At 38.2% G+C, this 117,634-nt stretch overlaps 4 protein-coding genes across 4 annotated transcripts; 2 read left to right on the top strand and 2 right to left on the bottom strand.

Moving 5' to 3' along the window:
• Nucleotides 1-601: 601 nt before the first annotated feature.
• Nucleotides 602-39,602, bottom strand: necab3 (N-terminal EF-hand calcium binding protein 3). Its single transcript, XM_084929429.1, has 13 exons — nt 39,304-39,602; nt 34,843-34,867; nt 25,525-25,633; nt 23,865-23,890; nt 22,349-22,446; nt 19,578-19,714; nt 16,213-16,334; nt 12,960-13,039; nt 9,150-9,203; nt 6,965-7,077; nt 6,514-6,591; nt 5,877-5,968; nt 602-1,692 (listed from the first exon to the last, which is right to left on the bottom strand). Exons 1-13 carry the CDS (start codon nt 39,424-39,426, stop codon nt 1,664-1,666), a joined length of 1,086 nt encoding a protein of 361 aa, XP_084785555.1. The 5' UTR covers nt 39,427-39,602; the 3' UTR covers nt 602-1,663.
• A 486-nt stretch (nt 39,603-40,088) lies between these two features.
• rbck1 (RanBP-type and C3HC4-type zinc finger containing 1) lies at nt 40,089-47,923 on the top strand. The gene is made up of 12 exons (XM_084929427.1): nt 40,089-40,513; nt 40,886-41,030; nt 41,337-41,433; nt 43,010-43,208; nt 43,355-43,497; nt 43,612-43,785; nt 44,247-44,407; nt 45,176-45,272; nt 45,464-45,643; nt 45,735-45,833; nt 46,575-46,718; nt 46,846-47,923. Exons 1-12 carry the CDS (start codon nt 40,474-40,476, stop codon nt 46,924-46,926), a joined length of 1,560 nt encoding a protein of 519 aa, XP_084785553.1. The 5' UTR covers nt 40,089-40,473; the 3' UTR covers nt 46,927-47,923.
• Nucleotides 47,924-48,160: 237 nt separating this feature from the next.
• On the bottom strand, nt 48,161-54,975 carry tbc1d20 (TBC1 domain family, member 20). The gene is made up of 8 exons (XM_084929428.1): nt 54,524-54,975; nt 54,216-54,401; nt 54,013-54,093; nt 52,165-52,351; nt 51,899-52,000; nt 51,128-51,269; nt 50,441-50,619; nt 48,161-50,292 (listed from the first exon to the last, which is right to left on the bottom strand). The coding sequence occupies exons 1-8, from the start codon at nt 54,573-54,575 to the stop codon at nt 50,028-50,030; spliced, it is 1,194 nt and encodes a 397-aa protein (XP_084785554.1). The 5' UTR covers nt 54,576-54,975; the 3' UTR covers nt 48,161-50,027.
• A 538-nt stretch (nt 54,976-55,513) lies between these two features.
• Nucleotides 55,514-70,060, top strand: znfx1 (zinc finger, NFX1-type containing 1). The gene is made up of 19 exons (XM_084929426.1): nt 55,514-55,763; nt 56,521-56,607; nt 56,712-57,541; nt 57,965-58,199; nt 58,371-58,723; nt 58,897-59,076; nt 59,215-59,321; nt 60,161-60,399; nt 60,520-60,651; nt 60,908-61,056; nt 61,314-61,457; nt 61,551-61,668; nt 62,028-62,260; nt 63,245-63,384; nt 63,927-64,059; nt 64,622-64,789; nt 66,418-66,528; nt 66,689-66,784; nt 66,992-70,060. The coding sequence occupies exons 2-19, from the start codon at nt 56,562-56,564 to the stop codon at nt 69,443-69,445; spliced, it is 5,868 nt and encodes a 1,955-aa protein (XP_084785552.1). The 5' UTR covers nt 55,514-55,763; nt 56,521-56,561; the 3' UTR covers nt 69,446-70,060.
• The last annotated feature ends 47,574 nt before the right edge of the window (nt 70,061-117,634 follow it).

Raw genomic sequence — 117,634 nt, 5'->3', positions numbered from 1 at the left:
TTTCTCTGTATCTATGAAGCGCCTTGAGGCGACTTTTGTTGTGATTTGGCGCTATATAAATAAAATTGAATTGAATTGAATTGAACCTCAGTTATGTTCAGACATATCCGTATCTGTTGTCTGCAATCAATTCAGACACAGTGGGGTGTCCGGCTAAAGCATCATCGATCGATGTTTTTGGATCTACCACTGAATCAAATTATGACAAAGCAATCGCAGAGAATTTCTTAGCCAATTAAGCCACTGACCTTTTCTTTAAAGTAAGCAAAGTTTTGTGTGTTCAATAAGTTTGCTAACATGTCAGCGTGTGTTGTGTTCTTGTCATCTTGCTGGCTGCTATAAGCTGGTGAACCTAAAATACCACATCATCAGAAATCAATGTCATCAAAGTTCATGTAGTCATTTTTCACTCATTTTTTCCACTCTTTCAGCCAACATCAACTCCTGATGGATATATATACATACTGCTCTTTAGCTTGTTCAATATATTCCCTATCTAGGCTTCTTTCCACTGTTAAGCCAGTTTAAAGACCTTTCATATTGTTTTTGTTTATTTATGGATCTATGATCCAGCCATTTGAGAATTAATGAAAAAAAGGAGTTGTTATCTTTCATTTTTATTAAAGTTGCTTTTCAGTCATTTAGCTGTGTACATTGCCAAACCAAAGCACAACATAAATATGAATATATGTCATTTCTATATGTACAGATGGCATAAACTCCACCATCATCAAAATAAATACATGATGCATTAAATACATTTTTTTCTTTTTATAACTTAGTGATACAATGAAATCTTCTCACAAAGTATTATTTATTTTAAATATGCATGTTTTAAGATATTTTTACATTTGAGACCGATAATGTGTCTCAGACTGAAGAGATGCACTGCAACTAATAGCAGACCACTAGTACACTGTATCTAGCAATAGAGAAATGTCAGGGCAGGTGTGGTAGTTTTAATAGCATTTTTGGCATTCTGTGCACATAATAGTAGGATAGCAAAATGAAAAAAAATAATACTACACTGCTACACTATAATACAGCATGTACAGCCAGGATGCGGCCACATCAACATGCATGTTTAGGCTACAGTAACCTTTCATCTCCTCATCCTCTCTGCTTTTTCATCCTTATCAATTGTACTCAACAGTAAACAACTCATCAAAATACACAAAACCCTACTGGTATTGTAATCTCATTCCAATTTGGGTGTGCTCTAGTAGCCTACATTAGCGTCTTTTTGGTTTCCATCCATTGGCATAATATCAGACAAACACTGCAAAAAAAGGGAGGCCATACCACAATTGAGACAAGGGGGAGAAAATTCATAGAATGGGTTTTGCGTTGCAGAGAATCAGTTACTTTCAAGTCAATAGTAGCTAGTGTGTGCAACTATCCCTTTTCATAAAGCGGCACAATAATGAGCAGTCCAAGACAGGAACATGAAAAGATGCTGCTGGAGAATGCTGGATGACGCCATTGTCTCTGTCTCCTGTTGATTTCAAACACGTGGATGTCTTTTGAAATGTTCTGTATGTGTGTGTGTGTTTGTGTGTTTGTATGCGTGCAAGAGTACATGTGGGTGGGTGGGTTGATGCGCCAGCGTGCCTTTGTCCGTGTGACAGTGTAGGCAGTAGATGTGACATTCTGGATTTAGTTGCTAGTTGTTAGTCATAATCCACCAGGAAGCTGGAGAAACACACATAAATCGAGAAAGTTTAGCCAACTCACACCAAAATGATATACAATAAAAGGTCAACAGTGTTCAACAATCAAACAGTCTAGGCTGTGTTGCTGTTTCAAACTGTCCACTGATTTTATGTTTCACCTGGTGAGCTTTTAAGTCTATAACTACTTAAGATGTAAATAGATATGTAGTTGTAAATCAATAAAGTCTGGCAGTATAACTATGACTTTCAGACAACTGACCAAAGAAAAAGAAGAAGAAGGAAAAGTGCAGAGAAAAAAAAACAGCTTTTAGGGTCAGCAGATTGTTTTGTTTTATATATTTTTAACTTTATTGATTCCTAGGTCGATCCCTTCCTCCTCTTCTTACATTTTATAAACTATCCTCTCTCTTCCTCTTATCATTGCCATCTGCCCTCACAAGAATCCCCCAGCAACCAACACCTTAGAAGCAGCAAACAGCTACTTGAATAAAAATACTTTTCTTAACCCAAACACACCTCTTCGCATAGAGTTACATATGAAACATTTTTTTTTCTCAAAAGTAATGAAACAACAGTAAAGAAAAGTTAAGTAAAAGAGTTTAATAAAGTGCAGTTATACACGTATTAAATACAATCTTATTGCTAACGTGTGAAGACACATTTTCCAATGGCCTCTTACTTCTAGTCATCTGAACCAATTTCAGTGTAAAGGATTTTACCTGTTTCCAAACCTCTGCTCTAGCCTCAAGGCATAACACAGTATTTGTACTGTCACCTCAAAGCAGGAAGGCCCTGGGTTCAAATTCACCAGCTACGGGGAGCTTAATCCCCCTGTGATGCTTACCCACCAGGTTGCCCTAGCAACCTGTAGATGTGTACTCTACCTCCTTCCCCATGACAACTGACTCAGTGGCCACAACAGTTTCTTTACTGTTGTGAACCTTAAATTCAAACCCATGCTTCCGAGCAGTGTCATTTTAAAACTGGTCTTGAGCTACAGTTCTTCAGGCTCTCTGAAGGTCGTTGAAGGTTTTTCTTTGGACATTGGCTGCTTTTTTCACTCATTTTCAGTCCAGTTCTTTTACCATTTACAGAGGAGTGGGTTTTTTTTTCTTAACACTAACCTAAAAATCATCACACAGTTTGAGAGGCATAAAATAATACTTTTGCACCAATAAGAGATTCCCAACGAGCTTTAGCCAAAAAGCTGGCATATCTCAACATGGTGTGCAGAAGAAAAAGTGGCAGGCCTAAAAAAAAGAGAAAATATCTACAGCAGATGAACAGTTACTAAACATCATGTCCTTAAGAAACTTTTTAACATGACAATGATCATAAACTTACTGACAATCCAATTAAATAATACCTGAAAAACACACAATGGAACGCTAGGACCCATTGACAGACCTCCCCAGAGCCTGGACCTCAACATTATTGAAGCAGCGTGAAATCATCTTGACAGAGAACAGAACAAAAGGCAGCCAACATGCAAAAAAGAGCTTTGAATGTCCTTCTTCTCAGTCTGGCGAACTGTTCCTGAAGACTACTTTAAGACATTGCCAGAAAGCTTACCTAAGAGAGTTCACACACTTTATACCAAATACTGACTTTTAAGCTTGTTAGAATCCCTCTGTTTTTCCCTCATGTTTGGTATTTCCATGTATATTTGCACATTTCAATAAACCGCTGAACCTACTTTTCTTTTTCCTAGAAAAATTCAAAGAAATGAGGGGTGGCTCAAGATATTTGATCAGTACCGTAAGCCTATAATAGTCAACAAGCTTACGTGACATACCAGTCAGAGATGTGGATGTAAACAACTGTGTATGGTAACCTAGTAACAAGCACAACCCATACATCCCACACAGTTAAATCAGCACTGCAATGGAGCTAAGAGGCAGAAATAAATATTAACAGCATTGGTTTCTGAAGAATTTTTATTTGTTTCCTGTAGCTAGTTATTCAAATGTGAAGACGAGAGAAATGAGATGAGACCCACTGCAGCCTCTGCTGGACTTTTCCATGCGTTGAGGAGTCAGCGATGTGATGACGAACAAAGTAAATATGTGCGTCACACAGAAAATTGCTTTTCTAAATGTGTTCATAATTGACTTTTTTTTTTATATTTATGCATGTGTCTGAAAGAAAACAGGCGTATGATAATAATGGATTGCATTTATATAGCGCTTTACAATTCCACTATTCATTCACTCTCACACAGTGGTGGAGGTAAGCTACAGTTGTAGCCACAGCTGCCCTGGGGCAGACTGACAGAAGTGAGGCTGACATATCGCGCCAGCGGCACTTCACCGGTAGCTGAAGTGTCTTGCCCAAGGACATAACAACCAAAATAGAGCTGGGGATCGATCCAGCAATCTTCCGGTTACAAGATGAGCTTCCCAACCCCCTGAACCATGGTCACTCCAATATATCTCGCACTTACCTTATCCTGATTTCTGTGACTTGCAAACATGTTATCTAGTGTTTGCATCTCCTTTAGGCTAGTTATAGAAATCCATTATTTTCCATTATTCAATCCATTATTTTGCACTGTAAATGAATTATTGTCTGGAATTATGAATGTGCTCACATATGCATAGGGTGACACTTTAGTGCACCTTGACACATCTAAACCTAATGTGTTAACTTAGTAAACACCTTTAGAGTGATTAACACAGTAACTAAACTTACTTTCAGCTAATGTTAAATGACCACAGTACTAGTGACAGGGATACCAGATACAGGGGTGAATAGTTATCTAGTATGTGCACCTCGAAAAAATATTTTTATTAGTTAGTATCGTCTGTTCGCGCACAACAGTAGCGCTAGTACAGTGAAAATCATAAATAAAATGTAGGTTCACTTCTGATAAACGCAACACCAGTAGCAACTATTTGAGTTTTGAGGGAAAATGCGCCATTACTCCAAACACTATTAAGCTCCAATCACACTGGCCTTTGAAATGGTTAATAAAAAATCACATATATGTTGCTGTCTGCTGCTTATTTGTTGCCTTCTACATACACAGAAATTCACATTAAACATAAATTAATATTAACTATTTAGATTCAGAGTCTAGCTATAACCTCCTTCGCAAACATTGACATAGCTGCTGCAGGACAACAATTTAACTGCAAATTGACATAGAAGCTCAGCAACCTCGCTTTTATATATGAATATAACAAGAATACAACCAGTTGAGATGAGTCCCCAAGTGCAAAGAGACTCATCCTAGATGTGTTGTTGGTGCAGACTAACACAGATTGCACTCTGGAGGCAATTGTAAATTATTTCTAAGCCAATCTCTCTGAAAGTGATAGCAGTCTGTCCAAGCTGGCCTGCAGCTGTTTAAAGACTCCCATCAGGTCCTGCCTCCCTGAAAATGGTGTCCTAGAGATCAATGGTGTTGCACAATCAATGTCCAAGCAACCAGTTAGTACTTGTAATTGGTCGCTATATGCAAAAAAATTCAGCGATTAGTTGCAAGGTGATTGCCAAACAATTTTATTCTAGAGTGATAGATCCTTTGAGTGCATTCATTTCTTGTATACTAACTGCAGAGCCAGGTGAACAGTGTGAATGTTTCACTTGTTACAGACAAAATGACTGCTGACATGATGAACACCAAGTCTTTAAAGCCATGCAATGTAACCTGGATACTAGGAGCACAATATATGATTTACACTTCTCATATCCAGGCAGGTTATTTTTCTAGAGAAATCACTAAAAAAAAGGGGAAATAGGGAAACTGTTTGAGTAACCTGGCCAAACAACTGCCATGAAATCATCAGAAGAATGACAGATCATAGAACCAGGGAGCAAATGGATATAAAGAAAAGCAAGAGCAGCTAGCACTCTCTTAGTTGGAAAAAGTCTAAAATGCATCTGCTTAGATGCCAAAAATGGACTTATGAGTCATATATGGGCATCATGATCAAGCAGCTCAAACATATCTTGATGTATGTAGACTATAAATAGCTTCAGGGTATTTTTCTAGGGACAAGCACACATATAAATCAGATTTAAACTGACAGCATAAATATATGTGGCTTTCATACAAATATTTTCACAATTTTGGAGGTTTGGCCACATTTTTCATGCACTGATTGCACATTAAGCAGAGATTGCAGGTTTTCTAGAATAGTATCATTTTAGTTTCACATACACTACAAATCCTGCTCTCCCAGTCACACATATACAAACCTGGGAGCAACATAGTGGATACTACTTCAGCATCCTCCAACATATCAATAATGCAGCGTTGGAAGTCTTTACTGCTGTTAGACTGAAGATAGCTGTGGACACAGACAACAACAGAACAAAACAGACCTGTGTGTCAATCAGCTGTTGATTTCTGTTGAAATAAATCGTGGCAGACTTGATATTAATTAAAATATCAATTTTTAAAAAATCTTTCATGTACATATTAGCAGCAAATAAAACAACAGTTTATTGATTTTCTCTGCAACATCATGTTTTAAAGGTGTCAAAAGCTGAATAAATATGAGCACGTACAAAGTTATATGTGCTCAGAAAAAAATCCCTTATTACCAAAAGTCTTTTGGATTTTTTTCTTGCAATGTTCCAACTGATAAATTAATATATTCATTGATATGTGTGCAGCACAGATACCCTTTAAAGCATTTAAGCTGCTTTCTTGTGTGTGTATGTTTTAGTGCGTCTGTGTGTCTGTGTTTGAGTATGCGAACTGAGAGCTGGGCCATCTGCTCATCTTCAGTGGTAGGGAACATTTCCATCAAAAAGTTAAGAGTGCCAAACCGTCTGCCAATATCTAACACACAAACGCACACGCATGCACACACAAACACACCATACTGACCTCATCCAGGAGAGGCGGTCTTGCCAGAACTCATGCATTATGTAACACGACTTTCCTGGGAGCTTCTGAACGGATACACTGACAGCAAGATCGAGAAGAAAAGTAGAGTGGGGCAAGAAGAGGATACAAAGTGAAACAGAGTTTGCACTCAGCAGGGATAAAGTACATGAAAACTTTGAATCTTTTGAGGGATGTCATTAAAATTAGGCAAGACAAAAGCACAACATCAAAACCAAGTTCCAAAGTCTTGTTTTAGTTATGTAAGCGATATAGTCACTTTTTGAACCAGTAAATCGTTATTACTTTAGATGTAATTTGTATTATGCTGCTCACAGTTATGGACCACGTATACTGGCAATTGCGCAGTACTCCAGGAGTTTTCACAGCAGCAGAGTCCCATGCTTTGATTCAAACATGCATTGCTTTTCCTGGAAACTAGCAAGACACTCACTGCAGGTTGTCAGAGTGAGCTGAGGTGGCGTCAATGTAGCTCTTTACAACTTTCTGGAAATTGTCCAGATTGACATCAGTCACTGACATCTGCCTCTGAACCAGCAGGATATTCTGTTGGCAATAAGACATCAGACAGAGAAAGGGATAAAAAAAGAGATTAAATGACCAAAGATCTCACTCTGTGTGTTTGTGCCCTTGTATGTCTGTCTTTGTGAGGACCTTTTTGAGATTTGCACGTTTAGGATGATGACATTTGTTTAAAGTGGTCAGCTCTTTGCTTAGGACTTAGCGTTGGGGTTCACAATAGATTGTTAGAGGAGACGTTTACATTAGGTTAAGGGTAGGTTAGCATTTGGATATGGGGTTTAGGTTATACAGTATGTGATACATTTGGTTACAAAAATTAAAAGTCAACGCAGGCATGAGGATAGATAGCATCAAGATGGATACTTTCAGAGCAAATATGTACTGATATCACCATCCATCACACCAGATGACAAATAAATTCAAATAGATAAGTGTTATTTCACTTAGCATTACTCTCACTTCAGTAGATTTGGTTGTGATTGTGAATGTTACCGAAATCCTGGTTTTAATGAAATTCATAGATATTTCACAATTTAAAATACCAGAAAGTGATTACAGAATACTGATACTAGAGCTGGGCTACAATACCTATGTTGCCATGACTCCTCAGTTTTGATTTTCTCAGTGCTTTGCCACTTTCTTTATATACTGACAACAATAGCTGAAGGCTTTTTATTCTGAAAACATATCTCAAGTTTCTTAAATGCTTTCCATGGCAGTCTATCGACTTTCAATAAGAAAGGAGAAAAAAGACAAAAAATCATTTTTGTTCCTTAGAGATTGATGTACCTGGGAACAATCCTGCAAATGGCAGCAAATCATTCTGGGCTTGAACTCAGGCCATGTTTACCATTTGGTCTGCCAGTGCACTGAATCAACATCCGCTCCACTTTTCTCTCCCAGCAATTTGAAGTTACAGTGAGTCCATCCTACAGCTCAATAAAATCTATGAATGTACACTGAGACATACCTTGATTTGAAATGTAATATGCATCCAGTCAATGGAGTTTTTTTTGTCACTACCCGAGTCAGATGGAAGTGGATGGTATTGCCTATTATATAAGTTACAGTGCTCGTAATATTTAAAAGCGGATGACGCATACAGAATCCTTGTAAAGTAATTTCACTGTATTATTTTCTACCAAATGCAATTACTGCATTTTTTCATCGTTCCAGAGAGCAAAAAATGCTCTACATTGTCAGGTGAAAAATTATATTCAGGTCTAAGAGTTAAAACACTACAAAAAATCTGTTTTACAAAACATAGGTGAGAAACTTTTGTGATTTAGGACTAATGACTAAGACTCTTTGAACTTGTTACAAGCAGAAGATCTAAAGTCCAACACTAAAAGAAGTCAAAAAGGACACAATTTGCCAATTATACATCTTACAACAGACATTTACCTTTCTATTATTGTTATAAAAATTCTTATATAACTATCACCAGCTAACCTGTAACTAAAGGTTAAAACCTCATCATCTGTGCGTGTTTCTCTTATCTATTAATTGGATGTGGAGTCAGCCTTCTTTTGTCCAGATGTTACCTTTTCAAATCAGACAATTTAGAAATGACTCTCTCTTATTCTTGATTCAATGAGAAAGCGTTGAGAAAACAAAGCATCACAACTTGCCTTTTAAAAATTTTCCTGTAGAACATTTTATCAAATACACAAAACAAAATACACGATTGATTTGAATGACTGGTAGCAATTATTGTAGTGTTATAAACTTGATGAGATGAGATAAACAACCAAGAACATGATCCAATTCTGTATATCCATGTATTGTGTTTATGTTGAGTAATGCACATACGAGAAAAAATATTTGCTATTTAACTAGAGCTGTTTTAATGAGCAGAGGTCAATCAAGATACTGTTAGTATAGACAGAGTCGTCCTGTAAAGCTGCAGTGGCTTCAGCCACAAAAATATCATATTTCAGAATTTGCGGCCAAAAACAGTATGCAAACTGTTTTTTTTTTAATTGTTTGTGTGTTTTTTTAGTGACAAAAACGTGAAACTTCACCTTGAAGTCCTGTACCAGCCTATAAGAAGGTCACAAGAAAAATACAAAAATTCTGCTTCAGTGCTGACTTACAGACTTGTATGTACTGGCCAGTGTGTCCTCCTTAAGTGGCTCCAACTTGGGACTCTGAAAGAAGAAGGTAACAGATAAGAGAAGAAGTTAATGTCTCTCAGTATCAAAGATCAGTTTAACTTAAAAAAAAAAAATCAGAGTGATACTTGAAACAAAGCTAAACTCCCATATTGCATTTACAATAAATTCCTAAAGGTTACTTTGGCATTTTTAATTATATTGTTATAGTTTTTAATTATATAACAATGCAGAAGTTATAAAATGAACAAAAATACACAGAATAACCTCATTTACACATTTATTTGCACAGGTGTCTAAGAACTGATAAATAGGATACATTTATTTTTTTTTCCACAGTGCACGATCTGATTTTTCTTTGGTTTTATGTAATTTGTCACAATCTTTCACAATAGCTACTTGTCCAAAACAGGGTAATAAAGGTAACAAGTAGAGAATAGAAAATCTTTCACTTTCAATTTTTGGAACCATATCCTAGTGATGAATGTAGTCTATGAGAGTATTATGTTATTGATAATAAAATACAATAAATGAAAAAGAACAACAAGCTCTCTGTGATAAAGGTTACGGTTCTTGTGTGTGCACATATGCGAACACATAAAACATGACCTTTGAAGCACAAACTCATTCTGCTGCATTTGAGAGAGCAGTGAATATGAAGGAGATGGACAGAAGAAGTGTGTGATGATGGCAGCACTGAGGTGTGGGGATGGATATTGCACTTAGTACATCCTGCAGGTTATGAATTGCTTTGATATTGCTCTCTGAGTCTCTCTGAGTTGACAAAACTGAGGACTGGAGAGAGAAAAATGGTCCAAGTGAAAGGATGAACATTAGAAACTGTGAAAAGCAGGAGTTAATAAACAAAAGAACAGACAGAAGAAAGGAGATGGAGCATAAGATGAGGCAGTAGAGCGTGAAAAAGGGTTTGGGATGATGTAGTGAGAATCATGATGAGAGCGATGTGACTTTGTGTTTGACAGACAAAGACTGTAGAATTCCATTTAGAAAAGCAGTATTTTATCTTGCGAGTCTAACCATTTTCTTTTTGATCACACACACAATGAATATATAAAAATGTACAATAAACATCATAATCAACAATTCAGCAATGAAACATTTCTGATTGAAAATATACTCCATGTTTGGACTGTTTTTCCACATCTTTCTTGAAAGTAGGCACCTGGTTGCATACTGATAAAAAAAAAACAATATTAAATGGTCTAGTTGTTGTGGATTTCTTTGATGACATGTATAATCTGAAATCATTTATACTTGTATATACCTATATACCTATACCGTGTACAGCTGCCTTGAACCTGGCACTAGAAGTGTTGTTTTTGGAATTCACTTTGGCCATAAAACTGTCAAAAGGACTAATTGAAATGATGGATGATAAAGGTCTGGGAAGAAAACCCAGAAAGTTTTGTAAGACAAGTCCCGACGATCAAAAAGAGAACAAATATATGTAAGATCGACATATATGGATTGTTGAAAAACACTGACAAACATATTAAATTGATATTTGTAAAATTGGGAAAATACAAATAGTTTAAACTTAAAACCAAATAAGTGAAAAGACAAAGTTACCCAGCAACAGGAGGAGGGGTTATGGTCACCTATAAAAGAAGGGTCAGATATGCCTCCCTCCACCTTATTCTGTCTGTGTCTTTGTGTGTCTCTGCCATGTGTGCTTAAAGGCGCTATACTCCGTGGTTTTCTTTACTTGCTTTGCTATGTGTTCTGTTCTGTATACTGTGATGTACTGTTTTGCTGTTCATATGATTCTGTTCAATGAATTCTGCTTCAAGAATTCTACTCTTTTCTAGAGGATCTATTTGAGTGGTTTTATTTTAATTGGATCTAAAAAGCTGGATCTCCACGTCATTGGCTGGATAATGTTTTTCATGTTGGCTTTAAAGTCCTGTGAGTATTTTATAGATGACGCTACAGAGACAACCACAAATCTAAAGAGCCGTTTTATTTCTCATTATATGGGCTAATATTCTGTGGCTCGAAGCAAAATTATGTTTGAAAAAGGAATGCATTAGGGATTTCTATTTTGTACATTCTCTGCATAATTCATCACCGGTTGTTTAGTATAAAACATGTTCAGAAAAAAAGGAGTGGGAAGGGCTTTATTGTCCGATATATTGTTTTATTTCTTGGTTAATTCCATTACCGGTTCAACAAAGTTAATGGATTCAGTGATGATGATTGCTCCATATTTGTATTCACAGGAAGGTTATGCATTCATTTCTTCTGTGAACACCAAGACCAGCATAACACAGTATGAAGATGTTTTAGTCTTATTTGTTTAACCTTCAGAGAATCAATATATTGTCATAACTAACAAAGTGTTATTGTTTTGTACAGTAATTTTTAAAACAATTATAAACTGCTGTCCAAGTTAAAAGACTTTGTAATGAATATAAATAACTATAGAGATGATTTGGACAGTAAAAGACTGATTATGGTGGTATTATCTACATGCATGCTGCCTCTTCTACACTTCACTGTTTAGACTCTGTGTATCACAGTTCTTTGTTTTCCTCCTCAATTTTGTTGTCCACTACAGATCACTGTGTACCTTACAGTCTGGTTCCTTGGTCTTTATTAAACCTAGGGAAACAATAGCACTGGTATATTTTTATGTATGAAATTTATAATAGACACAACACAACCACTGGCCTCAAGGGAAAAATGTGTAATTCCTGACCAGTTGGTGAATAGTTTCTGGAGGTTGGTGGCTGTTGCTAGGTGCACTTGGTTATATATAAGGTGCTGCACCAAAAACTTCCTTGTGACTATAGTTTGCCAGGGTCATCTGTAGTTTACATGTTAACTAATTGGCAAAACTAGCAAATTGTGATGCAGACCGGAAACAGAGAAGGTTCACCTTCAAAATAAAAGCTGTGGCACACAGCTGTAGGTATGTGTAGGTCCTCAGTCATCCAGGTCATGGTAATCTAAAGAGCTTGGAAAGGAAAGCGATTGAATTTGGAAGTTTCACGAAGATGTTTCACCTTCATCTGAGAAGCTTTTTCAGTTCTATATCTGGGATCCCCCTAGATCACAGAGTTGTAGCCAACCACATTTCAAAAGGTGCAACTGTTCTTTAAGGGCAAACTGTCTTCATTTCTGGTTTGAGTCACACTTTAACAGTTCCACTCCCACTCGGAGAGAAGTTGGTGAGTGCTTGCAGCCAAATTGGCATCTTTCATGGTAATTACAAGTAACTGCAGCAATGAAGCAATTACTAAGAGGCTTTTGCTAACTGGTCAAGGAATACATGTTCTTCTTGTGTGACTGGCGGTTGCCAGGGTCTCTCTGACTTCCTGAAATGGACCTCTGTACTGTGTTGTTGGTGCTGCTTTAATCAAACCTGATAAAACTATTGTTAGCTGTGCAGACATTTTTATGAACAGAATTCCTAAAATGTTTTCTTGCAAACCAAGTTACCTTACAGTCTTATTGACCATGTGATCACATCCAGCTCATTAAAATGGAAAATGCAAATTTGAGGATTTAAAATAACAGTTATTAAACAAGTAAATGACATGACTGTGGCTATACTGACTTATAGTTTAAGCTAGCATCATGAGGGCAGAAAATCATTAAAATGCTCAAAAGATCCATTGCACGGAATTGTAGAAACTCAAGTTTGTGTTACTGAGATTTTAGCAAAGAACTAGAGCTAGTCACTGTGGGAGCAAATAACATACTTCAAAGTTTGAAAAGTGTTTTGCTGTCCACTCTAAAATATAGCCTACATAAGGAAAGTTCTCCTACCTGACACTCCAGTTTATCCAAAAGTTGCTGCAGCCTATTGATCTGAGAACACCAGTTCTCTCCATCTTCCATGTTGACACCTGGAAAAAACACAGCGCTAAATCATCAGATTGGTTTTTGAGTAAGTGCATAGCTACATACAGTAACATATTTATCAAAACAGATTTGGATGGTCTGTTTGTACTATAAAATTGGGTTAGAATAGAGAATTCAACATTCTTTCTGTGTTCAAGCCTTTCATTCCTATAGGACAAAGACATCTTGTCAAAGCAAAAATAAAGCACCTTGAGGCAAGGTTGTTGTAAATTTGGCACCTCATAAATAAAATTGAATTGAATAAAATTGAATTGAAATTCAAAAGGATGAAGGATGAAGGATGCAAGAACATTTGAAAGAAGGAATAATACACCCCTGACATTGAAAATACTGCATCTGGAAACAGGGTAAAGGCTTGCTGTTTATTTTAAATCTCATTCTGTCCTTTCAGAATTACAAGTTTAGTCTATCAATAATAGTGAATAAGAAACAAATGAGGGCAAACCTAAAGCGTTTACCTCTAGAATTTGTTAATATTATCTTGGTCGGTGAAAACTTGAGGGAATACTCACTGTCTGCACTTATTATGCATAACACAAACGGCAGTAATGAGGATAATACTTGTCTACAACACAGAGCACAATGTTCCTCAGGTACAAACGATACGAAGTGCACCTCTTTATTGTTAAACTTTTGTAAAAACTATAACATTTATACTGTTGCTAAATTACTGTACTCTGACAGAGTTAGCAGATTTCAAGATAACCTTGATGTATTTACAGCATGTAGCAGATATTAAAGAAAAAAACAACAATATTTTCTAAGATGTTGTTTTTTCCAAATCCTGTGAATATGCATAAATTCAGCCTGATGACAAATGTGTTACAGTTAAACCCCGTTTGCAGCGTTTGCCAATATATTCCATCCTCCGCCCCAAAAAAAGTATTAAAACACATCACTGTGTGTTTTGGTATTGTGATGAAAAATCTTTATATTGAATCAGTCATAATACAGAACTTCCAACTACTGTGCAAGTTTATTAGAAAATAATCTGTAGCAAATTATCTCCTTTTTGGGGCTGCTCCCATTAGTGGTCGTCACAGCGGATCATTTGTTTTCATCTCCCTCGCATCCACTTCTGTAACACCAACCCTCTGCATCTCCTCCTTGACTATATCCATGAGTCTTCTCTCTAGTTTTCCTATTTTCCTTCTGCCGGGCAGCTCCATATCCAAAGTGTCTACTGTTCCTCTGTGTACAAGTTCAAACTATCTTTGCCATGTTTCCAAACCACTCAACCTGTCTGACCCTCTGATATATTCATTTTGAAAATCTTAGCATCTTCAGCTCTGCCATCTGCGGTTCTGACACCTGTGCTTTTGTTAGTGTCACCTTTTCCAAACCATACAGGTCTAACTACCTAACTTTGCCTTTCACTCTTGCTGCTATCGTTCTGTCACATCTCCATCCATCCAGCCTGCCCTCTCGTGTATTCTGACCACAGGTATTTAAACTCATCCACCTTCAATACTTCTACTCCTTGTATTGTCACATTTCCACCTATTGTCTCCTTCTCATTCACACTCTCATCTGACTTTCCAGTTCATACCTCCATCTCTCCAGGTCCTTTTCTACCTTCTCCCTAATCTCAATAAAGATCACAATGTCATCTACAAACATTATAGCACATGGAAACTCCTGCCAGTAGTCATCTGTCATCCTGTCCATCACCACTGCAAACAAGAAGGGTTCAGAGCTGATCCCTGATCTAATCTCACACTCTTCTTGAACTAAACTGTCACTCTTACCGCACACCTTACCACTGTCCTGCTGTTCTCATACATTCCTGGCACCACCCTCACAAATGTCTCTGTCACTCCTGACTTCCTTATGCAGTAGCCTACCACAGTTCCTCTCTGTGGCACCCTATTGTAAGCTTTCTCTAGATCCCAAGAGACAGAAAAGAAACTATTTCATGTTGTTTGAGGAACTACATAGTTTATAGGTTTGTGTTCTTTTGATTTTTTAAGCAATTCCACAAATACATGACAAGTTTCAGTTTGAAGTAAAAACAAATTGGTCTTGTGTTGATAGACATAACCAGAGTAAATGAGAGCAATATTGTTATAACCCCAGCAGGACCTGCTGTAATATTGCCCCAGTGGATGGGCCTTGCTCTCCAGCCTTAGGTGCCATCCTTGAGTGCAGCTGATTCTACTTGGCAATTAGGCCAGAGTGCTTAAGGCTGGCACTAGAGAGGAGAGCCCTAGTCACAGTCTGCCTTTTTGTTTTGCAGCTTGTGAGCTGTGTATTACTGCTGCTTGCTTCTGTTCTGTGAAGAGGAGAGTTATTGGTCATTTAACCTTTTTTTACTTCTTTAATTAGTTACCAACATCTGGGTTTTGTAATTTTTTCTTTCCTTTGATGGTGCAAGAAGCTTGTCTGTCTCTTTTAGTTTAATTATTAATAAAATAATTTATTTTGTTGCCAATTTTGCCTCTTTGTCTCCTTTTTTCAATATGGTTACATTGTGTTACATCCCCACATCTCTTGGTTATTTATGGAAACATAAATGTCCAAGAGATTATTTTTCGGATCTTTCAGCTGACACTGAAAGATCACCTAATACTTTGTTGATTTTGTTCTATAAGAAATTGCTATCATTATTATTAAGTTACAAATACTGCACCTAAGCGCTGGTGGCAAATGACTGAGAAAAAAAGGAAGCCGATAAGTTGACATCTGGTGTTCCCTTCTTTTGCTACAGACAACAAACAATTTAAAAAGACCATATTTCACTTTTAGCAATTTAAGTCTACAGGGTGGGCCATTTATATGGATACACCGTAATAAAATGGGAATGGTTGGTGATATTAAAGTCCTGTTGGTGGCACATTAGTATATGTGAGGGGGCAAACTCCTCAAGATGGGTGGTGACCATGGTAGCCATTTAGAAGTCGGCCATCTTGGATACAACCTTTGTTTTTCCAATAGGAAGAGGGCCATGTGACACATCAAACTTATTGGTAATGTCACAAGAAAAACAATGGTGTGCTTGGTTTCAATGTAACACCGTGGTCACCACCCATCTTGAGGAGTTTGCCCCCTCACATATACTAATGTGCCACAAACAGGACTTTAATATCACCAACCATTCCAATGTTATTACGGTGTATCCATATAAATGGCCCACCCTGTACTTTGTTGTTCCTCTTACCCATGGTCAGGATGCCAGTGCAGGGATCTGATGGAGAGAGGCACAGGTTATTATGGACCCTGCGACCACAGCGCCTGCCATTTCTCTGTATTGCTGTCAGCTCTGGCGCCTTTACTTCTCTCCTGCCATGACAGCAGTGGAAATCCAGTGAGACAAACATCAGAGAGAAAGACAGCAACTGTCAGAGCAATGTGGGAAAAAACTCTTAAAATATAGCAAACAGAGGAAGTCACATGGGAAAATATGAAGCATATATAGAACGAAACATTGGAAGGAATAGAGAAGATTGAGGGGCCAGAGAATGCAAAGAGAGGAAGAAAAATATGTGGAGAATGATACATTAATAATTGATTCCAATCAGAAACTGAGATAGGTTAATGTATGATGCAAGAGACACAGCATAATCAATGGCACAAAGACACACAAAGAGACATCCAGAATAGAGGTGAAAACAGCTTATTATCCCACAGGGTAAAGATTTAAGGGGGACAGACACTTACACTTACTCCTTTCCTCAATCACACATATGCACACACACACACACACACACACACACACACACACACACACACACACACACACACACACACACACACACATACTATCTATATCTCTGTTATAGATGGAAAAGTGTTTGCTGTGCTAAATGCAGAGTGTCAAGGGCAGGATGTTAAGCACTCTGTAGTCATGAGGGTGTGACAATCGAGATAGTGTTTCTGTGTGTGTGTGGTGTGTGTGTGTGTGAAGACTTTGATTTAGTTATGTATGTGTGTGGCTCTCTGTGTGCCTAAATGCTTCTGCGCATTTGTTTGTACTTGGTAGTGTGAGCCAGTGTCTCCCTCCTTTTGTTGTGTTGTTATGTGTGCACGTTAATACGTGTGTCTGTGTATGTGTCTATGTGTGTGTGTGTGCAGGATCATGCTGACAGCGCAGAGGGAGTGCATTGCTAGGAGGTTATCATGCTGAGAACAGCCTGGAGCCCAAAGGCCACTGCAACCACCATAAATCTACTGCAGTGAAGCAAATGAGAGAGAAATAAGCTGTTTGTTGTTTAACTCAATATGTCTCTAATTCTGTCACTCACACACACACACACACACACACACACACTCACACACTCACTGTGTCTGTCCAAATCTATATCTCCTTGAGCAATATTAAAAGTGTCTGACCAAAAAGCTCCGCGTTATGTTCATTTGTACAGGCCTCCTTTCGTTTTTCCAATTCATCTTAGGTTCTCTGCATCATTCTGCTATCCATTTACTTCTTTTTTCTGCTTTTCTTTCTCTCTCTTAGTGAATTACTGTCTATATATGTCACTGCTACCAATATCATCCTTTCGCCTTGTTCCCTTGCTCTGCCTCCCCCAGTCAACTCTCAATAATTCACCCTGGCTATAATCACTCTATTATCTTCAATAATGCCAGCGTGGCACCCAGAGGTAAGAAAAGAGACAACCCAGGCTGCGATTAGCGCTACCAAATTATGTAGCCATGAAAAATGTAGAAAAGTATCCTTATTATTTTAAATGAGAACAGTTAGTGTTGCCAAAGCATTAGTCATAATCTTGACCTGTGCTGACACAGACTTCTACTCATTAAATGCCTAGATGGATCGTGTTTCTGAACATCTTATATGGTAAATTTCCTGCATCAAAGATATCCAGCAACCTTGTTGAGATCTTTTAAGAACTTTAGATATTTAAATAGTAAATTTTAGAAAAATGCGTACGGTAACTCCAGTAACTGGTGGTTTGCCAAATTCTTAATTGGTGACAGCAGTTTAGTTGTGTTTTTATTCCATGACCTTCATTTACATTTAATGAAAGCATTAAGGTCTTTGACAGAAATTCTGAATTTCAAACAGTCTGCCTATTAGTGAGGCATCTGTTTGAAAGCCTGTGAGAATATAGTAAATTCAAAGCTTTCTGCTCAAAGGCATGTTTGAAAGAAAGCTTCATGATACAGTGAATTTCTTGCTTAAACGTATTGCTTAGACCAATGCTAACTGTTTTGTTTTTCATACCTGGTTGTGCTAATAATGAATTATGGAAGTTTTCTGTTGACACAATTTAAAAATAGTATACATGTGTGTATTTCTTGAAGCAGTTTGCATTAGCAGTAGTAGTCTTGAAATGCTGTGGTTGAATATTTTTTAAAGAGAGATTATAAAGTGAGATATTAGTAAAACATTGTTGAATGATTAAAGAGGGAAAAACATTCTGAGTTATTATGGTGCACTGTATATAAAAATACAGGATTATTATATTAAATTACACAGAGCATCATGGTACGACAGAATGCAAAGTCTAGCAGAGAAATCATCCCTCCAGCATGAGTCATTTTTCTCCTTCAGCTAACAAACACGCTGGCTTATACCACACCTCACTAAGCAGTATGAACATATATGCAGCATTTCCTCTGTTAGATCCATCATTACCACACTGTATAGACTGGAATGAGTTCTTAGATGTGTTTTATTCATTTTAGTTTGGACTGTCTGCTGCACATCTCAGTTGGGCTGAACTTATTTAACCACTGCATTAAGAAAAACACAAACAAAAAAACCTTTAAATGTTCTCCTTTCCTTTAGTGTAAAAATCATTCTTAAAAAACAGCCGAGGAACGTCATAAGAATGATGCAAGCGCAACAAATTCTAAACTCTGAAAAATCAAAGAGAAGCATCAGCACGTCCCCTCGGCTCAAGCAGCTTCTATGTGTTGTGGTAAGTGAGAGGAAAAAAGTAATGCGCTTTTATAACTAATGATGCTTCAGGCTTCTGGCTCACATGTAATTAACAGTTCAGACAACAATTCTCATAGTGTGATCCACTCTGCAATAAAATACTTGGTACAAAATACAGTGTCACTCTCAAAAGTATGCACTGTGTTTCTATATACTTTGCAAATCCATCCAGTGGGCAACAAAAGACCCGAGTTTAGGACTAATTCTGACAACTCTGTCATACCTAAATCACCGACCATGTTCCAATCTACATATAAAAGTAGAGGCAGAAGCCTTAATTAACTGAAATTAAAGATTTACAACAGTAAAATTACATTTAAAATATATGCAGCATAGAAAAGCATGACTGTACTCCCTTTCTGTGCAGTGTTGCAGCAGAATTTTAAAGTTGTAAGAGTTAAAATTCTAAATTTTCATTAGAACAGCATCTATGAAAACAAAAAACACAAGGTAATCCTTATACCTGAGTTTAGCATTACAGCACCAGTCATCAGAAATGCTGTTGCTCATAAGTTCTCTACTTAAATTATGACTAAGACTTTAATAGTATGGAAACAGTGTTGAATAAAATGTAACAAATAACAGATAACACAAAATACTGTATCACATAGTGTACTAACGGGGCAGGGCTGCTCTGCTCTTCCACAGCCTCCATGGCACACTGCAGGGACCTCTGTAAAGAAAGCAGCTGACTGGATGTCTCCCTTAGCATGAATCTGGTGACAAACTGACCCAACACGCTGGCACCTTGGTACTCCTGAGAAAGAGAGCAACAAACAGAACAAAGGGTTAAAGGACAAACTGCTCAAACCAAAGCGCAAAGAAAGGAAAAGCAGCTCTGAGACAAGACACACCACACAGAGGAGAGAGAGCGATCATGTGATAACTTCTCTAAAACAACTGCAGGCACTTGTGAAATGTGTGACAGCTGCAATTAAATGGGCTAATTAATTCTCAGAACACATACATTATTCAGAAGTGCGTATTCAAATTCCAAGGTGGAAGAACTTTAATAGGAGACATAATTGCTGCTCATGTCCCCAAACACAAATGTGATTACGCATTCTCAAAGGAGACATAGTCACGCAATGTGCGAGTGAAGTAACATTGCATAGCTCATTGTCAAAACTTGCGATGACGAGCCTCTACTGAAAAAGCATCATGGGATTAGCAGTCCAAAGCACTGACAGACCACAGCTGCTAACCAGTGACTGCACAATCGTCTAGGGGTTTACCCACTTCAACAGCTTTAAAGAAGAGGCCAAATAGAGGAGTTAGGTGATCTAATTAAGGCAGGTTCCATAATTATTCAGAACACATTTCCTCCACTCTTCTCATTTAACAACGCCTATTAAACTTTAAATCCCTGACTCATAGCTGTTACCTCAAAAAATCCTCAAGCAGTTTTAAAACATTTTATCAGCTCTAGTTGAGCAACATAATAAACAGGTACAGAAATGCTAGGCTGTGCAAAACCGGTACATATTATGACATGAGGTTTTTGGGACACACACCGTAGGACATCAGGAGTATCAAGAGAATATTTGTAGCAGTTAGGACTGAAAATTGTAGAGTGAACAAGACTTAAGGTCATGGGATTGCACTGCACTGATAGTCCATTGGTGCTACTCAGGACTTTGCAAAGCTTCGTTTTGCATAATTTTGCAGTGTCACTTGGTGACACTACAAGAAACTGGTGCTGTGCATGATTCCTGATTATGGCATGTGTGGTTGTTTTACCTAATAAACACAGAACATCTCTGCAGTCAGGCCAAGTATTAAAAACAACGCAATCTCTCAAGTAAAGTCATGGCTTGTGCTTCTTCCTCTTCATGGAGAACTGCCTTCCTGCTCTATCTCTGTCTCTATCTCTTATTAATCTAATAGAACCAAAAAACTAAAAACCATCGCACACAACCAGACTACCTTCTTCCTGTTGCTCTAGTCTAAGCACTAATGTACATCAAAACATCTTCTTCCTGCAGCAGTTTCTCATTAACCACTCACACAATTTATCAGTCTCCTCATTTAATGCTCAGGAAGAGAATGTGCATCCCACTTAAGGAAGCTACTTTCTTAAAATCAAGCATACTATAATTGTTAAAAATAAGACTGATTATGTGGATTGATTCTTCTGCTTGGACTGAACACAATCAAGGCCCATGGAACCCGCAGAACATAGGTGGGCAGACTGCTGGCTTAAATACTAATCAGTATTTTTTTCCATCTGCAGCTTTAGCAGTGGGAGCAGTAATTGCTGGAGCAAAAAGGACCAAAAGTGCTGTGCTGCTGGACAGGAACAGAAATGTTAAGAAGTTCCCTGGAGTAAAAAAAGGGCAAGCAGTAACAAGGGGAAGTCAAGTCAACGATTTTAGTTACATGTTAATGCTGGTGCAGTACACGCTGTAGCTTTGACATGCAAAGTTAATAAACAGAAACAGCATCACAGTTGTGTCCAAAGTATCGGGTAGATTATTGTGTTATATAGGATATCTGTGACTCATTTATAATTAGGATATTGAGACAACACTGCTGTTTTGTGCAGAGCGTATTAAGCTATTCTTGGGTCAAACTCCCCATCTGATTTATTTCCCCAGCCCATCCCTGCCTGAAATATTTTTTTTTATCCCTCTTTTGTTAATTCATCACTTCTGGGAGACTTGGTGCAGCAGTGGCTCCATCTGTGTACACGGGGGCTTCCTCTAATAGACAAGAATCAGCACAAAACTAAACACAGGAGATTTATAGCACAAAAAAAACTAACTTGGTAAGCGTGTCTGTGTCTACTTGTATTACTTACATTGTGGGGATTGGTTTGGATACTCACGTTATGTAGGCCCACCTCCTTTAAGGTAAAGAAATGTCCCCATAATGCAAATCAGTATATTATAAGGTGAAGACTCAGTTTGAGGTTTTAATAGGAGATAGGATAAACCCCGTCAAAGTGTCCTAACCTTGTTACATAAAATTTGGTAAGCGTTAACAGGTAAATATCCATTCACCGACTCATTCAACATTTTTGTGTTTCGGGGTTTGGCGGTATTTTCCAAAGTGGGACCAAGGATAACGAGACCACAGGTAATGTAAGTCAGTGTGAATCATCTGAATTGATAAAAACTAATTGCTTTCAGCCCTGAGTTTTTCTTGCTATTACCTGCATGGTGCATGTATTACATTTGAGACTACATCCAACCTGCCAGCTCTCAAGTACAAAGTCTGTGTGAAGCCCAACTTCCAATGTGAGAATAGTGCAGTCATTTCAATAATCTGTTGAATTCAGAGCTAGCGAGTGGTGGCCATGTGGTCTGCCAAAATTAAGACAGATTCACATAAAACTAAATGGTTCATAGTATAGCTTTCAGAGTCTTCACGTGCTTTGGTGAATTCTTACCTCTTTAGTTTTATCCATTGCCTTTAAGATGGCAATATTCAGGCTCTCCAGAGCTGAAAGGACATTAAGATACTCTCCAAGGTGCTGAGAAAAATAGTCTAACAGGGAATAGCAAAAAAACTGTCAGTGTCATTACAATCACGGAATATGAACATGAATAGTCATCAAACATTAATTTTAACGTTTAAAAGTTGGAGACAAGCTCTAATATGTTGCCATGACAGACTCCAATTAAGAGACGACGACGACTACAGGAGTGAGAATATAATGAATGCACAATACGTCAGCAACACTTAGCGCTCCCCATTTCATGAAATTGAGTTTTTTTTCTTTACTAATTTTAATAAGGCAGTGTTATAAGATATCTCATTCACTCCTGTAGTGTTAATGATAGCAAGCGTGAAGATTCATTTTACACCAGACAGCACCGACTGCTATAAAGAAACTCCTACACATTTTAATGTTTATGTCACAAATGAGCTCACATAACTGCAAAAGCAGTGTACCGAGGCTTATTTAAAGTGTCACGGTAAAAAGGCTGTGCGAGGAAGGTTCACCAAATTATATATGATAGCGCAAGAGTAAAGCAAAGAAAAAGCTCAATAGTAATTAGCTCTTGATTCTTAATTAAAAACTTGATTTTACACTAGCTAAGTGTACGAGTGATATGACACACAGTTAACAATGTGATCCAAGGTGAATGGATTGGTGACAGCCTTTACTCTCCCCTCAGTTACATTCATTTATGTTGCATTACTGAATTTTAAACCATTAATCAGAAACAATTTGGTCTAAAGAACATAGAGCGGTGGCTGACAGATGTTCACTGAACTACATATGAGATACAAGAAGCATTCTGTTATGGAAAAACAGTCAACTTCTGTTGATGTCAGATGCAAAAGATGCCATTCCCATTCAATAAATTATGCAGAAGTTTTATTCTGGGTACAAGTCGTATTTACCGGTCTCTGTCCTAGTTCTTAACTTTATTCAGGTCATCTGACACACATGTATTTTTTAAAATGATTAAAAAAATAGGCCAATAGACCACTACTGTATATATCACTACTACTATGTATACTATATAACAATATCGATATGACTCTTACTGTATGTAAATTTTAGGATACCAGCACCTGGTTGACTTTCCACACAAGAAGGTCTACCAATAGGGAAACATGACTTTTTACCAGATTTTGCTCAGCAGTACCTAAACATGTCAGACGACACATTCAAATCAAACTAAATCACAAATGCTTTTGATATATAATTTAGTTGTGTTGCTTGTTTGGCGTGCGCAGAAAACACAGCAAAACCTGCTGCCTCTAACTTTATACAATGCTTTCATTGGAAAATGCAAATTTCCCAGAGTTTTTAAACTGTTGCTATGAAGTTACTCATGAACACTAATAATAATTAAAAAAAGAATCTAAGGATAGGGTAACACAAGCACTTATGACAGTAATTTTTATGATAGGAATTATACAGAAATCAGAGTAAGCACACTCCAACCAACCTGATAGCTTGTCAGTGTCCAGATTGCTGCGGAGCAGAACATAAGAGAGAAGCAGGGAAGATACTGAGAGTTAATTAGGAAAATTCAAAGTTATGTAGCTCTTCATTTCTGCTTGAGGGGTTTGGTGTGACTATGTGTGAATATAGTTAATATGATAACAGTGTTGTCATATAAAGACACACACAAGACTTGTTAAAGTGTTAAAACCATATAAATCACACTTGTGTGCAGCATGTTAACCTGAAATGTTTATTCTCCTTAGAAATGATGTCTTCTGCATTTTATCATTATTTAAAAGCTTAGACCATTGTCTGTTTTACTTCTCCCACAGTGGTAAAAACATTGAAATAAATACGTCTTTGTTTACTTTTCGTAGCAGAAGGGTTTACATTTGATGAGAAATTATTCTCTTTGATAAAGACCATTACTACTATCATTACTATGTGAAAAATTCCCCTGTTGTTTTAATGACATTTTAAAGACTGAATCAAACTGGAAGTGAAGCTGGTAAATAGCTGCATTATTATAATGCTCACACAGCTCCTGCAGATAACAAAAACAAATGTCTTTTTGGCAGTTGCTGTTACAAATCTGCATTTGGATGGTGACAATAAGCTCCCACATATCTCTCTTTTAGGCTATTAAGATATAGCTAATGTGATCATTCTTTTCCCTTTGCTTTCAGTTCCACCATTTTCTGTATAACTTTAAGCATTATCAAGCCTATACAGGTAAAACATGTTCTTCCTATCACCACTCCATTAACTGTATTGTTATATTGAGAATAAGAAAAACCTTTAATTAGACATCAGAGCACAGTTTATGCCAACTGCCTCAAAGCTTGGAGGGTGGTTAGAGAGGTCTCGAGGCTATTGTTTCTCATCACAGCGGCAATACTAGCCTAGCAGCATGTTCAAAAGCAATTTATCACACAGTGATGGAAGAACTGGCACCACAACAAAAATAAATACAGAGTGGTTACTGTAGCCAAACACTGTCTCTCTAACTAGTTAGATGCAAAAAAGGAAAAAAAAACAAAAAAACACATATGCATCTATTCCAGTCTGCTTTTGTGTGTGAGACTGGGCCTACTGATGCATTTCAGTGATTTACCAATCATGGTTAATTTGTTATATCAACTGAGATTTTGAAACCTTGTTAAGCCTCAGTGTTGGCACAGAAGAAAAGTTGCAAAATGCCTCATGAATACAAATACCTGATCTGCCAAAGGCAATAAAACACACTGGCTTTAGGTAAGGATCAGACTTAGATACATTAAATACAACATGGCAGGGGAGAAATGGTCTTTTCCTCTGTGGCTAAAAGAGTTAAGCGTTCACTGCAGTGCGGTGATTTCAGCAGCTACCCTGAGGCTGATTTCCTTGATTGTAATTTCAGGAAAGTAGTCTAGGTTTTGAAGTAGCTGGTTTAGTCCACAGTATTTTATGTCCAAAGGAGGGGGTAAACATCAATTCTGCTTGAGTTGAGTTTACCGAGGACCTCCCTCCAGCTGTGAGACATTTAATCTGTGGCTGGTGACTTGAAAAGAACACATTAACACAGCCTTTAAGCATGGTTTTATTTTGCCCTCTTTAAAAGGTAAAAGCACAAAGTTTACGAGAGAGAATCTATTAAATATAACACTAGGTCAAAAACTCACTTATTCTGTTGGCCATCTATGGAATAGAAAAGCTCCTGTAGCTCCTCAGTAGTCAGGATCCCATCAGCAAAGTAAGTATTAAACTCTTCAAATGACAACTTGCCATCATCTGAAACAGAAAGAAAGTTTACTGCACAAAGTCGACAGGCAGCCTTGTATCAACAGTTATAAGATGATAGACTCAACAGTGGTTACGTGTATAACATGTATATTACATTTTTTTTCTCCTTGCTTGAATGATTTCTTGTTTCTGTCCTCTTGCTTCTACCAAATCTTAAGTTTCAGTAATACTAAACTCAGGAGAAACATCTTGCCTAACATTAAAGAGAAAATTGAGCCACCTGATTGCATCGTACTTCCCATGGATGTGTTTACATGCTGCACTACCACCTATCTTAGCTTGGACTTTTTACATAACACATTACACATGTGGTACGTAGTTCTGGAAACTATTCAATTTAATTCCCTTTTAATCTCAGTGTAAAGGCTCAAGAGCTTCTGTAGCCCTTTTCTGCTTGTTCCATTGTTTTACCATCTTTCCTGCTGTAATGCTGGAAAGTCAGTATTGTTTTGTAACTACCACAGCTGCAACCTTTCATATTAATGATAATATGCATAAAGAAAACAAAAAAATGAACTGAATGACTAAAAAGTAATAAAACATCTTATTTTCTTGGAATTAACTGACAAAATATTTCAATATCTATCTATCTATCTATCTATCTATCTATCTATCTATCTATCTATCTATCTATCTATCTATCTATCTATCTACCTATCTATCTATCTATCTATCTATCTATCTATCTATATATATATATATATATATATTATGGTTTGAATTGTTGATAAAGTAATAAGTCATATTTGAAAACAATTGTCACTTATTTAAACATGTAAATATGACGCGTCTGTAAAAAGCAAAAAAAAAAAAAGCAAAAAAAAAAAGCAACTATGAATGTTCTAACAGATAAAAACTAGATTCTAATACTATGCATAAGTATTCCACAAAATAGAAATGTAAAAGCACTACAGATGGTGAGCACATTGAATTTTTTCTCATTCTGCTCAGACTAGTTAACAGTGAGCACAGATTTTTGTGACAATGCACAGGAAAATCAATAGCAGATGATAAATAGCTTGGTTGTCATCTGTGAAGAAGTGTTCCTTCGTGAGCCCATTATAAATCAGTCTGCAAGCACAGATTACACAGATCAGTCAGCAGTTAGCCTGCCAGAAAGAAGCTGCTAGATGTTTTTAAGTGCAGCTGAATAAATAGACTGGGCATATTTACCTAAAAAGGGAAGCAAAAGTACACTTGAAGGAGTTGGAGACGTAATTAATCAATGCAACTGAGTAACATTACAATAAAGAATGATGAAATACAGCTAAGACAGTTATATGCACAAATAAGTATGGATATGAGGTTGGTAAATCCACCAAATAGACTGTTTTTTGCACAGAGAGTCATATCAGGGCAAAATCAGGGCAGCTAAGAAACTCACACTTTCACACTTTTAAAATTTGGCTTCTAACCCCCTGAGTAATCAAACCCTGTCTACGCAAAGACAAGGCAAAAGGAGAGTGGTTTAATATGCCATGGAGTTCCACTTGGTTGGCTCAGCAAAGCTGGCAATTCAAGGGCAAGCTGGAAGACCATCTGTTCAAGTGGACCCATACTGACACTGTTCAACATTACCTCTGACCAGAATGTGTAATGTGTTGGTCCAGACAACAAGCTGCCCTCGCCGCTTTGGCCCACATTTTTTTTCAAATCAAAATCAAATCTGCTTTGTCACACAAAAAGTGTCTTTTGTTTTTTCCAGTCTCTTTCACTGCCTTTGTTTTCTCTGTCAAAATACAAAGAACTCTTACGTACTATAAATCATTTGGATCACCACACATGTACTAGTATCTTGGACAATTTTTAATTCATATTAAAAATCCCATTTTAGTTGATGTGCATGTTGAAACAGTGATTGATGTTTTCTTGGTTAGAAAAAAAGCATGACATATTAAAAGCCGGCCTTCTTTTAATAGATTTTAATAGACATATATGCTGTTCCACTTATATATACTTTATGCAATTTACTTATAATTTGATGCCGTCTGTGCTTAGTATGTTGACCCAGAGACTGTAGATCCTGCCACATGTCACAGTGCTGTACTCGGAAAGATTCCTCTTCATGGAGTGCCAAACAAGACACACAGCAACAAGGATCAGCAGCAACACTTCTCCATTTGATTGCCAATTGACAGCAAGAAGCAGTCTCCTCTGTTCATTTTGACATTTCTGGGTTAAATGTCTCTATCATAAAAGAAAAAACCCAGACAAATACACAAGCCTGAACATCATCATTTTTCAAAGGCTTTGAGTTGATGTCAATGACATCCTGACCCAGGGCACAGCACTACCTTGACTTTTTGACCTGTCTTAGGAGACATGAGAGTATAAGTTGTAAAAACATGCAGATTTGCATGTTTAGATTACAGCTATATTTGCAGCATTAAATTAATTAAAAAAATCAGTAATAATCCTGACAGAAGACATCAAAAGATTAAAAAATATGTCTAAGCGTCAGGAAACATCTGGTTCCATCCTCATATCTGACACATCCATCTCCTCTGATGGATGTAAAGATGAGAACAGTGGATGCTGGAGCACTTAATTGTAAAATGGGAAATTCTTGTACAGTCAAGTGTTACTCTAAAATGATGTTGATCCTTTATGATACATTATACAGTTGCATTGTTTGCCTTGAGATCACTTAAAGAGCAGGAAGTATTGAAGGAAATGTCTTCTCTTCCCCTCCTCATGGGAGAATAAACTATGTGAACTGCATTTTACATGAGTACATACAGTATAACCTAGTTTAAATTAGCATATTTTTCACATTCCACTAAAATGAATGAAGTCTTAATCAGCCATTAATCAGTGTTGAGTTTTATATAACAGAAAGGGGTGCACTAAAATGCCACTGACCATTTGCTCTTTTCATCCTCTACAGTCCTATTAGATCAAATCAAATCAAATTCAAATTTTATTTGTCACATACACAGTCATACACAGTACGATATGCAGTGAAATGCTTACACAACTGCTCGTGACCTAAAGAAAAAAAAAAAGGCTATGAATAAGATAGGAAATAAATATGAAAATTAAAAAGGGTAAATTTAACTAGGAAGGAATAAAATAAAATATAAAAATTAAAGTTAAAAATGAAATAACTGTACAACAACAACTTAGAATGAAGGGCAAATTTAACTGGGAAAGAATAAGATAAAATATAAAAATTAAAGTTGAAAATAAAATAACTGTACAACAAAATACACAATACACAAATACACAGTATAGAAATATATAAGAATGTATGAAGAAATATAAATATATATATACAATAACAGCATCTGTACAAGTATTAAATGGAAATGAAGAAATATAATGTCCAGTGTTGTGCAATCCACATTTGTAAGTGTCTTGTGCAGTGCAAATATGCTTAAAGTGATTTAGTGATGGAGTGATTCGATTACATGACCACGCATCTAATCGAATTAGTGTAAACAAAGTCCAGAATGTCCAGTGTGTGTGTAAGAACCATATGTGTGGGTCAGTACTATGTGATGGTGTGATTGAGAGACCGTATCGCCTGCGGGAAGAAGCTCCTCCTCAGTCTCTCTGTGTTGGTCTTCAGGGAGCGGAATCGCTTTCCTGACCTCAACAGAGAGAACAGTCTGTTGTTGGGATGGCTGAGGTCCTTCACGATCTTCCTGGCCTTGGTCCAGCACCGCCTGCTGTAGATTGAGTGCAGGTCAGGGAGCTCGGAGCGGATGGTGCGCTCAGCTGATCGCACAACCCTCTGTAGGGCTCGTCTGTCCTGCATGGTGCTGTTCCCAAATCAGGTTGAGATGTTTCCCGTCAGGATGCTCTCTATGGTGCACGAGGAAAAGTTCCTGAGCACCTTGGAGGGCAGTCGGAAGTCTCTCAAGCGTCTGAGGTGGTAGAGAGAGACGCTGTCGGGCCTTTTTCACCATGGTGTTGATGTGACAGAACCATGACAAGTCCTGCGTGATGTGAACTCCGAGGTATTTGAAGCTGTCCACTCTCTCCACTGGGCACTTGTTGATGACAGGGGTCCGGTAGTTCCTCTCCTGCTTAGTGCTGAAGTCCACTATCAACTCCTTTGTCTTACTGACGTTTAGAAGGAGGTTGTTCCTAGATCAGCTACAGTCTCTAGCTACTAAACATTCACAAACCAAGTATCAGCTGATGTCCTTAAATTAATAAATCACGCATGGCCCACTGGCATATACGGTGTCTAAGCAGATCTCCCTTCCTAAAAAAAATGACTTCTGAGGCTTTGTAATGGTCATGTTTCCAGATAATGTGAAGTTAATGCGATTTTACGGCAGCCAGTCCAGAAACGCTTTCAGAGAACAAACTTTCAGAGAACAAACAATGACTTTGATGTTGAATAATTGAAACCACAGTCTGCAAAATGAATCACTGTCTGCGTGTTTTTTGACCTGGTTTTAAAGAACACACGAGCTGCCTGAAACAGACAAAATACCTTCGATGCATTTTACATGAGGCATGATACTTTTAACTTTTTATTCATGTAGTCAGGGTGTTTTTAAAATAAGACATTTCTGTTCAGAAAGTAAGGACAAAAAGACTACATGGAAACTATGCAAGGATTACAACTTGCTGACAAGGGAGAATCATAAAAAGAATGGGCATTACACGACCCGAACCCACACTCTAACCATTTATCACTGAAGCAGTTGTCAGTGCAGCTGTTTCATTTGAAAACAACAAATGTGTTGAACAGAGATGTGGAGGGGAATATTCGAAGCTGAGCGTGTAAAACAACCCTTTAAAGTGAACCAAAATTTAAATAGCCAAAGCCTCCATTTAACACTCCGTCATAGAGAAAATTCCATTATAAAAGGAAGCGGCTTTAAATCATGCTGACGGTTGGGGCAAAAGCAATATGCATATATTGTTCTTCATTAGAAAGAAAAATCACTTAGGAGTTTCAAGATGTAAAAAAAACATGTTTCCAAAGAAAGAAAGTGCTGCTTTTTTTTTTTTTTTTTAAAAAGCTAATGGGACACGGCCTGATCATATATAACATTTTCTCCTTTACTTTAGTTTATAAAAGTCAGATTACTATAACAAAGTGTTCACAAGACAAGAGTAAACAAGAACTTGAAAGTGAGTCGTCCTGTAAAGTAGGGCACAAAGTAGGGCACATTCATATCTTTCCAAAGGTTAGTCCCATTGCAGACTCTCCTAAGAGGTTTATAAATTCCCCATGAATGCATCACTTCAATAGCAACAAGCATTACGAGGAAAGATGGGTCTTGATTCCTTTTGGTAAACTTCTATGCACTAAAATGCCCGCAACGTTACAGATTCTGGTATTCTTAGCACAAATCCTCTACTTAGGATGTGTTCCACCTGGCCACCTGTGAGAAAGTCTAAAGCTGCTCTATATCTTCCATATTCCAACTTAAGTTGCTTTTAGAACAAACAACCTACTGATTCTCCACTTCAATAATAACATAACGCTGACAGGTCTTATCCACCGCAGAGCAGATGTTAGAAGAAAGATGAGGTTTCATCTTCAGTCATAACACTGCAAGTGTGATCTGCTGAATATGGAGGAATAACATTTTTCCATAAGAAAAGTTGGGGTTATTTAAATTATTCTTAGGATTTCATGCACATTGGTCTCAGAGTAGTCATTAAAAGCAGGATGTAGTTGCAGTATAAAACTTTTGAATCATGATTTTAACTTAAGTTAAAAAATATAAGATTTTTTTCTCTTATATTAGACAGCTATTCCAAATTAAGGTCCATAAATTATTCTTTTCCGGAGTAGTAATGGAGAGAAAGTTTTATTTATTTATATATATATCTTCAAAGTCTTTACAGCATACTGTTTAACTAGGAGTAACTGCTTGAAATGCCGAGCTACTTTCGGATTTTGTTTTTCATTAAATCTGGTTTCTGTCTAACCAAAACGTGCCCAATATTCGGTCTCATTTCAGCTCTTTTAACCATTTATTCTCATTTTCTATTATTCACTTCATATGCACAGAAACTAGTTTTTTAACGTCCAGGAACGATCATGGTGTGGGTTAAAATACACCTCAACTATAAACAAATACATAACGCATAGTATATAAAAATATACTATATAAAAGGTTGTATCAGCAGGTGTCATCGAAATACAATTGCTATACCATATGAGCTATGACACAAGACACTATATATAAGTCATTGAATAATATTGTACATTTTTTATACATCCAAGACAAAACTAAACATAAATTATAATATTGCTAATATTTTTTAGATATTTACACAGAGACATTCTAATAACTATTTACTCAAGTTTATTATCCTTCATTGTTACTATAACCATAGTAACACTTTATAAGTTTTACCAAGACAGGACGTGCTTAGTAACTACCATTTTTCTATTATTCAGTGCATTCTGATGGTGTCATCATATTATATTCTCCGCCTAATTCCAGTGCCATTTATATTTCAATTACTAATGAAAAATAACTAGCAGGGGTTGTAGAAGAGAATATTTTCTTTGTGTTTTTCTGTCATTATAACGAAACAGAGAATACATTTGGCTGGAAGCAACAGAACAATTCATAATGTAAAATTCCTGTCATAGGAGATTGTTAAGAGCTGCTGAGAAGTAATTGTTGTGTGGCGGTAGACCCTGTATATGCAATAATGTCCTACTGATGTGCACTTCTTCTTGATTTGCTTTGGCATGTTATTTCATCTGATGTTAGAAATAAATATATCTCTCTTACAGAGCAGTAAGGGTGCTGAACCTGCTGTACATGTTTTTTTTTTTCTCAACCATAGGGCTCTGGTGACAATCTATATGCCAAAAAGCATTTGATTCTGTTAGATGAATGGTATTATTTTACATTATGGATGGAATGATCCTATCCTATCCTATCCTATCCTATCCTATCCTATCCTATCCTATGCTATACTGTACTATATTGAAAACAATAAAATACATACAATAAAAATGAATATATACCCAAGACTATTCAGTTGATGTCATTTCAAAAACAGAAGAAGATATTTGGAATTGAGGTAAAGAAAAACAAACCCAAGTATGAGATGTTAACAGACAAGCAAAAGTTTACTTTTTGAACCTGATTATAGGTCAGACTAAATGTGCAGTCCTTAATGTTCAAAACCATTTAATAAGTAGACATATTTCTGATAACAAAAATGTTTGAATAAGTAACTCCCTTGAAAAAGTTAAATGTAAAAAAACTACATAAAGTAGAAATGCATTTCAGTCACAATTGAGATAGAAATTCATGATAATTTTAAAGAGCTCTTTAAAAACTGAAAAGCAAAGCATGAAAATTAAAGTAAGATAGGAAGCCAAAGGTCCTTTCATAATAACACAAGAGAAATGAGATACAGTGGTTAACAGCATGCTTACTCTCGAGGAGACTCTTTAGCTGGAAATTAGTCATTTGTTTGTTATTATAATATTTATCTAATTTCTCTACCAAGGCTGACTGTTGGAGGTCCTGCATCAAATTACCTCAACATCCATGACAAATTTATTTAGAGCTTGGACTTCAAACTCTAAGCTACTCCCTGATTATTGGACAATAATCAGGGAGTAGCTTAAGAAAGGGATATGAAATAACTAGATTGACCTGATTTACAAAATATATATTACTTAGATGACTCCATTGGTCTCAACAGTCATATTTTCGATTGTGGAACATTTGTTCTGTTTATTTAAAAACACAAAGATGATTTAACAAAAAGAAATAAAGCTTTGTTGGAGCATAAAAAAGAGGACAGTTCTTCTACTTCTTCTTCTTCTCTTCTTCTTCTTCTTCTTATTATTATTATTATTATTATTATTATTATTATTATTATTATTATTTATGTTTTCACTTTTAGGGCCTAAAAAATGTAAATGCTGACCCATCAGAACTTTGCCTTTCCTAAAATTATCGATTGTGCACTTAATACATGCCAAGATGCATCCCAATATGGTAGATGTTGATGTGAGCCAGTATTTTTACGTATTTTCTTCTGTAAATTAATCTTAAATCTAAAAGCGTTCTCTCTTTGCACACTAAGAAATGCGTGCCTTCTGTTGCACTGTCAAAAGCAATCACAAAATAAAAATGGATCCTTTTGTGCCTCAATGAAAAAAAGAAAAATTGCATCTGAAACAATGACAAATATCAGTTTAGCAAAATCACAAAATATTTTTTTCTCAACAAAACAAGTCTCTGGTGTAATACAAGAGACATACACACATACAAGAGACACGGCAGCCGCTTTTGCAGTCATCTTTGTCTGTTTGCTTAATTTATTAATAATCCCAGAGCAAATACTGCATAAGCTACAGCTTCACTTCAATCTAATTTCCTGAAAATTGCTCATGTAAACTATAATGAACCAATCTGAGGGGGAAGTCTGTACAACAACAAGTAATTTCATTAAAATTAGCTGAATGCATTAAACATCACGCACCAATAATATTGATGCATTAATGCTGGAGTCTCCCGGGGCTACTGGCACAAATAACAACTACAGTAAGCGCTTGCAATGCTTATATCTTCTCACTGCCAAATTTTACAAACCCAAGGTGCCCTTAAGAGCCCTATACAGTGTGGCGTAGGAGGCATCTACAGGTGCATTCACTGTGCATTCAGACCAAACTGATCCGGCTAACCGACAGTGAGTATGGAGCTACAGTATCATTGTGAAGTAGCACAGTTCTTGGTAGAATGTGCCATTACCATGAGGTAAAATGAGTAAAACAAACAACTGATTATGACACAGACATAGGTAGCATGTATGTGTACAGATGTCCAACTCTTGAAATACGAAGTCTATCCTGTACGCATTTGGCAATAAATTTGTTGCTAGAAAAAATATCTTGGCTGCAGCTGTGTTAACATGACTCATAATAATTTGTAAACAGCACCCGCAGCACCCAAACAATGCAGTTTGACAGGAAGAAGCTTTATTTTGTGTGGCATGTTCTTCCAAGCTTGGGCTACAATCCAGAATCTCAGAATAATTTTAATTGGGTGGAAAAACTTATTCAAGCATGCAGAGGAAAGAAGATTCACTTGAAGAGTCATTCATGCAAATCCCCCCCCCCCCCCCCTTTTTTTTTCTCCATCCAGATTGTTTGGGGCATAATAACAAGTGGAAAGATGTGGAGAAATAACAAGCATGCATTGTGACAAATTATTCATCACCAAGCATATTATGTACTGTTTACTCACCGTTTTTGTCTGCTCTGCGGAAAATCTGGAAAACAAAAAGAGGGGGGAGAGGATGGTTTTTATTTCTAGCATAGGATCACTGAAGGGATTCTTGCAATAAGCAGGTGTAAATTATTAAGAATCATGGCAGTTTGTCAAAAACACAATAGGATGTTTAACGCCTGTGGTTCGTTTATCCTGCTGCACAGACTAGAAAGATGACAAGAAGAAGGACATTTACAAAGGCTGTTATACTCTGCATGAGTGAGTCATGTTAGGTTGAAAGCAAATTGATAGTGTCAGTTCTAAAATAGGTTGAACAATTATCATTCTAAAGTAAACAGTCATTTACTTCAGAAGTGATAATTGTACGGTAACGCCACACTATGTTTATCTTCTATTTGTTTGACTCACTGATGCTTTTTCATTAATTTCTTAGGAGGGCCAATATGGTAGGTAGTAAGAAGGATAATCATTTGCTATATGTATTATACACAATTTTGTTAAATATACAGTATGCAATAATATGCAAGAGTAACAGTAAGTCACAAATAATGGGGACTCCAAACACAAGATACTATCTGATCCAGTTGCAGCTTATTTTCTCTGGCATGCAGCTTTGTCTGCAAACAACACAGAAGTCCACCTTTCACTAAATCATTTTTCACTATGAGCATCTGAACATTTGACAGCAGGAAAAGCAGAAACAAAGCCCTGCTCCTGCATTAGTTTACTGTTTTGCTTACTTCAACATAGCCATCGTATCAGTTTTATAACGCGGTGACAATGTTCGTTTGAAGCCATTTCATGGATTATCAGTCTAATCACAACGATGCTGCGCTGTATATAAACAATGCTGTGTAATCTTAATAGATTTGGCTTCCTCCATTCTGTTCCCCGTGGGGGACTCTCATGTACAAAACTGGCTTGAATTAACAGTAGTGGATGGAGCACTTACGTCAGTTGTAATATTTAATACACCAGTGATGACTATACGAAGACAAAACTATGACTGCACACACCACATCACTCAGCTGCAGCAAAAAAACCCCAAAACAAATATATATATAAAATCTGTAACTGGTCTGTGTTTGATAGTAGTTACTGTTGTAATTGTTATGGAGTTTAAAAAAAGATAGAATCTTCTTGTTTTTAGCTGAGTTTTGAACCACCAGTAATGGCAACTTATAAAAAGCCCACTTCTCAAGCTGAAAAAAACACCCATCAGATAAAATCAACAGTATAGATTATTCACTAAAAGTAGAAAAATCACTAAAACTGAGGAAAGCCATTTGTTTTCTGACATGCAAAAGACAAATGTCCACACAACAGGATAAAGCTCAGGGTTGATCCTGTAAAGCCTGTGCGGCTGCTTTGAGAAAAAGAGTTGCTTTTTGGTCAACATGTAAAAATCTACTTGTTTCATTTTTTTTTCTTTAGCTCAGTGAAAACATTATTGTCCAGAAAATAGAAAGTGGACTGTTTGGCTTCACCAAACAACATAAAATAGAAGCAAAACAGAAAGCTATACCAACACACCATCAATAAATAACAGCGTTAAAACAGGGCTTTAGATCTAGATTTAAAGAAAGATCACAGCCACAACACAGCGACTAAAGTAACTATTGTGAAGGCTAAATATATTTTTCAAAGCGTTTGAATACACAGTCAAATAAAACTCAAGTCTACTGTGCACTGAGATGTGTGTCTTGAAAATATAAACATGAAACTTAGATTTTTAAACCAATTTTAGTTTAATCTGTGCACTATAATAAGAATTTCACAAATATTAATCCAGCCACACAAACAAACATATATGTGCATTTGTAGCTGTATGCAGCTTGGTTGTCATTCAGGTGAGCAGAAAACAATAGCTTCATTAAGTGAGTTTGAAAGCAAGATCTGCAATGAAAACAACAGATTCGTAATTTGTTCTCTTTTATTGATTCTCTTTCACTCCCTGAGACATTGATGTCCAGTGTTAAGCAGCACAACTGCCGTGCTCATTGGTTTTGACCTACAGTTTATTAATCCTGCAGAATCTGGTCCTCGTTTTAATTTGTTATAGGTCAACAAGCTCAAGGTTTGCACTTGTGCCCTCAGTGTGTCTGTCTGTCTCTCCACTGCTTCAATCCTGACTTATAACAAGAGCCGGGTCATAACGACTCACTTCACGAAACACTGGCTGCTCTATTTTTGATTCCTCATCCTATTAAAAGCAACATTGCACTTGGATTGCACATAGAAAGGACAATCAGAACACTCTACTTATCTTACATGAATACAAATTTGATGTTGTACCGGCTTTAGGGTTCTTTCACTGCACAATCTCAGTCAGCAGCTTGTTCTTTTTCACTTTGGCACTGTGACCCATCTAGCCAACATTTTCCACTCCTCCTCTATTCCAGGAAGATCAGGTATAGCGTTAAATGTGTTTGTTGTTTGGCTGTGTCTTTTGACTCTCCGGTGTCAGGAGACGATAATGCATCATTTACAGCAAGCCCAGGAAAGGTCAGACCTGCTTCCCATTGTGTTGCTGTTCTGATGTCATGGTGGAGGGTATTAAGACGGTGGGTTATCTCAGGCTCTGCTTTCACACCACTTGGTGCAATACTTAATAAAAAAAAAACCATAACATCACAAAAAAACCCTAATAAATATGCTTTGTTGTTAGTAAATGCCAGATGATTTACTTTCTGTGAAAATCAAAAATATTATATTTTTCTTTCTCAGTAGCAGCAAAAGCAGAGAAGAAGCAGAAATAAGTATCAGGAATCAAGAAAGCCTAAGAAAAGCAGGCCTGCTGCATTCACAAAACAAAGACTTTAAGAAGAGTAGCCAACAATGATGAAACAGCCTCATACAACCCTAGCACAATCAATCACTTTTAAAGGTTTGCTTTTTCTTTGATTTGTTGCAATCTTTGCATCTCTAACGTTAGTGACTGGCTCAGTATCCTGCCATTGATGTACTGATGTGCAGATCTGTCTGCAAATTAAAGCTTATATGTTGCATGCAAAGCCAAGCAACATGCTTTTATAATAAATCGGTTTAATTGTTACAAACAATTACAAAATGTTCTGAATCAATTAGCAGTCCCATCACATTTAGTCATTAGTCCCCTGTCATTCTGTTGTGTATGTCTCGTAACCACTTGAAAATCAGTAGGTAGCACTGCAATAACAAAGGATTCACATTACTTGCTTTTACTTTAGGAACACAAAATCTTTATGCAGATTTAAACCTGTACTAATGGAAATGTCAAACCAACACAAAAGATTAAAATTCTTAAAATCTCTCAGCTGTCCCAGGGGAATATTTGGTCAATCTACAGCTAGGAATGTTTCCAGTCTTGGAACATGGTGCTTGTGCACCAAATAAAGGTGGAAAGCAATAAAAAGAAAGAATGAGGAGAAAAATGCAATGCACAGAGCAACATGGCACTTAAATTCAAGACAGCATGTCCGTTTCTGACTGAGACTGATTATTATTGTATTCAGTACTGTCTCCTACACACAGTGTTTTAAACAATTTAAGCATAATTATATTTTGAGCATAGAACCATCAAGCTGAATGGTCTTTTTTGTGTGTTAGTGCTCAGTCAACAGAAAAGCTCAAGGCCGAAGACTGAATATGAGAAGCACTTCAATCACATACCCCATTCAGGGACAGTGCACACTTTTAAATACACATTTCTGCAAAAGTAATGTCCTTGTCTACACAAGGTTGTAGTCAAAGGGAAATGGAAAGCTTCAAGCTAGTGAGAGCTCAGATTTGGAAACATCACTGGTCTGCTAACCTCTAACAAGATGACAAGCTGGATGGTGGTTTCTATGGCAGCATTGCAGGTTAACAAGGCTGTTACTGTTTTGAGCACAACTTAGGGTAAGCTGCGCATTATAAATCATAGCACCATCTTTGAGTTAAGTTTTATCTGATCACTTAGTTTGTTTGTTTGTTTGTTTAATACATATATATTGAATAGGTTCACTGTTATGCACGTATTGCCTCTGAAAGCCCAGAAGTGTTTGCATCTGTGCGTAACAAAAAGAGGAGAACCCCCAGCAGTCCCTAAACCTGTCAGACTGGGGGCTTAATTTATCATGCAGAGACAGCAGCTGCAGCTGCAGCTTTTCCTACTTTCCTACGCACACGCGCGTACATGGCGAGGCGCACACCACACAACATCTGATAAACAATACTGTAACGATGCAGTTTTCATTTCCACTAAATTCTCTAGAAAGTAATAAGTAAATAAGAGGGAGAGAGAAAAAACACATTTAAATTTGCAGCACTATATCAACTGAGACCAGATCTTTTCTTTTCTTTTTTTTTCATTCAATCTAATATTATTTGAACAATGAATATATTTAGATTTACAGTTAATATAGAAATACAAGAAAAATGAATGAAAAGCAAAAGCGTCAACAATGTGTTGCATCAGTAACACTAATACATGAGTAAGAGAGCGGATCCACTCACATCATGAAAAATAGTAAGCCCCTGTCCGGCATTGTGCGGCGGCTGCTGTTGCTGCTGAGCCCGAAGATGCTTCTGTTTGGCCGACTGCAGGCACATAGTGATCATCTCTGTACAAGCCAGCATCTTCGACCGCAACGAAACACGTCTAAATCAAACTGTTGAAGTCTAGAAGGCTAAAGTAAAATGAAGATGTTGTTATGGACGAGATTAGGGCTCCAGGTGCGAGAGATGACAAGTGCAAGCAGGCAGGCGGGGACTCGGGGACGATCTGCAACTTTGTGGTGCGCAGCTGAACAGACCCGCCAGCCCCTCCTGCTGGAGCCGCTGTGATTGGCTCGTTTATCAGCATCTGGATTAAACTGATCATCACTAAAGCTTCTTATCTTCCCATAACCCTTTGTATATCTTTTTATTTTTTCGGTTTGAACGCAAAGACACAGTATTAAAACTAGAGCTGCAATATACGACCAACTTGCCCTTGGGGTGCTCATTCATCGCCAGAGATGTTAATACTGATAAAAAGGGTTTATTTTAAAGGGCTTCCATTGTTCTTAAGTTAAATATACAGCGAATGTAATTAATCTGAATCAAATATTAGGTCCAAAGTTGTAAAACCTGAATGTTAAAATGAGTTCAGCCTTTGACATACACTGCCATCTGCTGGATGCGAGAAGTCACTATTTCAGATGGGGGGTTTTTGTTGTTGTTGTTTTTAAAGGGGGTGAATTTATCATTAGATTTCATGCATCGGCTGTTATTTATTTTTGGACTTATTCGTGTGGTTTTTAGTTTTAAAATAATGCATTTAACTGTTTTAGAGAGGAACAAAAAAGTGTCAACGAGGGGTGGAGCGAAAGAAATTCCAAAGCGATCCTTTAAAAATATCTCTTCCTGGACGTGAGTCAGTTTCACTTTCCGTTCTACCTGACAGGGACTGAGAAGTAAAAAAAACGACGCAGCGGGAGCGCTAGAGTAGTACTTCTGACTTCTACTTGGCTCTCTTTGGCCCTCTTCTCGGGCCTATAGCTGCCTTTCTTAACCTTAAGCCGAACTTGGAAAGGCTCTGTCGGATGAGGACTGAGGAAGTAGTGCCTGAAATAGTTTTAAAGGCAGCTCTGTTTTGTTACAGCTGCCAAGCAGCTTAATAATTTTATTACCTCCCGTGTAGTAATGGCTTCAGAGGTGGCACCGAGGGTCGATCCGACTGAGGGTAAGCAGCTCAATTAACTTTCGATTTTGTTATGAAGACTCCAAATACTTCTTGACAACTACGTTTTATAAGATCTCAGAGCTGTCCTAGTAAAACAGAAAGCGTTTTGTGTTTGTCACTGCTTGCTATCGATTTCTTAGTGTAGAGATTGTGAAAGTGTCACTGTTGTTTTGGTAAGACTCAACGCTTTATATTGTCAAATCAACAGACAAGCCACTATCAATTTCGTAATGTTCATTTACCATTGTTACGTACGTGTATGTTGGCATAGAGGATAGAAAGAAATAAATTGATAATACGAAGAATTAAAGAGAAACGAGTTATGCTGACAATAAGTCACGTGACGTCCCTCTTCCTTTGCTCGCGATGAAGCGGAGGAGCTTGCCCGGTCTCTGACTGAAGCCCTCAGCAGCGGGGACTCTGAAGAAGCAGCTAAACTGTGCCAGAAGCTGACTCAGCTCTTCGTCCGGGTGTCAGTCAACATCAGCAGTCAGATCTACCCCCAGGAATCCATAAGGTGGGACACCGCAGTGTGTGTGGGGAATGCCTGTGTGTACTTCCCTGCCTCCATGACAGTAATACCACAGACGTTGCTGTTTATGGGGGAAGAGTTCCCCTTTTTATTTTTAGATGGGCTCTGTTTTAATTTGGAAGCATGCAATGTAAACAAGAATTAAGGCCAAGTGCCAAAAAAACAAAACATATGCATATATGACTGTGGTTACATGCTGGAAATACCAAAATAAGAACACGAATGAATGGACATGAATGTTCAAGTGAAAGTAGTAGAGGGCTAACATGTTCTGTTGTTCCTGTTCTACAGGTTGAAGGTTGGAGTGGAGGATGGACAATCAGAAGACAATATCCCTGTGATTCTTGAGGTTGCTACTGGCATGACAATCGCACAATTAAAAGACAAGGTACTGATATGAAAGCACACGCAACACAAGAGGCAATTTTCTTCTGTTCTTTTATTATTATTTTTTTACTTAAATATTTTCTTACCAACCTATGATACATTATACATATAAAACCTAAAATGGAGCTGAGCTATGATCTATTAAAGACTACTTGTGAAGTTTTCTTGTAACCAAAAATGTTTATGCACCACTCATAATAATGCAGTGAGTGTATCATGGACCTATTTGTCAGTAAAGCCTTGCCCCTAAATGCAATTCAGTATTGTTTATATCAATGTTTATCAGCGAGCAGTCTTTTCTATTTTCTATTTTTATTTTAAATTCAGATTTATTTCAGACTTCGTGTCCAAAGTGGGTTTGCTCATTTCAGTTTTAGTCATGTTTTTAGAAGTTTCACTGTTAGTTTTACTGTTTTATTGTCTAGCACGTATACGCTAAAGGCAAAAGTTAGTAAAGTCATTATAAGTATTATAAAGATTGTAAGTATCCTATTACCTTAAAAACACAAAACTTTTTTCAAACAGTTGACTCATTCTTGTAGATATCCAAAGTCTTAATAAACATCTTCATCAAAGTCTCCTCAGCCAAGCTGTGATAACAAATTTTTTGTTACGGTTTGGAGGAGGACTCAAGCGCCAATGCTCACAAGAAGGATTTATTTACAATTCACCTGGTGTATATACAAGAAGGTGCGGGGGGTGCTATATACAGCTGAGTGAGGGAAGAAGGGGTCTCCAGGGAAGTCCAGGGGGAAGCACGCGTTCTTCAGATCATCCACACACACGATCACAGGCTCACACTCCGACACTGCCACACGGGAATCACACGGGGGAAAATCCAGGAAGCTCTGTAGGCAGGGAGACAGGGTTAAGTACGACGCACAAAGGAAAATACTCTTAACTAGACTTGCTGTAGCTTGGCTTCACTAACGCGTGGTAGACAACGATCCAGCGATGAACAGCAGTCGCCTCCTGGTTTAATTGCTGATCGTCTTAATGAGACCCAGGTGTCTCATCTGTCAAGGGCGTGGGCCGAGGGCGTGAACCCACAGTGAGTTCCGGCCCGGCGAGAGAGAGAGAGAGAGCGAGAGAGAGCTGATCAGCGTGCAGCTGATCTGCCTGGCCGTGACATTTTTACCAAACGAATAAATACTAAAACTAAGGATGTTTCCTCTTTTCTATTTTTTATTTCATTTGAGTTCATGTTCCAAGTTCACAAAATCATTTCAGTTGGTTTTATTTTTCCAAAGTCTAGTATGTATTTTTTTTTTTTTTAAATGTTAGTTAAGTAAAAGTTTTCAGTTTGGTGTTAGTTAACTATAGTAACCTTACCACATACACACAGTAGCAAAGTTGTGCACCGATTCATACAAAAACCGCCCCACAGTGCTACAAGAGATCAAAACCCTCCTGACCATTCTTGATGTCTTCTATGCATTAAAGTGTTTATTACTCTTTAGGAAGTGGTAGTACACCAGCTGGCTTATGTTATTGGCTTTAAAGTTTCACTGCATTTTGTTAAGCCACATTGAAATTCCAGTGGACGAGTTACTTTTTCTTTTCTTTTCTATTCAAAGATCAGCCAAGATTTTGGGTTCCACCCACTGCTGCAGCGCTGGGTGATTGGGAAGCGGCTAGCTCAGGACCAGGAAACATTATATAGCCATGGGATTCGAAATAGTGGAGACCAGGCTTTCCTGTTTATCAGGTCTGCCCATGCTGCTCATCTCACACGGCATCAGCACAACCTGGACCAGGAGCAACAACGTATAGATGGTAAGTAGTAAACAGTTGTCTTACCTTTTGAACGATAAGAAGAAGTGCTTTGGCTATGATAAATAGAGACAGATTTTTATCAGCAAAGTATGCCGTATTGATGTTTAATAACACTGAAGTTTTATACAATTAAAATATATTATTAGGTATCATGGAGTCGATGCAATCACTGCAGCTGTTTCCCAGAGGTCTGGATGGAGGTGGTGGTGAGAAGATAGTTCCTCCTCCTCTTCCTCCTAGAGACCAAACTGCTACTGTACCCAAGCCTCCTGTGGCTCCTAAACCTCAGGTCAGAACACAACTAGACCTTGCTTTAGCAATGGGCCTGCACTTATAATTGTTTAAATACAGTAGTGCATGTTTTAGAGATGTGTAAACATATTGTATGTCTTTGTGCATGCAGTTTGGATGGGCCTGTTCAGTGTGTACATATCTGAACAAGCCAACACGTCCTGGCTGTGAGATGTGCGGAGGGGAACGGCCAGCAGAATACACTGTGCCTGACATCTACCAGCCAGATGAGGAGGAGATTAAGAGGATTCAGCAGGAAACACTTGCCATGATGCAGTACGAACAGGTAAAAGTGCTGCTTGTTAAAAAACAGCTAAAATTAAATCCTTTTAACACGGTCTCACATTTATGTGTGAAATAACCCTAATCACCTGAGGTCATGGGAAAACCTGAAATATTATAGGAAATAAGATTTGTGCTTGACAGGTTTTAAAGAAAAATTTAATGTTTATATTAAAACATCGGTATATTTGTTATAAAAGAAACAGAAAAACCATCAGTTTAATTAACTCATTAAATCTTGTTTTTGTGTCACCTTTTTGTTTAAATTCCACATTTTAAACTACACATTGTTCCTAGATGATTTGCCACACATTACCATTAAAGAATAATGAGAGCTGACTTTAGGGCCACAATAAAACTTCTCAGCTTTCATTTTCTATCTTCGGGAAAAGCTAAATTACTATGTTTATAATGAGTCATGCAGTTTATCTGAACCTCTGCTGTGCATGCTACTCTGTGATAAAGGCTCAGCGGAAGGAACGAGAAGAGAACTATTTGCACTTGTTGGCAACAGAAGAACAGAACCTTATCCCAAATGCCAACGAGGCAGATTGTCCAATTTGCTTCTGTAATCTGCAGCCAGGAGAGGGCATCGTGCTCAGAGAGTGTCTCCATACCTTCTGCAGGTATGACAGAAAATAGCTTTGTAATATGACAGAAAAATGATCAAATTCTGTCTGCTTTCTTGGTCACTTTCTGATTAGCTAACATTGACCTTTACACCACCAATACCATATCCCAACTTCCCTGCTGCTAGACCTTCGCAATAATGTCCTTTACCAAAGTGCATCTAATGTCATCATCAATTCGATGCCTGTATTCACAGTACAAATCTAGCCATTGCATTTACTACTGTTACTACTAACTGTACAGTGGAGTTACATGACACACTTGACTTACAACTGACTTTTGAAAAAGAGCCTTTATTTAAAAACAAAACAAAACAGAAAAGATTTGGCATTTTAGTAGTATGAGTCAGAGGAGAAATATGCAGGAAATGGTCTGGGGGAGAACTAGGCCCCTGCAATTGTCTTTCTCATATGGGCTGCCAGCTCAGGAAGATGGACTACAGTGGTGAGTTTTCTTGCATGTACTGCCTGGTTCACTCACAACATTTCAGTGGGATTTAAATCTTTAGCTAATTTATTCCGTACCCCTCAAGCATCTTTTTGAGCCATGTCTTGGTGCAAGTCTTGTTTTATACCCCAAACACCTTCTTCTCCTATAATTTTAACTACATGTGTCATTTTTTTGTGTATATCAACTTTATGCATATGCAGTGTTTCATATGGGATTAAATGTATGCTCGTTTTGAATAATAAGAGTCAGTGTATGCAAAATGTGCATTGTGCTTAATATTTTATGTATATAATGAAGTGTATGTGATTACTCAGGGAGTGTCTAAAAGGGACAATAGTAAACAGTCAAGATGCTGAGGTGTCCTGTCCTGACAACTGTGACAGCAAATTACTGGACCGAGAGATCAAAGAGGTGAGTGGAAGCCACGGGGACACAACCTTAACCTTCACATGGTCTATGTTTGACAGTCATACATCACCTTTCCCAAAAAATAAGACAGACAATAACTTTAAGAGAAGCAAATATGTTGACAGCCATACAGTATGTAATCTCTTACTCTTCATATGTCTCTGTTATTGTTTATGGTATAATCCTGGGTCCAGCTGCTCACGGAAGAGGAACACCAGCGGTTTCTGGAGTTGCGTCTGAGCATTGCAGAGAGCCGCTCAGAGCACAGCTTCCACTGTCAGACTCCCAACTGTCGTGGGTGGTGCATCTATGAGGATGAAGTCAATGAATTTCACTGTGAACTCTGCGATGAAACCAACTGCATTCTCTGCAGGGTACCTTTGTTACTTTAATACCTTAACTGAACAAAGTTTCATTTCGTGTAATAGACAGGGCACCAGATGTAAAGGATGTATATTTTTTCAGGCCATCCACAAAGACATGAATTGCAAGGACTACCAGGATGACCTGCGTGTAAGAGCAGAGAATGATGAAGCAGCTCAGAAAACTAAACAGATGCTGGAGGTAAGTCAACTTTAAAGTGCTTTGTTAATTACCCTGAACAGTGAAAATCTATGAATGCTGGCAAAGCAAAGCAATGTGGATCAAGAAGCAGAACACAAATGACATTACAAACAAAATAATACATTGTCTCTTATCAAGGACTATAATTTTTCTCTTATCCAGAGTGAAATAAACCAAATAGGCAATTTTGTAGAATCTTAACCCTGTAAAATAAATCATAGAACAATCAGTCTTTTTTTTTTTTACAATTAAATGTTCTTTCATTAATGGCTGCTTAAGGAGGCAGTTTCCAAATCCTCAGGTGTATCTTAGACTAGTGTCGTTATTAAGGGTGAAGCAAGCTTTGGGAAGCCTTTGTTTCTCTGTGGTGGAAACAAGGGCTGAAATTCAGAGTAGAACTTTCCAGTCAGCATCTGTGGTGATCTGTTGCGTTCTTAACACCTTCTGTCTAATAACCTTGTGGTATTCAACACATGCTGTAAATGTATCTGTTCTGTTTAGTTGCATGCAGTGGCTAGGTCCATCTTTTATATGCAGGCTATGGCAAGGATTTAGGCGTTGGATTGATACGGGGCTTTACTTTATGGAATACAGCAAAGTTAGATCATCATATTGTATTCAGATTTTGAGTCAAGTGGATAAATTGTATTATGTTGATGTTTTTCTGTACTTTTTAAAATCACCCTCTCAGGCATTTTCCTCAATGGCTACTTCACACTGTTTCACTGTATTCAACTACAGAGCCTGCTGCAGAATGGGGAAGCCATGAAATGCCCACGGTGTGACATCATTGTCCAGAAAAAAGATGGATGTGACTGGATCTGCTGCTTGATGTGCAAAACAGAAATCTGTTGGGTCACTAAACAAGCTCGATGGGGCCCAAATGTAAATATATATATATATATATATATATATATATATATATGCATTAAGATAGATAAACATATTCAGAAAGGTTTCTGTATTGTGTGTCTGAGACATGGTTCTCATTTCTTTCTTTTCTTTTTTACAGGGCAACGGTGACATAACTGGTGGATGTGGATGTCGAGTCAATAATCAGCCCTGTCATCCTAACTGCCAAAACTGTCACTGAGGGAAGAACACTAATGAACTCATATTAGAACCTCCAGTGAAAGCGATTATACTGTCTGGATAAATTCAAACCACATCTCGTGCTCAGATCTCTGATTTAATGGTAGTTTGATTTATTTCACCCTCTCTTTCACTGGTATATGGACAAAACTCATCTATCTTGCTTGCAATGCATCCAGGTGTACTAAAAACTGTTGTTAGTACAGTGTGAGGGGGAAAACAGTTATACTTGGAGTTTTTTTGCCACAATAGCTTCTTATCTCTAGCTATTGCTTTCTTCTAGTTCAATGAGCCAATTGTGATACTATTTACTTGAGTTTGGATTCGACTCAGAATTTATCAGAACACGCATACTGAGGTAACATTTTACTTTTCTGAACAAAGATGCAAAAGGCCTTGTGCTTATACAGTATATAATATTAGCACTCCAAAGATAACGGTGCATGATAAGGGCTTTCTTGTTTATTTTGTCTGTAAAGTCTGATGATAAATAGCAATATTTTTCATTAATTTATTTTACAACTAAGAATTTTATCTATCAAACACCAGGGCAGTTGTGGTTATAAGTACTATTAAGGTCTTCCCAATACAAATGGTCAGCACTTTCTTTTTAAAGTTACTGTTTTTGTTTGATATGCTATTAAAATAAATGGCTGGTTATGGGATTGTTCAGTCGACAAATCACTTCTTTTTTGTTTACATTGAATGAATGTACTCATAATGAAAAACAGATTGCTCTAATGCACTTAATGGCTATAAAGTATCATGGGTATAATGTCTTTCTCTGCAACTAATTCCTGTATTAATTCCTAAAGAATTACAGGAACTAAATTACTACAAATAAATTATATTTGATGTTGCATTAAAGCTTGTTGTTAGGCTTTACATTCTTTGTCTTGAGTCATGAAGCACCATGTATTTTAAATATGGACATTATGATGTAACTGTCTATCTAAACAGATTAAAAAAATGAGCTTAAGATCAGCTCAAGCATCTGACGACGTTCAACTTTGTCATCTTCTGTATCCTTTATTATTATTTCTTATTAGAACCATAGCACTAATCTAAATATGTTAAGAAGCCTAAGGAACTGAAGTCACAAAGGACAACTGAGGCTAATGTGGTCTAGCAGAAGCTGTCAGAGGGCAGCTAAAACCTGAATTTGAGAAATCCTGAAAAACACACTATATAGTCATAAAAAATATTCTGAATAAAAACGTAAGCCTGAATCCAAATGCATAAAACATTTTCACTCTAGTTTATTAGCATTCTCTTGTACAACTTTACATTAGTAGACAGTCGAATAGTAACAAAAATAAACATAAAAGGCAGATAAATCATTTAGTGCAATGAAAACAAATGAACACCGCTGAGTGCAGATACGTGCTGCATTACAATGCTCAACAACTAAGCTCTTAGGAGCATAAGAGCATCCTTGGACATGTGCCAGGTCACCTTCATTTCAGTCAGCTTGCAGATCCCTTACCAGCTGAATGAGAGGCTCAATACAAGGCCAATAAACCAATCAAACACAGCACAGCACTGGAGCAGCAGGCCTTCAGCTTCACATAAAAAAAAAAAAAAGCATCAAATAAAATCACTTTGATGAGTTTCACCCAATTAAGAAGTTTTTAGAGGACTACCAGTTCTGTGTCCCGGTAGGGGGCAAGAACTCAAGGCTGATATTTGAAACAAGAACTGTGGGTTTTCAAATGACTGACAATAAACAAAACCCTATTAAAATGAAATCTCCTATTTAACGATGTGATTTTAATGTCAATGACTGGAACAATCTGGTACCGTGGACCAATTCTACACTCAAATCACTTTACAAAGGAGGATCTGCTCAAATCAAGCAAAAATCACGTATAAATCTAAAATATTAGACAGAATTAATATGAAGGCCCAGGCACTTCTCTAAAAGGAGCACCCTTCCAAACAAACTGAGTAAAAGCAACTATCAAATCAAAGTGATTTTACAAAACTAATGCAGTCAGTACAAGCAAGGTCTGCTATACTGCTAATAAGAAGACAACAATATCCACTTAATTTTACTTATTCCACCTCTGATATTTACTGTTACTAGGCATTTGGTGAATGACCATATTGTGGGAACTATTAGGATATGACCATCTTCTCTAGAATTTTTTCTTTTTTTTTTACATAAACTAGTTATTTGGGTACACAAAACACAAACTCATTTTCAGGTGTGTGTGTGTGCGTGCAAGCATTAAATAACTTAAAAGTTATCACTCAGCTACTCTTATACTATTTTCCTGGGCGATGAAAGCTATATTCTATTGCGAGGGCATATTCTCAAATATATGTTTAGGCAAACAAAAACTTCAAGTAAGCTACAATGTATTTACTTTTGTAAGACCAGTTTCATTTAACCAAATCATGGGTAACAGCTGCTGATGTGTTAAAGATACTCGGTCCTTAAGAGAAGATACCTTTATACGCTTACTGAAAGGGTTAAACATAACTAATGAAATACACAAAATGATCAAAAAATAATGAAATGGTGACCCTTAAAGTGCCTGCGTGTCATGTTTCTATACAGTTACTTACCTTAAAATTAACAAACAGTAAATTTTACAAAGCGAGAATTCAGGAATTCCCTATTTGGTCCAGGTATCAAATAGATTACAAATGGTTTGTGACTGCGCACACACTCAACTACACACACATTCACTCAGGCGCTCGTAATTGGCAGCAGTTTCAAATGTAGTGAGTCTGCCAAGTTTTCTGCAAATCCCTGTGAGGATAATGCCTTCAAATTATCTTAATACTAAATATAAATAAGCTTTCATGATGACCATCAATAATGGTTCTTATACATAGTCTCTTCATTATATTCTTCATTTCAGAACAACAGCAGCATTTACATTGGTGCCTATTCAGGAATTACAAAGCAAAAAGGCCTGACAAACCCTACACAGAGTAGAAAGACATCCTCGACTTTAGAGAGTGCACCCAGACAGTGTTGCCGACTCCGCGGTTTGTGGTTTAAACCATTAAAAGGGATCTTGATAGCAGACCCACCAGCTTGATTTAGTAGAGGACAGAATACATGGAGTGTTGGTGTAAAAGAAAAGCAGCTCAAGGAAATAAGTCTAGCTTGGGGGCCCACTCAAGAGCAGTATTGACCACAGCAAGAGCTGCTGCCCCTAAAGCCACTGTGAGACCCATGACTGCAAGTCGAACAAACCGCCGTGCTGCTGAAGGTTGGGCCACTGCAACTACAGAGCTCACTCCTGAGCTCTCCAGTGCAGCCTGCTTTTGTCTGCGTCTGCGACGGAGAACTGAGTCTGGTCGTTGCTGCGCAGATGCAAGTTCAAAGTCCTTAAAGGTAGAGCTTGCCATGCTTAAAGAGACAGATACATGTAGAGAGACAGAAAAAGGTTTTATTGAAAGTGAGTAACTGCAGTTTTTGAAGTAGAAGAAAATAAATGTGAGTATTAGTATATAAGAAAAATCAGTGATGACAGTTTTATAACACTAAAATAACTTACCTTTCATGTGAAGCAGCCTCTCTAGCCAGTTCAGAGGGGGGAAACTGTACAAAGAGGTCTCCTGCTCGGCTGATGAGCGTCTCATAGGGTAGATCCTGGGGAATCTGGGATAGCAGGTGATGAACCATGGCCATGTCACATTCACACTCCAATACCTCCTCCTCTCTGTACAGCACGATCTAGAACATAAATACAATTTGCATGCCAATATAAACATAGAGATGTAAACAGCATATTTGTCAAGGAAAACAATGATACATTCATAGAGAAATAAGAAGCCATTCCCATTAGAGATGTAATCATTTAAAATAACACACCCGACTAAATTAAACTAAATAGGGGCAACTTAAAAAGAAGAACTGATCTGACATCACTGCATTGATCTAATAATAATAATAATAATACTAATAAAGGGATTGACTGATTAGCCACATATAATGTCAATAAATGCTCAACCATTACCAAATTGGTTTCCACAACCCTCATGAATACAACATTATCCATATCTTCAGCTGTCACAATGGCCTTTGCACAGTGAAAAAATATGAGCTTTACATATGCACAAATGGAGATTATATAAATGGTTTATTCTTACACTGATTTAGAATATGTAATGCATGTAGTGTTAAAGTAACTTGATGTTTGGGGAGTGTCTCTTAGAGACAAACCAGGAAACAGGAAACTCACCACAGCAGCAAAGTAGATGGGCATCAATGGATGGCAGGCCAGGAAGAAGTCATACAACCGTACAACATGGCGGAAGTCTGACAGGACATGGCCAAACCATGTGATGAGCCAACTGAGAGCAAAGACTGTACCCACCTCAGCCCTTACAATGACAAGTGATGAGATCAGCTTACAATGACACACAGAACTATTTAGTTTGCCAACTGCTCCACTTAAAGCACTCTATATAGCACCTACAACCAGAAATTTCTACAACTTGCACTTTATATACTTTATATATTTATGATATAATCAGGAACTGAAAATCAAACATGAAGGCCAACTGTAATGGTAACCTTTGGTTGCAGCCTTAATGACGTGGATGCCTTACAACTGAAACTTGAGCTATCATAATTGGATCAGTGTACCTGTTTTAACATTAACCTTAGCTGTTTAAAGGAGACACCGCTGTAAATATGCCAAAGTAGTAAAGGGTCATACTAATGATCATCATTAGTATGATGATGTACTGTCATTACAACAGATGCGTCTGTTGTACTGTCATTACAACAGACGCTAAAAGATTTTCTGTCTAAAGCAAAAAAATTACTATTGCATGCACAGTTATTTACTGTAAATTTAAGAAGCTAATATTAAAAGTTGGGTATGCAATCTCAGGCTTGTCATTTAACACACTAAAAAATAAAAATGCAAGGTTTAACATCCTCTTGTATCCTAATGCAGAACAAAACCCATTTGGTCTACTTTCACTAGAATAGTAGTGAATCTTACTGTTGCATGAAGTCATGCACCTCAGGGTTGACCCTTTCAATGATGGGCATCAGATAGTTAAGAATGTGTTTTGTGTTGTCCATAGTGGGATCCATGAAGTCCCTGAGAAAGAGAATAAGACAGACAGCATTTTTTAATACCTCACAGTATGATTTTTTATTGAAGCACAAAGCAATAAGGACAGACTGTGCATACAAAAAAAAGTGGAAGATTAAGTAGCAGAGAAAATAACCTGCTGTAGATTCATTTGTGTCTGTGATAAGTACCTGAGGTGATGTGTGGAGAGCTTCTCCACTAGAGCAGTTGCAAGACGCTCTCCCACAACTAATAAAAAGGTCACGACAATGTCATGGTATCCTTGGTAGTAGTGCAGCTGGGGATTACGTTGCAGAACTCTGAGGATGATGTCGATTAACTCTTCCTGGAGACCCTCTCTCTGCTCATCTGGCATACCTATGCATGCATAGCCAAAATAGCGCTATATGAATGTTTGTGTGATTGGATGGATGAGACTTGTTATCGAAAGTGCATTGAGTGCTCAAAATTAAATAGACCAGCCCGTTCAGCATTTTCCAAATAAAATACAGCTGTTAGCTTACATTGGCATTCAAAATGTCTCCACAACTAAAAAAATAATAACTATGTAATTCAAATTTGGAGTTAGGCTAAACCACCGTAGTAGCTCTTTCAACTCAAGTTTATTTAGCTGAAAAAGATGGAAAAGCAATTTCAGTGCTTGTCGTTTGAGTATATCATATGAATTCTCAACTGTCTTGGTTTGAGAATTGGATTTGTAATGGGAAAAATCTAGTTAACCCTCACATTTATTGGGGCGATCGTGGCTCAAGAGTTGGCAGTTCGTCTTGTAATCGGAAGGTTGCCGGTTTGGACAGTCTCGGTCGTTGTGTCCTTGGGCAAGACACTTCACCTACCGCCTACTGGTGATGACCAGAGGGGCCGATGGCGCGATATGGCAGCCTCGCTTCTGTCAGTCTGCCCCAGGGCAGCTGTGGCTACAACTGTAGCTTGCCTCCACCAGTGTGTGAATGAGAGTGAATGAATAGTGGAATTGTAAAGCGTTTTGGATGCCTAGAAAAGCGCTATATAAATGCAATCCATTATTATTATTATTACATTTAGATGTAGGTGGTTAGAATTTCACTGTATGATTTTTGTATAGCCTTTGTAGGCTTAGCCGAAGTATGAATATGTGTCAGGATGACATGGTGAAAAACTGCTTTGCTTTGCTTAACAATGTTTCACTATGTTATCTGCTAACTGTTGGGGTGTAGAAGGACGAAACTCCCTAGCTGACCAGTGCCAGGAGCTTCCTGGGAAAAGATAGTGGGAGTTGCCCTCTCCCCAGTAACATCCCGTGGGACAGAAACCTGCTGTAACTAAAAGATACACAGAGTTGTGTGTGAGGGTATAAAAGAGGAGCTGAGATGTCCCAAGGTCAGAGCTGGAATGACTGTGAACTGTGATGTGTGTTGGCTCTCCTTCATGCAGTAATAAAATAGCTTGACCACAGCTCTGACCATGTTGCAGACATTCTTTTTTACATAAAATACCACGACAGATTCCTGCAGTGGAGAGCAATAGATATAGCTGCAACGAAGCCAAGTGGCTACCAGCAAAAGCCACTATATCAGCTAGTAGCAGCAAAGCCATTTTCATATTGCATTGATAATTACAATATTAAATGCAGATTATTTTTCAGGTGAATAACTATCGAATTTAAAAGGTTACAATGGAAGAAACAGTGTTTTGTCAACAATGTCTGGGCAAAACATTAAAACATTTCTCAACAAAACTTCTAGCCATTTACACCATAACCCACTACAAGGCCAATAATATATAAAGAACGATGGTGACCCTGTGTCCATGTCAGCAAAGGTTAAAAATATACAAGATTTGCAAGTAGAATTTGCCAACCCAGTTCAGTTTTCCCATAACATCTGGGATATGCTTCAGCCCCCCCAAGCCATGAATTGGAAAAGCAGTTAAGAAACTGGAGGAATTTATAGTTGTATTAGAAATGATGACACAGTCACTCTATATAATGTCTACAGTGTGTGTATGTAGACACAATTGGCCATGGATTGGTCACTCACCAGGTGGGAACCTCCGTAGTGAACGCTGGACATCCAGCAACACCTGGTTGTAGTCTTTGTTATTTTCTCGGTCTACAGTGTCTGAAAAAAATGAAAATGTTGCCACCAGCAATTACTGTATGATGCATTGACTGCTAGCCTTTGTATTAGGAGGTGAAAAAGAGGCGAGACGCGCAACTGCATATCGTCAACAATTATAATACCTGGCTCTTGATTCAAGACATCAAGGGGGACGTTGAGGAGCTTAGGCCAGACCTGGCACCGTATCTCATCGGTCAGCAGTCCTCCTTCACTGATAGCCATCCTCCTCAGAGCTGCTACGTCCACTGGACTCACACTCAGTGCCTGTGTGATATCCGCTATTTTCCTCTTCCGTCTGGTGTCCCAGTCTGGAACAGACAACATCGTTTCACTGTTAGAAGCTATGCTCCCACATTTGTTTATTTATTTGTTAGCAAAGCGCCCCGAAGTGTACTCAAACAGTTGACATGACACAGTTAGCGACCGTTACCTTGCTTTCCATTCACTGGCGACGATGCTCCAACATTTCTAGACTTCTTCATGGTGTCTGTACGTCTTGATGCGTGCTCGTTAGATAGCACTACTTTCCATTCTCCCTAGTTTTTGCTAACTCCGATTTAGCCTTGCGTGGCTGTCAATGAAAACTGTTTAATTAGCAATGCTAGCCCCATGAAAACACGGCCTGGTAGATAACTAGCTATTCAGTGTTAGCTATTTACTAAGCTCGCGCTACACTGCCCTGGTTCCATAACGGCTATTTTTAGGAACACGGCCATCATTGCTGGGACCACTGACAAACAGGTTAACAACCGCCTACCAGCACTTGGATTAAATCGAAAAACCGGCTACATGTTTACATTGGCGGAAGCAACCAAGTATACAGCTGATACAGTTAGCCTAGCCGCTCATACGGAGTGATGACGTAGCAGGAAAGAAAAGCAGGAAGAGGAGGAGGAGGGGTCGACCCAATTTTTACTGTAAAGAAACGAAACTTTAGAAACAGGAAAACGCTAACAAAAAAAAAACATCAGGCAATACTTATCTACCGGGTTTATATAATACATAAACTAGAACTGTCTGCAAACTGTGTGGAACAGTATTTTCCTTGATATAAAATTATGACTTAACAACCAATTTATAATGATAATAATAAAAATGATAAACAATTCTGAGAGATTGTGGTGCTGTCTAAAATCTTTTTTTAAGTAAATGATAAACTTAAGCAGGTCTAATTTGGAATGGGATGCGTTTATAACAAATATAAGAATTAAATGTGATCAAAGATGAAAAAAAAAACAACGCTATAAAAACCCGCAGTCTATTCTAGCTACTTATTACTTAGGATGTTATTACTATTAACTAGGCTAGACTTCCATAGTTATGCAATACAGTGCTTCCTGTTTCATTTATTTAAAAATAATAACATGTGTTCCCAATATCACATTAAAATAAGCCTAAATTTTACGTGGTCCTAGATAGTCATGCTTTTCAATTAATTTAATGCTCGCTCTATCTTTAGTCAAGGATAAAAGGACAAATCCATTCTGTCTTCTAGGTGGGGTGTTAGTTCTGGAGAAACGAAAACGAAAATGACAAAGCACTTAAATAGCAGGTTGCTGTAGTCGACAGCCGGAGAAGAGGCTGCGATGAGCTTGTGCACAGACCGAATGAGAGACGGCTAGACAAAGTTTGACCAGGAAAATATTCATGTTGATCGGATGTCACGCTTGGTAAGTTCGTTCTTTTCTTAGGCTATCGCTTATCTAGGAAGTGTTTAGGATACAGAGTTATTTGTCTTATTGTATTTTCTTATTTAGTAAATAATAATAGCGTGTACACTGAGAACAGTGATGTGAACTGATAGCTAAAATTGCAAGTCATATAGCACACGACAGGTAAAGTCATTGACAGACAGACAGACAGACACATAAAACGCAATATGAATGGTATAGCTTGTTTGGAGGGCAACCAGCCTGTGGAGTGTTATTATTGCCACATCCGTGACTAAGACTTGCGGTGTAAACCTCTGAATCATTTCTTGGAAAAGGAAACCTGTCGGGCAATATCCTGCAGAGGGAAGACTTTGCATTTCATAAGAATTCAGTGCAATGGACAACATTAGAATAAAACAAATATGGCACGTTTCGTTTATAGCGCACACCAACAAACCTACAACGATGGACATTGAGTCGCAAAACACATGCGCACACACACACACATATATATATCCATTCATCCATGAACTCTATTAGCTTTGATTCCCCCAGATTTTACTGATGTAATCAATGAGAACATCCTTTCTATCTGACGCTGACTCACTACAAGTTATGACCCAGTGATAGAGAGTGAAAGTAATCACTGTTCCTCAATCAGTGCTGTGTTGTGTTTTCTATTTTAATAGACTCCTGGCGAAATTTCTAAATCATTGTATTGTTGCATTGTGCTTAAATGTAGTTCTTCTCCTTCCTCTCACTATTAAATCATCAGTGTCACTGGTCTTAACTTCATCATCTACCACATGCACAACCATGGAAAGCTTGATTTTAATGACTGGGAGAAGCGGACCTAATAATGGTAATTATACAGTATGTGATGGCAGTCACATAACAAACTGAGAAAATCTGGCAACTAAAATTAGTTACTTTAGTCTCATTACATAAATGTTATTTTTCCCCTAGATACTGATACTGTCCAAAGTGAGAATGCTCGTCGAGGTGGAAGGAGAAGACGAAGGGGAGCACAAGGAGACAGAAAAAGAGCACAAAATCATGGGAGTAGTCAAGGTGAAAGGGAGGAAAGGAAAAGAGATAGTGAAGAGCTGCGTGGGAGAGGAAGGGGAAGAGGTGGTGGAGCAGGAGGAGGTGCAGAGAGAGGTAGAAGAAGAGGAGCAACAGAGGTGGGCCGCAATACAGAAAGGGGAGGCAGACAAAGAGGTGCTGGAAGAGATAGAAATGAATGGGAAGGTGCAGAGAGACAGAGATCAGAAGTAGGAAGAAACCCAGAAGCAGGTCCAGTTGTTAGACAAGGAGCGAGAATAGGGATGGCAGGGAGAGAAGAACGTGGAGACAGAAGAGAAGGTTGGAGGGGTGAAAGAAGAGATGTTGAGGGAGACAGGCAAGATAGAAATGGAAGGAGATCAAATTCTGCCAGCACAGCTAGGCCACCACAGGGCCGAGGACTGGGCTTTAAAGCCCTGGAAGAACTCTCTCTAAAAGACCCATCTGTAGTGGCCATTACCATGTCCTCACATCCTTCTGTGAAAGATCTCCTCAGTGAGACCAAAATAAGGCAGGATCTTATCGAACTCATTTGCTTGGTGCTGAGTAAAGCCTTTAAATCAAGGACAGACAGAGGCACTCAGCAGCACCTGGCTGGCATTATAAAAGATTCAGGGTTCTTCTGCACCTCTCTACCCCACTATCTTGTGGGGATGGTGTCAGATAGCAAACCTGCTCGCAGAGCACAATACCCACAGCATCTGGAAAATATCCTGGTGATTCTCTCACAGGTAAATAAACTGATGAAACATAGAAAACCTGACAAAACATAGGAAATTCAGCTGAAGGATAATTGATTTTATATCTGAAAAACATATGAGGACATTGCTCAATAGATGAAGCAATAAAGTACAAGGGTAATTTTACTATGTACAAACAGTGTGTATACTGTAATGTACTTCATACACTAAAATACAGGCCAGTGAGATTTTTTTTATATGTACATACAGTGCAGTGGGAATGATAGTGTAATATATAAATCACATTTATTTTTATTTTTCCTGTGTGCAAAGAGAAAAAGGCATAATGAAAGATAAAATCAGATTACATAGATGTAAACAAACCTTATTTAGGTATTTCTGTTTTTATTTCCTGTGCTTTTTATTAACAGTTTTAAAGTAGCTAAATTCTTTTTTCCTTGTTATGTTTATTAGGTGCTTAACATCTTCCCTGCTAGTTCGGTTCATACAGTGAGTTTGTTACTGACACTGCTCCAAGCCTCCATTAACAGCCTGAGGGCATCAGGTGTGGACTTTCAGCCTCAAATTGAGGAAAGTGTGGACCAACTTCAGGACCTGATCACACACCTCCAGAATAGAGCAAGAGAGGGTACCCTGCGCTCAGACAGAGACACATATGCATTCCTGCCCTCTGGTGGTGGTAACCCAGGTAACTGGCTCTTGGAGATATTTCTACTGAAATCAGTTTGTTTTTACATATTTGGATAGATTGTCCTGAAGCAAATACCATGCAGTTGGCCAGAAGAAAAATCTTTTTGTAAGGTTTTGAAATGTTAGTATAGATCGGACAGTTATTAATACTTCCACATTTCTAACCTAGATGAAGAAGATCAACAGGATTTCAGGACCATACCAATCTACCCAACTCCACAGGAGTTCCGACAGGAGCATAGGCCTTTCCTTAGACCTAACATTACCTCCCAGAGCTACACAAACACCCACCTCTACCTTGATACACACTTCCGGCTGCTCAGAGAGGACTTTGTGCGACCACTGCGTGAGGGGATTCAGCAATTGCTCCAGAACCAAAAAGATATCGGAAGGACCAACAGCCCACTAAAGACAAAGCGCTTTGATGATATCAGAATATATTTTGACGCACAGCTAGTGGTGCCCAAATGCACACACACTGGCATTGCCTACATTGTCCAGTTTGACGCACAGCCACTTAAGGTTAGCTTCTGGTTGTTGATGTCTTTGTAAAATGGCATTTGAATGATGCAGTAAAGTATATTCTGTGTCACTGATGTGTTAATACATACACTGGTCATTCACTATTTAAATGGCAAATGTAAAGACATATATAAACATGTATATTACTAACAGGTTGTCCATTTTTCCCACAGTTTGTACGCTGGCAGAACTCCAAGAGATTGCTTTATGGCTCCCTGGTATGCCTGTCAAGTGATAACTTCGAGAGCTTCCTGTTTGCCACAGTGTCAGATCGAGACCCTGAACATCTGCAGGGAGGACAGGTCCAGATTACATTTACAGAGGAGAGCAGGTTAAAGCTGGCAAGAATTGAGGTAGAGTAATACATTGTTTGCACCATATGTTAAAATGGGCATAATGCATTCAGTTTCTTTGGATAAATGTAAGAAATATCTGTGGTCATTTGAAACAGAAATACAAAGAACAAAATGTGTTTTTTTTTTTAATTACAGAAAGATCGAGTGTTTCTGATGGTCGAGACCACTGCCTACTTTGAGGCTTATCGGTATGTTCTAGAGGGCTTACAGGAGCAGAGGGAGGATGATTTGCCCTTTCAAAGGTAAGGATGTGTGTCAATGTGCTGCCCTGGACTTTCAGATTTTACTGTCAAGTTTTTTTTTTAATATAATCCAAAAGTTATTTCAAAGCAATTAACACCACAAATATTTTTAAAAGAGTTTTGAGTGAGAAAATAGTAGCAAGAAGGGTTTGACAGCGGTTTTTGGAGTAAAAGTGTCAAAGTAAGTTCTGCATTCACTTTAATTTATCATATTATCGCACAATTCCCCAAAAACCTTTACATATGGATCTTTTCAATACTTCAAATATTGCAATCACCTTCAGTACCCTTAACAAATACTGAAAAAATATTGTTTTAGATTTGTTGCCTAGCAGTATCTCTAAATGAAACTCCATTAAACCTTTTCTCTCAGAACTACAACATAAAAAGGATGTCAAGGGTTTTGCCACACTTGACTAGTTTGACAAATAAACTAGGAAAACTCATGTAAGTGCCTGCAGTGAAGACCAAGAGACATAGGGTGTCTTTTGCTGCTGCTATTATCATGGTTAATAACACTAAACCATAAGGGTTGTTGCCATTGCACATTGCACTTTCTTGATGATAAACTCTGGGCTGTTCTGTCTGGGCTTTTTTGGGGTGTTTTTTGTTTGTTTTTGTCTCTCTGTGTATGGACAGACTGCAAATCAATTTCCCATTGAGGACAATAAAGTTACCGTTGACAACTGAAAGTTCCCATTGACCATTGAAACCTGATTTTAACAGCACAGTTTCTGTAGTTAAGCAAAAGTCCTTGTGATATTAAAATGCTGATTTAATTGTTTAGGGAGAGATTTTCTTTAAAGAAATATATTACTAAGGATCTTTAATTCTTTCAGGTACATTGTGGAATGCAAGACAGATGTCCAACCGCCAGCTTATCTTCGAAGAAATGATAATTATGACTTGTCATCTGTTGCTGACCCTGACTACAAGGCCAGAATACGGCCCTTTCACAGTCTGAAGGCAGAGGCCTGGCCAAGGATGGAGGAGTTGGGTCTGGATGAGTCTCAGATGAAAGCCTTCCAGCTGGCCCTCACAAAAGAACTGTCTATCATACAAGGACCTCCAGGCACAGGTAAGAAATTGAAGAACCATTGTTAGTGAGTTTTTCGTTTTTATTTGTTGAATGACAGAATTTTAAGAAGTGCAAAGTTAAGTTTTCTCTAGCAAAAATCAACATGTTTTTTGGCCTCAGGAAAAACGTACGTTGGTCTAAAGATTGCTCAGGCACTCTTGACCAACCAGGAACTCTGGAGAGATCAACCTGACATGGCTCCGATGCTGGTTGTGTGTTACACCAACCACGCCCTGGATCAGTTCCTTGAGGGTAAGCACCGACAGCTGCCTCGTAATAACACGGTTGGTTTGCTCACTTGTCACGGAAGAGGATGTTTCAATTTCAGGTACAAAGAATCTTATGTGTCAAGTGTATTTACATTCACTAAAAGGCCACAGACCTCTACTTCAGGTTATATTTAATTATTTATCCTTCTGGTCTGTTTCCTGGAATGGACAATGCAATGCAAAAAAAGCTTTCAGTGTTCTGGGATGTGACATGCATTTATTTTAACTCTGTATCTCAGGTATTCATAAATTTTTAAAAGATGGCATAGTGAGAGTTGGAGGTCGCAGCAACAGTGAGATCCTGAAGCGTTTCAATCTGAGGGAGCTGACCCATTCACCTAACTTCAGACGAACACTGCCCGGTCATCTGCGTAATGCATATAATCAGGTGAGCTCTTGCAGGTGAACTGCAGTTTGAATCTTATTTTAAAATGCTCCTCGTGTATTCCTTTTGTTCACAGAAAAGATGAAGAAAAGACTCAGAATATATAAAAAGATGAAACAGGTTTAAATAAATGCCTTTTGTTTCCTGTTAAACATTTTTTGTTTATCTAATAGGTTTTCTATTGCGCTTATTCGTTTGTTTTGTCAATGACCACACAATCATTCTTTTTGCTTTGTGTGGTTTGCTCACCTGCTTAACAGGTTTACAGGCAGCTGTGTGAAGAGGAGAAGGAGATCGAAGAACAGAGTATAAAGTTGGAATGTTCTTTGAAAGGTGTGTTGAGGGAAAGCTTCTTACATAAGTTCATCTTGCGCCAACACTGGGACAGCCTGCATCGCCCCCCTGTGAGTCATTCTGAATAAGAAATTCACATTTTATGCATATGAAATGAGCTTGACAGAATGAGTCCAAACTCATGAGTTTGAAATGATTTGTAGGCAATGGATGAATTTCAGACCTGGAATGAGAAGAAGCCCAACCTGATGATGGAGTGGTTGGGTTTGGGTTCCACTGTCTTCCTGCAGAGGGAGACAGAGAATGCGAATGGAAATGATGGTAAGACTTTTACTCTAAGCGGTGCTCAACTGAACAAGTGAAAGATTATTTAATAACTGACTTTAATCTAATGTAAACACTTAAGGTTCCAAAACACCAACATGAGCATTAAATCTAAACTTAAAACTGCTGTCACAGTCATTTCAGATCAGCAATTGCTGTCAGTGAAGACTATAAACATTTTATCATGCACATACAGTATGTTGAACAGCATAAATACCATATGCTGAGCATGCTGAAAATAGAATTATTTCACTTTATGAGGTGTCAATAAAAAAAAGAAATATGTGCATTTGTTGTGGTGTTTGAAAGAATTGTCATTCTGACCCATTCTGTTGCTCTGAATGGGTAACATATAGAAGAAGTATCAATGGTGGTGGATGAAGAAGAGGACCTCATTGAAATCGCTGAGGAGGCAGATCTGATCCAGGCAGAGCGGATTATTGAAGACAACTTTGGTCCCAGAGGCATTAGAGATGCCAGAAAGAAGGAAGAAATGCAGGATGCTGTCAGAGAAGTCGAGGATCTCATGCTTGCTATGAACCTGGATACAGTTAAAATACAGGCTGAGCAGAGTGAAGAAGGATTTAAGGTAAATTTAATTGGAGGGTTTAGTGCAGTGATCGTAATGAGTTTATCATTTCTCTAAGAGCACATTGATGTAGAACCATAGCAGACTGAGTGGAGTCTGATGTAAGGATATGCTTACATTAAATCAACATCTGACCAATGGAAATGTATTTACATCTTAAGTTCACAGCATACAATATGTTATTTACATCCATGTTTGGTAGATGGCAGTTTCAGTTTTCCCTTTGTTGATGATAAGTGTAGGACTTGGCATGTTACTGTGAATACTGTGTAAGTGTAATAACCAAAAGCTTCAGGAGAAAGATTTCTCAGGCATTGTAAATGTTCTGTAAAAGATGGACATAGTTACTATAAGTCACCCAGCAGTTTGGGCTTTTGGTTTAGGGTCTTGCATTTACAAGATTCAGTGGTAGTGTTTTTGTCTCCCGCATGCTGTTATTCTGGAGAGGCAGAAGTTACCATGTTTAGGTGAAAGGGTAGAGTACTGAATTATCGCCTAATCCTAGGAAGTTAGTTTAAATTTCCTATGTGCAATGCTCAGGCACATCAGCTAATTAGTGCTCAACAGACTAATGAAACATTAGAATTTCACTTACCAAAATTGAAGCACCAACTTCTTAGATGGTCTGCCCTCAACAGCAAACCATAATATTAGTCAGAGACTTACATTAAAATGCTCCAAGAACAATCAACTGCATAAACTAAGTGTAGAAATCTAGTTCAGTGATTGTAGTTAGAAGAGGTGAGGTCTAAAAGATAACAATCAGCTCCAGATGCTTGTGTCAGAATATCTGTCAGTCAATGTAACCATGTCTCTAACTCCAGTATCCAGTATCTAGTGCACACTATGACAACTTATTACAAAAAGAAAAAAGAAAACAACAAAAAAAAAATAATACAATATCTACTTTATAATATGAATTCATCACTTAGTTAACTGAGGTTCAGAAGGTTATAATGTTTTTTACCATCCTGATCAATACAGTTCCAACGAGACCAAAGGAAAAAGATGAAGAAAAAAATCAGAAACGAACTTGGGAAGACCTCAGCTATGACTGAAAGAGAGGAAGATAACGTGTTTGATGTTTGGACTCTTAGTCAGCAAGACAGATGGAAGCTCTATCGGTATGTCTGCATCTGTGTTCAACTTTTCTTTTCTTTTATTACTATGTACCTTTTTTCTGGCTCTTCCCTTCTGTTGCATTCTCTGTACAGTTCTGTCCTCTTTCCTTCTTTCTTAATTCCCCTTTTTATTCTACACTCTTTCCATTCCCTGACCTACCTTCGTATATTCCCACTGTGTATAATTAAGTCAAGTAATCACTAAGAAAATGTATCTCTTAGGATTTTATCACAGCAGAAAGCCAAGATGTAAATCTAGTCTTCTATTACTGTAAAATCAGGACTGAAAGAACTGTGTACACAGTTTTATTTCTCATTTAAACTAACAAACAGGGAATTGAAGACAAAAACAATGTATTGTTTAAATTGTTTAATTGTTTAAATATGCTGTATTAGTAATGAAGAGGTATTAGTCAATCATACTATATATTTTTGCTCTTGCTCCATGTTATTTCAGATTAAAACAATAATAATCTTAGGGCTTCTGCATGGCTCTTTCAGTCAGTTCAGTGTTTTACTATTTCATATTGGCTTTGTGTTTTCAGGTTGTGGGTGGCACGCTACAGGACGGAGCTTCGCGAAAAAGCCCTGCTATCTGAACAAGCCTACCAGAATGCAGTGGACAGATTGGCTGATGTAAAACGGCATGAAAGTCTCTGTCTCCTCAAAAAAGCCACGGTACAGAGTATATTAATTAGCATATTCCTTTTAAAAATCCTAACCATAAATTATATAGAATTTATCAGATTTATTATAAATTATTTTAACTAACATTAACAGATAAATTATTTTTGGTTTCATTTGCCCAGATTTTTTTGCAAGCATCTTTGTGCAAGAGAAAAAAAACTGTATATTATCCAAATTAAAAGACTTTTCTTCTGTGCCTCCATTTAAAAATAGTAGAAGAGAACAGAATTTCTCCTGGTAATCCAAGAAGTGACAGTAATGTTACAGTAATGTAACCTATTGGTTAGTTACAAAGTTTTAAAACTTTTCCCAATAGCACCTGTGGCCATATGAACAGACTGAGGCTACAAGCGATAAAGAATCCAAGTGTTAAACAACTACAGAAACAGACAAGCTGCTTCCCACTGTTTCCAGTCTTTATGTTAATCCAACAGACTCCAGCTTTACATTTGTATAGGATTGATATCTACCTTATGCACTAACAGTCAACAAAAATAAATAGCAAATTCAGGTCAACTTGTCTCTTTAAAAAAACAAATATCCTGTCCACCAGGTTGTTGGCATGACAACAACAGGGGCAGCAAAGTTTCGTCAAACCCTGCAGGAAGTGCGTCCACGTCTGGTGATTGTAGAAGAGGCTGCAGAGGTTCTTGAAGCCCACACCATCACCACATTGAGCAGAGCATGCCAACACCTTATTCTGATTGGAGACCACCAACAGGTAAGACCTGACACAGACAAACAAGGCGATGTTTCCTGAGCACTTAGGAGACTTGCAAGGTTTATTAACTCTGCTTGACTATTTTTGGATCGCTATATGTGTTTTTAACAAGGCACAGGTGTAACATGAAAATTTAAAGACAACATATTATGAGATGCTCTGTGCTTTTCTATATCTTTATGTGTGTTGCCTTGAAGGTAGCAAAAAAAAAAAAAATAAGAGCTATTACAAGAGATAGAGAAGAGTACGCAGTGATATCCTGGACATCAGGAGGCTATTATACAACAACTTGTCGGGGCCTGCCAAGGACATATGGCTAGGCAGCCTGTCTACCAATCTGCAGCATGTGATCACAGCTACACAAAACTCTATCACACATCTCAATATTCAGCTCTGGTATATTCTTGCTGTGCAACAACTATCAAAAACTAACATTTGCTTAGTGTCCCTGTTTATTCATGTTTATTTATGAATCTGCATACATAGGGTATACATTTGACTATACTAACAAGCGTGTGCTCCATGCAGTTGTACTAAAAGTTTAGTAATGGAATTTAAATGAAGTTGACTTAAAGAGTGACCTTCCTGCAACCCAGAGTTGGAAATAAATGGCAGTTTTTACACCTTATCATTATACTTCTTTATATCATGTACATCAGATTAACATAATAGTATGGAACCTCATGTGTAGCACATTAAATAGTATTTAATGTGCTACACATGATCAAAGTATATGGATAAAATTATTTGTGTAGTTATAGTATAGTTATATTTTCTAGTTTATTCATATTGTAATTTACCAATTTAAGTAGGTGGTGAAAAAGAACAAATGAACAAACTAGATAAGGTATCCTGGTGACACATATTAGTCGATAGCAGTTATTTTTACTCTAGAGGCAAGTATTAAAGCATTATATTTGTGGAACATAAACTTGAATCTGTGCAGGTAAGGTAGATGGATCACACTGTCCAAGTAAAATAAGGCCTGGCATTGTTGTGCTGGTCATTAATCGCAGGTTTGGTGTTGAATCGAGCAGCACACAATGCTTCACATTTATACTAGAGTTTGTCTTGCCTCCCCCACACCACTCCCACATACATGCACAATCACGCTCTGTCCTCTAGCTAAATTAGGTTTGCACACACGCACACATACGTGCACACACACATACACAAATACATACATACAAACAAAACTAAAACGACAGCAAAAGAAAGTTAGAGTGCATTTGCATGCATTCTATACTCCCATCCAAATACAAACCCATATAAGAATATTTATTTTATTCATTCATGGTTTCCCATATTTGTATTTATGGTGCTTACAAATGGCTAGGAACTATTTAATAGCTGTTCATTAGTAATTATGTCTGATGCTCCTGGTCCTATGGCTAGGAAACTCAGTGCTCTTTTTTTCACTTAGATTGCATGATGTTGCTCTGTGCATTGCATTTAAAGTCTAGAAAAAGAAGTTGTGCTGTTATTTTTGGAATAACAGAAGGCAATGCCTTGAAATAAGCAGGTAACAATTAACAAGTTTCATGTAAATATAGGCATTACCTGATTTCTAATGTTAACTTACCTTTCAAAGCATATGATAAACAAGTGTTTTTTTCCCTCTCCTTTAGCTGCGCCCTAGTGCCACAGTATATGAACTCGCTAAGAACTTCAACCTGGAGATGTCCATGTTTGAGAGATTAGTGAACATGGGACTGCCTTTTGTCAGACTGAACTACCAGGTTTGTTTTTCTGCATATATTAGCTCTCTCATCTTCTTGCAGGATCAGTCATTAAATTGTAGACATCTTTAGATGATGCAGTTAAAGACAGTAAGATATATATCTCAATATCTCTATGCGATTTGTTCATCTATGGTCCTTATTTTTGTTTGTTCTTAAGCATCGTATGAGGCCAGAAATTGCCCGTCTTCTGACCCCACACATCTACAAAGAGTTAGAAAACCATCCTTCTGTGTTGGAGTACGAAAACATCAAGGTACATGTTTTTGTTTGCTCTCCTGCAGTGCCTCCTGCATGCAAGGATTTTTTTTTAAAACTTTGCTACTCTAGACTTTCAAATGCATCTTAAGTCTCAAATCTAATTTAGGCTGTGCATACAATATCTAGAATACAGGATAAAAAATATAATACGATGAATATAAAAGAATAATGTGGAATGTGTTTATTAAATGTTTATTTACAGGGCCTAAAGACCAATTTGTACTTTGTGGACCACAACCACCTAGAAGAAGAAATCAGAGATGGAAAAAGCCATCAGAACCGTCATGAGGCAATGTTTGTTGTAGCTCTTTGTCGCCACTTTCTCTTGCAAGACTACAAACCAGAGCAAATTACCATCCTCACGACCTATACTGGCCAACTCCACTGTCTGCGTAAACATATGCCAGCCAAGGAATTTGCAGGTGTCAAAGTGCACGTAGTAGACAAGTACCAGGGAGAAGAGAATGACATTGTATTGTTGTCGCTTGTCCGTAGCAACCGACAGTCTAAAGTTGGCTTCTTGAACATTTCCAATCGTGTCTGTGTAGCGTTGTCACGTGCCAAGAAAGGTCTCTACTGTATTGGCAACCGCGTGATGCTGGACCAAGTCAAACTGTGGAGCAAAATCTTCCACACCTTGAGAGAGAAGGATCAGGTTGGAAAGGCTCTGACTCTGTGCTGTCAGAATCATCCAGATCGAGAGGTAAAAGTATCAAATGCTGACGATTTCAAACAAGCACCCGAGGGAGGCTGCACCCAGCCTTGCCAGTTCCGTTTAGACTGTGGCCACGTTTGTGCCAGGGTCTGTCATCCATATGACCCAGAGCACAAGAAGTATAAGTGTGTCAAAAAGTGTGAGAAGATTTTATGTGATCTGGGACACAAATGCACACTTCTATGCCATATAGAATGCCCAAAGAACTGTCCAGTAAAGGTTGAGAAGATCATACCCAAGTGTCAACACACACAAATGATTCCTTGTCACCAGGACCCAAACACATTTACATGCCAGGAGCCTTGCCAGAAGTTGCTCAGCTGTGAACATCCATGTGAGTCAGTCTGTGGGTTACCATGCACCAGTAAGTGCAAGGTGAAGGTCATCTTAAAACTTAGGTGTGGACACACCCAGGAAGATGCCTGCTTTTACAAAGATTGCATCGATAAGGCTGAATGTAAGGCCCCATGTGAGCACCAGCTAAAATGTGGACATGCTTGCCGTGGTACCTGCGGCAAATGTTTTCAGGGACGCTTCCACTTTGCCTGTTATCACAAATGTGAACGTCTCCTCATCTGCTCTCACCAGTGCAAGGAACCTTGCACTGGTGATTGTCCCCCTTGTCAGAGACCTTGTGAGAATTGCTGTGTCCACAGTAAGTGCAAGAAGCCATGTGGGCAGCCATGTGCTCCTTGTATAGAGCCCTGTGCATGGCAGTGTGCTCACCATTGCTGCAATAAGCTTTGCTATGAGCCATGTGATCGCCCACCATGCACTGAACCCTGCAACAAGACCCTAGATTGTGGCCACCCATGCATTGGACTGTGCGGAGACAAATGTCCAAGTAAATGCCGCATCTGTCACCACGATGACGTCACAGAGATTTTCTTTGGCACTGAAAATGAGCCAGACGCTTACTTCATTCAGCTGGAGGATTGTAAACACATCATTGAGTACACAGCTATGGACATATACATGGGTATGGATGATAACAACCAGGCAAATGAAGTAGAGCAGGTGGCCATAAAACTAAAGGAATGCCCCAAGTGTCGTACTCCGATCAGAAATAATCTGCGCTACGGATCTCAGATCAACCGCAGTCTGGAAGAGATAGAGATGGTAAAGGAGAAGATAAATGGACAGCAGTCAGATATTGAAAAAAAGAAGAAAGCACTTCGAACTCAGTGGCGTGAAAACCTTCGAACCTATGAAATGGATGACCAAATGGAATATATGCTTATCAACGAAAGTCTGAAAAAACCCTACCTCACAGCAAATGATCTATGGGTAGTGGAAAACAAGATGGATTTCTTAATAAGAGTTGAGAAGCTTCTGAAGATTGAGAAGAAAGACATGTTGGACATGGATCGCGACAAGTTCTCGAAGAATGTTGCAGAGTTTGTGTGTTGGGTCAATAGCTACCACCAAAAATTCACAGACCAGCAGGTCTTTGATTTGCAGAGAGAGCTACAGAGACTCAATCTCCTGGCTGAACTGAATGTTCGTTGCCATTTGGCAAATGAGAGGAGTCAAACGGATCAAATTCAATCAGACGTGCAAAAAATAAGAGATATTTTGGAAACGTGGGGTCAATTCACTGAGCAAGATGAGCAAAAAGTGAAGGAAGCCATGAAGAAACTAGATGAGAAGTTTCCACTCAGTGGCTTGGGGATCAGTGACGAGGAAAGAAAGATGATTGTCTCAGCCATGAAAATGCGACCTGGACACTGGTACAAATGTCCAAATGGCCATGTCTATCTTATCACAGAGTGTGGAGGGGCTATGGAGAGCAGACATTGTCCTGATTGTAATGCTACTATTGGTGGGCAAAGCCATTTACTTGCAAGTGGCAACCAAGTTGCCTCAGAGATGGATGGGGCACAGCACCCTGCTTGGTCTGAAGCCAATAACCTTCTAAACTTTAATCCACATGACTTCTAAAAGCCATTTTAGAAAAGCCTGTTGTTTTCTTTCCACCCTTGACTCTTAGTTGGAACATGTATGAGTGACAAAAGTTTGTGGATTTACTTAAACAAGGGCCTCAACAAAAGTCAGTGTACTCAGTGTAAATAACTTGGCAAAGGAAAATAGCATAATTTTACTTTTTACTGTTTTACTTTATGGCACCTACGAGATGGATTAGGCAGAGATCTTTTAATAAGTAATAAGTAATAATTTTTCTTGCATGAACTGTACTTTTGAAACGTTTTTCTTGAAAATGTAGATTTTATGTTGGCAAATATTTTATGCTTGTATGTCAACATGTGTCTTGCCACCTTCTGTTATGAACATATATCATGCAGTATTGCTATTCTAAACATGATGAGTAGTAGTTTATTTTTAAATGCTTTGTAAATTACAGATTAAATAATAGATGGTAGTTCATAATGCTAAACTTGGTGAGTCTTTGGTTGCTCAGGACTCCATTAAGTACCAGTTGCATTATGGCTTAACAACAGGTGGCAGTAAAACACTGTAATATAACAGTGAATAGTGACTTGATAGTTATTATGGTTAATGCTTGTTCATATGAGATTAAAATGTCTGTAAATACAAGCGTGTTCTTGTTGTCTTTATTTTTATATAGGTCTCCATAGGCTCAGAGAAATAAGCTCAGCAAATGTGATTAACAAGTGTACTTGTTATGCTACATAAAAAGACACATTCACATAAAAATATATGAAAAAAAATGTTCTTAGTCACTTTCAGTTGCCATCCTGCAAAAATATTATTTAACTATTACCTAACTGATGCATGAAAGGAAAACAACAAAACGTTTCTCCTCATCATTAAAACAAACATACAAGCGTTAAACATTTGCGTCTATAACAGGACATCATTGGCAGCGAAGGTGATAAAAACAACCCTGAAATAGCTGCAATTCCTTTTCACTACTATACAAGACTCACAGTTGCTGAGTTTCAATTTGACGTTTTGTAACAGCTTGCATCACTTTATTACATGATGAATGCGTCCTTGTCACAAAAACAGCTCCAATGCAAACTGTGCTGTCTGCAGGGGGAAAAAAACAACAAAAATCTGCTGTCAAGACAAGTGTTAAAATTGAGCAAACTTTAAAAGCTTGCCACTCTTTCCGTATTTATAGTATTCAAGAATCAGGATGAGAGAGAGCTGGATGGCAAGGCAGCACCTGAGAAAAATGGTAATATCCTACAGGGTGGACTGCCTCATCTATCATTTCAGGTGGCCTTAAAATATGTTATTGTCAGAGTTCCAGGTAGTCTGCCCATGCAATAGACACTACCGAGTTCCCTACCACTCTTTCCAACATACAATTTGTGGTTTGATCACTGAGAAGAGAAAAAAAACTGCAGAGTTTAACGACTTGGTAAAGCAGCAAAGGTGCCACGAATGATAATGTGTCAGTTCATGTAAAGCCTTGAATTTGAGCACTTGAACTAGAATGGGTCAAGATTGACGGCACTGACATAGCATCTTTTTTAATGCCTGAATAAATTGGAAAGCCACTTGTGAACATGTGAACTAGACACAGAAGAAATAAGGGACAAGGATGTGACCACAGCATCTGGTCAAAATTAACTGTTGAATACATTGTAAAAGATTAGTGATTGACATGGTGTATTTTAACAAGAGCTTAAATGAAAAATGTATATTGAATGACAAGGAAAATTCAATACAGAAAGGCTATTTTAAATATTGGTTTTCAAAGAATCCCCAAGGCCACAGATAAAGAGTGTCTGAAGTCTTTGTAAGAGCAGTTAAAAATTAAGAGTCCATGTGAGAAATAAGGAAAAGTTCTCCTAAGATAATATTACATTTGTATAGTCTTAATGTTATATGAAACATTCGGCAGCTTTTTAAATAAATCACTTTTCATTTATTTAGTCATTTTAGTTCATTTATTTTCTGTGTTGGATTATTTTCTATGATACATTTTTCATGACAGCTTGGATAGACTTCAGCTCCCCAAACCCCACCACCCTGAATTGGATAAATGGTTAAAAAACAGAGTAAAGAAAGTGAATAAATGAATCTGGTATTTGTATTCCATATGCAACCTTTGTCTTAACTCAACAAAATATAAATATTTATTTTTAAATAAATGGCTGGCTTGTGACTATACGTTTTTACCTCCTTGCATTTAAAATGCAAACAGAGAGGAAAAAAACACTCGGTATTAATCTACTTCTGAGAAAATGCAACAAGGTTTATGTTCACAGAATGAACTGTTGGTATTATGCTGGCTAAGGGTAATGGGTTTGTATTATCAGAAAATTGCTCATTAATGTTCCCTTGCAGGCATTTCATCAGTAAAGCAGGTTGTGGTCCAAAGTTCCCACCAGACAGAAATAGTGTGTGATGAAGTGTCATAGATAGAGTATACAACGAACGTGGTCCTTTGGTTAAAGATCTAAAGCAAATTTACTAAAATGCTGGTCTTTGGTGTCATGCATTAACCTCCAAGCTTTTCTATCTGCTGTGAACCATGTCTCTGTGTTAAATAATAAATGAGCGGTTGTTTACATGCTTGTCCTCCAAAGAAGTTGTCTTTTAATTTTGCTAATGCACTGCATAATTCCGACATATTTCTTCATGGAAATTATTACACATATCTTACAAAGCCGGGGAATTACTCAGACATTTATTTTAAATAATTGCAGTTTTCTGTAACACTGTATATTGTTTTTGAAAAGTGCTGCACTTTGATTTCTGTCCAATAACATTCCATTGAATTTATTTCTGACTTGTGCAGAAGGTCATAATCCGCAGAGTCCATCTGGCCTCCAGCCCTTACAAGTTGGTTCAACACAGGTTGTTGCAAAATAAAGGACAGTAGTCACAACTTTATTAAATATTGCCTTACCTTTCTTGCCTCTACACTTCCACTGGCTCTAATTTCTTCAACATTTGTCTGCAACCAAAAGTAAGAGATTACAAGACCCTTTCTCTCTAGTTTACAGTGGTAGACAGTCTTAGTCTTTTGGCTCTGTTAACAAACTATTCCTTTCCCACTGGATTTGAATGATATCCATCTACGTCCAGAGAGTAAGCCACACAAAGACAGAAACTAAGTTACATAAACATTCATACAGACATTAGAAGCACAGATGAAGATAAAAATCAAAAGGAATAACGTGATATTAGATGAGAAGGGGATGTACTGGACCGATTGACTGATCTGCTTCCAGTCCACCAGAGACTCTGCTGATATAGGGAAGAAGACAGTGAGCACAAATGAGAGAGACAGAAAGCGGGGGGATATGGAGGGAGAATAGGCATGATTTGATAAGAAGGGAGCTGACTATTTCTGAGTGATCCTCCACTCCACTGGACCAGCGAATGTGATTGGGAGAAAGATATTTAGGCAGACAGAAAGGAATAGAAAAAATAAACAAAAGGAACCAAAAAACGAGGATACGTGGTGAAGGGATAGAAAATATGAATAAATGTTTCTGTTTTAGCGCTAGATTGACAAGCTATCTTTATACTTTGCCAGTCTTGACTTAAGGCTCTTAAATGTAATACCATCAGGAAGTACATTTTCATTGTGGAAACATATACAGAGCTGCAAAAGCCAAGTCATTTAAATTCAGATTTCCGCCCAAGCACCTCATCAGTTACGGCAAATCTAAATGCAGCTCTTTATGATTATGATTCATTTAAACCAACCAGCTACAGCATGCTTAATTTCTATTAAGTTTGAGAGAAAATTATAAATCTTGCAACTAAAATTTACAAAGCAGATGTTGGGTTTTGAGATGCACAGGCTTGCTTAGCATTTTGCAAAGTTATCCACAAGGGAGACAGATTATTTTCTTACCAGAAAAATGATACTTGCAGTGAAGACCTGCTTCTATTCCAGAAGAATGTCAGCTAACAAAAAATGCTGAAAGCCTTAAAGCAGTGGGTCTAATTCAGCAGAATTTTATGTATCATTCACAAACGTGATAATCTGCCAGTCATAAAATATATACCAAAATATGTGTTGCTGCATGGCAATACAGCAGCAAATATTAATACTGTATTCTTGTCCAGTTTACTTGTTATCTTACAAAAAATGATTAATGCACTTCACACAAGTAAAAAGCTAAAATGTTCCAAGCAGCTGTATTATCCTGTTAAAATCTTGTTGTTTTTTAACCTTGAATATGTCATTGTATGTACTATTTAATAGGTTTTTTTTTAATCCTAGGCATGGCTACCATTCAATTTTCTGCACCATAACCAGGAAACGAAATGACTTTCTCTGATTCAGAACTGAGTGAGAAGTCTGGGAGAGGTTTAAAAGCTTTTGAGCCCAGTAATGTGTCAGAAACACAACCTGTGGTTTTAATTGATGCTTAATTGCAGCCTGGGCAGTACATTAATAAGTTATTACCGTGGTCCTCTCTTGAGATACTAGGCAGGCTACTCCACAAGGGGGTGTGTGTCATTACATCAAAACTTTGATTAAGGCAGTGGGAAAAGCGCAGACCCTGATCACATTTTTGTGCACCTTCCAGGCTGATTTAAATGTAAATTTATTTTTATTTCAGCTCCTCCCATCTTGACAGTGTCTTGCTATGGGAGGAAAGTAGAGAGTTAAAGAGAAGAGGACAATTCTGCCCAGGTAAGCATATTTAGTTTGTGGGGGTTTGATTCTAAACTAATTTGAATAACTGTATGAAAGCCAATTTGGTTTAATTGAGCTCTGCTCTTCTGAACACCTGCAACTAGATTAGCGACTGACATTAAGTTGTTTTGCTGCATTGGGCCTCCAAGTGTTGTTCCAGCTGCTTCATAACTCCGGATTTACCTTCAAATTTTTAATACAAGACCATATGTGCTTTGCAGAATATGCAATGAGCTTGGCTTAGTGTTTCACAGAGCAGCAGTGAAATATGGCCAAGAAAGTGAAAATAAAACCCAGGCTAATCCATTCTACTCTCCTATGCCTGAGTGCTGTGACAAAGGTGGTTTATTACCATTACCATCAGTGTATTATTATCAATATGTATTAGGGAATCTCACCATCCAGCAAAATCCCAACAGGCCATGACAGGACTAAAACAAACTATGTTTCTGCACCATCGAGGGAAAACATTAAGCAAAGATGCACATCCCCCTCGGCACCCCGGTATGACTGAATCTGCCTGAGAACTTAATGGAAATGTGTATTTGCATGATTTGTGAACTCCCAATCTCATTGATCCACTTGTGTACAGAACAACTGTTGGCAAGATCCTCGTTTTTAGTGCCCTGGATTAACGTGGTTGTCAGTACATCTCTTTATGTCAGGATGAATGAAACATTAAACTGAATGGACATTAACAGAACAATAAACCTTATAGCTGTTAGTTTTACCCCAGAATGCACATATCGTCCATATTTTAACACTGTAGTCAGCCTAATAGCATCAGCATGTGCGTTCACGCCAACACACAGGCAGTGTAGTTTCTGGCCATTTGTCCCATGTCGTTTATGATATAAAGATATGCTTGTTAGATTATTTGGTGATTCTAAATTGGTGTGAATGTGAGTGTGGCTGATTATCTGTCTGTCTGTGTTAGACTAGTGACCTGTCCAGGGTGTACTCCGCCTCTCGCCCCATGAAAGTTGGTGTAGGCTCCATCCTGCTGACGATGAGAAATGCTGACATTAACTCAATGTCAGCATTTCTGACACTGAGTTAATGTCAGAAATGCTACAAATAGTATTTTATGCATACGCATGGAATTAAATGTGTTGCATCGCTTGGGTTCTTATTTCAAACTAAGTCTGTATCACAGTGGAAATAGACAGACAATGTAGAGCATGGGGAAATAAAGGCCGTTAATGTTCAGCATAATTCTAGTGGATGCATCCAGCAGCAATCAAAAAGTCCTGTCTGCACAATGAGGGATTTGCTCACCCCTTAACCCTGAACAAACCACATGCTCCTTATTGCACCTTGCTAAGAAAACACAACACTGAAACAAGATAGCTTGGTGATCCCAGAAGACATTTCCCAGGTTGTTCATTAAGCCAAGGTAACCACCCTTTTTCTTCAACGCTTGTTCTAAGCTAATGACTTCTGGATCTGATGAAATTGTTGAACCCCTTCTCTTCAGTTCGCTTCTCTTATATTTAGTAAAGTTAACTCACAATGTTTTACTGTATTAAATAAACACCAATGATAAAAACCTCACAATACATGTTAAAAACATAGGAAATTTAGATTTTATTTTAGATCATGCATTAATGCTTAACAGTGTTCTTGTAAAAAGGTTACAGTGGGAAAAAATAATAAAACTCAACAAATTAAAAAGATACATAAATACAAGATTTTAGGCCCAATAACAAGGTAATTATCTCCTCAAAGTTGTCTTTGTCTCACCTGGAAAAACATATACTGTATCATTGTTGACTCCTCCCACTGAGACTCGCAAAATGATGATCCTGTAACATGCAATTTTGAACACACACACGAAAAAGCATGCTAATCAGGAAGTTTTACCTGAAATTATTATTGGATAATCGCTGGTGGCTTTAACATTGCATTTTGAAAAATGCAGTAATGTCTTTTTCCATCCACACTAATGGTTTACTTGTACGCAGAAAAACCTGTGCAGTACAACAGGACTACAAAATAAAAAACAAACAATTGCCAGTACCAAAAATCTTGGCCCTTTTTTAAGGATTCTGCACATTCATATGCAAATATTGGTTCACTGAGATTAAATGACATGGTAATTTAGTACTGGGGCTGAAGGAAAGAGTCGTTTCTGATAGCTAGCTAGATGGATGGATTAACAAAGCGGAGTAAGCCTAAAGATTTTACAGCATGGGATTGTGGCCTCATTCACTGTAGGCTGACTCACTTGGCTAGTACTAACCAAATGTTAATCTGTACGTGAAAGAGTGTCATCGACAGAGACACTAGTAACACATGATACTTTAATAAATCAATCACGAACGGCATGAACAACAGTAGTAGGAATATATAACATTTTGATGCATCAATTCAAGGTGCCAAGTCTGTGTCCTCAATGAAAAAGTAACAAAATAATTTCTTTAGAAAATCAAGACTTAAAAATAATTTAATATAATTTAATTAATTAATTCAAAAGTTTAAAGCTATCAGGATTTTCTGATGCATGTGACTCCTCTTTCTCTGAGTTGGGTCTTCACAGAATTCAATGTGAGATTGTGAGAAATTATTTGGACACAGCAATGAATCACAATGACTTCAAATACTGAGGCTGGCAAAAGCTTTGACTTTAATTATCCTTAGAAATGAGCAACATACAAAACATTCAGGTTAATAGCTTTTCCTCTTTAGCTAGTGAGGACTGCCACTTTCATTGCTTAAAATGGCAAATATTGCCAGGAGCAGATCAAATCAACTTGTGCTAATTGAAGGTAATTCCATGAGTGGGTTGATAACAGGCAGGTAGTAAACTGGTCTGCTGTGTGGTTAATGTGCTCTCTGCACACACTGTCTGTTCTCTGTCAACGATCCTTTGTGATGTAAGAACCTGTAATCAGAGTGGTCAGTGGTTCTCCATTTTTAAAAAACCCCAATTGCAGCTATATGGCATACCTATAGCTCAACATGAAACATTAATTTTGGAGTGGCACCCTCCCAGCTAATCTTTCATTTATAACTCATGAGTAATTTATCATTATGAACTTTTTATTTTTTATTCAGACTTTTGGTACTTGGCAAACTAAGTAGGTATGTCTACCAACTGTTACTGCAACATGTCAGATATATAACAGATACAGATGTAACATACATTTAAGTAATGAGTGTCAGACTGAACTCTGCATTGGCAAATTAATGAGCCTTGTATGAGATAATATATAAATAAATAATAGGTGGATATCTACTAGGTTTAAAGAACTCTGATTCACTTGAATTCATTTTCACACTACTTAATGATCCTTGTGCTTTAAAAAAAATAAGGTCAGGCTCTTCTTCTTAGGAAGCAAATAAAGCACACATTAGAAAAAACTCTGACTATATTTGCACGTTCTAATTCATGAGTAGGTTTTGTTGGGTTTATGTGAACTACAACCCCTTGGATTCAGACATGACTACTTCTGACAGCGTTCAGTAAGCGTCAGCCCGTCTCTCTGCTCCTTTCCCAGCAGGGAAGGTTCACAATTATCTTGTTCACACTTTTATGCTTTGCTGGGTTCATTGATGTGTTTGTACTGCTGTGTCATCCTTATTCAGTGAGGGGCTTATTGTAATAAATGTTAGATACTATATAACACAAAATCAACAGGTTACCTTTACCTAATTAAACAAGATATGTGTTGAAAATTGTAGTGCAAAAGTAAAAAAGTTGCATTCGTGAATAATTCACAGAGGCAATGGTGTCATTCCCACCCTCTGTGCATTCAAGATACTGAGCTGGGAAAATTAACGAAAGCCTCCAGTTAAATGTCCGTAGCTATTCATGGTCATTTAAAGCACTTATCTGCATCTTTTCAACTACCTAATATGTACCTCTGTAATAAAAATGTTGAAAACTGTATCCTGATGAAAACTTTGATGTTTTCATATTTTGAACATATTTGTAACCTTGTAGAAAAGCCGTTCTCTATAGGACTCCGAACCAAACTGAAGTTTTTGAAAATGTTGCAGGTCGAAGGATGTTTGAAAGAAATATGCAGTTTTGAAACATAAGAGTAATGAAAGACACTGTTATATGCACAACTCAGATCAGCTTTAAAAGTTTGTAGGGACACAGGGTGAAATGGATTTAACTGTAGTCAAAGGAGCTTGCAAAGAAAAGCGTCTGGACTTCTTTAAGTTTACTTGAAGACGTTTCACCTCTCATCCGAGAAGCTTCTTCAGTTCTAAGGTCAAATGGTGGAGAGTCCCAGATATAAACCTAGTGGGAGTATCCCCCCACAGAGGGACAAAAGGACCCCCTGATGATCTTCTAATCGCCTGAGCCAAGGTGTGAAACTGGGTGTGGGTCCCAATCAGCCAGAGTTTCGGGTGTGTTCATTGTGAAACCTGGCCCCACCTTATCATGCGAATTCCTGAGGTCAGATGGCCCAGGATGTGAGTGGGCGTTAAGGCGTCTGGGAAGGGATCTCAAAACTGGATTATAGATGGCAGAGAGTTGGTGTCGTAAACCCCCGCCTCTGTTCAAAGATGGTCGCTCACAGTGGACATAGATGGCTTCTTTCACTCCTCTTTCAAACCATCTGTCCATCGGGACCCACACCCAGTTTCACACCTTGGCTCAGGCGATTAGAAGATCATCAGGGGGTCCTTTTGTCCCTCTGTGGGGGGATACTCCCACTAGGTTTATATCTGGGACTCTCCACCATTTGACCTTAGAACTGAAGAAGCTTCTCGGATGAGAGGTGAAACGTCTTTAAGTAAACTTAAAGAAGTCCAGACGCTTTTCTTTGCAAGCTCCTTTGACTACGATGACCTGGATGACTGAGAACCTTCACAGACGGATTTAACTGTAGTTGTCTAAAATATGGAAGACATTAACTGGAGTAAAGGAGTTGTGAACCGATAAATGGTTGCTTCAATTTGAATACATTTATATGGAGGCAAAGCCTCAAATGGGGAATAAAATTTGTTTCAGAACTCCCTTTACTTTCATACCTTGTAGTGGAAGAATGGTGTGGCTAATGTTTTGGAGGCCTACAGCAGTAAATTATTTAAGTCCATGTCTCTGGTTTGGTACTTCAGCTATAGACCTTGAAGATTCTATGGTGTCTTTCTTTCCATGTCGTAGAAAAAAACTGAGAAGAAATGTTTTAGGCTTTGAGCTTTGTGTGAGCAGGGAGAATGAATTTGGATAGCTGTCAAGGTTGAGATAGTCACATTGTACTGCAACAGCAAAACAGGATTCGCGAGAAAAGCCGTTGAAAAGCCTTCCCTCTGTTCTGTTACTGACACAACTGCGCCCACACTGACAGTGACCAGACCTTTACCTGATTATCACTGCAGCTTCAAATAATTACACTTAGTTGACATTCAGTGCTCATTACAGAGACAAATAATGAATAAATATGGCTGTTCTCATTAAGAAAAGGAAAATCCATATCGTTGCAACAGGAGAGGGATTTTTGACTTGACAGACTAAGCAGAAGGTAGCTACCCCATAAATGAGAGGTCTTGTTTAAGAACATAGTTTAAATAGTTGTTGGAGTTAAATAAGTGCCAAGTGGTACCATTACACAGGTCTCAGTAAGCTTGGTCCTCTGTTGTGGTGCACTCATTTTACTTTGAAAAAAGAGGGAAAAAGTAGCTTAGAGGAATAGTAGAGAAATATTCATTGTATTGAATATCCATCACTCATTGGCTGATAAATTCTAAGTCATTAGCCAACAATTTCACAGTCAGACTGAGCCCACTCTTATCACATCTGGTTTCCAAACACCAAGACAGCAGTGGTGGATTTATGTATGTATGCATGTATGCAGTTGTCTCATTAAGAAAGGAAAAATTAAATGGTCACATTTGGTATGCATGCATGATTTATATCTTGGGCATTTACTTATGAGCTCAACTGAAACAGTTTAATGTCACTTTTTTTAACCATCTCATCCTTTGTCAAAACCAGTTCTGTCATTATTTGAGTATTTTGGAAGTTGACCAAAGGGCCAGAACATTTATCTTTAAAATGTGAAGAAACTGTACTTTACGTTGGTGTTGTCTTGATCTAGCATAATGTTGTACAACATGGGATACAGAGAATGCATTTTTTTTTTAATGCAAGTCAAGGTTTTTCTAAGAGGAAAATCCAGAGTAGAGGACCCAGATTCCAGCAGATGGCAGTACCTACAGACAGTGAAAAATTTGGATGTAGCTTCCAGGTTGGAAAAATTAAGCATGTGTGGAAGTACGGATGGGTATCGTTTAGGTTTTATCCGATACCGGTGCCAAATCGGTACTTTTGAAACGGTGCTGGTGCTTAAACGGTGCTCAAATCGGTGCTCAAATCGGTGCTTAAAGAATGGAGAACACAAAATTGGTCCAAAAACCTCTCATGTTCAGCTGTTTTTTTGTAAAAAAATAACAATTTTAGCCTTTTCTGCAGCTATGGGGCATATATGGTAACATTCTTGGCTGGAAGCAGTGCTTAAACAATGGAAAAAACACAAACTTTGTCCAAAAACCTCTCATGTTTAACTGTTTTCCACTTTTTCTTTGGTCATTTTAGCCTTTTTGGCCAGGGTGAAGGGAGTATCTGCCATCAAACAAGAAGACAGCCGCATGTAGCTATGATGATGTTTGCTAGTTCACCTTACATGCATTAATGTAATAATGTGGTTAGCCTACTCAACGTAAATTACACACGAACAACATTAAGCTACTCATGCAGAGAAGAACGGCGGCTGCTGCCATCATCATCCGTCATCATTTCTGCTACACTGGCAGGGCTAGGGGCCAGGACTCTATTCTTCGGGTTTTTGAGGGATGTTGCTCCGGGTCCGATAACTGGCAACCCACCCGCAGTAGATGTGCTCGGTGTGAGGTCTCGCAGCAAGCTATCAAATACGGCGCATTTCTCGGCTTTTAAAAAAAACGCTATGCGTCGCCAGGTGTTTCATCGGATTTGAGGTGTTACCTCCTTTGACAGTATCACAGTATCAGCTTAAAGCACTTGTTGCTGCTGAGTTTGCATCTTTTGCTGTGAAGTACAGCCAGACTTTTGACCGCTTCTATGGGCTCAAAATGTGGTCATAAATATTTTGTACTTGTAAAAAAGATTTGTATGTGTAAAAAAGATTTGTATGTGTAAAAAAGATTTGTGTGTGTGTAAAAAAGATTTGTATGTGTAAAAAGAATTTGTGTGTGCGTAAAAAAGATTTGTATGTGTAAAAAAGATTTGTGTGTGCGTAAAAAAGATTTGTGTGTGGACTTAGAAAAAAAACCCCTGCAAGTTACAAGTACGAATTTTGACCCTATTTTTCTTCCTTTCATCTGATTGGTCAATGTCATGTCAATCACAAATGTAACAATCCAATCAGAGAACAGATGGGTTTGGCTGTCGGAGGGGCGCTTTTTTGAACTGCAGGTCCTTGAAGGGTGATACAGTTTGAAGCTGGAGGATCTCTATATAAATATCCGATAGCAGCTAGGTCCCCTAACTTTCAGTAGCTGTTGAAAGGAAAAAGTTGTGGTATATCAGTGGTTAGAAATACCATTATTACTTTAGGATTAATTTAACACAAAGTCAGGGCTGACCCAGGACCATTGCTGTGAGTCACAGTGCGCAGCATAAAAGTCCTTTCACATCAGACGCAGGATGTGCTGCTAATGCTAACTGCTAACTAAAAGCAAAGGATCCAGAATTTGTTGCGCTGGCTGCTGGGCTCTGTGGGTTTTTGCAGCAGCTCTACCTGTACTAGATGCACCTGCTCCTTGTCTTTTCTATCTCTGACTTTATGTCCTCTACAAGAGTTTCTGTTTTTTTTGCTGGTTCTTCAAATGTTCAATAAAAACATGTATGCTAATTCATAACGAAGAAAGCTTTGTAGTGAAGACTGTCATTTCCAAAACACTGCCCGCCCCCACCCAGCGGTCCGCAGCGCTGTTGAAAAGGCTGTGGAAGTCCCTATATTAAACACGTAGACCTGTGACACAAAAATCACCAAACTCGGACGACCACAGACTGTTTTCCTTCGTGGTGATGAAGGAAAACGCTGGGTTGGCATGTAAAAGGGCATTTATTCCCTTCAAAGACCTGCAGTTCAAAAAAGCGCCCCTCCAACAGCCAAACCCATCTGTTCTCTGATTGGATTGTTACATTTGTGATTGACATGACATTGACCAATCAGATGAAAGGAAGAAAAATAGGGTCAAAATTCGTACTTGTAACTTGCAGGGGTTTTTTTCTAAGTCCACACACAAATCTTTTTTACGCACACACAAATTCTTTTTACACATACAAATCTTTTTTACGCACACACAAATCTTTTTTACACATACAAATCTTTTTTACAAGTACAAAATATTTATGACCACATTTTGAGCCCATACGCTTCGACTTGGGCATTTTTAATCTGTAGCTCTGCTCTAAAAGAACGTACGTACCTGGACCCGCCTACTATCCTCGGAAATGTAAAATGATTGGCTAGAATCTAAAGCGTATCACAGCTCAGGAAAAAAAAGCACCGAAATAAAGAACTGAAATGTGCGCTGCTTTTCGGTCTGGTTACTACCGTTTATGGCACCGGATACCGGTACCCATCCCTATGTGGAAGTGACCTAAACCTGCATTCTGCCTGAAATACAACAGACAGCGATAGCTGTGGTTACAAAAAGAAAGGAAAATGTATGAGTTAAAGGGCTCACTCACTCTTTCTGGGTAACACTGAATAAAAAAATTAAAATGGAGGATTGTCCATTGTTAGCCACTTATACACTGGCTAATATTTGTGATGACAGTCAGATCCGACAGACTTTAACTGACTTAGTTCAAAAACGTTTTACTCTGGAGTTGCAGACTATAATTTAAAGTCATATAAATGAAGAATGAACTCCACTCAAAAGATTCTTTTCTTTTCTTTTAATTTCATTTAGCTGGCCCTTTTTGTTTTATGTAAATGTTTATAAGTATCATTGCATTTCACTAAATTGCCATTGTGTGTGTGTGTGTGTGTGTGTGTGGTTGCGGTTATAGTTATTTCACTGAAAAATAGCTCCTTATGGGGTGATGTGGGTCCTTGAATGGGTGACAGAGATTTTTCCTTTTATTTCTTTTGAATTGGTGGGAGCATGTGTGTAAATAGTTGAATGTGTGTGAAACACTTTACTTATCCCAAAAGATGGAAGATTTTTGTGTTAGAGCAGCCAAAACATGAACTATCTATCTCACTAAGGGACACATGCAGTATAACAAAACCAAATAGCTCAGGAAGGTAAAAAGTTATATAAAAGGAGCTCAATAAAATGGAATATCCAAAAAAGTAAAGAGCTCAATAAATAGCAAAAAATAAAGTTACATAAGTACAAATCATTACACATCTAATGAAACTTTGATTTTGTTCTTCTTCTGTCAAACAGGAGCCTTTGAAAACAATTGTTAAATCATTGCATACATATGATGATGCCTGGAAAAGTTTTTTCCACTTACTGAATAATGAAAGAAAATTTGCACTACAATCAGTCTGAATGATATTGATCCTGATGAGCTCTACATGCCACATGTCTTCTGCAGAAGCAAAGAAGAAATGTCTCAAGAACAACATCAACAGGTTTTGTGGCGTATCACAGACTGAAGCACATAATAACCTTATATACCAACTTGATAGATTACATTTGTTCCTCTTTATCAAACCCACACAGTCTGGCTTGGTGTATGGTATGTATGTATTAGAGAGCTGTCCCTAGCCCATTGTGGAAAGTAGCAATTGACTGTAGGTAGCCGTTTTGCTTGTTAGCATGTATCTAGTGTGTTCATGTTCATGCTGATGGACACACTAGATGTGTTCACGTGCATGTAATTTCAACACTTTCTGGGTCATAAGCTTCTCCGGGATACAGAGTGCTGTTCATCCCACATTATATAAGTCTCTCTCATGGAAGCAATTGAAGGAATGGCAAATACCCACAATGGAGAAATTCATAGCAGTAGGTAGCCTTGTAAACACAGCATGCCTTGCCTTCCTCTGTGATTTAACACAGAAGAATTAATAGGTGGAGTCACAGTGGTGTTGTTTGCAAAAGCGTCCAGTTGGTACTGAAAGAGTTGTGACAGATGGTTGAAGGGGTGCTGGGATTGTTAAAAGGAGTGAAATTCAAAGAAATCACCTGGTAAACAGAAGAAAACCTCGACAGTCTGTGAGAATTTATAAAATTCTCAGGCAGCTTCAAGAGATTATTTCTTAACAGTGAGTTTCTCCTGCTTCTATATGCTGAATGAGAAAGTCAGTCAAGCAGCGTTTGTTGTCAATGGAAGGTTAAAAAAAATGTTAACCAAACAAAAAACAAAAACAATTCCAAATTGCAAGTATCAAATGATACACAATATCACAGTTTTTCCAATTTCTTCTTGATTACACACATCGGAAGTGATATAAAACCGGATTATAGTTGTAATGAGTGCATTTCTTTTTTGCTATTACAATCGCTTGCCTACAGCTATAGACACACACATTAATCCTGGTCTTGGCTGAACTAATCACAGAGTGAGTGTTCAGGAAGATTTAGGGGCAGTGGCATCATCAAAGTTGTAGAAATGAATGAAAATGAATAAAAATGACTGAAATGACTTCGTTCTGACCTGGCTGCACTTGGAGTTAATTGTGATGTGCTTAGAAAAAAGAGACAGGTTTGCCTGAGCCCAGAAGGAGCTGTAGATGAGAGTGAAGTGCTTTGTGTACCTCCTAGAAAGTGCTGCAATTTTCTCTCATCTTGATTTTTCACTCAAGAGGGAGGAGCCCTTTTGTATCCTTTGGTGAAGCACCCAAGTGAATTTAAATCTTCACAAGAAGTTTAAATATAAAATTCCTCATTGCTTTGTTGAGTAATTATCTCAGCGCTTTGTGCAGGGAGCCTTGTGCTCTGAAAGGATGTGGCTGGTAAAAGCAAGCTACAGAACCAAAATAGTAACAGGGAGTGTTATACACAACATTAAAAGTGTCGACATGATTCTTCCACATGCTCTTTGTCGAAAACAATGTTAAAGGAATGACTGGACCACTGATTTCTGCCATGCCTGTCTTGTATTCCTGACAAGCATAAGCAATGGAAACATGCATTGTAAGTTATGAACAGTGACATGTCTCTAATTGGCTGGCTGCTGTCTGTCCTTATTTACAAGTGTGTTTTTACAAGAAGCTGCTTTCTCAGGCCAAGCACATTAAAAACAATTGGACATGGTTCTCGCCCTCTACCTTGCTCACAACAGTCCAGTCTCTATGTTTGTCTAGGTGTTTCTGTATCTATCTATCTATCTATCTATCTATCTATCTATCTATCTATCTATCTATCTATCTATCTATCTATCTATCTATCTATCTATCTATCTATCTATCTATCTATCATCTTAGTCACATTACATTCAGTAATAACACAACAATTCTGCTGACTCAGCACACACCCACCTAGCGTTGTGCTATGGGGAGAAAAAAAAGAAACACTGAGATTAAAAAAAAAAAAAAAAGGAAAATCTTGGCCCAGTCCGAGAGGGAAAGTTTTCCATTTTATTTTTCATTTTTATTATCTGTCTGGTGAAAGTGTAAATGCCAGGAGGATTAGAGAAATTACATAGGCTCTCGCCTTTCCTGGCCTGCTGCTTATCCCCCTCTCAGCTCATCTCTCTCTCTTGCTCTCTGTATTTTTCATTCGTCGCTGCCTCACCTTCTCCGTCTTCCTCTCTGTATAATCACCATTTTTTCCCAGTGTGGTGTCCTTTTCTTTCTTCCTCGCCCATCTATATCAATCTCTCCATGTCATAGCTGCTCTGTTGCTTCACCTCCCTCCTGTGTGACATGCCCTTATTTCTGTCTCCCACCCCTTTATTGCCACCGCTTCTCCTCTTTTTTTTTGAGTGCTTTGCTCCCACCGTCCTGCCAACACTCCCCATGTGACTCATGCTGGAGCAGCGTGATGGCGTCTGGTCCGCATGGGTCTTGTTCGTTGGCCACTTCTCAGCAAAAAGAAGTGTTTTAAGAAGGGTTCCCTAATCCTTAAGATCTATTACAGATAGCTCGACTGACACAGGCGACAGAGATTAGAGGGGGCAGATACTGACTGTATTGATTGGCCCTCTCATCCTGAGGCCAACCCCAGCAGCTTGCTAGTGTAATAGAATGCTATAATGAAATTCAGCCAGTATTCAGAGCATGTTGGCTTTAAATTGATAAAGACTGGGCTGAACAGGAGTAAACTGGTGACACACTAGAGCTACAAAGGAAAGGCAGCGGACAGAGTGACTGCTGCATGGTGTACCACTTTAAGTGAAGGTTAGCAACCGTGCATCACATCTCTAACAGGTGCTGGCACACAGTGGAGCAAATTTGCTGAGAGAGAAAACCACTCTGTGTTTGGACCTGCAGGGGATTTTTTTTTTTTCATGTAATGTCATGAACTTGTGTTGTAGTTAGCCGTTTGTTAGGGATTTTCTTTGGCAGTCACATTTAGGCATGGTTTTGGTGCCAAAAAACAAAACCAGCTGGACCACTCACTCCTTAGTCCATTACTGGAGGTTGCAAGGCCAAATTCATTTTGTGCTTAGCTCAATGAGATATGAGCCAGATTTTCTCTGATTTTCTGCACTTTTGGAAGTGCTCATGGCTCATTTAGACTGATGCTTTAAAATTAAGATCAGTGTGAAACACTGAATAAACTGAAATTTAATTTAAAAATGATTGTGCTACACACTTCCATTAATGCAGAGATAGGTAAGATAACCAAATAAAAGCGCAGTAACAACAACGTAATGCCTTCATTTTTCAATTTATATTCAAGGTTCAAGGTTCTTTATTTGTCACATGCATAGTTATACAAGTATAACACACAGTGAAATGTAGCCTGACACGCTCCTCGACATGCGCAAAAATGGGGGGGGGGGGGGGGGGGGGGGGTAGAGGAAGAACATTATATACATATATATATAAATAGTATATACATTGGGTGAATGTGCAGTAGTAGCAGCAAGCAGGTGAATTCTGTACATTAATATGAATAGACATCTGACTATTTTACAGAATAGACAATATAAACATATTTAAAATTAAAGGAATTTGGAATGTACATTGTGCCTTGGTTTAGAGTGTCTGGAAGAGAGTCCTGTCTCAGTCAATTATAGATGATGTGAGAGGGCGGGTGTGTGTGTGTGTTTAGGGCCCGGATGGCTTGGGGATAGAAGCTCCTCTTGAGTCTCTCTGTCCTTGCCCGGATGATGCGGAACCTTCTACCAGATTGCAGAAGTTGGAACAGTTTGTTGCCAGGATGGGACGGGTCCTTCAGTATCTGCGCTGCTTTAGTCCGGCATCTCCTGGTGTAGGTGTCCTGAAGCGGGGGGAGAGCAATCCTGCAGCAGCGTTCTGCTGTACGGATCACTCTCTGGAGAGCTTTTTGGTCCTTCACACAGCTGTTCCCAAACCACGATGTCATGTTCTGTGTGAGGATGCTCTCCACAGCGCCTGTATAGAAAATCCTGAGGATCTTTGGAGAGACCCTGAACTTCCTCAGTTGTCGTAGGTGATACAGGCGCTGCCTAGCCTTTTTGGTCTGGACCTGAATGTGGGCAGCCCATGTCAGGTCTGAGGAGATGTGGACACCAAGATACTTGAAGGACTGCACCCTCTCCACTGGAGCTCCATTGATGATAATGGGCTTGTAGTCTCTGTGCTGACCCCTTCTGAAGTCCACCACCAGCTCCTTGGTCTTGCCGACGTTCAGCTGGAGGTGGTTGTCCTGGCACCATGAGGCCAGATTCTTCACTTCATCCATCTAGGCCAGCTCATCGTTGTTGGAGATGGCACCCAACACCACTGTGTCGTCAGCAAACTTCACAATGGTGTTGGAGCCATGGGTGGCCACACAGTCTGAAGTGTAGAGGGAGTAGAGCAGTGGCGAGAGGACACATCCCTGAGGTGCTCCTGTGTTGATGGTGATGCTGTTAGAGATGCATCTACCCACCCTCACCACCTGAGTTCTGCCAGTGAGGAAGTCCAACACCTATGCACATAGACGGCTGTTAAGTCCCAGATCCCTGAGCTTTGTGAACAGTCTGCAGGGCACTATTGTGTTATTGTGTAAAGTAAAGTACAGAAATTATATAAAGAGCTCACACTGTGTATGCACTGTATATGTATGTAGAGCTGAAAACACTGCATGCTGCAGCTGAAAAAAAGGTATTTTTTAATTTCATTTGGACTTAAGTCTAAAAGAACCATATCAAATTATTGTTTTGGTGCCTTTTACGCATACATATACACTCAGTCAGAAAAGGACACTAATGAGCTTGCCTTATTGGCACCCATGTAAAATGTAAATAAAGATTAAATGAAGATTTTACAGTGAATGCACTGGTGAATAGCTTTTATTGAAATAAATGTGTGTTTGGAATCCTCATCCATTTTACCCATTCATGAAAATCCAAAAACCGACTTGAAATGCATTGCTTTGACTGTGCTGACTGTGTTTTGAAGGACTTTCCTGGCACTGTCAACCAGGCCAGAGGCAACATGACAAGCTACATTTTTCAATAGCTAGTACAGAGAATATCTCCAGCAACAATAGATGTACACAGATGGGTAGAGGACAATAGCAATTGTTAGTAGCTGAAGGCAAACCTGAAACTTGAAATGTGAAACTTTTATATATTTGTTTGGGTTATATACATATATTGGTTGCAAAACAGAACAGCGATGGTCTCCAGCCTCTTGATGAACATAATAGTATATGAGAGATACCTTTGCGGTTAATTTTTTGAGTTATTACAGTTAGATTTGCTTTTCAAATAGAAAACTAGAGCAAAACTGACACACTGTCAGAACAAATATGTACGCATTATTTAGAAGCTCACAAGTTCTATTGTCTGCCTTCTTTCTTTCTTAAAAAAATTCAGTTAGTCTTTTTTTGCTTTATAGTAGATGCAGTTATAATTGTGAACACTACTTAGCTCCACTAGTGGAATTCACCTATATTATTATTATTATTATTATTATTATTATTATTATTATTATTATTATTATCACATGGAAGAACCTTGATAGCAGTAGATTTATTTCAAGTCATCCATCTATCCATCCATCCCCATCCATCCACCCATCCATCAGTACACTGAGCGGTTCAGTACACTTTGGACAAGTTGCCAGTTGTTGCAGCGCTAACACAGAATGATTAGAGAGGCAACCAGACAGACATGCTTACATTCACACCCTTGGCAAATCACCAGTAACTACAATATAACTATAACTATAATAATAGTTATTCAACATGCTTAAGTTTCCAAATATTCAATAAAAACGAGTGACATTCATTCTTGCCGTGACACTGGCAAAAATCTTTTAACCGTTTGAAATGCTTGCTATATCTGGCACAAGTTAGGCCTGTTTGAGTCTTTTCTTCACACACTTCTCCTCCGCCCCTCGCCTCCACGGTTGGAAGGAGTAACAACCCCCCTGTCCCCTGAGTTTAGCCTTGATACAATGGATTGCCAGCAACATGCTATAGCTACAAGGCCTTTGCTAATCACACTATTGATCCTGTAATTCCACCCATTTGAAACTCTTTAGCTTGGTGGGCGGTATCAATGAATAAAGTCCAAGTCTCCGTTTCTTCCCTTGTTCTCTGAAGCACCTGGTGTCTCTGGGGAGGTGACTGAGACCTGTTTGCCTTCTCTACATCACAGCCTTGCTCTCTCTTTAGTATTCAGCTGCCACAGACTCCACAGGAAAGTCTGTCACGTTGAGAACAAACGCAAATGGAGAATGGCTGATCGACCTCCCTCCCTTTGACTGCGTTTTTGTGGAACCTTGTTGTGTTGCGCTGTGTTGAGTTGTGTTGCCCTATGTTGTTTTTTGTGTGCAAGTAAGGATTGTCACATCAGAGCAAAGAAGTGGGATGCAAGAGAGGAGAAGCCTTAGAATGTGAACTCTTATGGAATATCAATAGGCAGAGTAATGGCCTGGTTTTCGAGATGGCAGAGAAGGCTTTGGTCCATTGCTTGCCATTTCAAATGCTGGATCTATCTAACAAAGACACAAACACGCATCTTATTGGACCAACTGCTGTCCTGAGATCACAGGAAATCCCCCAAACAGTTAGCCGTCATCTTATTAATGAAATTAGATCCACTGTGACATTTCTCCTCGACAGTAATTATGCTTTGCCATCAAATGATAATTTAGCAGTGCTTAACTGTCAAATAAATACATAAATTAAAAATACCAAGCTCAAACATCAGTCAAAAAGCATGGTGAAAAGCATCTAATGGTAGGTTTCATTTTTTTGTCAGCAGTTAGCATCATATAATTGATTCTTGTACTATAGATCACTGAGCAGATGAGCTTGTCATGCAGCCATGTTTCGTATACCATTTGATTACATCAGCAGCACTAAAGTGACAGAGGAGAAGTGCAAGAAAATGAATTACACTGAGAAACACCAAATCGCTTATTCTTGTTTACATATTGTCCTTGAGTAGCTGCACATCGGAGGACTGTCATTTTTAAGTCGGAAGGACACGACGAGGATGTGAAAGAGACCATGTAAGGAAGGAATAAAGTCATATGAAAAGAGACATGGAGAACAGATAGAGCTGAGGATTATAGAAATAAGAATAACAGGGAGTTGGGGAAAAAAGGAGAACAGGATTTACATAGAATGTACTTTTGAATGGATTTACAGGGGAAAAGACTATATCTGATGGATTTGGGAGAGTGTATCAGTGGTTATGGCAATAGGTAGGTGAGCTCTGTGTAATGTTGACGCAGGATAAAAGTATTACATGAAATGAGATAAAGTACTGTAGGCAGAAAAGTGCAGATGAAGTGGTGTCATTTAGAATGGGATAGAGAGAATCAGTTGAACCAGAAATATGGTTTCCTCACACACTTCAAAAGTGAGAGCCTAAAAGAGGCAATGGACATATGAAAGCTGAAAGGGGTTTTAAATAAAGCAGCTCAGACAAAATTGACAGACTGAACAACCTGACCAGTGTTTTACTGGATTACTACAATATTTTTCTTTTGACCACAGCTACCTCGCCGAGGTTGTTTACAACCTGTCTGTCATATTTTGTCTCAGGTAAATTCATTTTAACAATATTGCCACATACTGATTAAAATGGCAACATTTAGTGAGTGATGAGAAAGGACCAAGGTCATGAAAGCTTGCACCAGATTTTATGAGTCTTTGCCAAATGAACACCAACAGCTACTTATGTGTTATGGACAAGATCAGAATTCCTCAGCACTTCATATTAAGCCTCAAGTGGACTTTTCATCCGTCCAGCTATTTATACTGTAACTTCTCAAACTCACACGGACCTCTGGACAATTAGGGATTGCAGTTGTTGAGTCTCTCACTCTGTGGTTCATGTGCTGCTTCCTTTTCATTGCGGTCCAAAGAGATAATACCATTCAACAAACCCTAACTGCTCATCCCTTCATTTGCTCTCATCATTATCGAAAGTAGTGATTGTGCTGCTGTCGCTCCCTGCCTTTCTCGCCCTCAACTCACCCTCTTTCTGTGTTATAAGAGGCGCTCTTTGCACTCAGCCACAGGCCATTAAAGTTGTCCCACAGCAATAAGCCTTTGTCTGTGTGACCAAACAGTTGATGCTTGATAAGCGTAATCCTCGCCTGTGTTTTAGTCCCTTGAATGGTGCTGTGTGGGCTGCAAGGCCCTTCACAAAGCAGCTAGCACTAAATTGCTCACTCTTGCTTGCCTTTTGTCTCTGGATTTGCGAAACACTTTGAGCCGCTTTGCAGTTCCGAGGGCAGTGGCCTCTGTGGGATGGAGTTTACCGTGGACCATTTTTTGTAGCTGAACTGACCACACAGATGAAGTTCCAGTTTATCTGTTCATCACAAACACTGAGTTATGTTTTTTTTTTTAGGTTTTTAAAGAAGCTTAGGTGCAGTCCAGTGACTGTAAGCTTTTATCACGGCATGTGTCACAGCAACATCTAAAACGGCAAATAGCTATCGCCCAGCTTTGTAAACTTATCTAAAGCCTGCTAATTTCTGTTTGACAGGATAAAAAATGAATAAATAAATAAATAATTACTGAATCGTGGAACAACTTCACAGTCACTCAACATAATCTACATAATTAAAATGAAGTCATTAGATTTATTTCTGTTTGCCTAATCAACACAGGCATAAATGTATGGTCTCCCTCCTGCACTTGTTTATAGATTTCTTCTGTAAAATGACAGTGGTTTTTCCACCTTTGTGTTTTAGACAAAGTGATTTTATATCTCTTTAGTTCTTTCAGCTTTCAACTTTAAACATATGTCTTTCTGTCACTACTTCTATTCTCTAGCAAGGGTATGGTCACCCACATCCAACTAGCTTTAGTCACAATCCCATTAATCGCATTAGCACTCAAAGGGGAGCAGCCAAGTTGGATTAATTGGCCTGCACTATGCAAAGCAGGCACATTGTAACAGAAATTCAATACCAAGGAGGGATGATTCGTGATTACAAAAACATTTAACTGCTTGCCTGAGTTTAGCAAGAAATTATCTCATGGCCCTGTATTTTAGTCCTGTAGATACTCTTTTGTGTCAGTATGAATTGACTCTGTCTGCAGTTAGCAATGGCCTAAATGCCAATACCTTGTTTTCTCTCTGTCTAAGATGTCTGAGGATGTCAACATTCTCAGCCATCACTCACTTCTTATTTGTGCAGACTTGAGCCCAGCTAATGCGTCCATATGTCCCCTCTGGGCTCCCATACATCAGCCCTTGATCCACGGGAGAGGTTCAGGAAGGAGGGATCATTTATTATTGAAATGTCTGAAGAGGTGGGGTAAGGTAGGGATTCTCATAAGGCATTTTTATTTTCAATCTGAAGCAAGACATTTGGGCTAATGTGGCTGTCAAAGATCCACCTGACAAAAGACTGATCTGTGAAATTTAAGAACATCATTGTGAACTTTAAAAAGGAATGTTTAATACAATTAGCCAAAAATGTATCTTATATAAATATCTGAGTTTTGAAATTTGAATTCATTTTTTTGATGAGTGTCTCTCAATTTCCTTTGACTAAAAGGTAAGTTTTAATCAAGATAACCTTTTCTGAACGTAGCCCATTCAACAAAACTTTTTGCAGAACCAACTTTTTGCAGTCAAGGATTGTGTTTTCCTTCTTTTTTAAATGTTAATGGAAAATAGTTGACGAGATATTACTAGATATTGGATGATAGGTATATACTTCTCTTCAGGACAGAACAGACAACACGCGTATCACACACATAGAAAAAACAAATACTAGAAATAATGTCTTGATGCATGCCCAATCACCCAGGTAAGGAAATCCAAAAGAATTGATTCTTCAAAGTCTCGCTCCAGACAGAACAATTCACTTGGATGAGTGATTATATGTTTCTTCCACTGAAAACACTACGTCCAGATGAACAAAATCCATTTTTTGAGACATAGAATAATGTGTGAAAATATAGAGAACTTCTTCAATGTAACCTCTTATTAACAACAATGGATCTTCTTAAAAAATAAAGATGCCATATGACTTTGTAAGAAGGAATAGTCTAGCTTTGTGTTGCACCTGTGCATGTAGCACAAACATAACACTTTGTCAAATAGAAATGAAATATAATTAATTAGAGTGGGAACTAAATAAAATGTATTTAGGACGTGGATTTCATAACAGTGGGGGGAAAAAAAGTCTTAAGAAGTTGATGGAAAGGTTTTTCTACACTTTCGGCCTATACTTTAAGAATGCTATAAGAATGCAATAGTATTTCATCACTGATGTGACAGTTTCACATCACAGCCCAAATGCAGGATACAGGAGGCTGGGAAAAAGTCCAAAATCCAAATATTTATTCCAAAACAGCCAGTGGTCATGCACAGGTAGGCAGGTAGTGTGGCAAACAAAGCAGGTGAGGAGCAGGCAAAAGACAAAGATCATAAAACAACCTAAAAGGTCAAAAACAAGGAGACCAGTTGGAAACACAAGGGAAAACATTAGCCATGCTGAAAGGTTTGAAGAGTAAAAATAACCTGGCAAGTGGGATTTGGACAACTGGTAATGAGTGTAAGATAAAACTGATAAAAACAGATTGTCAAACTAACAGATGTGAACGGTGACCTGGAACCTCTAGTAGATTAAACCTAGTGTGTGTGTCTCTCTTATATTAATATTTTTTTTTTGTCATCAGCCACATTTTCTATGAAGACTCCTTTCAATAGAACCTGATCATAGAAAGGGATATAGTGTGATCACAACTTCAACAATTCCAAAAGAATGAGAACATTCTGGGCCAAGCCAACAAGAACATTGTAAATTATAACATCCTATCATAAATAAAATGATGTCAGCTATTTATGGTAGATAATCAGAAAATAATTAGAATTGAACTTCCTTGACATCAACTTGTTAGCTTGCAATACAATTGCTATGCATTTTTCTCTTGTACTTAGAAAGACTAGAATTGAGTACTAGAGTATCTTAGAACAGCGGTCCCCAACCTTTTTTGCGCCACGGACCGGTTTATGCCCGACAATATTTTCATGGACCGGCCTTTAAGGTGTCGCGGATAAATACAACAAAATAAAACTAGTACCGGTACCGAAAAAAAAGAAGATTTATTCATAACACACGTGAAAAGACCCAGGAAAACCGAGTTAACGATAACAAAATAACGCTGAAAACCGATAAAAACCCTGAAAACCATACATTTCACACCTGAGCCTCAACTCTCGCGGCCCGGTACCAAACGACTCACGGACCGGTACCGGTCCGAGGCCCGGGGGTTGGGGACCGCTGTCTTAGAACATAATATTTTTTTCATTTGCGTAAGTAGAGGAATAGCTTAAAAGAAAAGCAAACAGGGTCTGTTGTGGAAGTTTTCCATTAAATAAAGCCTGCAGACGAGCGGTGAGCGGTAGCTAACATTCTTTAATCAAACACACAAAGAACAGACAACCAAGCTTGTGGAGAGCCTACATGACCGTGGGGCAGACGGTTAGCAGAGTCTCACTGAGCCTAGCATGGCTCTCAGTTAAATACCTTCTCCAGGAACAAAAGGCAGTACACAGCTGTTTCACACCTTAAGGTTCACACTCCCTTGCTACTTCCCAGAGTCCTCAAAGAGACAAAAGACTCTTCCTGTGGAGTGGTCTGCTTCCCCCAACTTCCTAAACTAGACCCCAACCATTTGTCTTACTGTGTGAGTGTGAGACTTGTTAAAATCCAGTGGCACCAAGGCATTATACAATAAAATAATGTGATTAATACATAAGTAAAAGAAATTCCTATACAAGCCCACCCTTTGATTCTTAAATCAAGAATCACATTAATACCAGAATTTCTTTCCTGACATTCTGTATGTCACATCAACATTATTGTTCACTTAAAGGAGTTTCACACTGTGTATCCTCACTTCACTGTTCTCTCACTACCTTTGTTCATCTTTAATCATCCCCACAATCTAAGCTCCCACATGCAAATGGCAACAACAATGATACAGAGGAAAGGTCTTCTCCAGAGTGTCAAAGTACTTTGCATGGCAGAGTGAAACAGCATTAGGTGGTCATTCCCAGTCACGGTCATGGCTCCTGGTGTCTGTTCCGTTTACAGAGTCATAATTCCAACGCTGGTCTCCCTCTGCGCTGTCACCTTTGGAGCTTGGCACGCTCTCTTCATCCCTCAATTTTTGTTCCAACGCAGCTGTAGATTTAAGGCAGAGCACGTCGTACACTCCTGTAGTCTCCCTCAACGTCAACGTAGAAACTCTTTCACTTTATTTTAAGATTTTGTTGTTCAAAATCTCCTCATGACAATCTTTTGGAGGCCCAGTGGTGCAGCCCACTGTCATTTGTCAGTTGGAGATGGTTCCTGCTTCTCACTGGTCCTCTTGAAGCGTTCTCTCCCAGTCATGGTCTGCCTCTGTGCCTCAGTCAATCCTTCCATATCCCTCATGTCACAGTCTCTGCAATTTAAAAATAAAAGCTTCCCCGGAAAACCCTCTTTTGCCCTATGTCAGCTTAGCACAATTAGACATGCACAATAAAGTTGTGCATCCATCCATCCATTTGCTTCCGCTTATCCGTTTTCAGGGTCGCAGGGGGCGCTGGAGCCTATCCCAGCTGTCATAGGGCGAAAGGCGGGGTACACCCTGGACAGGTCGCCATTCTGTCGCATTGTCTCTTAAAAATTCCCAGGGCTTCTCCCCTGGAGTAACTTCACTTCAGGCCCTGTCGTAAGAAAAAACATTAGCCAGTGGTGTGTCCTGCTGTAAATCATGTGATTACATCCCACGATTAACCCTCTGCTGTGGAAAAAGTGATGTAGATGTTAGCGCAGCGCATCTGTATGCACACTTTCTCACAGTGACATTTGCATTGTAAACAATACAAGGTCATGAATAACACACCCCTGGTAAATTCACAAAGACACAGAAAGTGGCAATTAAAAGGTTAAGTCAGCACGGCCCAAAAGCCCATGCAACCTGTTGCTGTCACCTTTCTGCTCCTGTAAAAAGAAACATACATACATACATACATCCACCCTTTTGTCACTCTGGGTGGAGGTGCAGTCAGTCAAGCTTTTGTCAGTCCAGTCAGTCCCCCATTTTTTATTTGCTGACAGTAGAACCTCTCGTGACGCAATAAGTTTCTACTGCCAGCACAGACGCCATTTCAAAAAAGAAAAATTTTTTAGACTGGATTACCTCGCTGAATCCTTTTTGGCAGGGACTTGTTTTCTGATTGTCCCAAATAAGTGGCTTTCTCCCGAGCCCATTTTAATTTTGGAGAAACTCACTTGTGATTGATCAACATGTTGTGTAGCGCTTTCGATTCTGATTCTGAAAAAGAGAAAATTGCCAAACAAAAAATCTCAGTGCACTGTTAAAAATCAAAAAATATGAAGGCCTCTTTTTAGGAGTCGTCAAAGCAAACTCTCTTAGAATGATAGATCAAAACACAACTAATTGGCAGGTTCAAAGTGGTACCAAAAGAAAATGCATCAGCCAAGTAAATCTCACAAACATTCATCCACCAGTCACACCTCACACAACAGCAATATTCTATTAGATGATGCGTTTTTTCCATGTAACCAGATGTGTGTCATGATAAGACCTCCCCCACACATCAGAAACAAGAAACTCAATAATCTATTAGTCTCCACTCATCTGACCCTCCTGCAGCATTCTGTTCATCCCTGCAATGATTCAATCATTTTTGCCCAAAATAATACTAGTTCACTAGTCTATGTATCACTTCTTAACCTACTAAGTGAACCGGACAAGATGATGGTAACAGAAATGCATGCTTAAAATACTATTTGATCTTCATGAGCTTCATTGCATGTGTTTTTGTGTTAGTAGGATTAATGCATTTTTCTGTTTGTGTAATTTTTGTGTACCTCTCCTCTTTGCGGTGCTCCACACACTTTTCAATTCTCCACGCAAGGCAGTCGTTTTTTCTTCCCAGTTTCCTAAACCCAAATTTCATTCCCACACTAAAAAAGCCTTCCTCCATGTTCTCCCCTGCTCCTTCCACTGTGGTCGCATCTCATCTCCCCCCCCTTGCAGCAGTCCAGTGAGAGTCAGTTGTCTTTCAGCTTTGTCCTGTGTTTTCCACTGTCTCATCTTGCCATTTTTGACAAACACATGGAAGTTAAGTGTTAAAACAATTCAGCCAAAACTTGGCTTGAGTGTTTCTAATGATGTTAACCTATAATTTTCTTCCGACTGCTGCACGTGGAAAATTGATCAGGGTCTGCTCTTCACCTGCAAGTGACACACTGAGACATTTTGATCATTCTTCTCACTGCTTAAAACAACACATCTCCTCTCTCTGGTTCTGAATTCCCCTTTCTTAAAACCCCAGAAAGATTGTAGTTGTTCTACATTGAAAAACACCAAACCCTCTTCCTATTTTTTTTTTCCTTTTTTTGCTTATTTTCATCAACAAGTCTGCTAAAAAAGAAATTTTTGTGTGTCCACCCTAGGGGAGCTGGTGGCCTGCAGTACCACCCTCTCCCTCTAGTTGGAAACAACTTTAACACACATTTCTACACTCATCTCTTTTTATTATTATTTTTTTTGTCCTTGTTTTTGTTCCCCATTTTCAACATTTTGAACCCCATTTTTCACTGTTTTTACACACACATCAACTTTTCCCACACAACCATTCTCTGCAATCTTACACACCACACATTTACTCAGTTCTTACCATACAGTCACGCACTGAGTTTCGTCTCTGGCTGCTCGGTGGAAGCCCTGCCGCAGCCGCCTCTCGAGCCGCTAATACGGCTCCGCTGACTGCCTTACTGGATCTAGATCCCATTTTACTACACGAGGCGTCCCCTGTGAGGTCCTTGCCTTCTACGGACCAAGGAACGAACACCGCCACTCTGCGCACTGTAGTATGCAGAAATGGACTCTGACAGTGTACCCGAACCGCTGTCCCTGTGACGTACTTGGACCGAACACAGGTCTGGGCCGGCTTCTCCCCAACAGCGCGCTCAAGCCAATGTCCTTGTGATGGACCGTACCCAACACAAGCCTGGGGCCTCAAACCGCCAGGATTTTTCCCTCCGGAGACTCGAACTCCGGGTTCGCAGGTGTTCCCCCCCCCTTTTCCCGGCCAGACAAAAACTCTCCATGACTGTATACAAAGTTAGCTACAACTCACCCATCTGCAGGAGTCCCCTCAAAGTTGATGGTCTCAGTGGTGGCTGAAACACGGCTCCATGACTCCTCCATTTCCTTTGCTTCAACAGCCGGTGGAGTTGTCTGCCTCCCCCAACTTCCTTACTAGACCCCAACCATTTGTCTTAATGTATGAGTGTGAGACTTGTTAAAATCCAGTGGCACCAAGGCATTATACAATAAAATAATGTGATTAATACATAAGTAAAAGAAATTCCTATACAGGTCACTCGTTTTTGACTTGTTTTATGGAAATTTATTGGGATTCTGGGACATTTTAAGGGTTCTGGATGCCCAGATAGCTGTATTATTATTCAGTGTCAGACAAAGTTGCACCACTTTGACTGAAGTTTGTTCCTCTTTGAAGTTGCAATGGTGGAATGGAATTAAAAGTTAGCCTGGAACTTTTGGCTTCATGCAGAGACACCGTCCACACAGTTTCAGACTTTTTTTCTTCATTTATGCAGTAAATGAATAACAGTCAATGGCAGGCTAATACAAATTGGTTACTAGCTCAAACCTATGAGGCACATGACTTTCCCTATACACACAAAAACAAAACAAAAAAACCCAAAAGCCCCACAAAAAACTTTCTTTTAATCAGTTTGTTTTTACGTTATAAATATATATACACACATATATATACAGATAATTTCATAAACCGTATATGTTACCCATATGAACTAAATAACTAAAACTACCAGAAATGCATGGCACATATACTATTTCATTTACATTTCTAATATGTGGTACACAAATATTCTGCACTAATGCTTCATTTGGTGCCAGCTAACCCATCATAGTCTGTGTAAGTGTTGAGCATTTTTTTCAGTGATAAAAAAATGTGGCTGTCTGGGAGTGAAACATCTTTTATTCATTACACAGGCAGACTGACAGTATAGCCTCACAGGTCTGAGGTGCCTGGTTGAGCAGTCCTGTAATCTACTGAAAATAAAATTCACTGGATGCTACAGCATTGTCAGGTTTTCTGACTGTTAATAGCATTGTCAGATACCCCCAGCGTATCGGAGACTTTCAAAGTGCCTTTTACATATACAAAGATTGTAACCGCAAGTCACCAGTGTGATTTGCATCATCTTTTCCTTCTAGTGCATGTACTCTTTAGGGTGTTACTGGATTAAAATGTCATAGCTGCAGTGTCTTCGGGTGATGGGTCCCAGATGGTTTTTACGCTGGAGCATTACAGAGTAAATCTGAACATTACTACCTTACTCAGGAACACAAAAACACATGTGCACATAGATAAAACTCCTTGTTAGCTTATTTTTTATTTATTCAAGGGGGTTTTTCTGCTCTTAATGGCATGACCCTTTTTTTCTGCCTTCTCTCTGTGTGCCTGTAGACCTGATCTATCTATCTATCTATCTATCTATCTATCTATCTATCTATCTATCTATCTATCTATCTATCTATCTATCTATCTATCTATCTATCTATCTATCTATGGTGTAGCTAAACTAGATAAATACAAACGTATGTAGGTGTGTAGGTAGCTGGGTGACATCCACACAATTACTTTGTTTTAACAGGTTGTCAGATCAAAAACAATTAGTCGTTTGCATCTGTCCTTTTGACACTCACAATACTAAGATCAACACTCTCCATAAGTTGAAGTAAATCATTGACCGGTTGTCTACTTAAGGCATTAAGTCGTTAGTGTTAAAAAATATCTTTTTACTCAAATGAACAGCTTCAGGTCTCTGTTAGAGCAGCAGAGCATGACGATCTGAACAAAATGTAACACAGCATCTGCCATATAATGGATGCTGTGATTTGAAATGGCCCACAGCATGCATTTTTTAGCATGTATGCCCCAGATTCCCACTGACCATTGCAATATTACTGATCCAAATTCAAATGTATCCATAGTCACATTCAGATTCCAGCCTTGTAGTGTCGAATAAGAATTCTGCTTTTCTGCAGAGAACCAATACAAACAATACAACATTGTACAAACAATAAGCCTATTTTGGTCTACATCACAATACCCTGGCAACTACTGCATGCTTTGCAATGCAATATGTTGAGAAATTATTTTGTGCCCATTTTTGCTCCTTTTAGATGAAAGAATTTGCTAATTCTATAAACATTTCTTAGGTCTGAGCTACACAGGCCAAGAGACCAGTCAGTGAGCCCCGGCAACTACCAGTCATTAGGGAAAAGATATTTGTTGTCTGACTGGTTGGCAAGTGGTTGGTGGAGGTACTCAGTAGGTGGAATAGATTGCAAAGAGGTATACGGTGCTTTAGCTCATTGCTACCATCTTATTTGCTTGCAGGTTGTCATGGTCAGTGACAACCTACTAGCGAGATGCTGGCTTATCTGAAAAAAAACTTTCCAACTGCTTGTCGAATCTTAGTGAAATTGTGAAAAGTGTAATACAAACCAGAAATGGAAACCATCCACTTTCAAAGTAAAAGTTGTATCTTTGGAGACACAATAGTTACAACAGTAAAATCAGTTGTGTTGGCAACGATTTTCTTTGAAGGCAAAGTTCTCTCTTTATGGTTTGTGTCTTACTTTCAAGTTACACTATGGGTCGGTGAGTAGATGGTGAATGTTAGCAGACAAGTTTGTTTTTGGTACAGCATCCGATTTGGAACCAATTTCACCTGGCAACAGACAGCAACCTCCAGCAACTCCTCAGTAACCAGCCAGGTAATGCACATAGTTCAGGTCTTTAAGCCTGTGTGACCGAAGCTTTAGGTTCATGCAGAGTTTTGTATGGACATCAAGGTTATCCGATGATGAGTCCCAGTCAAGCTGTATATCCCACCAGTAAAGTGTAGCAACAACTGCTAGAAGAACTGATAATTTGCTAAGGAACTTTTGAGCTAATTTATAATAAGGTGTTCCTTTGTAGTGCTTTGGTGGTGTAGTGGCTACCACATTCACTTGGCAAGTAAAAGGTGACTGGGTCAGTTACAGCAAAAGACACTAGCTACCTTTGGGGCATGTCAGGGTTTAACAACCCCTTGAAGCAAGGGAGCTGTTTTTGTACATTAGCCAGAATATGTTTATGACCAAATATCTGTAAAACAAATTATAATTGTTTCACTTTTCTTTTGTTTATATGGAGGTCATCATCATATGGTCTGCCCCATCCATAGCACAACATGTGACACCAAGTCTTTACCTGCTTCTTTGTTTCAAGAGGTTATTAACTAATGCCAGCATACCCTAATGAAGATTCAAAGGGATGAAGTCTGTTAACAAGAATAGCATGAAAATACACACATCATTGCCTCAAAATTAAACCTTAATTAGAATCGACTCTTTCTGCCACGCATCCCATTCCACATTCAACATCTCCAAATACTCCAATATAGCTGTGTTAAAAAATAATTTTAGTGAAAATACGATAGGAAGTGAAGAATATACAAGGGATTTTATCCGGCGCATTCTCAATATGTATTCTTTTAAATCTGAGGTCACAGTCTTGCTGTGGATGAGAGGGAGAAAGTTAAGCTGATGCTCCAGCAAGAACTCTACTTCTTATTCTCTCAGGGTTTACTGAGTGAGAGCTGTAGCAATTTTTATTCTGATAGGAAGAAAGTGTGTGAGGACCGAAGGGCAAAATCAAATAAAAGTGTTTGATCTCCCCACCAGCTGATTTACATTTGCAGAGCACATCCCTAATCTGCCCATTTATAACCACCAAATAAATGAACAAAGACACAGAAAGAAACTGACCTGAAGCCAGTGAAGTCCAGTGTATATATGTATATATGTATATACCTATCTTTCTGTCTCTGTTCATTATATATTTAGACTGAATGTATTTATTTCTGTTTGCATACTTGTCTCTATTTCTTTCTCTTTCAACATCTGTCCCCTCACTTTCTGTTGAACTGAGTCTTCTCTCAAGTTCTCTCCCTCCATCTCACAGTCTCTGTTCTCATCTCCCTTAAGGGTCTCCATCTTATCTCTGAGATAAGCTGCACTACTGCAAAAATGCATTGGTCTTCATCTCTGTCTGTATTCCTATCTTCTGGGTTTATTGAGGCACATTTGGGAGGATGGATGCAGTTTAATGAAGCATTCTCTATGTGGATATGTTTGAGTGTGTGCCTGTGTGTGTAGTGCCAAATTACTTTTTACTTACTCGAAAAATGAAGGAGGGGCACACCTCCTGCACACTTGACAACATTATAAACCTCCATGGTCTCTGAACCATGAGGGCCCTTTGGACTCGACATCAAATAGTTTGTTGTTCAAGGAATTTATTCAGAATTTCTTAATGTAGTAGATATCCCTTGTGTGTTACCCGTATGAGATGCCCCAAAACATGCTGCACATCCAACGTGTAAAAATTCATTTTAATTCCCCATTACTTTGTTGCTGTTCTCTGCATAAATAAAAGCAAAACAAATAAACAAAAAACAAACAGACAAAATCCTATTTTGTTGGCTATATTCATACATACTGTAAGATCTTCTCATTCATCACCACTGTCTCTCTTTTCCATAGCGAACACACATATAAGGCACCCGCCCACACACACACACACACCCACACACTCTCTCGCTGTGTCTGTTCACCCCACTGGCACAGGTGGGCTGCTCCTCACCTCACGAGAAGCCCGCCTGGCCTTATTGCCTGTGCGTTTTCCCAAGAGCTTCTATGTTACCATTCTGAGCGAGACAAGAAGGAACTACAGTTCAAAACCTGATCTCTTCTGTTCAACTGCAGCTCGCTACCATCTGGCTGCCCGACATTGCGTGGCATTACAATGATGCGTGCAGATGTAGGGGAAATCTGTTTGCCTCCAACTGCTGGTTGTTTGGTTTTTAAAGATGGCAGACTGGCAGATGTTAATGGTATGCATGTATGCACATACACCGCAGTATATATAATGGCCCTGTATTTCCAGTGGCGCATTTTTCATCAGGTGTAGGCCTCAGCTGTTGCTGTAATGTGTCTTGTGTGTTATGATTTATTGGTGAATGGCTGTGTGTTTTCGCTGAATCGGCAACTGTACTACAGTGCCAGCTACTGATTTTTATAACAATGTGTTTACAACAGGGATACAGGAAAAAAATGAGGGAAATAAGGAATCTGAGAATGGGAATATTTCTTTACTGTAAAAATGATGCAGCGATTGTTCGGTGGGTTTTTGTGCATTTACCTTTCTGTAGAAGAGACAGAAGGAGAGAGAGAGGTTTCTTTTTTACTTCAGTGAATCATAGATGATGGTGTAAGAATATTAGGGCTAGAGAGGGCTAGAAGATCTTTGAAAAGCCTGCACAGTAGGAATATACACGAATCGGTTTTATAGGCAGTCATATAAATGTTTCGCTCTGAAAATATTATTTTATATTATCCACAAGTAAGGATTGTTTCATCTGATGGTGGGAATGGAAAGGAGCCCCACTTTCCCTATTACAAGTCAGTGTTCCATCAAATAGATTTTGAAGCTGTAATTTTAAGGTAGAATAGTTGCATAATGTTGCTATGAAGAAGGCACAAAGTATGTGAAAATGTTTATAAATGTGTTTAGAACTGATATAGAGACTGAATTAACTTCAAACATTGGGAAAACAGTGGGCAGCTGCCATTTCTAAAAGCCCCACAATCATTGTGTCAGATTTATGTGTAATAATGTGATTTACTGGATCACAAGGTCTTGCAGAAATAACATTTATTATGCATAAAGAGTAAGGCTCAGATTAAATTGATCACAGATTATTATTATATAATCTTCTTTACCATCATTCTTACTACTATTGTTGCTATTTTTTGTTGTTGTTATCTTAAATCTTAAATGAAATCTATGTTGCAAATAGTGAGCAGTGAATTGATCTAAATATTCAGTATACTGTTAAAAGTAGTGTCTTTAACCAAATGTTAGACATAACGTAATTGTAATAATGAAGGCTCTCTGCTATATATTACAAAAAACCCCATGGGTTGGACTTTCTTGAAATATTTAATGAATACTAGCGCTTTACTCTGCATCATGTTCAAGGTCGAAAATAGAATTCATGTAATACAGAGTCTGTGATCAATAACCTGAGAATCCAGGATAGATGGTGAAATGTTATGGCTATAAAACAAAGAGGCAGTTGTATTGACACGACCATCCATACTACTCTACTAACTGTCTGTCAAGTGGAGAGATTGTTCTACCTTTGTTGTGTATTCTTGTTTTCTATGAAAGCAATTTGAGTTATGTGGATGTTATTTATAATAATACCTCTTTCTCTTTAAAGTATCTTTGAGAAGTTTAAAGGTTGTGTTTTTGCGCTGTAGTGCAGAGACATTTGGAAAAATACTTTGGGAAAAATATGCTGGTGAAAAAAAACCAGCTGGAGTGTACAAGACTACAATTATGTAATAAGACAACAAAAATGAAAACGACCACCATGCACATTATGTTCATACTCCATCAAAAATAACAGATAAGGATGCATAGTTGTTTTAAAATGCATCCTTATCTGTAAACACACAAACAATGACACACAGCTTTTCAATATTTCATATTTTCATTTTAAAATCTCTCTGTACAAGGGGCAAAGCTAAAAATCAATATGGAATACCTGAATGAAGCTGTCATTGCTCAAGGACACTTCCAGAAATCATTGTCTTTGAACAAGTTGACCATATCATCCAGAAATTCAGGTTAAAGATCTACCATGCAGTGAAGAAGCCATATGTGAATGTGATGCAGAATTACTGTCACCTTCAGTGAACCAAATGAATTTAAACTCTACTGAGACAAAGTGAAAAACCATTCTGTAATCAGACAAATCAAGATTTTAAATTCTTTTGAGAAAACATGGATATTATGTCCTCTGGACTAAAGGATAGTAAGTGAGTAAAGTAAAATGTATTTATATGGCACTTTTTAAGACAAGAAGCTATTACAAAGTGCTTCACATGAGAATATAAAAGCATATCAAACGAACAATATAACAATATAAAGGAAGCATATCAAATAAAACAACATATTGCATGAACATTACCCAAATGCCTGTCTAAGCAGATGTCCTTTAAGCTGTTTTTAGAAAGGAACAATCTGGTGTCCTCAATATATACTCAATCAGTGCTCAGTTCAAAAATTTCAAAAAACCTGCATTTATGATGGCTGCTTATGGAATTGGCATCAATTCGTAAGAGTATATACAGTTTTTTGGGGCAAGATGTATACAGGTTTAGAAAATGTTAAACCACAGTATTGTTTTATAGTAGAAGAGTCTGAGTGTTAAACTGGCCTGCCTACAGTCTAGATCTGAAAACATTTCACACATTATAACATGAAAAATATAAAAGCCCAGGACCCTTGAGCAGCATTTCAGACACATTAACGGTAAAACTGAACACATGTTACTCATGTTTATAAATGCACTTTTCCCAAACATGCTGGGAGGTTCTTTCTAGCCAGTCCAAACATGCTACACGAACCTATAAAGAATTTACAGAGCTTGTCTTGGGAAAGCAAATGTGAAACAGCTGCCAAACAGGACAGGCTTAAAAACAAACAAACAAACAAAAAATATGCTACACAAAGAAGTTATAGATGTATTTTTATATATTATTTTTATATATTATTAAAGTAGTATAATACTACTAATTCATTAATAATCATATTTACTTACAAATTTTTGGAATATTTGTAATAAACTGTTAATGCTCTTAAAATATCTAAAAATGTTAATTAATTTTGGGATATGAGAGAAAATGGTGGTTAACTTAAAGGAGTTAAAACAAATTACACCATGTATATTATATTTGGCTTTTTCTTCAAGTCTTTGCGTCTTCTCTCAGTAAACCAGTGGAAGGTTGAGTTAGGAAACACCACATATGTCTTACTGTATATGAGTTGTATGAGGTGTCATTTTTTTTCAAGTATGAGTATGCTTTAGGTCAGTTATCTAGAGACTGTTGATTTTATGATTAGCACTGTGAAACATCACAAAAGACATAAAAAATTATATTCATAAAATGTTAAAAAAAAAAAGTAGCTCCGTGGACACACAGTGCTTCATGGAAGCAGTATGTCCTTATTGGGTACTGAAAATATTCCAGCAAATAGCCCAGATAAGGAGATTGCTGGAAGAGACACATATTGATTTTCAATAAGAAACTTCTGAAGCTTTTAAGATATTACTTTCACAATTAGGGCATCAGAATTGTGCCATTAAGTTAAGTGTTGCTTTACACCTACTGTATTTTCATTATTTGGCATTTTGATGACAATGGGGTAAACTGTCCTAGGCACTATTTTTAACTCGTCCCTTTACTTCACAGGCGAGAAGTCTGCTAACTCAAGCATAGTTTAGGATTCTTTTCATATCTCTTTGGTTTCATTAAGCCACTCAGAAATCTTGCTGTGTAAATGGAGCACTGGTTCATATCTTGTTTATGTAAAAACTAAACAATAAAAATGTATTCTAATGTGTTTTGGGCCATCACTGCCATTTGTAAGCAGAAATCTCCATCACAGCATGCAACAAATATGAATACAAAATGCCATTTTAAAATGTGTTGGCTTATTTCACATTGACAAACATTAAAAGTTTGACTTTTAAATCACAAGTGTTGTTAATAATTATAATAGTTATTGTCTGTATATCAATGTGTAAGTTTTAGCACAATGCTAGCTTCCTGGCTAAATGTTACAGCCAACACTGGGAGCTTAGCAGCAAAGATCATCATGCTTGTCCTGTTTTTAATCTCTATTTCAGGATTTAGGAAGCAGGTAGATGGTGGATGTGTTCAGGGAGAGGTGAATATGAACCTTTTAAAGAGCATATGGCATTAAGATGTAAAATATTTCTCTTTTAAGAAGATACTGATATGCTAGTTTCAGTTTGGCATTGTATCAATACAAATATCTTGTCTTATATTAGAAAGCTTTTAGGAAATGAAGGCTAAGAAACTATTGCAGACATTTCTGACAAACTCAGTGTAAAATGTAAAATTTATTACAGACTTTGTTTATTCACTATTTCCGTTTATAGAACTAACTGATATGTTTGTAGAGGAGCAGGGCTGAGTGTCCCTGAAAGAAGTACAGCTTAATGAGAATGGCATTCTGATGAAGATGCTTTTTCACCCTCTACCCTGTGAGGATGTAATAAACATTTGCGTTTAGCTAACAATACCTGTAGAATTGAATAGGAAAACTATATGGACCTATTTCATTTTAAGAAATAAAAAGTGAATATGTAAGATCCATGAATTTCGCGATGGAAACCAATTGGAATTTTTTGATGCACTGTCTTTCATACAATTAGAAACACCTATAGAGGAGTTAGACCTTTACAGTGATATGATTTGTTAGTAACCATGTTACTATTTACCGGTATGGTGCAGCAGCGTGAGCAGCTGGATCTGTGCAGGCATTCCTGCAACTGGTCAAAGTGATTGAAGCTGGCATTTCAGCATCTGGTTAATGTGAAATTTGTGCAATCTTGCCAAGGCCAACATACAAGTACATACCAATCCAATTTCCCACTGGGTGAATAGTAAGACCTTTTGGTGGAGCCAGTAGAAATTCTTTATTATCTCTTGCCCTTTGCTTTGCAATTTAGGAGCCATACTAAATAAATTAATATATATATATATTTAAATTTAGTGTTATATATTTAAATCACCAATTTATATATTTAGATTAACTTTTTATTTTGTGTTTTTCCCAAAAAAAATTATAGGTGAGCAGTAAGTTATTTGCTTTTTTTAAATTGTTTTTAGGACTTTTAAAAAATTGTATTAAATGCTGTATATCAGGACAACATTGTACTGTCAACTGCAAGTACACATCCAGCTTCCTTTTCCTCAGCAGCATTTGTACTAAACCAACAATGAACTTATTCTCCTTTTGATGAAGGGTGATTCACCCCCTTCAGGAGGACAAATTGCTGTAGTTTTCTTCCAGAAGGATAAAAAAAAATGCATTTGTCAATTCATTTCAGCAGTAATGTTTTTAAAAACCATTCCCGGGTGTCGTTTTGAAACTGACTACTTGTAAAAAAAGACATATCTCTTTGAAGACTTCTTGAGAGGTTTGCAGCATAAAAGACTGCCACGTTCTTTATAAATGTCATACAGTAAGAGACAGGGATAGCAAAAGCATTTTTGAGAGGTGCTGCTTAATCAGAGCACTGTCCTGCTTAAAGGAAGGGATAACGAATTGAATAACAGTATAGGCTTGCAACAGGGGCTGTCTGCCTCCTCCCCTCTAGATGATGAGCAGACTAATGACTTTGGTCTCTGCACTTAATTTTAACATTGAATAATGAGGTGAGAAATTGAGTCATGGTGGAGCAGTAAGTGCTGACTTGTTGACATTTCATTGCACTGTTTTGACATAGACTAACTGCAGTGAGGCTTATTATTTATTGGGGATCTTTCAAGATTTTTATAACAGTCTTTGATTACTCTATGCATTTTATCTGCACATCTTGGGGTGTTGGTATTAAAAAATTCTATGATTAGTCAGAAAGTAAGTAAATGACTGTAATTTGGCATGTTAATTAAATAACTACTTAAAAAAAGGGAAATTTGAAAATTCATGGAAAACAACAATAATTATGTTTAGCATTAAAAATATATATGTTTGATTAACAAGCTTATATCTGCTTGTTGAGTAATCATCAAAGAAACATAAAAAATTATTTAGGTAATTACCAGTAGGACAGCTGTGGCATAAATGTGGTGGTCTAGCTGATTAATTGGTTACGTTTAATTTTATATATGTAACATATTAAAATAATGATGTTAAAATTATTATATAATAGTAATAATAATTATTATTATATATTATTAAGAACCGTTCCATATATATATACATTTGGCAATTACTGCAGCAAAAATATGAGGTTAGAAGAAACATTTACCAATGAGAAAAATCACACCTGGGAGCAACCCAGGCACCAACATAAATTTTAACCCCAAATTCGTCTGCACAACTCTATCTTAATTCCCGAATAATAGCCTTATTCCCCAAAACATATTATAATTATTACTGTATCCCTTGAAAAAAATTAACCATTCCTTATCCCGGTTGCTACACTGCAGCTGTTGCAGCTATCTGGCACATCCAACCAGGCAGAGCCGGTTAAAACCCTTCAGGAAGATTCATGAAAGTATAAACTCCAGGCAAACTCCTCCTGAGGGCCTTTAAATGGCTCTGTGTGTTTCAGGATGCGTTAATATGTAAATTATGGACAATTTTATATTTCTTAATAACAGCCTGGGGATCAGTAAGAGGCAGATCCTGGGTGGATCGCTATCTGAGCAGCAGCGTTTCAATAATCTACTTTAGCAATTTCCACTAGCCACAATACACATACCATTTCATAACATGAAAGCCACAGGATTACACTAAAAAAGACACACTTCTTTAAGTGAGTCTTCTCTATGAAGACAGAAAACAATACAAGTCTCATAAGAGTTTACGAAGGCTGTGCGGGAAAAGATAGTCATTTATTTACATCTTTACAATGGCAGCTCCATAATCTCACAAGTACATTTATGGACTTTAACAATGCCATAATACTCAGTTAGACTGCATTGCTTGTCAGGGAGGAGAATGACTGAGTTAGCTTAGATAGTGCTTTTCAGTGGGCAGTTGCAATGTTGGTCAGTGAAAATTAAAGTCCCCCCTGAGATGCACAACTACTAATCAGTGGGGCAAAAAATCCATCTGCCATCTGCTCTCACACTGTGTGTGGAGGAAAACTGTGTATCTATCTGTTTAAATGGTTAGAACATGTTTTCCTGCTTTGCTACTGGATACTGAAGTAAGCAGAAAAAAACAAAGAGGCAAAACAACAAATGCGCCAGCAACAAAACATTCGTCTGAGCAATATCCCTCTACTGCATGACTTTTTAATTTTTGGGGAAAAAAATATTTCTCCCTATTTTGGAGGAGCTTTAGGGTCCCTAATAATATATCAATCATAAAATTTGACCCCCCCCCCCCAAACAGATATTGGTTTGTTGCTTCAAGGCAACACTGTGCGACAAGGGTAGTAAAATGCCAAGTTTTTTTTATAATAAGTTGTATTAGTACAACAAGGATGAACAAATAAATACACAACAAATAAACAATGTAAATATTTCACAGAACAATAAAACACCAAAATCTCCAACATTTTACCCTAACCCCATGCACGCGCGTGCGCACACACAGACACCCACACACACACACACGTTGTGTTTCCATCACTTTTGGGGACATTACATTAACTTACATTAATTTCCTGGAGACTTATCCTGACTCTACCCATCACAAGTCCCTGCCTGAACCTTATCCTAACCCTGACTCAAGCCTTCACCCTAAAATTGAATGATTTATCTTGCAATTTGTCCCCATAAAGTAGGCGAGACCTCACAATGTGAGTGTGTAAACAAATTTGTGTCCCTACAACAATAAGTAACACACACACCCCCACACAGCAAAATTGGTATGGCCCAGATCAGGCCCACACAATGTGCTTACACATGGCCCACATACCGCAAAGAATGACGGCCCTTTGGTGGCCCAGACCTGGTTTGCCAGAGGTGGCCCACACATGGGCCAGCACAAGGCCAGTTTTAGACACACTGGTGGTCCTGTGCTGGCCCATGTGTGAATTACCTCTGGCAAACCTGATCAGACAGTGAATAGACTGATTTTTATATAGCGCTTTTCTACTCTCCCAGATTACTCAAAGTGCTCTATACAACATGCCACATTCACCCACTTTCGCTTCACTGAGTGCTTCCTAACTACATTCATACACATTCACACTCTTGACATGCAGACTGGAGGAGCCAGGGATCGAACCACTAACCTTCCGATCAGTTTGTAACCTGCTCTACCACCTGAGATATGGCATGCCATCGCATAAACAGTGGCGTCATTGCCAGACCTGGCACACATCTGGTTGACATACACTCTGCCAAAACACCAGTCAGTCAGAAGTGCCAGCTTGATGCCAGATCTGGGCCAGACCTGTTTTCTGTAGGCCTGGGCCACATAAACCAAGCCACAATCAAGCCAGATATGGCATGCCATCACATAGACAGTGCCATCTATGCCAGGCCTGGCCCATATCTGGATGACATACGTCTTATCATGCCAGAAGTCAGCCAGCTGTGCCAACTTGATACCAGATCCTGGCCAGACCTGCTTGCTATGTGGGCACAAACACACACACAGGCACAGTTACTTTACCAACTGACCCCTGACCCCTGAGTTCCTAAGTGTCCCACAAACCTCATTCAGGGATCCACTCCTCTACTTCATTGTCATTGTCATTGAGGACAGAAAGTGCACATTCCCTTGGTTTCCTTTCATAAAAGGTATTTACATCCATGTCCTGTAATTATGAGTAGATTGTAAAGTAAAAAACATTGACTATGATCATATAAATGCACACAAACACATCTCTACACACATATGCAAATGCATTATATTGCCTGAAAAAAACTTGGGCTAACTGCGCAGTGTTGCCTTGAGGCAACGAATGAAAATTAACAGTTTTGCTGTATAAATAAATTTTAAAAAGTAGAACAAACAATCAAATATGCTTCTTAACATATTCATGCACATACAATTGTTTTTTAATATACATTTATTTCACTATAAACATGTAAAATAGTGATCTTTATCTTGCCTCCTAATGGAGATGTCTCTCATATAGTGCAGCTTGCAGAAAGGGGTCCTCCCCCCACAAAACGAAAGTCACACCACCTTCAACTCATCATTATATTGGAAAGAGGTGTGTCTGGTAGCATTATTCGAAAAAAAAAAAAAGTGTTGGTTTTTTTTGAAGGGCCAGTGTAAGGCTTGAAAATGTGGTTTGTTGCCTCAGGGCAACGCTATGCTGTAGAGGGATATGCCTGTAACTTTTTATTTTGGGGGGCAAATATTAAATGAACTAAAGATGCTATAAAAGTGGTATGCATTCAGCCTTATTAGGGGGCAGAGAAAGTCTGCCTTCATTTCAACCTAAAAATCAGGAGAAACTTTCCAACTAGAATTTTTTAACATTTTCTTACCAAAGTGTTGCCATGGACTAAGATCTTGACAACTTCACTGCATAACTAGAGGTACAAGTTTCACACCTGTAAGGTATGAATTGCTACATGTTAACAATCATTTTTCTTCTGTTGTACATCAGACCACATTTGTGTCCAAGGTGACACCTCCTTTGCAAAAAGAAAAAAAAAATCAAGGAAGCAGCACTCTTCTTGTCTGCTCAATTCATTTTGTATAAAAAGTCTTTAACGTCATACTGGTAATCATCAGGCTCAAAAGGTAGATTTGAAACACCTGTCTAGACCCCCTGATGAAACACCAGGGGCTGGATTCATAATTGATGTGTACTCATAAATGCATGAAATATTTTAACAGATAAACACAAAATAAACATAAAATTTAATAGGAAGAGTGTGTTCTTGGGCAGGAGTGCTTAATGCAAAATTATGATTATTAATAAAAATACCTAAATTTTAATGCATAAGGCCTGATATGGTGAAAAAAAGTGAAGAGTTACAAAAAGTTATATAAAACAGAACAGGTCTTACAGATCTTGCATTTTATGTCACTATTTTTTCCCTGCACACACACACAGCCCTATTAAAATTTTTTAGAGGTTAGCTTTTTAATGTTCATTTGACCCTAAATCTATACAGTTTATGTATCTGCCTCAAGGTATCCAGGATTGGTAAGATATTTCCTACTTATTATCTAAGAAGTAAAAAAATATATATATCAGAAGCTGCTAATGTATAACAATTTAATCACATGGCAAAAGTACCTCATTATTCCTACCTGTACGGTAGCTTCCAGCCAAATCAGGTCCAAATCCTTGAACAGGGTTATGCCTTGAAGTGTATCCTTTTTTATGATAAATCTTTGATTTTGTGTCATCTTCTGAGTGAACAACAAAAAAGTCCTTCGTTAACCAGACTGAGCCAGGGGTGGGAAGGGGAGATGGAGGGTTGGATAGAAGATTACAGAGCTGTAGATTGAACCACACACTTTTAACTCGAAACAGCAAAACAGCAGAGGAAAATCAAGAAGAAGAAGAAGCGTTTGAAGTGACACTTGTGACTTCTTTGAGGCTGGTCTCTTGTCCAAATGAAAAAAAGAAAAAAAACCCTAGAATTTATGATTAAATATGGCCCATTAATTTCCACGTTTGAGTTTAGCCTACAACATAGGAATGTGGATTCAGAGAAGTGCACTGTAGGTATACAGTATGTCTCCTTCCAGCAAGCTACTAAACTTTTAAAAGAAAATGGTTTGATTAAAAAGTTATCAGTGAAGAGCACATTGCTGCCAAGTGAAAGAACATGAAGTCTACAGAGCCATGCCAGAAATCCTTTGCTTCTGCACTTTTCCAAACAGATTAGCATGTTGGCGCCATCACTGAGGAAATATTGGCCTCTGGAATCATTAAAGGTAGTCAGATCATGTAATATAAACCATTCAACCATTCTAACAACAGCATTTTCTGAATGATGATTCACCGGTAAACAAACTTTTTTTTAGCCATACCTCGCTTCTCACTTCTTGGTGGAGATTGAAACCCGACAGTCTTTTTTAACTGATCTGGCACTAAGCCCCTACTCCCTCAGGTACTGCTGCTCGCCCTGTCAAACTTGAAATTGTAGTGCAGCATGTACATTACAAGGATTGTAAAGAAAGTGGTGACAATTAAAATTCTCTGTAATCTCTTGAATAATGACTCATTTGCCTAAAGCAAAATTTGGTCTATCGATTCTTAACGGTGTGATCTCAAAGAATATATAAGTCATATATATTTTTATAGGTTCCCTGACTACTTCTGGCACAGTAACTTTGCAGTTTGTAATACCTGAAGCTAAAGACTCATACCAGGTTTCTAAAAAAAGGCTAGTCATTCATATGGAAGGTAATTTGCAGACTAGAAAATAGTACATAATTAGTAAGGGATACAATGATGAATGTAAATGTAAACCAGTTTTTACAGAGATTAGGTTTGAGGTCAAATTAAAGTCATGAAAGAGCAATAATAATAGTATGATGAATACCAAAATGTGGCCATGTGTTTTAATTTATAACATTTTAAAAATAACTGAGTTCAGTTCACATTTAATTTTATTCTTTATTTCTAACAGGGATCACACACATTATTGAACATTGCTGTAAATACACAAAAGTTAGCGATTTCTGGCTAATTTATGAGTAGTCATGAAGTATATTGTATGTTATGGTACAGCAACCCTTAATCCCTTGTGAATAATGATTACAATTCTGTCACGGTCCTGGGTCGTGTGACCCAGTATTTTTGTGTTTCATTGTATTTTGATAATCATTGTTTATGTTTTTGCTCATTTAGTCTTTAGCTCCTAGGTTGCCTAGTTGTAGTTCTTTGTTCATTTAGACACCTTTGTGTCATCTTACCTTGTGTTAAAGTTCCCATTGTTTTTGAGTGTCTTATCTGTCATGTTTTATGTCTGCATAGTTCATGTCCTCAAGATTGGGTCACGTCTGCGTCCCGTCATGTTTCTTGTTTCTTTTGAAAGTCCTGTTTCCCTGTTCTATGTGCTTAGTTTATACTTCCCCTGTGGTGTCATTATGATTTGTTTGTGTCAGCTGTTTCCCCATGTGTGGCCACTTCCCCTGATCACCTCGCGTGTGTATGTAACTCTTTTGTCTCTTACTTTTGTCTCATTGTCAGGTCTTAGTTGTTTCTTTTTGGTTTTGTAATTCATGTATCAGCCCAAAAAAAGGCTCGGTTTTGATTTGCAACCATAGCACCGTCTTCCTCAGTGTCTGCTTTTTGGTCCTCTTCCTCCCTCCACACGGTCTGCCAGTACAGATGATACTATTCAGTCCAAAACAATTGCAGAAATGATAAAAAAAAACAAAGATAGACTTGTATTTATGTAGACTATAGACTATATATTTATTTCAATCCTTTTTTGAATTAGTGCACTACACGTGCACTCATGTAAAAGCACACCCAATCACACACACACAAATCACAAAAAATCAGGCAGGCACATGTTTAGGTTTTCTTTTAGATCCATGTTTCTTCCTGCTATCCAGCAACCTGTACCACACATCGCCTTTCCAAGACTATTGTCAGAAACAAAAACTGTCATTGTTCATGACTATGCTGCGATTTCAGAATCTGGGAGCCAGAACAGAGGGTACATGGCCAATACTTGCTGGGAAAATAAAAAAAGAGGCAAAAGTTTGTATGCGTACTCAATTAAGACCTTCTTGTTTCTGACCAGTGCTGTTTACCTCATATTTAATTTCATTGTCTAAGTCAGGAATCTACCAGTCCACACGTTTTTATTTTCAGTTTTGGTTCAGTTAACATGATGAGGAGGCCTATAAAGATATTTACTGTATTAATAAAAAGAAAGACAGCAGAAATATGATAAATAAAGGATAAAAAAAGAAACACGGTATACCCTTTGCTCAGCCGGCTTATGGACCTTGAGGGGCTATTGCCATCAACTGACGATACCCAGTGGACTTTCAGTTGATAAATGGTACTTCCCAGAAGCTGCTGGTAATCTCATATGTACAACTTGGTATTGCAGCATTGCTTCAAGTCATTAGTGGTAGGATTAAGTGCTCACTCTGAGGTTTAATTGACATGGGATAGACTGGCTATACTGAACATTACGTGTCCTCAGAGTAGTTTTATTTCAGCCCCAAGTGATAGGTAGCTGAGAGATCTACCTTTCCTGGGGTGATTTCACATTTTCATCATCTATTTCATTAAGAAACAGCCAAAATGTTGAAATGGATGGTTTTGCCCAGTTGGTCCATACTGTATGTTTCCAGAATAAGAACACTAGGTATTCAGTAATAGCCGTCTTTTTTCAGGACTGGCCTGCAGCTTAAATATTATTCATTTTTTGTTTACTTTACATTTTTTGTTTACTTTTCATTTGTTGCGAGGAGGCTGTGAAACCTTTTTTCTATTTTGGTAGAGCAGTTACATGCAACACATTTAACTGCTCCATAACAGGAAATTTCCCGAAAATGCTTTTGCGTACCATAAATGTGTGTTTTGTTGTTTTAATTGATACACTGCAACACTATAGTAAATGTGTGATAAATATAATATATATTGCATATAGCATAGCAGTCCAAACTGTTTATTTTGTGTATATTTAATATGACCAGTATTCAGCTGTAACTGCCATTACACACACATAATAAGTAATGAAATGCAGAAAAGAAGACTGCTCTTTTATGAAGAAATATCTTACAAACATCTGATTATCTGCTTTCACGGTTTCAAGGATAAAACCCTCGAGGTTAAACATCGAAAGCATGAATATACATACTTAAACATTAATAAAGAAAACAATATAAACTTAGTGAAAGAGTGTTACTGAAATAAGCCCCGAGATATCAACGTTGAGCATAACAGTTAAATAAACCTAATTCATGAGACAGGCAGTATTTTAAATATTCACAACCTTTGTGTGAGTTACCATGCTCTAATAGGGGCTGAAATGCTGAAAAAGACAGACAAACAAGATTGCCAGTTTGGATAGCTATTAGAGACAGACATCCTTGTACGACTTCGCATTTTGGCCCTTAGAGGGAGAAAATAGCATCTACTGACAATGTTTACCCACAGGCTATCCTGATCTAATCAAGAGCTGAAAAACGTAGAAGTAAATGAAAACGCCACAAATCTTGTACCGCACCAGTGCTTTGCCACTGCTGTTTTAAATAGATCAATTGCCTCGGCTCACATTGTCAGGCCCTTAATATCCTCCCCACAGGCTTGTGGTTTAGCTCTTTAGTCCCATAAAAACAGACTTGATGGATGGCTTTGCAGCACTCTGACAGAGGC

The sequence above is a fragment of the Perissodus microlepis genome, chromosome 5 (assembly GCF_051167445.1).
Source record: "Perissodus microlepis isolate ML-2025 ecotype Zambia chromosome 5, ASM5116744v1, whole genome shotgun sequence".
In the NCBI taxonomy this organism is placed as follows: domain Eukaryota; kingdom Metazoa; phylum Chordata; class Actinopteri; order Cichliformes; family Cichlidae; genus Perissodus; species Perissodus microlepis.
This window is presented reverse-complemented; position numbering and strand designations above follow the sequence as displayed.

Excerpts from the sequence above, each read along its gene's own strand:
- rbck1 (XM_084929427.1), top strand. The coding sequence starts at position 40,474 with ATGGCTTCAGAGGTGGCACCGAGGGTCGATCCGACTGAGG. Across the intron at positions 43,498-43,611 it reads CTGTGGCTCCTAAACCTCAG|TTTGGATGGGCCTGTTCAGT; the intron begins GTCAGAACACAA and ends TTGTGCATGCAG. Across the intron at positions 43,786-44,246 it reads CCATGATGCAGTACGAACAG|GCTCAGCGGAAGGAACGAGA; the intron begins GTAAAAGTGCTG and ends TCTGTGATAAAG.
- tbc1d20 (XM_084929428.1), bottom strand. The coding sequence starts at position 54,575 with ATGAAGAAGTCTAGAAATGTTGGAGCATCGTCGCCAGTGAATGGAAAG. Across the intron at positions 54,094-54,215 it reads TGTCTTGAATCAAGAGCCAG|ACACTGTAGACCGAGAAAAT; the intron begins GTATTATAATTG and ends CATTTTTTTCAG. Across the intron at positions 50,620-51,127 it reads CCATCTACTTTGCTGCTGTG|ATCGTGCTGTACAGAGAGGA; the intron begins GTGAGTTTCCTG and ends TTTATGTTCTAG.
- znfx1 (XM_084929426.1), top strand. The coding sequence starts at position 56,562 with ATGGAAAGCTTGATTTTAATGACTGGGAGAAGCGGACCTAATAATG. Across the intron at positions 61,458-61,550 it reads ACAGCCTGCATCGCCCCCCT|GCAATGGATGAATTTCAGAC; the intron begins GTGAGTCATTCT and ends AATGATTTGTAG. Across the intron at positions 61,669-62,027 it reads GAATGCGAATGGAAATGATG|AAGAAGTATCAATGGTGGTG; the intron begins GTAAGACTTTTA and ends GGTAACATATAG.
- necab3 (XM_084929429.1), bottom strand. The coding sequence starts at position 39,426 with ATGCTGGCTTGTACAGAGATGATCACTATGTGCCTGCAGTCGGCCAAA. Across the intron at positions 19,715-22,348 it reads CAATGGATAAAACTAAAGAG|GAGTACCAAGGTGCCAGCGT; the intron begins GTAAGAATTCAC and ends TCTCTTTCTCAG. Across the intron at positions 1,693-5,876 it reads ATCCACTATGTTGCTCCCAG|CTTCCTGGTGGATTATGACT; the intron begins GTTTGTATATGT and ends GTGTTTCTCCAG.